This window comes from Triturus cristatus, chromosome 8, assembly GCF_964204655.1.
Source record: "Triturus cristatus chromosome 8, aTriCri1.1, whole genome shotgun sequence".
Lineage (NCBI taxonomy): Eukaryota > Metazoa > Chordata > Amphibia > Caudata > Salamandridae > Triturus > Triturus cristatus.
Window position 1 is genome coordinate 37,958,236 of NC_140591.1, and position 144,179 is coordinate 38,102,414.

At 47.5% G+C, this 144,179-nt stretch overlaps 1 protein-coding gene across 1 annotated transcript; it reads left to right on the forward strand.

Annotated features, from left to right (window-relative positions):
• Positions 1-6,600: 6,600 nt before the first annotated feature.
• On the forward strand, positions 6,601-104,727 carry LOC146799913 (uncharacterized). Its single transcript, XM_085620834.1, has 5 exons — positions 6,601-6,775; positions 9,439-9,672; positions 54,419-54,519; positions 55,302-55,344; positions 98,102-104,727. Exon 5 carries the CDS (start codon positions 99,256-99,258, stop codon positions 100,927-100,929), a length of 1,674 nt encoding a protein of 557 aa, XP_085476960.1. The 5' UTR covers positions 6,601-6,775; positions 9,439-9,672; positions 54,419-54,519; positions 55,302-55,344; positions 98,102-99,255; the 3' UTR covers positions 100,930-104,727.
• The last annotated feature ends 39,452 nt before the right edge of the window (positions 104,728-144,179 follow it).

Consider the following 144,179-nt stretch of genomic DNA (forward strand, 5'->3'; position numbering starts at 1 on the left):
GCAATTGGAGTCCTTTTGGCTTAGCTTAGCGCATATCATTTAACTTTTATGAGCATCTTTTTTGTCCACATGATGTGTGGCAAGCTTACCACATTTTTAAATCACCATCAGTCAGCAATACTGCAGCTGAGACTTGATAGTTCTTCCACACTTCCTGGTATATCTGTGTAAACTGTGGATATAAACACCAGATGTATAGGTGCTAGCATGTTGCTCAGCAAGCACTGTGTAATTGATTTTAACAGTTTTCTTTTGTAACGAAAGGAGTTTGATTACTGTTAGCATTTTTTGTTTTCTCCATATAGAGCGGGGCCTCTTAGTCCTGAGTAAGGTTCCAGGCGAGGTGAGGTCCCTTCCTCGATCAATTTGGGTAAGCATCCATACTAAACAAGGGTGTCCAATATGCGCCACTTGGGCATTTGCCCCAAAGTTTTGGAGTAGTATCACTTTTTGTTATGATTTGGTGACTAAGACAATGTCCATATGTTTTTCCAACAGATGCCCATTGCATCCTTTGAGGCGGAGGATCCCTTTAAGGTTGTATTTAATCCAACCTAATAGTAGAGAAACAAGCACATTGTCATTATTTCTTTTTGACACACCTAAGCAGTAGCATAAATTTAACAACGAGGGTCCTGAAGAAAGCCTTAGGGAGAAATAGCTCCCGGATGGCTAAAACATGTCGACCTTTCTAGATAGCAGTTATTTGTTTAACACTGCTTGTTGCACTGTTGTTTTTATTTAGAGTGTGAGATTTTCATTCACATTAAACTAGTAGCATTCTCTCACAACTCTATTTTAACACACCATTTGATTCTTTTCCATGCACTGCACTCATCTTTCAATTGATCTATAACTAAGTACACTTGATCTCCTTATTCCAATCCCTTGACGCTTTTGGACCTGATTGAGTGGGCTCACTCCTTTTAAGATAAAGTCTATGATCAAGAGATATATCTTTCATCGGATTGGATTACCAAATGATAGGATTGATCACTTAGACAATTGATGGATATCCAAGCTCGGCTCTAGGGTCCTCTTTTCTTTTCTACCCTTTATTTGTCTTTATCTCCTTGTGCTACTCCTTTTGCAATCTTGGCTTGGTCAATCTTTTTGACATACACAGCTGTACATATTACCATACACACCTTTGTTAGACCCCCAGTTCCATTAGTTTTTGTATTTGTAAGAGTAGGGGAATAGAACTGTGGCTGGTCTTTAAAACTTTTCCCTTCGACCCTATTATAAACCTTTTGTTTTGACCAAAACTGGCCCTTAACCAATACAAATGCCAGATTGCAAACATCAGAGAAATTTACAATGGAAAACCTGGAAGCCGAAGCAATCAGATGGTTTGAGATCTGGTTAATGAAGGATGAGCAGTTTGACAATGGATTTCTAGATTTGCTGAACCACACAGATTTATTACCATGAGTCCAGCAAGCAATCCTCATTGCTTTCACATTACCAGTGACCACTTGTACAGTGGAAAGGTCTTTCAGCAAAATGAGACGGGTGAAAACCTGGTTGAGGTCGACAATGGCAGATGATTGCTTATCGGGTTTGTACATAATGAGCATACATTGAGCAAAAAATGCTGAAAACAACCAACAGCTGATTGAGAAAGTAATTGATACATTTTCAGAAGACCACAGACGTTTACAGTTCCTTTTCCGAGATCACAAACTAGTGAACAATAACTGCATGAATATTCTCATTGAAAATGTGATTGTTAAATGTGAGTAAGAGTGTAGATGTTTGCAGGTCCTAATCTGCCACCGTTATCAAAGTTAAAGTTTATATGTTGTATTTTCCAATTTGGATGAGAACAGTTATTTATATACATATATTTAAGTTAATAGTTTAATGTTATTTATATATATTTAAGTTAATAGTTTTTCAAAATAAATACATTTGTCATATATTTTAATTGTCATTTGTTTGTGCAAGTTAACACAAAATGCAGATTCCAATCTATTTTTTATTTTTTATAATTCAGTTTTAGTGCCTTAGTCATGTGCGTATGAATAATGTGATGCATTCAGTGGTGTCAACATGAAAACCGATTAAAAATTGCCAATCAGACAATGGCAGCTTGATCCTATTGTTAAGCTTTTGCATCAGGTTTCTCAATACTTTGCATGCCTGCGCTTTATGTGATAATGACTATGCCCTTTGACATTGACCTCTTCCTTTGTCTCTAGCAGCTGTAGAGGTGGAAGGATGCTCTGTATGTGTGGTGACCTTTATTTTCTGACCCCAGACATCACCTCAGGCCTCGGATTGTTATCTTCACCATCCCAGGCCGAGGGAGAGAGGTCTCTGAGCAAGTGTCAGCGCAGGTAGGAGTCTTCCTGTCCACCTCTCCAATCCCAGCTTCTGGACAACCTTAACTCCCCACTCCCCCACTTCAAGCTAAGGCCTCTCCCTGCCATTTCACCTCTCCTCTTCCCACTTGACCTCTCCTGTGCAGCCTCTTCCCTTCCCGCCTCTCCAGTGCAGCCTCTCCCCTTTCCCACCCCTCCTGCTCAGCCTCTCCTCTTCCCCTGTGCAGCCTCTCCCCCTCCCCTCTTCCCACCTCTCCTGTGCAGCTCCTCCTTCTCTCCCCTTTCCACGTCACCTCTCCTGTGCAGCCTCTCCCCTTCCCACCTCTCCTGTGCAGCCTCTCCCCTTCGCACCTCTTCTGTGCAGCCTTGCCCTGTCCCACCTCTCCCGTGCAGCCTCTCCTCTCCCCACCTCTCCTGTGCAGACTCTCCCCTTCCCACCTCTACCATGCAGCCTCTCCTCCTCTCCTGTGCAGACTCTCCTCTTCTAACCTCTCCTGTGCAGCCTTTCCTCCTCTCCCCTTCCCATTTCTCCTGTGCAGCCTCTCCTCCTCTTCCCACCTATCCAGTGTAGCCTCTCCTCCTCTCCCTTTCCCACCTCTCCCGTGCAGCCCCTCCTCCTCTCCCCACCTCTCCTGTGCAGCCTCTCCTCTCCCCTTCTCACCTCTACAGTTCAAGCTCTCCACCTTTCCTGTGCAGCCTCTCCCCTTCCCCTCTCCTGTACAGTCTCTCCCTTTCCCGCCTCTCCTGTGCAGCCTCTCCCCTTCCCGTCTCTCCCGTGCAGCCTCTCCCCTTCCTGCCTCTCCTGTGCAGCCTCTCCCCTTCCCACCTCTCCTGTGCAGCCTCTCCCCCTCCCACCTCTCCTGTACATCCTCTCCCCCTCCCACCTCTCCAGTGCAGCCTCCCCCCACCTCTCCTGTGCAGCCTCTCCCCTTCCTACCTCTCCTGTGCAGACTCTCCCCCTCCCCTGTGCAGCATCTCCCCTTCCCACATATCCCCCTCCCAGCTATGCTGTGCAGCCTCTACCCCTCCCACATCTCCTGTGCAGCCTCTCCCACATCTCCTGTACAGCCTCTCCCCTCCCACATCTCCTGTACAGCCTCAACCTCCCACCTCTCCTGTGCAGCCTCTCCTCTCCTCTCCTCTGCTCCCCTTCCCACCTCTCCTGTGCAGCCTCTCCTCCTCCCACCTCTCCTGTGCAGCCTTTTCCCCTCCCACATCTCCTGTGCAGCCTCCCCCTCCCACATCTCCTGTACAGCCTCTACCCCTCCCACATCTCCTGTAGAACCTCTCAACCTCCCACCTCTCCTGTGCAGCCTCTTCTCCGCTCCCCTTCCCACCTCTCCTGTGCAGCCTCTCCTCCTCCCACCTCTCCTGTTCAGCCTCTCCCCTTATCACCACTCCTGGGCAGCCTCTCCTCTTCCTGCATCTCCTGTACAGCCTCTCCCCCTCCCACCTCTCCTGTGCAGCCTCTCCTCTTCTCTTCCCACTTCTCCTGTACAGCCTCTCCCCTTCCCACCTCTTCTCTGCAGCCTCTCCCCTTCCTACCTCTCCTCTGCAGCCTCTCCCCGTCCCACCACTCATGAGCAGCCATTCCTCCTCTCACCTCTCCTGTGCAGCCTGTCCCCCCTCCCACCTCTCCTGTGCAGACTCTACCCTTCCCACCTCTCCTGTGCAGCCTCTCCCCCTCCCACCTCTCCTGTACATCCTCTCCCCCTCCCACCTCTCCAGTGCAGCCTCTCCCCACCTCTCCTGTGCAGCCTCTCCCCTTCCTACCTCTCCTGTGCAGACTCTCCCCCTCCCCTGTGCAGCATCTCCCCTTCCCACATATCCCCCTCCCACCTATGCTGTGCAGCCTCTACCCTTACCACCTCTCCTGTACAGTCTCTCCCTTTCCCGCCTCTCCTGTGCAGCCTCTCCCCTTCCCGTCTCTCCCGTGCAGCCTCTCCCCTTCCTGCCTCTCCTGTGCAGCCTCTCCCCTTCCCACCTCTCCTGTGCAGCTTCTCCCCCTCCCACCTCTCCTGTACATCCTCTCCCCCTCCCACCTCTCCAGTGCAGCCTCTCCCCACCTCTCCTGTGCAGCCTCTCCCCTTCCTACCTCTCCTGTGCAGACTCTCCCCCTCCCCTGTGCAGCATCTCCCCTTCCCACATATCCCCCTCCCACCTATGCTGTGCAGCCTCTACCCCTCCCACATCTCCTGTGCAGCCTCTCCCACATCTCCTGTACAGCCTCTCCCCTCCCACATCTCCTGTACAGCCTCAACCTCCCACCTCTCCTGTGCAGCCTCTCCTCTCCTCTCCTCTGCTCCCCTTCCCACCTCTCCTGTGCAGCCTCTCCTCCTCCCACCTCTCCTGTGCAGCCTTTCCCCCTCCCACATCTGCTGTGCAGCCTCCCCCTCCCACATCTCCTGTACAGCCTCTACCCCTCCCACATCTCCTGTACAGCCTCTCAACCTCCCACCTCTCCTGTGCAGCCTCTTCTCCGCTCCCCTTCCCACCTCTCCTGTGCAGCCTCTCCTCCTCCCACCTCTCCTGTTCAGCCTCTCCCCTTATCACCACTCCTGGGCAGCCTCTCCTCTTCCTGCATCTCCTGTACAGCCTCTCCCCCTCCCACCTCTCCTGTGCAGCCTCTCCTCTTCCCTTCCCACTTCTTCTGTACAGCCTCTCCCCTTCCCACCTCTCCTCTGCAGCCTCTCCCCTTCCTACCTCTCCTCTGCAGCCTCTCCCCGTCCCACCACTCATGAGCAGCCATTCCTCCTCTCACCTCTCCTGTGCAGCCTGTCCCCCCTCCCACCTCTCCTGTGCAGACTCTACCCTTCCCACCTCTCCTGTGCAGCCTCTCCTGTAGTCTCTCCCCCTCCCACCTCTCCTGTGCAAACTCTCCTGTACAGTCTCTCCCCCTCCCACCTCTCCTGTGCAGCCTCTCCGCTTCCCACTTCTCCTGTGCAGCTTCTCCCCCTCCCACATCTCATGTACAGCCTCTCAACTTTACACCTCTCATGTGCAGCCTCTCCTCCCCTCCCATCCCACCTCTCTTGTGCAGCCTCTCCCCTTCCCAAATCTCTTGTGCAGTCTCTCCTCTTCCCACCTCTCCTGTGTAGTCTCTCCTACTCACCCCTTCCCACCTCTCCTGTGCAGCATCACCCCTTCCCCCACCTCTCCTGAGCAGCCTCTCTCCGTCCCACCTCTCCTGTGCAGCCTCTCCCCCTCCCATCTCTCCTGTGTAGTCTCTCCCCTTATCACCTCTCCAGTGCAGCCTCTCCCCTCCCACATCTCCTGTACAGCCTCTTCCCCTCCCACCTCTCCTGTGCAGCCTCTCCTTTCCTCTTCCCCCCTCTCCTGTATAGCCTCTCCTCCTCTCCTGTGAAGCCTCTCCTCCCACCGCTGCTGTGCAGCCTCTCCCCTTCCCACCTCTCCTGTGCAGCCTCTCCCCTCCACCTCTCCTGTGCAGCCACTCCCCCACCTCTCTTGTGCAGCAACTCCTCCTCTCCCCTCCCACCTCTCCTGTGCAGCCTCACCTCCTCCCACCTGTCCTGTGCAGCCTCTCCCCTTCCCACTTCTCCTGTGCAGCCTCTCCCCTTCCCACCTCTCCTGTGCTGCCTCTCCCACCTCTCCTGTGCAGCCTCTCCCCTCCCCACCTGTCCCGTGCAGCTTATCCCTTTCCCACCTGTCCTGTGCAGCCTCTCCCCTTCCCACCTCTCCTGTGCATCCTCTCCCCTTACCACCTCTCCTGTGCAGCCTCTCCCCTTCCCACCTGTCATGTGCAGCCTCTCCTCCTCCCACCTGTCCTGTGCAGCCTCTCCCCTTCCCACCTGTCCTGTGCAGCCTCTCCCCTTCCCACCTGTCCTGTGCAGTCTCTCCCCTTCCCACCTCTCCTGTGCAGCCTCTCCCCTTCACACCTCCATTCTCTTCCTCTCCCCTGCCCACCCTGTACAGCATCTCCCCTTCCTACATCTCCTCCTTTCATCTTCCCACCTCTCCTAGACAGGCTGTATAGCCTCTCCTCCTCTCCCCTCCCACCTGTACCTTGCAGCCTCGCCCCTCCTACCTCTACCGTGCAGCCTCTCCCCTCCCACCTCTCCTCCTCTCCTCTTTCAATTTGGTGTTTGTGTGTTGGGTTATTCTAGCTTTTGTTCATTAAAGTTAGTTTACTTATCACTTCTTAGCCCGCCGACTCTTTCAGTTTAGTCCGTTGTCTCTTTCAGAGTTTGTCTCAGACTGGCAGACCCGTGATTTCCTCTTCCGGGTTAGCGAGGGCAGAGACAACACCAGCAGTGAATGCAGTCACTTCCGGCTTCTTCCTCAGGCTTCAGCAGCTGTAGGGGTGGAAGGATCCACTGTCTGTGCGTTAACCTTCACCCTCTGACCCCAGACATCAACCCCTGCCTCGGATTGTCATCTTCACCGTTCCAGGCCGAGGGAGAGAGGGCTCTGAGCAGTTGTCTGCACAGGTAGGAGTCTTCCGGTCCACCTCTTCCCTCCCCGCTGCTGGACAACCTTAACTCTCCACTCCCCCACTTTAAGCTATGGCCTCTCCCCGCCTGCGTCCCCTTCACCTAACCCCTTCACCTCTCCTGTGCAGCCTCTCCCCTTCCCACTTCTCCTGTGCAGCCTCTCCCCTTCCCACCTCTCCTGTGCAGCCTCTCCCCCTCCCACCTCTCCTGTGCAGCCTCTCCCCCTCCCACCTCTCCTGTGCAGCCTCTCCCCTTCCCATCTCTCTTGTGCATCCTCTTCTCTTCCCACCTCTCCTCTTCCCACCTCTCCTAGGCAGCCTCTCCCCTTCCCACCTCACCCCTCCTGTGCAGCCTCTCCCCTCCCACCTCTCATGTGCAGCCTCTCCCCCTCCCACCTCTCCTGTGCAGCCTCTCCCCTTCCCACCTCTCCTGTGCAGCCTCTCCGCCTCCCACCTCTCCTGTACATCCTCTCCCCCTCTCCAGTGCAGCCTCTCCCCACCTCTCCTGTGCAGCCTCTCTCCTTCCCATCTCTCCTGTGCAGCCTCTCCCCTCCCTTGTGCAGCATCTCCCCTTCCCACCTCTCTTGTACAACCTCTTCCCCTCCCACCTCTGCTGTGCAGCCTCTCCCCCTCCCACATCTCCTGTGCAGCCTCTCCCACATCTCCTGTACAGCCTCTCCCACATCTCCTGTACAGCCTCTCAACCTCCCACCTCTCCTGTGCAGCCTCTCCTCTCCTCCGCTCCCCTTCCCACCTCTCCTGTGCAGCCTCTCCTCCTCCCACCTCTCCTGTGCAGCCTTTCCCCCTCCCACATCTCCTGTGCAGCCTCTCCCCCTCCCACATCTCCTGTACAGCCTCTTCCCCTCCCACATCTCCTGTACAGCCTCTCAACCTCCCACCTCTCCTGTGCAGCCTCTTCTCCGCTTCCCTTCCCACCTCTCCTTTGCAGCCTCTCCTCCTCCCACCTCTCCTGTACAGCCTCTCCCCTTATCACCTCTCCTGTGCAGCCTCTCCTCCTCCTGCATCTCCTGTACAGCCTCTCCCCCTCCCACCTCTCCTGTGCAGCCTCTCCTCTTCTCTTCCCACCTCTCCTGTACAGCCTCTCCCCTTCCCACCTCTTCTCTGCAGCCTCTCCCCTTCCTACCTCTCTTCTGCAGCCTCTCCCCGTCCCACCTCTCCTGAGCAGCCTTTCCTCCTCTCACCTCTCCTGTGCAGCCTGTCCCCCCTCCCACCTCTCCTGTGCAGACTCTACCCTTCCCACCTCTCCTGTGCAGCCTCTCCTGTACAGACTCTCCCCCTTCAACCTCTCCTGTGCAAACTCTCCTGTACAGTCTCTCCCCCTCCCACCTCTCCTGTGCAGCCTCTCCCCTTCCCACTTCTCCTGTGCAGCTTCTCCCCCTCCCACTTCTCCTGTGCAGCTTCTCCCCCTCCCACATCTCATGTACAGCCTCTCAACTTTCCACCTCTCATGTGCAGCCTCTCCTCCCCTCCCCATCCCACCTCTCTTGTGCAGCCTCTCCCCTTCCCACCTCTCTTGTGCAGCCTCTCCCCTTCCCACCTCTCTTGTGCAGCCTCTCCTCTTCCCACCTCTCCTGTGCAGCATCACCCCTTCCCCCACCTCTCCTGAGCAGCCTCTCTCCGTCCCACCTCACCTGTGCAGCCTCTCCCCCTCCCATCTCTCCTTTGCAGTCTCTCCCCTTATCACCTCTCCAGTGCAGCCTCTCCCCTCCCACATCTCCTGTACAGCCTCTTCCCCTCCCACCTCTCCTGTGCAGCCTCTCCTCCTTTCCTCTTCCCACCTCTCCTGTATAGCCTCTCCTCCTCTCCCCTCCCACCTCTCCTGTGCAGCCTCTCCTCCCACCTCTCCTGTGCAGCCTCTCCTCCCACCTCTGCTGTGCAGCCTCTCCCCTTCCCACCTCTCATGTGCAGCATCTCCCCTCCACCACTCCTGTGCAGGCTCTTTCCCCACCTCTCTTGTGCAGCATCTCCTCCTCTCCCACCTCTCCTGTGCAGCCTCACCTCCTCCCACCTGTCCTGTGAAGCCTCTCCCCTTTCCACCTCTCCTGTGCAGCCTCTCCCACCTCTCCTGTGCAGCCTCTCCCCTTCCCACCTGTCCTGTGCAGCTTATCCCTTTCCCACCTGTCCTGTGCAGCCTCTCCCCTTCCCACCTCTCCTGTGCAGCCTCTCCCACCTCTCCTGTGCAGCCTCTCCCCTTCCCACCTCTCCTGTGCAGCCTCTCCCCTTCCCATCTGTCCTGTGCAGCCTCTCCTCCTCCCACCTGTCCTCTGCAGCCTTTCCCCTTCCCACCTGTCCTGTGCAGCCTCTCCCCTTCCCACCTGTCCTGTGCAGCCTCTCCCCTTCACACCCCCTTCTCTTCCTCTCCCCTGCCCACTCTGTACAGCATCACTCCTTCCTACATCTCCTCCTTTCATCTTCCCACCTCTCCTATACAGGCTGTATAGCCTCTCCTCCTCTCCCCTCCAACCTGTACCTTCCAGCCTCGCCCCTCCTACCTCTACCATACAGCCTCTCCCCTCCCACCTCTCCTCTTTCAATTTGGTGTTTGTGTGTTGGATTATTCTAGCTTTTGTTCATTAAGTTAGTTTACTTATCACTTCTTAGCCCGCCGACTCTTTCAGTTTATTCCGTTGTCTCTTTCAGAGTTTATCTCAGACTGGCAGACCCGTGATTTCCTTTTCCGGATTAGCGGGGGCAGAGACAACACCAGCAGTGAATGCAGTCACTTCCGGCTTCTTTCTCAGGCTTCAGCAGCTGTAGGGGTGGAAGGATCCACTATCTGTGCGTTAACCTTCACCCTCTGACCCCAGACATCAATCCCTGCCTCGGATGGTCATCTTCACCGTTCCAGGCCGAGGGAGAGAGGGCTCTGAGCAGGTAGGAGTCTTCCGCTCCACCTCTCTCCTCCCCGCTTCTGGACAACCTTAACTCTCCACTCCCCCACTTCAAGCTATGGCCTCTCCCCGCCTGCGTCCCCTTCACCTAACCCCTTCACCTCTCATGTGCATCCTCTCCTCCCCCCACCTCTCCTGTGCAGCCTATCCCCTTCCCACCTCTCCTGTGCAGCCCCTCCCACCTCTCCTGTGCAGCCTCCCAACCCCTCCCCTGTGCAGCCTCTCCCCTTCCCATGTCTCTTGTGCATCCTCTTCTCACCTCTCCTCCTCTCCTCTTCCCACCTCTCCTAGGCAGACTCTCCCTTTCCCACCTCACCCCTCCTGTGCAGCCTCTTCTCCTCCCCTGTGTAGCCACACTCCTGCTTCTCCTGTGCAGCCTGCCCACTTCTCCTCTCCACTTCTCCTTCTCTCCACTTCTCTTGTGCAGCCTATTCTCTTTCCACCTCTCTCCTCCACCTCTCTCCTCCCCATCTCACCTCCCCTCTCCCTGTCCCCCACTCCTCTCCCCCGCCTTGTTCCTCACCTCGATCGTCAGCTTGGACTCACTGAGGAGGTGCCTGGGGAGCAGAGAGTGGGGCCATCAGTCCTCCTCGGGGTCAGGGGAAGGGGCTGCTGTATTCTGAAGGGCTGCTGGGCCTCAGACCTGCTTCACTTGCTGTGGTATCTAACACTCTGACCCTCTTGGCCCTGCCAAGTACCACGCACCAGGGGTTCATAGCTGCTAAGCTTTCTGTCTGCTTATGTCTGACATTTTAATGTTCTTAGTGTGCTTATGTGTAACATGTCAACATCCTAGGTATGATTGTATGATTGACCCTTTATTGTGAGAGGAACAAAGCAATTATTGTCATGTAATAAGACTATAGAAATGACTTCCGTTTGTGCTTAGTAGTGGTCTTGAGTGGACATTAAAACAGTTGAAACACTCTTGAGGTGATTAAGCAAGGTTTATCAGAGCTGAGGGCTTTGCTAGAATAAATGAAAGGCTGGAGTGGATCAGCACCAGCCTAGCTCAGCTGTGGGAAGGCAGCCTGCACTAACTGGCCGGACCACAGCTTCGGGTCTTAGGGCAGGTGGGGGCTCTCTGGATACCCTGCAGACACTGACAGTGCTACAACTCTTTCTCTACACAGGCCCAGCAGCAGCAGGATAGATCACACGGTGCACATCGGGCAGGCGATGCACATTCAGCAGTGTGCGCACTGTGAAAAGCCCTGTAGGGCTGGCGCACCAAACCAGGATGCGGGGACCACTGGTTACTATGAATGTTCTTTGTAATTAAGAGACCACACAGCTGATATGCGTGACTAATTGGGTACCCTTTGGTGATGCAGAGATTTATCCAATAGGGGTTAGTTTAACCCGCCTTGTGTGGTACTTGGCAGAGCTGGAGGTTAAAATGTAGTAAATATAGTCCACGCTGTATGATGTAACCCAAGTAGGTTTATTCAGGTAGATAACAAGTAGCTTAGATCCTGTACAGCAGTCTATAAGTCCTCATAAACAGCCCCCCCAGGAGCAGCCTGCTAGCTGCTCAGCCCCATCCACCGACTGTTATCACTCACACCAGTCACTCAAACATTCCACTCATGGCCCACACACCAACATTCCACACAGAATATTCACACTGGCTGAGCAGCTAGGAACAAGATAACATAGTATATAATAACACAACATGAGAATACTACAGTGTGGTACTTGGCAGAGCTGGAGGTTAGACTAGTGTCTGTTTCACTGCACTGAAATGCGTTGATTGTGCATTTTAAGACTAGCGCACTGGCCACCTGTGTGATGTGCTTGACAACAAGGAGCTGTGCTGCGAGCTTACGTGCTACATGTGTCTGCTGTATAATGTGGCTGCTGTTATCTCAATCAGGCACTGGCAGCAACAACATTCGATTTTACTTTTGTGCTTCGACTGTGCCGGGCACTTCAGCCATCCCGGCTCTCACTCCAGCCTCGCCTCAACTATACCGGGTGGCCTCAAAGCCAGGGCCTGGTAAATAAAAAGTAAAACAAGACCGAGCAGTGCACTTGCATGTAGGATGGGGGGTGGCACCTTGCATGTTGTTTTTTGACAAAGCGCCTTCTCCACTTAGCCCCCGGCAGCACCCAGTGCAAAGAGTGGGATGGCAGGTGGCAGTTTTGTTATTTCCTTGCTGCTCCAACCTTCAGAGGAGTGTTTGTTATTCACGGGGAAAGCTCAGCTGACTTTAAAGCCCCTCTGAAGTTGCGCTGTTCAGCTTGCGCCTGCTCTCTCTGTCCTTACATGCTTTGCTGTGTGGTGTTTTTAACTTCCAGTCCAGGCCACTGCACACAGGGATTGCAGATTGCTTCATCTCTTTGTGGTTAGAAGCAGAGAAGCACTGTGAAGGTGTCAGTGGCTCCCATATCTGAACTCTGTGTTGTCAGTCTCGCAGCGCTCAGAAGCAGCAAGGGATGTTTTAAAGCACTGGCAAAGTGGGCAGTTGGGGAGGGGCCCACTGAGAAGGTGAACTGTCTCTGTGGACACGTCTTCTGCTGCTCCTGCATCATCACAACGTGCTGGGTGGAAAGGCATCAAAACTTTCCTTGTCCTCATAATACAGAAATGTTGCAAATTAAAAAATATCCAGCTCATGATCTTCAGCTTTACCTGTCCCTGGATGACATTTTGTGCAAGTAATAAAGAGAGACTCGGGCCGTTCTGTGAACAGGACAAGAGCATAAAATGCTGGATCTGCTGATAGTCACCGAGTCCCAGATATGAAGATACCAAGTGTCGGGTCGTAGGGCAGTAAGCACGACACCGACACCGGAATCTTATCGAACTCCTTTATTTTCCTCCTTACTGTACCACGTCCCTACTCTAACTAACTTTCCCCGCTGAAGTAACTCGATGTGACACACTTTAGGTTCCAGTGTTTATTCAAAGCAGAGAAGACAGCTTACACATCCACATCAGTCCGTTCCCAGCAGCACATCTCCCAACCGCCCCACCATAGAACATAGAACCCAGCATGAGCAATAACATTCCCCACTGCCGCGTGAGCATTCACAGTATGAACACTACACACCTTCCCCCTCTTAAAAAAACACACAAAAAAAAAAAATACAATCTTAAACAAAAACAGGATTCTATATGCATACCTTTCAAAACCCAACAAAATCATTCATTTTTACAGGAGGTTTCCTAATACGAGAACTTTTCCTTAGAGCAGGTATTTCTGAACATTCAACAGATACATCTTCTATATTTTGATTCATTTCAGGAATGTCACTGGATGTCATAACAGCACCCGGAGTTAAAGTAGGTACCACAATGTTATCACCAGTACCAAAAACTGGAACATTAGAACCCGGAAGTAACTTCCCCGATTCACAGTCAATTTCAAAATCTAGAAAATTTTGACAATCTTCACTCTCATCTCTGACTGGTGGCTCATTTCGTGGGAAAACATATGATTCACCACCCACATTTTTGGATCTAAACATGGATATTCGTCTAAAATTCCACATTTTCCCCCCTTGTACTCTGACAGCTTTGCTGAAAACTTCTATTACTTTGACTGGATCAGACCATTTAGACCATCTTTTGTCTAAACCTCCATATTTAACCCGCACAAAATCACCCACATTGATTTTACAATTCAGAGGACGATTTTTGCAGTTGACCCTTCGCATCTTATCTTGGTAATTTTGAACAAGCTGTCTGACCACCTTAAGATCCAACATAGGATCACAAATATTGTTCTTTTTCAACCACCATGGCATAAGTTTAGAACACAGTCTTCTCCCTCTCAACATTTCAAATGGAGAACAACCTGTGACTGAATTAGGAGACATGCGATGTGTGTGTAAAGTGGCTCGTAAAGCTTTCCTCCAATTCAAATTGCTCTTCACAGCAAGTTGTATCGATTTTTTTACAACTTTGTTAAAACGTTCAACCTGACCATTGGCTATCGGGTTATAATTGGAAACTCTTTTATGAATAATGCCACATTTATGTAAAAACATTTCAAACTCACTACTGATAAATTGTGGCCCATTGTCTGAAACTAGCTCAGAAGGAATACCTTCACGACTAAAAACATTATCCAAAAATTCAATAACTTGATTAGACGTAACTTTGTCAACCACCATGAACTCCGGCCATTTCGAAAAATAATCCACTAGTACCAGGGCAAAAACATGTTTAGCTGCAGGCAAATTTAAAGGACCAATAATATCAATGCCAAGTTTCCTCCAAGGTCCCTGTGAATACTCAATGGGAGAAATTTCCCCAGACAACGGTTTGACAGACTTATCACTCTTTGCACATTGAACACAGTCTCTAACCCACCTGTCTACCATGCTGTCAATACTAGGCCACCAATAAAATTCCCTCAAACGTCGCTTAGTAGAAGACATGCCTAAGTGTCCTTCATGGGATAAATTCACCAATTGTTCTCTAATTTTACGAGGCGGAACAATTTTATCACCCCTAATTACAAATCTATGTGAAAACATGAGCTCATCTTTGACTTTGCATTACTCTTGTAATTTAGCCGCTAACCTGGCCAAACGAGCTGTAAGTGTTCTTCCACCGCCAGCTGCCAACATGTTTATGAGCGGTTTATGATCAGTTCTCAATTGAAATGTTGTCCCCCACAGAAATTGTCTAAAATGCTGTGCAGCCCAGGTGCACGCTAGCAATTCCCTCTCTATTGTGGAGTAGTTGAATTCAGCTCCACGCAAAGCTCTAGAAGCATAAGACACAACATACTCTTCTCCAAACTTCTTTTGCATGAGCACAGCACCTAATCCAGTACTACTGGCATCCACTGCAACAATACATTCCCCACCAATCACAAAAGGTCTCAAACACGGGGCTGTACAAATTTCTTTTTTAAGAACTTCAAAAGCTTGACCTTGCTCTACACCCCAAGCAAACTTAGCATTCTTTTTCAATAAAATGCGTAGGGGAAAAACTTTTTCAGAATGATTCTTAACAAATTTGCTATAAAATTCTGTAAGACCTAAGAATGACAACAATTGTTCTTTAGTTGTGGGAGCTGGAGCTTTTGAAATACTAGCAACATGGTCTAACTTAGGTTTAATACCCTCACGAGATATCTCATGACCTAAATACTCAACACTATCTTTTCTAAATTTGCACTTTCAAAATTTGAGCGTTAAACCTTTCTTTTGTATCTTGCTCAATACCATCTTTAAATTGTTATCATGTTCCTCAACATCTTTCCCAAAAATCAGAATGTCATCTTGGAAAGCTATTGCCCCAGGGCAATCCTCCAATACTTCTTTCATAAGTCTTTGAAAAACAGAGGCAGCACTGGCTAACCCAAATGGCATTCGCAAAAATTGGTACATACCCTCAGGTGTAATAAAGGCTGTTAAACACTTGGATTGTTCGTGTAGCATGATTTGGTGATATGCACTAGCCAGATCTACCGTGGAAAATACACATGCACCAGACAAGGTCGAAATTAATTCATGTATATTAGGTAGCGGATGCCTGTCAATCCAAATTTCTTTGTTCAAGCTGGGAAGATCAACACACAAACGGAGTTCCCCATTGCTCTTAAGGGAAAGAACCACTGGAGAAACCCACGGAGAGGATTCAATTGGTTCAATGATGTTCCGAGAGACCAAGTCATTTAGCATCTCTTTTAATTTGTTGCGATACGCCAAAGGAACATTACGCACCCTATGTCTCACAGGGATAGCCGAATCTTTAAGGATGATTTTATGTGTGAAATCCACATATTTCCCTAGCTCATTATTAAATACGCTAGGAAACATGTTTTTTTATATTTGTTACCAACTCTTCACCATCTGTAAAAACACTGTAAACGGGTGGAGAAGCGTTAGGATCCAATTTAATACCCAACTCTTGTTGGTGTGGCCAACCAAGTATGGATATACCCTTAGTGGCTACGTACAATTTCCCTTTGATTTTCTTCCCTTTGAAGGTCAAATCCGCCCATATAAATCCTTCCAAATCAATTTTATGCCCAGAATAACTACCAGGCCTAATATCAGGGGGTAACAATTTCCTATTCTCCCACAATTTAGTGAATACATCTTTGCCGATGATAGAATACCAAGCGCAAGAATCTATCATCATAGTGACTTCCTTGCCATCTATCACTATGGACCCGGATGGAAAACCTTTACAATTATTCTCACATACACAAGAAATACAATTAAATTAATTGAATTCTGTAGAAATGTCCTCCTCTTCACCAGTGACACAATTAACTTTTTGTGAGGATCTGCACATCTTTCCAAAGTGGCCCGTCTTTTTACATTTCACACAAATTTTGTTCCATGCTGGACAACCCTTATAATTTCCAACATGTTCAAAACTTCCACATCTATAGCAAATTATGGGATTTCTGCGGTTACCAAATTTATTCTCTTTGAGAGCTGAATCTTTCTTGCTAAAGAAAGGTGTTTTCCTGGGTATAAACTGAGGTGTGAACTGAGGTTTTACAAGCGACACCTCTGCTACGGGATCTTGAACTTTCACGTTAATAGCTTGGGATTGGCCCCTAATCTCGCTCACAAACTTTTCAGATTGTTCGATTCCCTTCGCGATGTTCACTACTGCGCTCAATGATGATTCAGTGCCTAACCATAACCTCTCTTGTATCTTTTTACTTTTAGTTTTCATCATTATTTGATCTCTGAGCACTTGTTCGTAATTAATAGTATCAAATGCGCATGACCCCGCTAGTGAGCGTAAAGCCGATACATAGTTCTCAATGGATTCATCCTCTCTTTGAGCACGAGAATAGAACTTGAATCTCTCCATTACTATATTTATTTTTTTTCCAAATCTGACACTCATTTTTTTGACAGCCACTTCAAACACATTCACTCCCTCTGTGCTTTCAAGAGGAGGCAGGTTGTCAAATTCTTTAATTCCTTGGCCACCTAAACAATGCCTTAGAAGATCTAATTTCCTTTTAGGAGAACATCCATCTTCTTCTAAGACTTCGACATATGCTAAAAACATGGGATACCATAAATCCCACTCCATCTTAGGTTCCCCTGCAGAAGGTAAAAAATGTGGGGGTGCTGAAATATTTGACATATTTTCCACTTATTTTCCTTTCCTTGATGTACCAATTGACAAAGAAAAGAGAAGAAAAAAAAATATAGGTAAACCGATTTAAAAATAAAATAAAAATTACATAAACAAAAATAAAACTAATAATATTTTAGTAAGCTTCCTCACTGTAACAAATTGTACATATTCCGTTTTGTTTTAGAAATATGGAATGCACAATCAGAGGTCTCTACACCTGTAGGATCAAAAAAACGATCTCCCAAACTGTCCCAATCTAAGATGTCCACACCACGCGTGACATCATCACACTCCCAGCATGCCTTGCGATTGTCACACTCCCAGCATGCCTTGCGATCAGCAGGAAATGGTGCGATGAGGCTTCGGCAGCGGAACGTTGAATCAGTGCGAAAATGGCACTCCGAGAACGTTGGTAAGTGTATTTTTGAAATTCGACTTCACCGCAACTTAAATCAATGCCTCAGGGGTCTCCCGCAGCCGCAATCAAAGCGCATTTCATCTCAGAGGTATTCCCCCAGACAGCTGCCGCTGGCGCAATCACAGCGCAAGACCATTCCTCATTAAGCCAATCAAAATGAACAAGCTCAAATTACTTTTATGCTCCTTCATATGCCCAATGAGCCAACGTGCTTTTGAGCAATTTCCCAGTCGCGTTCAAGTCGCGTTACAGCCGCAGGTGCAATCACAAGCACATTAGTTAAAAACAGCCGCAGGTGCATTCGCGCACAATAAGTACCTTGAAATCTCTTCCACACGTGAGCGCTGTCTTCTTTAAAATCCCGGTCGTCGCCAAAATGTGAAGTAACTCGATGTGACACACTTTAGGTTCCAGTGTTTATTCAAAGCAGAGAAGACAGCTTACACATCCACATCGGTCCGTTCCCAGCAGCACATCTCCCAACCGCCCCACCATAGAACATAGAACCCAGCATGAGCAATAACATTCCCCACTGCCGCGTGAGCATTCACAGTATGAACACTACACCCGCCTTCGCTCCTCCCCCTCAATCCTGGTTTCCCTCCCCACTCGTGGGCTGGTCTTAGCGCCCAGCATGTGTCACGATCCTACATCTTCCCCCTTCTTAACAATTTGAAACACTTCAAGTGTGTCCAATGCATGTTGGAGTATACAATAATAGAAAACACTATAGTTACAGTTCTTCCATCAGGCGAACGGGTCTTCGATGAGTTTGCTGAGGCCGGAGGGGTGCTTCTTGTGCCGCCAGTTCCCCTTCGACCGGAGACATGGCAGGTTGATGATCGCTTGCTAACTCAGGTGCATCTCCTTGAACCACACTGCGGGGTGCCGTTAGTATGTCTCTGACCTGAGGCGTGCACTTCTGAAAATGCGTCACATTCCTCGTGATTTTCTTGTCCTCTGATTCAGCTGTGATCATAGTCCCTTTTTGTTTAGTCACTACTAGAGGACAGGTATGATATCGACAGTCTGCTTTTCTCTGTTGTTCTTGTCGCACCAATACCCAGTCTCCTTCCTGGATAGATGGCTGTGCAGCTTTTCTTCGTCTGTCTGCATATTCCTTCATCTTCTCCTTTTTTAATCTGTCTCTTGCTGATACTTCTTCGTGGTCGGAGTCTTGAGACATGCCACTGGCTGTGTCTTCCCAGACCGGTATTCTTGTGCGCACGGTGCGACCCAGCATTAGCGTTGCTAAACACCTGCCTGTGGTAGGATGCGGTGTGGTGCAATATGCTCGTAATACCTCATTTAATGCCACTTGCACATCACGTTTGGACAGTTCTGCTTGTTGAATGGTCTTCTTTAGAGTGGCCATAAATCTTTCCACCATTCCATTGGCCTGTGGCCACAAGGGAGTAATTTTCCTGTGTCTGAAGTTTAGGTGATTGGCAAAGGCAACAAATTCTTGCCCATTGAATGGTGGGCCATTATCCGTTTTGACTACCTTTGGTATGCCCCATGCTGCGAAAGCTTCATCCAGTACAGGTATGGTGGAGGCGGCTTTAGTTGACGCTGTGAGATGCGCAATTGGGAACCGTGAGTATTCGTCCATTATGACCAGGATGTACTTGCCAGATTGTAACAGGCCAAAGAAGTCAACTGCGACATGATGCCACACACCATCCGGCAGTTCAGACATTTGGAGAGGCGCAGGGAGCTCCTCTCGACTCACCAACTGACACTGGCGGCAATCCTTCAGGGTAAGTTCTACCATCCGATCAAGCATCGGGAGCCAGACTCGCTCCCGCAGCGCCCTATTTGTGGCAACAATACCTCTGTGCCCTTCATGCGCTAGATTGATGACTCCTTGGCACAGCTGTTTCGGAATGATGATTCGTTTGTCCCTTAGTATAAGGCCATCGGAGGTGATGGATAGTTCATCTTTCACATGTCTGAAAGAGGACAGCTCAGGACCGTCAATGTGTTCACTCTGTCCAGATTCCTCCAGATGTCTCCAACTGCTGATAGTCACCGAGTCCCAGATATGAAGATACCAAGTGTCGGGTTGTAGGGCAGTAAGCACGACACCGACACCGGAATCTTATCGAACTCCTTTATTTTCCTCCTTACTGTACCACGTCCCTACTCTAACTAACTTTCCCCGCTGAAGTAACTCGATGTGACACACTTTAGGTTCCAGTGTTTATTCAAAGCAGAGAAGACAGCTTACACATCCACATCAGTCCGTTCCCAGCAGCACATCTCCCAACCGCCCCACCATAGAACATAGAACCCAGCATGAGCAATAACATTCCCCACTGCCGCGTGAGCATTCACAGTATGAACACTACACACCTTCCCCCTCTTAAAAAAACACACAAAAAAAAAAAATACAATCTTAAACAAAAACAGGATTCTATATGCATACCTTTCAAAACCCAACAAAATCATTCATTTTTACAGGAGGTTTCCTAATACGAGAACTTTTCCTTAGAGCAGGTATTTCTGAACATTCAACAGATACATCTTCTATATTTTGATTCATTTCAGGAATGTCACTGGATGTCATAACAGCACCCAGAGTTAAAGTAGGTACCACAATGTTATCACCAGTACCAAAAACTGGAACATTAGAACCCGGAAGTAACTTCCCCGATTCACAGTCAATTTCAAAATCTAGAAAATTTTGACAATCTTCACTCTCATCTCTGACTGGTGGCTCATTTCGTGGGAAAACATATGATTCACCACCCACATTTTTGGATCTAAACATGGATATTCGTCTAAAATTCCAAATTTTCCCCCCTTGTACTCTGACAGCTTTGCTGAAAACTTCAATTACTTTGACTGGATCAGACCATTTAGACCATCTTTTGTCTAAACCTCCATATTTAACCCGCACAAAATCACCCACATTGATTTTACAATTCAGAGGACGATTTTTGCAGTTGACCCTTCGCATCTTATCTTGGTAATTTTGAACAAGCTGTCTGACCACCTTAAGATCCAACATAGGATCACAAATATTGTTCTTTTTCAACCACCATGGCATAAGTTTAGAACACAGTCTTCTCCCTCTCAACATTTCAAATGGAGAACAACCTGTGACTGAATTAGGAGACATGCGATGTGTGTGTAAAGTGGCTCGTAAAGCTTTCCTCCAATTCAAATTGCTCTTCACAGCAAGTTGTATCGATTTTTTTACAACTTTGTTAAAACGTTCAACCTGACCATTGGCTATCGGGTTATAATTGGAAACTCTTTTATGAATAATGCCACATTTATGTAAAAACATTTCAAACTCACTACTGATAAATTGTGGCCCATTGTCTGAAACTAGCTCAGAAGGAATACCTTCACGACTAAAAACATTATCCAAAAATTCAATAACTTGATTAGACGTAACTTTGTCAACCACCATGACCTCCGGCCATTTCGAAAAATAATCCACTAGTACCAGGGCAAAAACATGTTTAGCTGCAGGCAAATTTAAAGGACCAATAATATCAATGCCAAGTTTCCTCCAAGGTCCCTGTGAATACTCAATGGGAGAAATTTCCCCAGACAACGGTTTGACAGACTTATCACTCTTTGCACATTGAACACAGTCTCTAACCCACCTGTCTACCATGCTGTCAATACTAGGCCACCAATAAAATTCCCTCAAACGTCGCTTAGTAGAAGACATGCCTAAGTGTCCTTCATGGGATAAATTCACCAATTGTTCTCTAATTTTACGAGGCGGAACAATTTTATCACCCCTAATTACAAATCCATGTGAAAACATGAGCTCATCTTTGACTTTGCAGAATGATCCCATTTCCCCACTCAACTTCCTCTCTTCAGGCCAGCTACCATTTAGATATTTTACCACATCTAACAAAACGTCATCCTCAGACATTGCCTTTGCCCAAACCTCTTCTGAAATGGCATCCGAACTTATACTATGCTGTACATCATTAATGGTGTACGCTATATCGCACTCGTCTGCAATATCAATGGGATCTAAACTCTCACAGTAAGATAAACGAGACATACAGTCAGCGTGGACATTCATACGGCCAGGAATGTACACTACTGAACACTGATACTCTTGTAATTTAGCCGCTAACCTGGCCAAACGAGCTGTAAGTGTTCTTCCACCACCAGCTGCCAACATGTTTATGAGCGGTTTATGATCAGTTCTCAATTGAAATTTTGTCCCCCACAGAAATTGTCTAAAATGCTGTGCAGCCCAGGTGCACGCTAGCAATTCCCTCTCTATTGTGGAGTAGTTGAATTCAGCTCCACGCAAAGCTCTAGAAGCATAAGACACAACATACTCTTCTCCAAACTTCTTTTGCATGAGCACAGCACCTAATCCAGTACTACTGGCATCCACTGCAACAATACATTCCCCACCAATCACAAAAGGTCTCAAACACGGGGCTGTACAAATTTCTTTTTTAAGAACTTCAAAAGCTTGACCTTGCTCTACACCCCAAGCAAACTTAGCATTCTTTTTCAATAAAATGCGTAGGGGAAAAACTTTTTCAGAATGATTCTTAACAAATTTGCTATAAAATTCTGTAAGACCTAAGAATGACAACAATTGTTCTTTAGTTGTGGGAGCTGGAGCTTTTGAAATACTAGCAACATGGTCTAACTTAGGTTTAATACCCTCACGAGATATCTCATGACCTAAATACTCAACACTATCTTTTCTAAATTTGCACTTTCAAAATTTGAGCGTTAAACCTTTCTTTTGTATCTTGCTCAATACCATCTTTAAATTGTTATCATGTTCCTCAACATCTTTCCCAAAAATCAGAATGTCATCTTGGAAAGCTATTGCCCCAGGGCAATCCTCCAATACTTCTTTCATAAGTCTTTGAAAAACAGAGGCAGCACTGGCTAACCCAAATGGCATTCGCAAAAATTGGTACATACCCTCAGGTGTAATAAAGGCTGTTAAACACTTGGATTGTTCGTGTAGCATGATTTGGTGATATGCACTAGCCAGATCTACCGTGGAAAATACACATGCACCAGACAAGGTCGAAATTAATTCATGTATATTAGGTAGCGGATGCCTGTCAATCCAAATTTCTTTGTTCAAGCTGGGAAGATCAACACACAAACGGAGTTCCCCATTGCTCTTAAGGGAAAGAACCACTGGAGAAACCCATGGAGAGGATTCAATTGGTTCAATGATGTTCCGAGAGACCAAGTCATTTAGCATCTCTTTTAATTTGTTGCGATACGCCAAAGGAACATTACGCACCCTATGTCTCACAGGGATAGCCGAATCTTTAAGGATGATTTTATATGTGAAATCCACATATTTCCCTAGCTCATCATTAAATACGCTAGGAAACATGTTTTTTATATTTGTTACCAACTCTTCACCATCTGTAAAAACACTGTAAACGGGTGGAGAAGCGTTAGGATCCAATTTAATACCAAACTCTTGTTGGTGTGGCCAACCAAGTATGGATATACCCTTAGTGGCTACGTACAATTTCCCTTTGATTTTCTTCCCTTTGAAGGTCAAATCAGCCCATATAAATCCTTCCAAATCAATTTTATGCCCAGAATAACTACCAGGCCTAATATCAGGGGGTAACAATTTCCTATTCTCCCACAATTTAGTGAATACATCTTTGCCGATGATAGAATACCAAGCGCAAGAATCTATCATCATAGTGACTTCCTTGCCATCTATCACTATGGACCCGGATGGAAAACCTTTACAATTATTCTCACATACACAAGAAATACAATTAAATTAATTGAATTCTGTAGAAATGTCCTCCTCTTCACCAGTGACACAATTAACTTTTTGTGAGGATCTGCACATCTTTCCAAAGTGGCCCGTCTTTTTACATTTCACACAAATTTTGTTCCATGCTGGACAACCCTTATAATTTCCAACATGTTCAAAACTTCCACATCTATAGCAAATTATGGGATTTCTGCGGTTACCAAATTTATTCTCTTTGAGAGCTGAATCTTTCTTGCTAAAGAAAGGTGTTTTCCTGGGTATAAACTGAGGTGTGAACTGAGGTTTTACAAGCGACACCTCTGCTACGGGATCTTGAACTTTCACGTTAATAGCTTGGGATTGGCCCCTAATCTCGCTCACAAACTTTTCAGATTGTTCGATTCCCTTCGCGATGTTCACTACTGCGCTCAATGATGATTCAGTGCCTAACCATAACCTCTCTTGTATCTTTTTACTTTTAGTTTTCATCATTATTTGATCTCTGAGCACTTGTTCGTAATTAATAGTATCAAATGCGCATGACCCCGCTAGTGAGCGTAAAGCCGATACATAGTTCTCAATGGATTCATCCTCTCTTTGAGCACGAGAATAGAACTTGAATCTCTCCATTACTATATTTATTTTTTTTCCAAATCTGACACTCATTTTTTTGACAGCCACTTCAAACACATTCACTCCCTCTGTGCTTTCAAGAGGAGGCAGATTGTCAAATTCTTTAATTCCTTGGCCACCTAAACAATGCCTTAGAAGATCTAATTTCCTTTTAGGAGAACATCCATCTTCTTCTAAGACTTCGACATATGCTAAAAACATGGGATACCATAAATCCCACTCCATCTTAGGTTCCCCTGCAGAAGGTAAAAAATGTGGGGGTGCTGAAATATTTGACATATTTTCCACTTATTTTCCTTTCCTTGATGTACCAATTGACAAAGAAAAGAGAAGAAAAAAAAATATAGGTAAACCGATTTAAAAATAAAATAAAAATTACATAAACAAAAATAAAACTAATAATATTTTAGTAAGCTTCCTCACTGTAACAAATTGTACATATTCCGTTTTGTTTTAGAAATATGGAATGCACAATCAGAGGTCTCTACACCTGTAGGATCAAAAAAACCGATCTCCCAAACTGTCCCAATCTAAGATGTCCACACCACGCGTGACATCATCACACTCCCAGCATGCCTTGCGATTGTCACACTCCCAGCATGCCTTGCGATCAGCAGGAAATGGTGCGATGAGGCTTCGGCAGCGGAACGTTGAATCAGTGCGAAAATGGCACTCCGAGAACGTTGGTAAGTGTATTTTTGAAATTCGACTTCACCGCAACTTAAATCAATGCCTCAGGGGTCTCCCGCAGCCGCAATCAAAGCGCATTCCATCTCAGAGGTATTCCCCCAGACAGCTGCCGCTGGCGCAATCACAGCGCAAGACCATTCCTCATTAAGCCAATCAAAATGAACAAGCTCAAATTACTTTTATGCTCCTTCATACGCCCAATGAGCCAACGTGCTTTTGAGCAATTTCCCAGTCACGTTCAAGTCGCGTTACAGCCGCAGGTGCAATCACAAGCACATTAGTTAAAAACAGCCGCAGGTGCATTCGCGCACAATAAGTACCTTGAAATCTCTTCCACACGTGAGCGCTGTCTTCTTTAAAATCCCGGTCGTCGCCAAAATGTGAAGTAACTCGATGTGACACACTTTAGGTTCCAGTGTTTATTCAAAGCAGAGAAGACAGCTTACACATCCACATCAGTCCGTTCCCAGCAGCACATCTCCCAACCGCCCCACCATAGAACATAGAACCCAGCATGAGCAATAACATTCCCCACTGCCGCGTGAGCATTCACAGTATGAACACTACACCCGCCTTCGCTCCTCCCCCTCAATCCTGGTTTCCCTCCCCACTCGTGGGCTGGTCTTAGCGCCCAGCATGTGTCACGATCCTACATCTTCCCCCTTCTTAACAATTTGAAACACTTCAAGTGTGTCCAATGCATGTTGGAGTATACAATAATAGAAAACACTATAGTTACAGTTCTTCCATCAGGCGAACGGGTCTTCGATGAGTTTGCTGAGGCCGGAGGGGTGCTTCTTGTGCCGCCAGTTCCCCTTCGACCGGAGACATGGCAGGTTGATGATCGCTTGCTAACTCAGGTGCATCTCCTTGAACCACACTGCGGGGTGCCGTTAGTATGTCTCTGACCTGAGGCGTGCACTTCTGAAAATGCGTCACATTCCTCGTGATTTTCTTGTCCTCTGATTCAGCTGTGATCATAGTCCCTTTTTGTTTAGTCACTACTAGAGGACAGGTATGATATCGACAGTCTGCTTTTCTCTGTTGTTCTTGTCGCACCAATACCCAGTCTCCTTCCTGGATAGATGGCTGTGCAGCTTTTCTTCGTCTGTCTGCATATTCCTTCATCTTCTCCTTTTTTTAATCTGTCTCTTGCTGATACTTCTTCGTGGTCAGAGTCTTGAGACATGCCACTGGCTGTGTCTTCCCAGACCGGTATTCTTGTGCGCACGGTGCGACCCAGCATTAGCGTTGCTAAACACCTGCCTGTGGTAGGATGCGGTGTGGTGCAATATGCTCGTAATACCTCATTTAATGCCACTTGCACATCACGTTTGGGCAGTTCTGCTTGTTGAATGGTCTTCTTTAGAGTGGCCATAAATCTTTCCACCATTCCATTGGCCTGTGGCCACAAGGGAGTAATTTTCCTGTGTCTGAAGTTTAGGTGATTGGCAAAGGCAACAAATTCTTGCCCATTGAATGGTGGGCCATTATCCGTTTTGACTACCTTTGGTATGCCCCATGCTGCGAAAGCTTCATCCAGTACAGGTATGGTGGAGGCGGCTTTAGTTGACGCTGTGAGATGCGCAATTGGGAACCGTGAGTATTCGTCCATTATGACCAGGATGTACTTGCCAGATTGTAACAGGCCAAAGAAGTCAACTGCGACATGATGCCACACACCATCCGGCAGTTCAGACATTTGGAGAGGCGCAGGGAGCTCCTCTCGACTCACCAACTGACACTGGCGGCAATCCTTCAGGGTAAGTTCTACCATCCGATCAAGCATCGGGAGCCAGACTCGCTCCCGCAGCGCCCTATTTGTGGCAACAATACCTCTGTGCCCTTCATGCGCTAGATTGATGACTCCTTGGCACAGCTGTTTCGGAATGATGATTCGTTTGTCCCTTAGTATAAGGCCATCGGAGGTGATGGATAGTTCATCTTTCACATGTCTGAAAGAGGACAGCTCAGGACCGTCAATGTGTTCACTCTGTCCAGATTCCTCCAGATGTCTCCAACTATTCGTCTGAATGCGATGTTTTACATTTCGGAGTGTGGCATCTTCATTGGTAGCATCAAGGATGGCCTCCAAAGGGACGGCGGGTGGTCTGGCTTGAGCCACCACAAAATGGATATATTCTTCAGCTACTGATGGATTGGATGTCCAAAGATGGTTACCAGGGCCTGGTGGTCCGTAATAAGTGTGAAATGCTTTCCGTATATAAAGATGTGAAAGTGTTCGCAGGCCCAGACCACCGCCAAGCTCTCTTTTTCCGGCTGAGAGTATGCTCTCTCTGTGTCCGTGAGACTCCTGCTGGCATAAGCTACAATATATCGCTGATCATTCTCTCTGTCATATTGAGCTAATATAGCTCCAAGTCCTACAGGACTCGCATCTACGGTGATTTCCGTTTTTCTTCTAGGATTGAAGTATGCAAGGTTATTGGCAGATTCAACCGCAGCTTTGATGGCATGAAATGCTTGATCACATCTCATGGTCCATTGAAATGGGTGTCCTTTTTTGGTCAACTTCCTCAGAGGGTAACTGATGGTGGCATAATCCTGGATGTATCGGGCACAGTAGCTTGCCATGCCCAAAAAGGAACACACATCTCCTGCGTCTCGCGGCCTGGGGGTCTCATTCAAAGCAGCAATCTTTTCCGGATCGGGTTTCATTCCCGCGCCGGAGAAGATGTGTCCGAAGAATTTTAGTGTGGATTTGTGAAATTCACATTTGTCTTTGTTTAATGTGAGATTGGCATCCAACAGAGCATGACAGACTCGGTCTAGTGCCGTGTCATATTCTTGCAGTGTCGCGCCATAGACAAGGATGTCATCACTGTAGTTCAGCGTGTTTGGAATGTGATGAATCACCTTCCTGATAGCCTCCTGAAAAATCTCAGCGGCAGATGAAACTCCAAAACTGAGTCTTTTGTATCTGAACAGGCCTTGATGAGTCGAGAATGTGGTTATATATCTCGATTTCTCGTGAAGCTCCAGCTGATGATAACCCTTGTTAAGGTCTAGTTTAGAGAATATCTGCACACCGTTGAGGGACACAATCATGTCACCGATGTGAGGCCCTGGGTGTCGTTCTCTTTCTATGGCGGTGTTGGGTGCTCTCATATCTACACAGAGACGCACTTTGCCAGGTGAGCCTTTTTTGGGCACTACAACCACTGGAGAATCCCAGGGAGTGGGTCCTGATGTCCTCTCGATGATGTCAGCCTGGAGAAGGTCCTGCAGTTCCTCCTCTACAGACAGTTGAAGGTGAAACTGTATTTTTCTGTGATGTTGTGCTATGGGAGTCACACGTTCATTTATGTGCAGTCGAACCTGACAGTGCGCCATCTTTCCAAGTCCAGTGAATAGCTTAGGAAACTTGTAAACTATGTCAGGTTCATCATCAACTTTGCACATAATTTCAACTAAGCGAAGTCGTTCCGCCGTTAGCAGGCCGAGAAGCCAATCTGCTTCAGGACCATCAATGACATGGATGCGGGCTGGAATAGTCCTGTCTTTGTGAGATTAGTCGGGAATTGTCCCAAACACGGGAGAGGTTCTTTTGACATCCAGGTGTACACGCGGACTGCAGCTTTATGCAAATGCGGTGGCGGATTCATTTTCTTGTATTGTGAAACTGAGATATAGTTGAGAGATGCTCCACTGTCCAGAACAAACTTGGCCAAGTGAGTGTCCATTTTAAGGTGTAATCGCGGGTACTTCTTCAATCGGTCCGGATCCGCGACCATGCAGACATACTCATCACTGTCTTGCTGTATTGGCGACAGCAACCTTGACTCGCGAGATTGCGATCGACGGGATTGGTATGTCCCATGAGAATGCAACTGGACTGTGAAGAACCAGTGGACGAATCTCTGCGGTCCCACACCGCTTTGGCATGATGACGAGTGTTGGACTGTCTGTAATTGTCTCCACGATTGTCTTTGCGTGGTACTCCACACACATTCTCAAAGTGGTTGTCCCGGATACACTTCCTGCATTTTTGGCCTAACGCAGGGCAGGTCTCCGTGTGAGGGAAGTCATATCCACAACGATAACATTTAAGCTGGCGCTCCTGTCTTTTGTCAGTACGACTGGTACTGCGACGACGGCGATTTGAATAGTGAGACTGCACTTTCGATCGGGATGATCGTTGCTTTGCAGGGGAGTACCTTTTAGTGTTGCTAGATTGAAGCCTAAATGCCTGTTCAGGTTTTTCGCCTCTACCAGCTTCCATTTTCTTGGCATGTTCTTCTGCCTGATTGTTGGAAGGCGGACCCCGAGGAGTCGGTGAGACCACCAAGGGGGGGGCCCTCTCACTGCACGAAGTAGCCGAGCGCTGCCGAGAAGCCTCCTGAGAGATCCTTCTCCTATCACGTACTAGCACAGTAACACCACAACACCGGACTCAAGGAGGTTGTCTCAAGACAAGCAATTCTTTATCATCAATAAAAGGTTACGAGTTCAATATTTACACGAAGGGGTCGAGGGATCCACCAAAAGTCTCAATGTCTCTTTGGAAGGGTAGGGGTAGCGGGACAGTCTTTGGCAGGAATGTGGTACGAGGGTACCTGGGGCCCAGTTCTTATCCTCCAGCTGGAGGACCTCCGATCTCGGAGGGGTCGAGCCGCGACGGCGTCAGCAGAGCTCTGGCGTACAGTTCGTGGGGAGCCGCGATTCAATAAGCAGGGCTCTCAAGATGGTTTCTGCTCAGCTCGAGCCGCAACGTCGTCAGCAGGGCTCCGAGGAAGGTTTCAGCGAGGTTGGGCCGCGACAGCATCGGCAGGGCTCCGATGTTCCAGGTGGTTCAGAAAGGTTTCACAAGAAGGAGCCGTGACGCAGTCAGCAGGGCTCGTGATGGTTCCGACAAGAGTTCTTCTCCGTAGGGTCAGCCGCGATTCAATCAGCAGGGCTCTCGACTCCGGGATACAACTGCCGAGCTGTGGTGGGGTCGCCCCAGATATAGGTCTGGAGCCCTTTGATGTCCGGACCTATGCGCCCGAGGGGGCGGAGTGGCCGGGTGGAGGTGGCCAGACGCCCAGCAGGAGAGGCGCCAGGCCCATGGGAGTTGCAGGGCGATCACACCTCGAGAGGGGAGGACAGTTGGGGGTCCCATCGATACTGTCCTCCGCCGGGGGCGATGAATGGTTCCTGCGGCACCCCCTGGCCAGTTCGTGGTGCCTCGATGTCGGGGCTTCGCTGGGGTCGAGGCCGGGTTGAGCGGGGTCGCGCCGGCTGGTGCACGGTGTGACGTGGATGCCAACAAGATGGCGGAGCCACGAGGAGTATGCGACCACGTGCAGCTCCGGGTGAAGGGCCTTGGTGCAGTCCAGACGGGTGGCCCGTGACGGCCGGGGCGGGGAACGGCCACAATCCAGGGGGTTAAGGACCACGCCACGAGGCCGGGTCCAACAGGCGTCCCCCCCCCAGCCGAAGGCATGGAGAGTCACCCATCTCCTTGGGGATTCTCCTCGTCAAGGCGGAAGAAGCGGGACAGGCCGTCGGCGTTGGCGTGGTCATTGCCGGGCCGGTGTTCGACGTCAAAGTCCATCCCTTGTAGCGAGATGGACCATCGCAGCAGCTTGGGGTTCTCGCCCCGCATTCGCATTAACCATTGCAAGGGCCGGTGGTCGGTCTGGACCCGGAAGTGGGCGCCAAAGAGGTAGGGCCGGAGCTTCTTGAGGGCCCACACCACAGCGAAGGCCTCGCGCTCAATAGTGCTCCAGCGTTGCTCCCGGGGCAGTAGTCGTCGGCTGATGAAGGCCACTGGTCGGTCGAGCCCCTTTTCGTCAGTTTGGGAGAGGACGGCCCCGATCCCATACTCGGAGGCGTCCGTCTGTACCACGAACTCCTTCTGGTAGTCCGGGGCCTGCAGCACCGGAGCAGTACACATGGCTGTCTTTAGGGTGTCGAAGGCTGTTTGGCAGCGGGGTGTCCAGTGTACCTTCTTGGGCTGCTTTTTGGACGTTAACTCTGTGAGGGGGCCAACAATCCTCCCATAGTCCCGGATAAACCGCCGGTAGTATCCGGTGAGGCCCAGGAAGGCCCGGACAGCGGTCTGGGTAGTGGGGGGTTCCCAGGTCTGGATGGCATCTATCTTCGCTTGGAGGGGGGGCCACCTGCCCGCTCCCCACTTGATGGCCCAGGTAGGTCACGGATCCGTGGCCGATTTGGCATTTGCTGGCCTTGATTGTGAGCCCGGCCCGCTGGAGGGCGGCCAGGACGGCCTTCAGGTGGAGGAGGTGCTCGGCCCAGTGGTTGCTGTACACGGCAATGTCATCTAAGTAGGCCGCGCTGAAGGCCTCAAGCCCGGCCAAAACCTTGTTCACCAGTCTTTGGAAGGTGGCCGGGGCGTTCTTCATTCCGAAGGGCATCACCCGAAAGTGGTAATGCCCATCCGGAGTCGAAAAGGCGGATCTTTCTTGGGTGCCAGGGGTGAGCTGGATTTGCCAGTACCCGGCGGTGAGGTCCAGCGTGCTCAAGTAGCGAGCGGCCCCTAGGCGGTCGATGAGTTCGTCGGCCCGGGGTATCGGGTGTGCGTCCGTCTTGGTTACTACATTCAGGGCTCGGTAGTCCACGCAGAATCGCAACTCCGGGGGGTGACCGGGAGCTGCGGCCTTGGGCACCAGGACGACAGGGCTGGCCCACGGGCTGTCGGAAGGCTCGATGACCCCCAGGGCCAGCATCTTCGCTACTTCGGCCTGGATGCAGGCCCGCACTCGGTCAGGCACCCGGTAGGCTCTGTGACGTATGGGGGGGTTCTCCCCGGTGTCGACGTCGTGGACGCACCAGTGGGTCACCCCCGGGGTGAGAGAGAAGAGGGCTGCGTAGTCCCGCAGTAATTGCTGGCAGTCGTTGCGCTGTTCCGGGGTCAGGGACGAGGCGAGTTGGACCCCTTCGATCGATCCATCGTGAATGTCGGATTGCAAGAGGTCGGGCAAGGGCTCGGAGTCGTCCTCGCCCCCCTCGTCGGTCGCCAGCAGCAGGCTCAGTTCGGTCCGGGCGAAGTGGGGTTTTAGCCTGTTAGCATGTAGGACCCGGAGGGGGTTCCGGGGGGACTCCAGATCGACCAGGTAGGTGACGGGACTTTTCTTCTCCACCACCTTGAAGGGCCCGGTCCACTTGTCCTGGAGGGCGCCGGGTTCGACCGGGGCCATGACCCATACTTTCTGACCTGGCTCGAATTCTACAGTAGAAGTGTTGCGATCGTACCACCGCTTCATGTCCTCCTGGCTGGCCTCGAGGTTGGCTTCGGCTATGGCTCGGAACTTGCGGGTCTGGTTTCGGAGGGTCAGGAGGTATCGGTAGACGTCAGGAGGGGCGCCTCGGGGCTTCATCTCCCAGCCCTCCTTGACCAGGCTGAGCGGTCCGCGGACCGGGTGTCCATACCATAGTTCAAACGGGCTGAACCCCAGGGACTTCTGCGGGACCTCCCGATAGGCAAACAGGAGGCAGGGCAGCAGGACATCCCATTTCCGCCTGAGGGGTTCTTCCAGGCCCTGGATCATCCCTTTCAATGTTCGGTTGAACCGCTCAACCAGTCCGTTCCCCTGAGGGTGATATGGGGTCGTGAACTTGTATGTGACCCCGCACTGTTGCCACAGGGACCGCATGTACCTGGAGATAAAGTTCGTGCCGCGGTCGCTCACCACTTCGCTGGGGAATCCCACTCGGGAGAAGATCCCCATCAAGGCCCGGCCTACCACAGGAGCCGTTATAGTTCTGAGCGGGACCGCCTCCGGGTACCTGGTGGCGTGGTCCACGAGGACCAGGATGAAGCGGTGGCCCAGGGCGGTTTGGGGGTCCAGGGGTCCCACAATGTCGATTCCGACCCGTTCGAACGGGGTGCTGACGGCGGGAAAGGGCTGGAGGGGGGCCTTGACCCGACCCCCCGTCTTTCCGCTGGCTTGGCAGGTCTGGCAGGACCGGCAGTGGTTGTCCACATCTCTCCGCATCCGGGGCCAGTAGAAGTGGGTCACCAGACGACTGTACGTTTTGTCTTGCCCCAAGTGTCCGGCGAGGGGCACATCATGGGCCAGGTTGAGAAGGAACTCCCGGAAGCGGAGGGGGACCACCAACACGCGGCTGGCCCCGAGTTCTGCTACTTTCTGTTCACTGTACAACAGGCCCTCGGCCCAGTAGATCCAGTGGGTGCCGGTCTGGTCACCGTTGGCTTGCGCGGTCGCCTGTTGTCGGACCCCTTCGAGAGAGGGACAGGACTGTTGCTCTTGCTGGAACTGCTCTCGGGTGGGGCCCCCTTCGTGTTGCCATTGCGTCAGCTCTGGTAGGGCGCTCGGAGAAGCCATCTCTTCGGGGGAGGATTCGCTGGGCCCAGGGTCGGTGTCCGCCTCCTCCTCGCTGCTGGCGGGAGGGGGTGTGAGCCCCTCGGGTCCGCGGTCCCGGAGGTCGAGGATGAGCGGGGGGCCTGGGCGGTCATGGACCGGGTGATGGCGCAGGCCCAATCAGCCAGTCCCAACATTCGGAGGTGCTCCCGTCGCTCTACTTGAGCCCAGGGGGAACTCTCCAAGTCGTTCCCCAGGAGGCAGTCGACCGGGGCGTCGTCGCGCACTGTCACCTTCAGCAGGCCCGTCACCCCTCCCCACTCGAAGGGGACCAGGGCCATCTGGCATAGGCTTTCACTGTTGTCGGCCGTCCGTACAGGGCACAGCACATTCGGTAGAATCTGTTCAGGGGTCACCAGGTGGCAGCGGACAGCGGTGATACTGGCGCCGGTGTCGCGAAGGGCTTCGGCCCGTTGTCCGTTGACCGTGACTTGCTGCCGGTACTTCTGGGTGTTGGTTGGGATGGGGGTGCAGGGTACCATCTCTCGGCTACCCAGGCAGACCAGGGACATGGCTGCCGGCTCCCACTCAGTGTTTTCTCGGTCGAGGGCCTCTTCTTCCTCTTCTCCTCCCCCCAAGGCGGCGGCTGTCAGCTGCCGGGGCGGGGGCCCGCCGGCCCCGTTTCTTCGGTTCAGAGGGCAGGCCGGGTCGCTGGCAAAGTGTCCGGTTTGTTGGCAGCCATAGCAGGTCACTGGTGCCCGTGGTCCGGGTCGGGCCGGGCCCACCCTTCGAGCTAGGCTCGGGGAGAGATGTGGCTGCGGTGGCCCTCGAGGGGGGCTCCTGGGGGCCCCAGCGGGAGGGTCTCGGTTCCTGTTCGGCCCTCCCCCCCACCGCGCTGGCGTGGGATCCGTTGGGGTTCCTCTGGTACTCCCCCATTGAGCTCCGGGGGACCCGGGAGTTGACCCATCGATCGGCCTCGACGGCAAGTTTTCGCGGGTCGGTCATTTTGCTGTCGAGGAGGTGCTGTCTCAGTTCCACGAAGCAATTGTTGGAAAGATGTTCCCACACGATGAGGTCGACCAGCTGCCCGTAGGTGGTTACTTTGCTGCCTTTGATCCACCCTTCTAGGGCCCGACTGAAAAAGTCCACATATTCCACCCATGTGGTACCCGGGATTTTCTTGCAGTCTCTGAACCGCTGGTGGTACATCTCCGCTGTTAGCCCGTAGCGGGTGAGCAGGGCCTCCTTCATGTGATCGTAGGAGGTCATCACCTCCTCCGGTAGCTGGAGCAGCGTGTCCCGCCCTTCACTCAGGAATCGCCCCCACAGGCCTGCGCCCCAGTCTTTTCGGGGCACCCGATGGGAGGTCATGGCCACCTCGTAGGCCTTGAACCATTGTTGGATATCGTCATTCTTGTAATACTCCTTGACGACCTCCTTCGGGATATGTACCTTGGCCTCGGGAGGCGGTAGAGTGTCTCTAGTACTGGGGGTGTTGGTCCCTCTGTTCTTGGCCTTGATCTCGAGCTCCTTGAGACTGCGCTCGTGCTCAAGAGTTAGTTTCTTTTCCTCCAACTCCCGGTGTCGTCTCTTCTCTTCTATCTCTTCTTGAAGGCGTAGCTGCTCGAGGGCCAGTTTTTTTTCTGCCAGCTGGAGTTCGCCGTCCAGCCGCAGTCGGGCGAGCTCTAGCTCGTGGCTCCGGACCTTTTCCCGCTCTCGTATTTCTTCTTCAGAGAGGCCGGTTTCTAGGCTCTTTCTTCCTCCGGTTGCCGGGGTCAGTGCGGTTGCTGTGGTCTCCGTCAGGGGCAAGGGCCCTTCTTCCTGGGAGGGGCCTGCCCCGGCCTCCAACCATGCCCTCAGAGCTTTCTGCATCTCTTCCTTGGTACCTAGGCTGGTGGTTGCAATGCCTTTGTCTCTGCAGAACTGTTTTAATTCTTTGTGCGTATATTCTTCCAGCCGTTCGGGCTGGAACTCCATTGTCGCGTTGTTTTCCTGGCTGCTCATGATGCTATTCGTTTGGATGGGTAGCTAGTGGGTACTGGCTGGTACGTACTGCGTTCGGCTCGGATCCCACCGCTGCCACCAAATGTTGGAAGGCGGACCCCGAGGAGTCGGTGAGACCACCAAGGGGGGGCCCTCTCACTGCACGAAGTAGCCGAGCGCTGCCGAGAAGCCTCCTGAGAGATCCTTCTCCTATCACGTACTAGCACAGTAACACCACCACACCGGACTCAAGGAGGTTGTCTCAAGACAAGCAATTCTTTATCATCAATAAAAGGTTACGAGTTCAATATTTACACGAAGGGGTCGAGGGATCCACCAAAAGTCTCAATGTCTCTTTGGAAGGGTAGGGGTAGCGGGACAGTCTTTGGCAGGAATGTGGTACGAGGGTACCTGGGGCCCAGTTCTTATCCTCCAGCTGGAGGACCTCCGATCTCGGAGGGGTCGAGCCGCGACGGCGTCAGCAGAGCTCTGGCGTACAGTTCGTGGGGAGCCGCGATTCAATCAGCAGGGCTCTCAAGATGGTTTCTGCTCAGCTCGAGCCGCGACGTCGTCAGCAGGGCTCCGAGGAAGGTTTCAGCGAGGTTGGGCCGCGACAGCGTCGGCAGGGCTCCGATGTTCCAGGTGGTTCAGAAAGGTTTCACAAGAAGGAGCCGCGACGCAGTCAGCAGGGCTCGTGATGGTTCCGACAAGAGTTCTTCTCCGTAGGGTCAGCCGCGATTCAATCAGCAGGGCTCTCAACTCCGGGATACAACTGCCGAGCTGTGGTGGGGTCGCCCCAGATATAGGTCTGGAGCCCTTTGATGTCCGGACCTATGCGCCCGAGGGGGCGGAGTGGCCGGGTGGAGGTGGCCAGACGCCCAGCAGGAGAGGCGCCAGGCCCATGGGAGTTGCAGGGCGATCACACCTCGAGAGGGGAGAACAGTTGGGGGTCCCATCGATACTGTCCTCCGCCGGGGGCGATGAATGGTTCCTGCGGCACCCCCTGGCCAGTTCGTGGTGCCTCGATGTCGGGGCTTCGCTGGGGTCGAGGCCGGGTTGAGCGGGGTCGCGCCGGCTGGTGCACGGTGTGACGTGGATGCCAACAAGATGGCGGAGCCACGAGGAGTATGCGACCACGTGCAGCTCCGGGTGAAGGGCCTTGGTGCAGTCCAGACGGGTGGCCCGTGACGGCCGGGGCGGGGAACGGCCACAATCCAGGGGGTTAAGGACCACGCCACGAGGCCGGGTCCAACACTGATCGTGCACTTGCGTCATTTCTTCGATTTCATCCAGAGAGTAGCTTTTCTTTAATAGGCGTCTGCGTAACAACTCAGACTGGAATCCTACTATGATTCGCAGGCGAAGGGCATCTTCCGTCGTGAAGGAATCAAATTCACAGTAACAAGCCAAACGTCGCAGTCGCATAATGAAAGTACTCATGGGCTCATCTTTTTCTTGAGATGCCATGTTAAATGTGTACCTTTCATAATCAATGTTTCGTTTGTGAAAAAATTTCCTGTTCAGAGTGTCACGCACATTGACGTATGACGAAGCAGCGTCGGCTGAAAGTTCTTTTATGATCTGACCAACGTCTTTCCCAATTAAATTGCGTAGTGCAATCAGTTGCTGCTCTTCCTCAGTCACATGTGACCCTTTCATGAAGTCTTCGAAGTCCTCTAGCCATTCTTGCCAGCGAAGACCCATGCCGCCCCCCGATATAAGGACTAGGGGTTCCGGCGGCCGTAAAAAGGGTCATTCCCAGTCTCCCGGTCCGCGAAACAGCACTGCTTCGAAGCAGCAAAGCACGCCAGAATGCAAGGTAAGGGAGGTAGGGTCTTATCGAACTCCTTTATTTTCCTACTTACTGTACCACGTCCCTACTCTAACTAACATTCCCCGCCTTCGCTCCTCCCCCTCAATCCTGGTTTCCCTCCCCACTCGTGGGCTGGTCGAAGCGCCCAGCATGTGTCACGATCCAACACCAAGGAGTTCAAGGTATGTGCGTAGATGTCTAGGTATCACAAGCCTCATTCTGGCTTTTGCAGGAAAAAGCTGCTGAGGAGCCCCCCCTCCCCCAACCCCAGAGAGAATCAAACACTTTCGATTTAGATGGGAAGCTTCCTTTTTTACCCAAACTAACATTTATCTAGCTTTATCTTTTTCTCAGACTTTAAATCATCAGTTCAAATGCAGGGTAATGAACCAGTCTTTTTGGCCCTGTTATAGTCTAAGCATAAATGAATTCTGGGGGAGGCATATTTTCCTTAATTTATATTTCAGAATGAGAAGCAAAAAGATCCCTCGGTTTAACTTATTTCCCACAGAGGATGAATGGTATTTATGTCTTGATTGCCTTGAATTATGTTGGCAATTTGCAGCTCCATGCCGGTGAAAGCCAAGCTGTAAGCCCCCATGAAATATGCTGCTCAGATACCCTGCACTAAAGCCAGCCTTAACTGTCTACTTACATTTGAAACTGCAGCAGCTATAAGTCATAAATGTACTTTACCTCTAACTGCTTGAGAAGTCAAAGCAGTCTAGGCGTCGCAACAAAACAGAAACGAGGAAAAATATTCTATAACTACTTTGTTGGTCTTTCGTCACTAAGAAACTACATACAAAATAAGCACAGACTCTAACTGAAAAATGATAAGTCATACATGTTAAAGAAATTGATGGGAAATGCTTTTTTTATGTTACCGTTATCAAACGTCACTTGGTTAATGCAATCACTGCAGAGATTATGTGTGTAACCAGCAGTGGCGGCTGGTGACATTTGAAATTGGTGAGCCGTAAAATATGCGCATGACTTTTATGTTTTGAGCGAAGCGAGCATGCTTAATGGAAAAACGTAGTGTCTGAGGGGATCCTATCCCAAGAAAAATGTAAAAATGTTTGGCAACTGGTGCATTTTAACATTCTTGACAAAACTGCAAGAAAATCAAATCTAAGGATTTTTAAAGTGGACCATTTTGAATGAGAAATCGTCTGCCGGGCTAAGTGTGCACAAAACATACATACATGGAATGTAACTAGAGTTAGAGCGAGATCACATAACATACCTTGTAAGCACACAGTGGATGCTATGTTGCCATGTGGAACAAGTGTCTCCTTCAGACGAGTTTAAAAACGAAAGACTCAATGCATCATGAGCTATGCAGTGCCATGGTGCGCAGACAATGAAAGTCAGTATAAATATATGCAGCAACAATACTGTAGTTTGTAAAATAATACTTTCACTAGTAATCAGTCCTTCCATGTGCCACCTTTCTCCTATGCCTGAAGTACAAACTCAGAGCAATATGGACACATCCGTCTCGCAGATCAGAGGTCACTAGAGAAAGGCATCCTGCCGACAGGCATACATTTTTCAGAGCACCCGGCCATTTATAACGCCACATACCAGGGGGCACTGCTCCCTGGGCACTCACAGCACTGTGTGGGCAAAAACATGGAAGAGTCTCTGCAGTGAAAGCTTCTGCAAACTTAGCACACTTAGTATTTTACTCTATCCCTCCCATACAGCCACACATAGCCACACTCAGTCTTTTACTCTCTCTCTCCCTCCCATACAGACACGCAGAGCCACACTCAGTCTTTTACTATCTCCCTCCTATACAGACACACAGAACAACACACAGTCTTTCTCACACCAGCAGCACACAGGAAAACCCACCTGTGCAAATGGATAACTTGTCTTTGTAACAAGCAAGTTATTGTCTAGAGCAATGTAATTAACACCCGACTATTCTCTTCTGAATAGCACTTTGGGGCAGTGAGCGATTAAAAGGAAATATGCTTTTTTCGGTGCGCGCCGCACCCCTGCAGCCGAAGGCGCCTCGTGCCGCTGAGGCTGAAATGGTTTTATGAATTATTAATTCTATTACAGGACCGGAGGCTTCTGATTATGCTTCTCTTTCTTTTATTTGCTACACTCAGCAGCCAATGAAAACTTTTTTGTATGCAAGTAAAACTACTTTTCCCATGGTGCCTGGTCACACATCACATCCTGTCCGACCCTATAAGAGCCACTGTGTCCTTCCGCTGAGCCTCTTTCGTTGCTGCTCACAGCAGAGTTAAGTGCTCCTTCATTTACATACACTCTTTTGGCAATGTTATTATGATTGATTGTATTCAATTTAGCGCGCGCTCCCACTGTGACTATGCGATGTCGCTAGAATGGTTTTATGCTAATTTGGCTTATGAACTGGTGTTCGATCGCGCGCTATACGCGTGAAAGCTCATGTACTTTTGCCAAACTTTTAAGGTGATAATTGCGCAATCGCTTGGCATGGTTACTCACCGACAGTAGCGGTAATTAGGTTTCATTGATTTTCATCGTGTTCATTGTTTTAGTTTCTGCGTGTCCTTCGCGCACTGCCAGAGGTCTTCCCTCATCGGCCCGGCAGATTTGTTACGAGCCTACCCCGTCAGACATGCGTAGCTGAATTGGGCTATATTTGGGCTTCTCACGTCACACTAGCTCCGAACTCCGGGAGAAGTTCTTTTTCGTGCAGAACTTCACAGAGCTTTATTACGCCTGATCGGTTGCAATAATCATCGCCCCCCCCCGCCCCCGGAGTGCGCACAGCTCCACAAACAATATCAGGCTCTTACGCCCTACTGGGGACTGCAATAATGGTGCTTACAGCCTCGCTGAGGAGCCGGTTAGATGGTACTTAAATAGTGTGCAAGTGGGTTGGCTCCCCCATTACCCCTCCAGGACCCGCATTCCTAATTGTTTTACATAATTATTGGCTCCAATAAACAAAGCGCCATGGATGGCGGGGTCAACTACAAGGAGGATACTTGGTGGGATGGCAGGAAACTGTCCTTGAGAATAACGTAGTTGACGCTCAGGACGCCTCCGCCCAGTAGCTGGTCAACAGGGCAGTAGAGGGCACAGTTCCAGGTACTGTGCAACAAGCTCTGGCGGCGGCTTCAAAAACCCATATTAAAACTACACAAGAGATTTGTCAAACGCCACGGATCCGGCCCGATGGATCCCTAGATTGCTACGCCTACAGATAAGAGTAAGGCAAGACAGGAGAATGGCCCCACGCAGATGCGTTGGCCTCTCTGCCTCAAGTCCATGCAGAGGTCCATGGTTATTCCACCTAGCGCCTCAACAGGCAGAAAGGCGAAAAGCAAACGGAGAATATACATCCCAGATACTAGTACTACCCATGAGGAAGAACCTTCTACGACAAAGTCTAAAAGGCATCCTCTAAGGCACTTGATGTGCGACCGACCATTCAATCCAACTGACATTGTGCAGCCTTGTTCTTCGGACTGGGCTCCTGCCCCCGAAGTCACTGATTTATTTACACAAAAACCTTAGGGAAGGATTTGTTCGGGAAGGCACAATCGACTTCTGTCTGAATGCCCCGACCGGATCTCCCAGACAAGGTAGCAGAGACTCTGGGAATTGTCGTGAGTCTACCTTCTCTGTCAGGTGCTGATCAAAAGCACCTACCGGGGATACAGCCGGACCCGGACTACATCACCCAGAAATCCCGGCTGCAAGAAGGCGTGGCCGCTGCCGGTAAATACGCGGAACAGGAACCAATCGGTGCGCGTAATACTGACTATTGTAGCTGGTGCTGCGGAAGACGCCACAAGAAGAACGACGAGACGCTAGTGCAAGCGTCACCGAGACTGCTGTGAGCGCTTACACCATCGTCGCATGAAGCCGCCGTGAAGTGCACGGCTTTTTGATACTTCGGTTCCGTGTCTAGGGAACTCCACCGCGGGACGCTGACGTAAGCGTCGCTGCGTCCTACGTTTGTAGAACTTTCAGGAGCAGAGGAGCGCCCATCGCCTCGCGGACTGAGAGGCAGTGTATTTGGGGCTCTCTGTAGGACCCACAGCCCTCTCAGCATTTCAGGTATCAAAGGAACAGGGGAGGGGCTGCCCTGTGCGGGACTAATTAACGTTGCAAGAGGAACAAAACGCCTGGTGTTCTGAAGCTTTGCGTGTCATCTGTTTACTAAAACTCTCTCGCTTTTCTAAACAAGCATTTACAATGCAATGGTCTCGGTATTTGTAAAGTTAGAGCTATTGGCATTGCTCATGACATTTTTGTTGTTTGTTTTTGTTTTTAAAACATTTAAAGAAACGGCATTGTTATTTACAATGTCAATAGCTTAATCACTCTCAAATGTGAGACCTATTTTAACATAGGTAATTTTTCTTCAGACAAGCTCGCGGCTGAACTTTTAGCCCTACAGGTTAGTACTGTCAAACGAAGACCTTTTTTCCCTGTCACTTCCTTCTGAGATGAAAGGAACGATTTCCCTCAGCCTGCAGCATTTAGTGTGCAAGCACTCCGCCACAACATTTTGAAAGTCGAGAAATCATGCAGCCAGTCTGTGACCTTCCCTTTCAGTGACAGTACAGGAGTCCCAAGACAAAAGGGAAATATTAAATGAAGGTACAATTATAGGGACCAGGGAATAAAAAAGGAGAAGCGAGAGGCAATATAATTAGCACTAGAAAGGTAGAACAGGAACTGTGATTCGGAGATATACGAAACACATTACAATACAGTCGGAGGCGAAGTAGGTAACGAGGCCGAAAGTGGGAAGAGCTAAAAGAAATATGAATGAAGGTTGTCAAAATGGAACAAACGAAGCAGCAAAGTCAGATGGGGTTAATGAACAGGGAATGACAGAATACGGTTAGAGCTCAAACATAATTCTGGCAGTGCACATGTAGCCATCTCTTCTGCTCTTTCCATCCGCTTTACACTATCCCCATTCCCGTTTACCTGCCCTGGGGAATCATCTTCTGCACGCGGACTTCTCTTCTTGCTGTCAGGAGTAAGGTAACTATGACCCGGTGGGAGGCTCCTTTTGCGCACTGAGGTCACCCGACGCTGCACTCTTGGGAGACCACCGACATCCATGGACTAAACACAGTTACAGCTACAAGGTGGGGGCTGTCCCAGCAGAGGTAAGTACTGTTCTTTCTAGTTATCAGCGTTTGCGATTTGTACAAAACGTGTTGTCTTCTTGGCAATTTGGGGGCGCAGGGCAAAGGTGATCTGCTCCTCTGAAACCACAACCTGGGGTATGTCAGTGAATAATTTCCAAGCGCAGGTGCCTGGGAAAGGTAAGCACCATTCCATAAGCCCTAGGACACCACGATCGCGGAATAGGGTACTTACAACAGAGGAACATGACCATCGCCAACTGCAGTCCTACCAAATGCTCAAGCGACATGGGTCAGCAGCACTAGAGTCAACAGCACATTACCCAGGCTCCGAGGTTCTTCTTTGGAGAGTGGTGATGCTTTCGAGGGGTGGGATGCGCGTCTAGACTTGCTGATTCAAGGCGCTATTTGCTAAAAAGTTGGACGCTGCCATGGGATGAGTGGGAATCTTCTCATTCGGCTGGGTCCGTTTCTTAAGCGAGATGGTTGCTCTGTATTTGCTGGAAAGTGAGAAATGCTTTCAAATTAGAGGCGACACCTCTAATGAGACTTCCTACGCTTTTAAAGGTTTGAACTGCTTGATCGAATGTTGACTTGTCGCTTAGGGTGAGTTCCCCTAGATTTGCCCTGAAGGCGTGATCACGCCTGTTCCAATGAGGTTTTAGGGTGCTTTTCAGGAGATTTACCCGCTTCTAAATTTGCTTAACATTTTCTAAAGGAGATATTCTGTTTAGTTGATTACCTAGGTGGCGGGAGCAGGTATGGGTGTTAAATAGTTCTTTGGGTGAGGCGTCTACTATCTAGTTGCCCCAGTCTAGCAGTTGGATAAGACGAGCATTAATGTCGGTGCTTGGCACACTATGCCAACATCCACCACTTCCTATACACCACACAACCCCAGAGAGCCAACTACGCCTTGGGGTCGGTTTTCAAAGAAAGGAAAAACATGTTCTGACTGAGGTTACTGAAGGTCTTCAGCTACCAAGGTATGCACCTGGCTAAGCGAAACTCCCGAACGAACACACAGCTGCACAGAGGCGCAACTAGAGCCAAATTTCGGGGGGGGCTGAGCAAAAATTTCGGGGGGGCTGAACTTTAAGCAATAGGCAGAGTGGAGCTGCAGGGGCTCTTAGAAGGGGTGAAACAACAGCGAGGCCTCATTAACATGCAAATGGTCTTTTAAAGACCTGTGAAGTGCTCGGGTGCGGCTGCTTTTTTGCCCGGGAAGGTGCCTCATCCCGGGCTGCCACACACGACGGGGGGGGGGGGCGGAAGCCCTTTGAGTCCAATGGGTGTTGCGCGCCTGCAGCTGCACATTCAAATAAAATGTTAACCAGCGCAGACAAGAGTAACGACACACAAGACGGGCTTCATGCGAGGCTCCTAGTGAACTGAGTGAAATAATAGCGCCCATTGTGGACTATGTGGATTTTTTTTCAATGCAGGCAATTCAGTAATGCAAATCAAATCTCGTGGGCAAAAATAAAGCAAATAGTGCAGATTCAGGCGTCACTGAAATACCCTAATTGAAATGCTTGGATAAGGCGACCAGGACCAGAATAATTCGTATTTACTTATTGCCATTCATAGGAGCATGCAACAAAGCAAATTGCGTGCCCAAAACTGAAGCCCAGAAGTCGCGAACGGAAACTACAATAGGTGCTGACTATGAGCGTTAAGAAGAAATTAATGCAACGTCTCGCCTGACTTTAACATGTCTGCCGTTGTGCTACCAACGTATGTGCATATAATTTGTAATTGACAGCGTGTACCAGCGGGTAAAACCAGCAAGCACAGGGAGAATCCAGGGTGGGGCCATGTGAGGCTGCAACTGTACAACAAAGCATCTACAGTTTAATTAATGTACAACCACGGACGACAGAATGCCGATTTTTGACCGTCCTTAATATGGCCGCTGCAGAGGACACGGCTCCTCCTATACTGTCAGGCGTCCTAAAGGACCCTTGGGCTGGTTTCGTTATTCTGTTCTGTCTTCCTCTTTGGAGGCCGTTCGTGTGTCTTAGATTAATTGTGAAGGGCATCGGGTCTGTGCTGGAACACTCAGAGTGCTTTTCACTATGAGCCTCACAATAATGTCTCCAATGTAACCAGGTCTCACACACACAGCAGCGCTTACGGGCTGCGAGGAGCAGAGGCACAAACGCCTGCAGGGTAAACAAGACACATCACACAACGCGCCAGTCGGCTCTCTGATTGGTTGACAAGGTCCACCAATCACAGTGCTTATTTGGTAGTTGCCAACCAATCAGAGAGCCGACTGGCGCGTGTAGGCAGCGTGAAGACATGCTGTCTTGTGGGCGTGTAAGGGGCGGGCTGTCAAAAAGCGAAAAGCAACCAAAAAGCAATTAAAAAAACGCCCCCGAATCCGAAAAGGACGGGGCCTGTTCGGAGTGACGGACCTCTTCTCCAATGGCTGGCCAGCATTTAAGAGGCCAGCCAATGGAGAACAGGGGAGAAGAGGGGCGGGTTCAAGCCCCTCTACTCCAAGTCATTATCTCTCGCGAGCGAGACTGCGCAAGCGCAGCCTTCGCTAGCCGAGACCTAAAAAGGATTGGAACGACAACCGCTAACATGGTGCTAATGTTAGGGTAGGGGTACTGGTGGTCCAAGGGGCACCCTTCTTGACTGCAGTGTTTGAACTCAATGAATCGCACATAGGTGCCTGTGTTCCTTGGGAGGAGAAGGGGGAGGTGTGAATGCGAATGGTCAAATCCGTTCTGTTGGTGTTGGAGGGTGTGTGTCCTCCTTTCAGGGTAACGCTACATTATAGGGCATGGCTGCTTGTTCAGCGGCGTGAATGACGAGACACATTTGCTAGGAATATTAGTGAGACCTAAACGAGAGTAGGTTTGGCATTGTTGTCTTTTCTCTATGTTCTTTTTTCTTTATGTTGCAGGAATCCCAATCCCCGCTGTCCCCACCCTAAATTCCTTTCCCTCGCCTTATTTCCCTAGTACACTGTGTTTATGTAATCCAGAGTCGGGGACGTCTGGAGGTGGAACCCTTGTGCTTCACTCAAGCCTACAGGAGCCGTAGTGGATCGTGACATTCTCCCGTCAAGAAGTTCGCGGCTGTCCAGATAAGCACTTAGAGTTTGCGGGACCTTTGGCAAAATTCTTAGGGATTGCTTTAGTTGCTAAGGAATCTGCCTCTTCAGTACATCCAGACATCTTGGCAGAATGAACTCAGACGGGGTTATGCCTTCTTGGCAATGCAAACTGCGCCTTATTACCGAACGGCAAAAATCCCTTCTTCTGCGCATGGATTCCATTCTCGCAGAGTTAGCCTCTGCGGAACCCGGTTCCCCTACTGAGGGCAACCTTTTTTTTTTAATATGTGGAACATTCACTACCCTAGGCACAGCACAGTCGGGTGTTAAGAGCGTTTTACAAACTGGTCTGGAGTTTCATCTAGAGTTTTTCCGTACACCTTTTCAGGGCACACACTCTCGGCAGTTAACATTTTCGCAACGTGATCTTAGTCAGAAGAAAGGAGGTGGTCAGTGGTTAGTGTTTGAACCTGAGGGAATTTGATCACTTCAAGATCTACACACTTCAAGATGGGAGGCATCCATCTGCTAGTGGTCTTGCTAAAAAGAGGGACTGGATGGTCAGTCTGGACCTCACTGGCGCGTACTTGTCCATTCCCATTTTTCCTCCACATCGACGCTTCCTTCAGCTCCGATGGCGGACTCAATGGTTCGAATGTTTGACCCTTCCTTTCGAGCTTTCTTCAGCTCCTTGGGGATCCACCGGGGTCCTGAAGCCAGTAGTAGTAGTACATCTACGAGAACAGGGTATTCGCAGGATAATCTCTGGACGGTATTCCCATCATGGCTCACTCGCCAGGTATGGCACAAAAGCATTTACAAATGACTCTGTCGCTATTGCAGACTTTGGATTTCGTGATCAACGAACCTAAGTCAACACTTGCCGTCACAGACAATGAATTTTTATAGGGTTCGTGCTAGACTCTCTGAGCACCCAGTTGAGACTACCCAAGACAAAATTGAGGGACCTCAAGAAAGAGTTGGTGGCGATCCTCGACACACACTTAGCCACTCAAGACAGTTGCCAGAGTAGTGGAGTTACTGACCGCATCCATCTACGCCATTTTTCCAGGCCAGCTTAATTACCGGACTCTTCAACGCCTGAAGATCCAATATCTCCAATGAGATCTATCCTATACAGACCTAGTTCCGTTGTCTCAGGAAGCGAGAGAGGAGTTGCATGGGTGATTGGGTCCCGTGGAAAAGTGGACCGGCAAGGCAATCTTCGGCTACAGCCCGAAGTTGTCATAGACTTAGGCACCAGTCCCTGGGGCTGGAGAGCACGTTGCAGAGATACCTCCACAGAAGGAAAGTGGTTCCCTCAAGAGCTTTTGCTCCACATCAACTGTCTGGCACTATTAGCGGGTTCCTTTTGCAATTCGAACCATGTTACCCAGACAGACCTTGCGTCGCATCCTTCTCAGGATGGACAACATTTCAACGGCGAGATATATCAACAAGTCGGGAGGTACGAGGTCATCTCTACTCGTAAAGATAGCCAAGGATTTTTTTTTTTTTTTTACATTACTACCTGAGTTGACATATATATCGGTAGTGGCAGACTACATACCGGGACAAACAATGGTGTAGTGAAATGGGATTCTTGGTATCTCAAAGACTGCAGTGAGTGGAAACTCCTTCCACTGTTTTTATTTCTTGGTTACAGGAAATACGGGGTCCATGTCAAATGGACCTGTTCACTTCCAGACTGACTCGTCAGATTCAAACGTTTCTCAGCTGGAGACCAGACCCATTGGCAAAGGCGACGGGCGCCTTCTTTCAGGATTAGTCAGGGGGGCTGAATTGACGCCTTCCTTCAGGAGTGGTCAGGGGGCTGAACTATGTTTTTTCCCCCTTCGTTCTAATTCCCAGGGTGACATCTCACATTCCCAAACAACAAGCAGAGGTCATAATAGTAACTCATCCGTGACGTCGCAACCCTTGTTCCCAATACTATTGGAGATGAGTTGCGACCTTCCCAGACGACTTACGTGGTCGCAGTGACTTCGTCCTGGTCCACACAACGAATAACATCTGATGGTGAACTCTGGACAGTTGTTCCTGAGGACATGGGGGCTTTCCGGCAACAATGGCAAATGCGGAGTTTTCGGTCACGGCTACGGCTTTCATTACCCAGGCTTTGCCACCTTCCACCAGTAAACACTATTCTTCAGCCTGGAAGGGCTGGGTGTGTTGGTGCGTGCAACGAATTTGGATCCCGTGGGGGGCCTAATTATCCCAAGTTGTGATATTCTTATCAGAAAAAACGTCGGAGGGTTTGGCATACTGTTCCATCAATAACTTTCGATCTGCCGTTTCTGCGGGGCATTCCCAGATAGATGGCAAGCCAGTGGGTATGCATCCGGTCGTTTGTAACTTGCTAAAAGGCATCCGGGTTGCTAACCCCCATACCCAAGTGCTCTTCATTGTGGGACATTTCGTTAGTTCTCTCCCTATTCAATAAATGGATGAAAGATGAATTATTGCTCAGAAGGCAGTTGTCAGTCAAACTAGCCAGGTTGCCCTGTCTTTCCACGTTGCTCTGTTTTTTCCGTGTGTCGGCGGTCCTCTGACGTCAAGGCTCTGGATTTACAGGTAGAGTATTTACTCCAGAGGGAGTTTCTTTCAATTTTACGACTTGAACAAAAATAATTTCTCTCGAAGTATTGATTATCATGTTTTCCAGTCTAATGCAAAGTTATGTGTGGTTCAATGTTTAAAGGCATATGAGGAATGTACTAGACCAATAAGGTAAAATGCTTCAGTTCAGATATTGATGGCGTTACAAAAACCTCAGAAACCTGTATCTGTAGTTAACATAGACAGATAGCTCCGCTCAGTCATGCAAGCGGGTATTGATACCCAGAGGTTTGGCAAACATTCTGTTCGGGGTGCCTTGGCATCGAAGTCTTTTATGATAGTTTCCACCATTCAAGATATTATGCATTCTGCCGATTAGTCTTCTGAGTCTACGTTTACGCAATTTTATGATAAACCTGTGGGGGATATATCTTCAGTTGTATTTGTTAAGCGATAAACTAGCATAATCAGAAGCCTCCGGTCCTGTAATAGAATAAAAAATTAGCTAGCATTCGCGCCAAGAATTTTCAATTCTATTAAGGACCCGGAGGAGAGGATTATCCCACCCGGTTCTACTACAATATAGAACTGTTTACCCACCCGTATTTTGGTTTATACTGTGGTGACAGAAATTCCGGGTTTTCTATGTTTCATTCCCTTCAGGTTCCGAGAAGAAGATGGAATAATGTTTCTTCTGGTTGAGAAGACGCTGTCGCACAGTTTGGTTTTGGGTCTTCCCCGTTGGAGGATGTTTTGCACTTGTTAAAATGTTATGGACTGAAAAAATATTTGAGTAAAGAAAGAGGCTCAACGGAAGGACACAGTGGCTCTTATAGGGTCGGACAGGATGTGATGTGTGACCAGGCATCATGGGAAAAGTAGTTTTATTTGCATACAAAAAAGTTTTCATTGGCTGTTGTGTGTAGCAAATAAAAGAAAGAGAAGCATAATCCTCGCCTCCATGTCCTTAATAGGATTGAAAATTCTTGGCGCGAATGCTAGCTAATTTTTTATTCTGAGCTGCAGATACTGCCAGCTCCCCGAGCAGGTTGACGAGGCACTGGATTCAGGACAGTAACAAAAATAAAACGTTGCGTTTGGCCATGAAATAAAGTTGCAGAGAGAAATGCTGATATGCTAAAAATTATAACATCAGTCATGGTATGGTACAAAGAGTTTAGCTCCCCAGTAGAATGTTTTAAGGGGCACGCAGAGTCCGAGGCCTTCCCTGACCCGGGTCGGCCCTGGAAGCTATTAATCCACAGTTGTCTGCTTTCAGTTAATACACGGGCCCAGCAAGCCAGCTTTTATGGGTAGGCAGATAACACACGAGGGTTTCATTTGTCAATGCCTGTTATAGCTACTCGTGTAATTAACTAGGAGCGCGCGGAAGGAGGAAGTACATGTGCTAAGGTGACAGGGGAGACATCCAGAGGTAGCCGCTGTTTTCCAAAAGCAACCACTGAGTTTTAAACTCATAATGGCAGCACCAGATTCCCAATGAGGTGTTTGGTCAAAATGCATACCCGGCATGTTCTTCTTTTTGATTAATAAGCATTTCTGTGAAAAAGATGTATATTTTTACTGCACTGCGCAGGCTCAGTCTCGAGGGTTAATGTTGAGGATGAGCGCTCATATAATATAGGGAACTAATTTTCGGCATCAGGTGGCTGTATTTGAATTTAATTCTTAACATGATCTGTTCCTGGATTAAAAGGTTGCAGTTATCAAAAAAGCAAACGGATGTATAAATTAAGTGCAAATATGTAGGTAAAGTATGTTTCTGTATCTTGGCTGGGAAAGTGCAACTTCGACTCTTGTGTGCTGAATTGTAGCTGCCTACCTACCACAGCTAACTCAATCCTGGATTTTTGCGCAATATCCATTGCACATCTGTTAGATCGTCTGAAATCATACGGATGAGTCACAGTCACCCCTAGTTTTTAGAAGAGAGACAGAAAGTCCTGGGCAATATTTTTAAAGGGAAAAGTTAAAATACATACTTAGTAGTGCTTTCTTTTAAAAAAACAAATGGCTGACTCGTTGGTGGGTGCGTCGCGCGGGTGTTCACGGGTGTGTGTGTATATATATATATATATATATAAAAAAAACATACCTTACTGGGTCCCGCGCCGCCTCCGCTCCTGGTCGGGTCCCCTGTTTTCCTGCTGCTTTCCTGCTCTCCTGCCTCCGGCAGGAACAGAAAGCAGGCAGCCTCCCTCCCCTCAGCCAATCACAATGCTGCAATGGCAGCGTTGTGATTGGTGGGGGCGGCGCCAAGCCGGGCGCCTTTGGGGAGGCCAATTTCTCTATGTTGGCTGCATGCAGCCTACATAGAGAAAAGGGAGAATGCGCATGACTGGTTTGGTCTGCCCCAGAGGGACGACCAAACAGTCAGTGCCCACAGCATTGGGCAAGCCACTCCTGCCCTACCCGCCCGCCCCCAACCAAGCATACCCTTTTCCTTTCTCGCAGTGCGAGAAGCAGAAACATAAAATGGTAGTTTTACCATTTTATGTTTCTGCTTCTTGCACTGCGAGAAAGCAGTGGGGCGACGCCTCTCCGCCCTAATGGAGGAGCCGCCCCTGGTAACCAGAGAGAAACAGAATGGAGCCCTGGTGGACAACGTGGGGTATGGTGGCTTCTGTATTATAGTGCTGCGCACTATAATACACACAATGCGCACAATTTATCTGCACATTCATGTAAAATCGTATTACACACACAGTAAAAGATACGCTAACGCAAAGCATGCAGAGATTTAGTATTATAAAGCATGCATTTTAACTTTCTTTTTCCAGGGTTTTACAGCAGTTTCCATATGGTCATAGAGCTTTTTCATTCCTCCAAAGTAAGTAATTGCTGATATTTATCTCTTTCCATGCACTTCATTATTTGGTTTTATGCACAAGAAAGTGCCACGCTAAATGTCACACATTTGGCAGTTGTAGTTCACCGAAATCATGGATATCTCACATAGAGGCAATCTGAAAACTTGGCAGCTATGCTATAGTGACCCGGAGTGGCCCAGTCTGAGACTCACTTCTTTGGTTCTTTGTTTCCGCTCCAATGCAGCATAGCAAAAACAAGCCCAGCCTCTACGTGACATGTGGCGCCGGATCAGTTCGGCTGCGGGCGGCTCAGAGGAGCTTTTAAATATACAAACAGCAAGCGCTGGGTCCAGCCTCCCGTGGATCCTGTTACATTTTGTTGTTTTTCTGCTCCCTGAAATTACTGATGTAGGTGCCTAAACACTGAGCTGCCATTAGACATACTGGCCCCCCCACTCACTCCTGTGCCCTTGTACCTAGATCCAGACGGTGCATTAGACTAGTGCTGCGCAGCTAAGGCCATGCTCAGTGCTGAATTTGTGCCCTGGTTGCCAGTGCACTGATAACATATAGCACTGCATTGTAATTTCATTTATCTCTTCTTGCGTCCTGGCCCCGCCACCCCTACTTCACTGTCTACAGCCCACAGTTATTTCAATCCCTAATGTGCGGTCCATCCGGGAAGTTGCCGACCCCCTGCAAGAGTGAGGGATCAGGAGGCAATTGGTGACATCGGGTACATTTCCATAAATCAGATGGCTCCATGGAACCAGGTACAAATACAGACCCGTGCATTGGTCAGCAGCTGACCCCTGAAGATCTGCAACTCCTATATAAAAGGAGGCAGTGTGCAGGGATTAGAAGGACACTGGGCGAGCAACAGCTTGTTAATGAGGTGCCTTAAATGGTATTTCATGACCTTAAAGTTACCTTTGGCACAAGACTGTCTCTATTTACAATCAGGAAAGTGTATTTGTTGTGCTTGATCTCATTAAAATGGAAAAGGTTGAAAGAGTGGTGCTGCCTGGCTTTGAGAAAGGAAAGAGTCTGTTGTGTTTGAATGTAGGTTTCTGTTCATATTAGTTCGTTTTGCTCAATTTCGTTTCTTCCTAAATCTAAACATTTTGGTGGAATAAAAGGCTTCTTGGATGAAAGACAACTGCCTGAAGCTTAACACTTAGAACACTGAGGTCCTGATCTTCGGCAAACACACCGCCTTCCAGAACAACTCCTGGTGGCCTTCGAAACTCGGATCCACCTCCACGCCAAAACACCACACCTGCACCCTCGGTATCATCCTTGACAGTGAACTCTATTAATCACCAGTTCAATGCCGTTTCTTCATCCTGCTTCCGCAAGTTCCACGTGTCCTGCAAAATCTGCAAGTGGCTCCCGATCTGTACCAAGAAGACTGGAACGCTAGCCCTCATCACCAGTCGACTGGACTATGGCAGGCCTCGAAAAATTATAAAAAGTTTACTAGACCAGCAGGTCTAGTGACTTAAATAATTTATTCGACAGATAAACTGGTTTCAAATGAGGTGAACGTGGGCAACTATTTTAATTATTGAGCCACATTTTTCTTCATTCTCACATATGAGAGCACCTTCGAACGTGCGAGTTCAGCGTGTCTGCTGTACAAAGAACTCTTTAGTTTGATTTAATAGACTAAACCTTTTTTCCATATATAATACAAATCTAGCCACCGGATACACATGACCGCTGACTTGCCTCTTAGTTTATTAACAGCATTGTCATCAGGGTGGGGACAGGAATGTTTCTGAAATCATGTTTAAAAACGATCACTTTAAATAAATACATAATTAAAGGATGAAGTGGTAGCACACTGTCATTTGGAATCAGCAGATTTTACATTTAAATGGCCACAACATTTCCCACTGACATGCAGCTTTACTGGTAAAAGTGTATAGTGTGTAAACAATAATGTTGTCAATATCACCAAGGAACGTTTTCTGGTTTGTTTTGCTCCTATTTAACTCTTTGTTTGCATCACACTTCTTAATTACAAAACAAGGTGCTTTCATAATGCCTGATATATTTTGATACATTTTGTAATATCAATTAACAGGCTATTTATTTAAATGTTATGTGATGGAGAAATATAACTGACATCTTCAGACAGCTGAACTTTAGTAAGAGAGAGAAAATAAACTCAATTTTCCAAGCAGTAGTTAGTAAAAAGAGAAACTGGCATTTGACCTCCTTCCTTGAACAGACAGCAAATGTGTCAAGATAAAAACAAGATTTAATGGCATCTTTATTGCTCATTCACTTTCTAAATGAACAGAACACCTGTTCCGTTCCATCCTAAATTCACTCGCCAGATGGGACTAGTAGGTGATAGCTTGCTCTGATAAAACTTTACTCGCAATTGCGAGTGGACGCGTACATTTTTCAAGGCCTTTATGGCAATGCACTCTATGCAAAGACTCCAGACGGTCCAGAACACAGCCGTTAGACTGATCCTCAACCTGCCCAAGAGAACCCACATCACCCAGGACCTGAAAGACCTCCACTTGCTACTGGTCCAGAAGAGATGCCATTTCAAGATCCTGACCCACGCCTACAAAGCCCTCCACGACCAAGGACCCGGCTAAATGAACCACTGCCTGCACCTCCACCGACACTCCTCCCACCCCTGGAGCCTTCACTATGGACAACTTGCCCTCGCACACATCCCTTGCATACTCTGATGCTGCACCGTAGAACGCTCCTTCTCCCACATCAAGGCCAAAGTCTGGAACACCCTCCACCTACGCACAGCACCCTTGCTGACTGATTTCAAGAATGGGCGCAAGACCCGGCTCTTCGACTGAAACTTGCAACAAGCGCCTGGATGCCCTCTCGGGTGACAATCTGCGCACTACATGACTTGACTGATTGATTTAATTGCTGCATAGCCCCAGGTATCGCACATCTTCAAGCATTAGTAGTTGAACTGTGGTTATTGAAGACGTCTTTTCCATATAAAATCCTGCCACACTTTTTCATGGCAAAGGACTACGTCATCATTCTGTGGTCTTGGAGTGTCATGTAGAATTTTCTTTTACATTTCGGAACCATTCTGTTTTATATGGAAAGAGCAGACACATAATATTAAATGCGGTACAAGCTTGGTAAAATAGAGTAGGAAAAAGGCAACACGCAGTGAAATCAGGTGTAAAAGCGCTAGTTCCGCAGTACAAGGTGCAACACTAACATGGATAAAAGAAGATGTTAATGTGTTCAGTGTTGTATTGGTAATGGATCATTGTGTAGTTGGAACGAGACTCGTCACACAAAAGTATTGAAATGCACACATACACACCCAGAAAATATAGGAATGTCCCACATAAGGAAAATGCAAATCTGGCAGCCACGCTGACCCGGACTGTTCACAGAAACTCCCTTCACAGAGGGACCCTAGTGCTGTGTGGAGCATGGGGTGCAGACAGGGCAGGGTCTGATCTGTCCCAGGCTTGTAGTGTAGTAACACGTATAGCATTTTGATCACCCTGACAATGTGCAAAAGCAGGTTTTCAAAGAATGTAGCACAGTTTCCCTGTGTTGTGCTATGGATTGAACTTCATTAAGTATATATGGGTAGTGTTTTAGTGGACATGAGCACCAGAGTCCTATTTTTATCTTGTTTGTCATTGCAACAGTGCATGGATCTGATGCGAAAATGGGTGAGAAATAAGACACTTTTGCCTTGGGTGCCAGTGTTGGATGGGTACAAACTGTGTGAGTTTGTGTGGCAACTGTTATGGAGTTTTACCTGCATACAGAGTCTGCTCAAACCCCAGAGCAAGTATGCTGCTTTATCTGTGCACCAGTGTAGCGGCTAAGTGAGAGAGAAAAGATGCGCTCATCCCTGCAAGTGGATACCTACCAGTTTTGGCTTGGTCTCTCTTGGATGTGAGCATAGGAAGTGCCCACACATGATATGATACCACTTCTGGGCGGGTACAATCTTTCATTATCTACAGCGTGGGTGCACTGCTCATAACATTTTTGCAGGACATAATTGTCTGCGGCAGTGGCAGCGTCTGCATTAGGGCATTGGGCCTCCACCCTTCTGATTTTGAGCTCTGGATTTTTTTCCCATATGTTCTTACATGTAATATGTACCTTCCCTCAGAGCATCAATTGCAGTCACCAATTATGGAATGACCATTGCGCGTGTATGGGATTCTTTCTGATAGTGCTGATCTTTTCACTTCCTTGATTGGAAAGTGAGAGAAGCTGCAGGAGTGACCTCATCATGCCGATGAAATCTAGTCTCAAAGGGCTTTGGCATGATGCTGTCAGACCCTATGATACTTCCTTGGTCTCTGTTTCTTTTGTTTGTTTTAGTTCAGTAAAACGGGCCAACTGCAAGGCTCTCCGATTCATGAAATGTTTTTTTGTTCTTCATTTATCATATAGACTTTAATTCTTTAGAAAGTCTATCAAGATCTCACAGAATATTTCTTCTACTTTCCTTAGGCGTAGGCCCAGCAGACTCCTTCTTTGCTCGAGAGAGCGGCTCAGGCTCCACCTCCAGTGTCCTCAGATTAAAGGAAAAGTTAAGTGTCATTTTAACACAGGTAAAATTAAATAATCTCAAAATATTTTGATAGCCGATTCTGCTCATCTATTCCTGTTCTTCCCAACTATATCTTTTCCAGCCATGTTCTTCTTTCTCTTTCTCCTGTCTGTTTTATCATTTCTTCTGCTTTGTTTCTCATTCCTTCACACTCTCTTCTGTTCACCTCCCATCACAAGAATAAGTCCATTAGTTAGGCCATCAAGACTTACTTCTAAAAGAAAATAAACCCAGGTGATTTTAGGGCATGCCCTGTAAGCAGGATTCTATGCAAGATTTTCATGGTTTTGCCCCCAGTTGTCCTCCTTGGGCTCCGCGTCAGCCTCTACCTGTACTCTTCCCTACCAGTTCCTACCCCTGTCACACACCTGGTCAGCCATGGTCCTCATCAGAACCATGGCAGGGCCACAGCGTTTCCAGGTGTTGTGCAGGCTCCCATCTCTGTTGTTGGTCTGCATTTTGAGGTCTGCCTCTTGGCTCTGTGGTCCTCCTTCCCCCAACAGCAGCTCCTCGTTTTCCATTCCTCCTGGCTGTCATATGTGCTGTAGTTCCTCATCGTGTTCCCTGTTCAGCCGTGAGTCGACTCCTCACTGGTGGTCCTCCGCTTCCCAGGTCTTTGGGTCAAAGATCGCCTGCAGGAGAGAACCTTTTATAGTCTTTTGTTGGTTTTCCCACTCAATGTCTTTCCTCTGTATTGCTCTTTCTGTCTTCTAATTTTTCCTTCTTTCCCTGTTTGTCAGTCTTTCTGCTAATTCTACATTTCCCTCTCTTCTTCCTTTGCAGTTCTTTGTCTGCTGAGGGTGTCGTTAGGTCTCCTCCTCCTTAGGTAAGTACTCCCATCCAGTTTATTTTTTCATAATGACCAAAGCTGCTAAATCATACATTGTTCAGTTAGCTCTCTGTAACCAGAAATACAACACTGTACTTTACTCTTCACACTACTAGAAAGACATAATTAAAACCACATGTTGAATAACTAGCACATATTCAACCCACAAGCTGGAGGCTACTTTTGTATTTGGTTTACTCTTGACACACAAAAACATGAAACCAATATATAGGCATTTTCAATAACACTGAGACTAATGACTGCATATTTCAGATCCTGAGCGCACTACAAATGGTGTACATTGCCTGAACACGTGAACTTTTCCTTCTGCAAGGCTAGGCCAAGAGTTAATTGACAACAAGTGACTGCCCACAGCTCAGAGGCCCTCTGGGGGATACAAGCTATTTTTTTCTAAATTACCATACTGTCCTCTACCAGCTCCTCATACTCAAACATATGATGCTCTGCTTCACTATCCACTCTACCAGCAAGGCATAATGAAACCCAAAATTCATATTGAAGCCACACTTTAAATCAACAAGAGGCTTAATGTCAAAAGCAAAACCTGTTGTGCACGTATGCATCTTTTATAAGTGACAGTCATGTCGAACCACAAGTCTCTTAAACAACACGTACACTCCCACAGAATGTGTGATGCCGGACTTTGCTTTCACTCTGGCAATGCCCAGTCTGCAAGAAATAATGGCAGATACTTAGGCTGTGGATTGTGAACTGAGGGTCATTTATCTCTATGTGGATGCTTTCCTTAGAATGTTCATCAGGCCGATACTTGGGTGGTGGATTGTAAGATGGGGTCATTTGTCTCTGCGGATGCTGTGCTCACAATGTTCATCAGGCAGATACTCAGGCTGTGGATTGTCAGATGGGGGTCATTTGTCTCTATGTGGATGCTGTGCTCGGAATGTTCAGCAGCCTGCTTGGTTCTGGAAGCCAAATTAATTTCCTAGTAAGTTCAGAATCTTACTTTTAACTAATTGCTCTCAGGGGCATCTCATACACTTCCCAACCCACTACAGGCTTCTCAAAAGCATCCAGTGAGGAGCTCGAATGCTCAAAGTATTTGAACCCCATTATTCAGCCTTTTTATTGGAATTTGGGCCTGAAAGCATCTATTCATGCAGGCTGCAAGGGAGTATTGCATCAGACTACATACTAGAGAAATAAGCATTGGGAAAGCCAGTGGGTCTCGATTTTGGGAGCCATTGGCTTTGCCAGTGCTTTTTGAAGATGCTGTACAGCAGTTGTTGTGCAGCATGGCCACAACAAATGTGTGTCATTTTTAGACGCACACATGTATGATGTACAGGTGCACATGCAAGCGTCATTACTTGCCTGCTTGTAATCACATGCGTACTCCCTGATATGGGGGCCATTTTCTTTTACCTATCCAAGATACCGCAAAGGGAAATAATAAACTGGAATAACACAAAAGTGATTTTCCTAAGCAGGGGCTTCAGCACACTTTGCTGCCCAGTCCTAGCCCAAAAACAAACAAACATTTTTTTCAAGACTTCTACAGAGGAGCAGGTGAGAAATAAACAGCAGAGAGTGAATCGGGAGAGGAAAACCAGTGCATGAGCGAAAACAAAGCGGCCAGGGAGAAGCACACACTTCAGAAAACAGCATTGAGTTTGGGGTAGTTTAGTTGGGAGGAGAAGCACACAAGAAAGCTTGCAACATGAGGGAGACAAAAGCACAGAAAGACGCGAAGTGGTCTGAAAACAGACGTACTACGAACCTTTTGACAAGAATAGCTTGTAGAAATTAATTCGCTTCCATCCACGACCACTATGCAAAAATCTCCCATACAGCTAATTTTAGAGAATCCGGAGAAACTGACATTTGAGACTACAAACAGCAAGCAGGAGAGCTTGTTGAGAAATTGAGGCAGAATGAATATCCTGATACGATTATTACAAAAAGCTGTAAGCGAGCCAAGAACCAAAACGGAGAAAGACTTAGATCCAATAGAAATTACACCTAAAATCAATCCTGTAACTTGTGTCACCACATATAAAAATGCTCCAAATTACATCAGGGAAATCTTTAACAAATACTGGCATATTATCAACTCCAGGTCTTTGAACTTTATGAGACCTAAGTTTGCGCACAAAAGAGGCTGGAACGTACGGAGTCATTTGGTCCACCCTCTACCATACGCACCACCCACTAGGATAAACACAGTATTGCAACTTTGAGGATTACAATCTGTCATGGGGAATTTTCTTGCGACTCCTGTAATTTGTGTAATCTGACTAGTCCCACTAAGCCCATTGATTTACGCCTAGATAAACAATGGGTGCGGAGAAGACACACCAATTGTAATACAACATATGTGATGTTCATGATGTTAGTTCATGCAATTTGAGATGTATTTGGATAACCAGTAGGAAAACCGAGGTCTGGATAGGAGAGCATAGGAGCAAAGTCCAGTGTAAAAAGGTTACCACTAAGATGAGCAGTCACTATTTGACAGCTAATCACACCATTGATGGTTTACAGCGGGTTGTTCTGGAGACGATGGATAAGGGCAACAAGAAAATAGACAAAATCCTCTTAGAAAGAACTTCAGATTTACTGCCCCCAGATGTTCCAGATTGAACTCCATGACAATGGTTGGCTCTTTGATAACAAGCACATATTCTTTTAGTGTTACGTTTTTACACATTTTTATGCGAGAGAACCTTCCACCCCCCTGTTCTGTGTGTAGGGGTTACATCCCTGTTATTTCTATGACATGGACTATGGCTCTCCTCTTTGGATGAAGCAATAGCTGGGACTGCTAAATGCAGGGTTCGTTTTCTGTGCAACGACTGTGGCTACAGTGGCTATAGCTCTCCTCTTTGGATGAAGCAATAGCTGGGACTGCTAAATGCAGGGTTCGTTTTCTGTGCAACGACTGTGGCTACAGTGGCTATAGCTCTCCTCTTTGGATGAAGTAATAGCTGGGACTGCTAAATGCAGGGTTCGTTTTCTGTGCAACGACTGTGGCTACAGTGGCTATAGCTCTCCTCTTTGAATGAAGCAATAGCTGGGACTGCTAAATGCAGGGTTCGTTTTCTGTGCAACAACTGTGGCTACAGTGGCTATAGCTCTCCTCTTTGGATGAAGCAATAGCTGGGACTGCTAAATGCAGGGTTCGTTTTCTGTGCAACGACTGTGGCTACAGTGGCTATAGCTCTCCTCTTTGGATGAAGCAATAGCTGGGACTGCTAAATGCAGGGTTCGTTTTCTGTGTAACGACTGTGGCCACAGTCACTATAGCACTCCTCTTGAAATGCTCCTTTTGTTTTTGATTGGCACAGTCTTTAATTTCAGGATTGTAATGATTTTATGTCTTTGGTTGTTTGGTCTCCCTTTAACTTAAATGAGATTGCAGACATTCATCTAACGAGGTACTCATTGACCCTCGAATTCGCCACATTCAAGCTTTCCTGCTTCTTTGACCATTACGTAGATCTCATTACCAACTCCACTGAGTGAAAGCCCTACATACATTCAAGGGTTGGAACTTAACCTCGTACCACATTTATAGCAAAATGGACGGCTTCCACTGAGTCACCCTTGCAGTGCCCAGTCTGTAAGACCTCAAGGGAGTCTGTTGCTCACTTCTTGTTTGCCAGCCCCGCACAGCGAGACATACTGAAGCTCTCAGGATCCTGAGGACTGATCCAAACCCACTTTTATTTGTGCAACGGCAACATTCTTGGTCAAGGCCTGGCCATTGAGGCGTAAATTAATAGTCCCTTTCCTCCTAAAACCAGCTCACGCGCTAATACTCTGTGACCTATGGTACGATCTGTTCTCGCCATTGCACTGTACGGGGGCTTTTATTTCCGATGCTCCTGGTGGAGCCTTATAGGTTTTAGTAGGGTTGGTAATTTGTCTACACCCGGTGTGCTTTTCCTCTTGCACCCTGGTAGATTGTTGAATGGCACACGTATCATGTACCACTGTGGATCCTACACTATGTTGGTGCTATACCAGCTGTGCTGTGATTTTTGTTAAATTATTGACTACTAGTGGGTCTAGCACTTTACATATTGTATTTCATGATTATCTTGCACTTTATACTTTTGAATTGTTACTCCATTTCACTGCACACATCATTTTGTACTAGAAACGCTGTGTCTCCCTAGCCGCTGAGGCTGTTACCGGTCTGCTGCCTACTGAAAACTTTGTACACACAATCATGCATTGTTTATTTCTATATGAACCACCCTGCTTCAGAAATGCCCTTTCTATTAGTTGTTAAAGTGGTCTTCCATCTGCTGCTCATTGAGGCCACTGCATGCACAATGCATTTTGCACTCTTGCACTGTGCATTTTTCCCATCTGTATGAACCCTCTTGCAATCTAGACAGTTTACTATCAAATCTGAACACTTGGATACCAGACACAAGAATTTTGTTTGTTTCTCCATCTGACTTAAAATTTGTATTCTTTAACCATTTTACTGTTTTATCTTAACTGTAATTGTATTTCAATCCTTTCACTTTTGTGCAAAACTTTGATGCCTCAAGTTGCGGAAATAATGTTTGATATGTTAATAAATTAGAGGACATCTCCATCATAATGACCACTTAGATCCTGTTCCCTCTAATTGGTCTTATTTTGACCTGAATATGAAGACAACTTTACTCATTCACACTGACCCCTTTATGTCATCTATTAGTCTGTTAAAAAAACAGTCACATGGATCGCTTTCCCCTTTCTTTTTGTTTACAAAACAAATTCCATTGAGTCCTTCATCAATGCCTTGGACTGCCGCTAGCCGTACCCATTACACGAACCATGCGACGCACACATTGACACTACATAGGTGGCTGGTCCTTATTTGTACACGATGACTGGGTATTCTTAAAGCTACTGCAGCTGCGTTAAAAACTTTAATATGCACAGGTTTTAAGGTAACCATAGCTTGGACCATTGGACTGGCGCCTTTGATGGCTATGCTGAAACCTAAAGCGCTGCGCCCGGAGGCAAAGCGGGCACCCTCGCAGGAAAACATGTTGTGGCTGCAAAAGGAGAAAATCATTAAAGAAAATAGTGCTCACAGACTGTAAATAGAACAACACAAGTTAAAGGGCAGTCCTCATGGGAGGTTACATATGTAAAAAGAGCAGTACTAATGAGGGACTACTAAGCCTTTTCATGAATCGAGAACAACCATTTAGAAAAGACAGTAACAGGAACCAATTGAAAAGATGGGCAGAGCTTGAAGTCCATTCCTGAATACAGCATGCCTCGCAGAGCAGCGCGTTCGCCTCCCAGGCTAGACCTAAAAATGAAAGTCCATCACATCAGACCTTTGTGTCCTACAAATTGTAAAATGGGGAATACTCTACCCATTCAACAACAGACCCATCCAATATCTCCCCGATTAGACTCTCAACGGCTTGAACGCTTGCAAATACACTAACAAAGTCCATTACCTTCTTAAGGGTGCAGTGGCATTGATTCCAGAGCAGAAAAAGGGACAGAGATGCTATGCCTGATATTTCCTGATCCCCAAAAGTACAGCAGGTTATGACCAATCCTAGACCTCCGGATTTTGAACTGGTTACTTATAAAGGAGAAGTTCAAAATGCTGTCCCTAGCTCTGGTTCTGCTGGTGCTGAATGCGTAAGACTGGATGGTGTTGTCGACCTGTAGGATGCCTATTTCCACAAGTCTTCATAAAGGTGATGCAAGTGGTAGCAGCTCTCTCAGAAGGAAGGTAATTTCTATAGTTCCTTAACCGGACAAATGGCTAATCAAAGATGAGACTCCCCATTTGCTGCTTCACCACTTAAGAGAAAAAATCAACTTTTGTATGAGCTTTTTGATCAACAAAGCCAAGTCTCACCTTGCGCCCTCACAGCGCGTGCTATCCATAGGGACAGTATTGGATACCACGTTGAGTCGAGCCTTCCCTCCTCCTCTGAGGATTCAGGACGTTAAGGCTATGATTCCAATGTTTCTGGATGGAGCAATCATTCCAGTGCTGACAGTTTTGTGCCTGTTAGGTCTTCTAGCCTCCTGCATTCTCTTGATCACACAAGCACGCTGACACGTGAGAGCTCTCCAGTGGTACCCCCACAGGCAGTGGTTTCAACAGTGGAGATCTTTAGGCATGCATAAAGATCGCAAGGGACACAGCAGTGGGAATGCTATGGTGAAGCATTAACGACAACCTGCATCAAGGAAAAAAGTGTTCGAGGCATATGAGCTGTTGATTGTATACTTTAATATAGATCGCCATCTGGTGTTGGGCTCGGATGTTTGCACTTTGTTTTTGTGGAAGAAGTCTTTGTAGTCACGAGATAGGTGACTCCTCCTTGTGATGATAGTGCACATGGGCATCGACTCCATCTTCAGATTGTTTTTTTCCGCCATCGGGTTCGGATGAAAACGGCTGCGCTCCGGGTCAGTATCGTATTCGATCCCCTTTGATGCGCGATCCTTCACCGCTTGGCGGTATTGTTATTCGATCGCGCTCCTCGATGCGGATCCAACACAAATCTCAACACCTTCGATTCCGGTCGTCGATGCGTGCCATTGGGCCTATCCGCGCCATCAGGCCATACGTCTAATTGAAAGAACTCCATTCAAAAAATGCCCCCTTTGTGGTGCCAAATTCCCACACACGAGATCTGTAACCTTTGCATCTCTCCAGAACACGGGGACAAAGATTGCCCGGCCTGCGCTTCATTTTGATCGAAGAAAACCATATGTGATTGCCAGGCTCGACGTCACGTAATGTCTCGATCCACTACCTCGGTGCCGGATGAAGTCTTCGATGCAGGCACTGATGCTCCAGAGGAACAAGAACCGGACAATGAAGACATCAGCGCCTCCGAAGCAGACGAATCAGAGGCAGAAGATCAGACGGTTACTCCAGGTCAATGAACTGTGAGTACCGACATCGACACCCCTACATCTTCTCAAAAACATCAGGCTCCAGTAACACCTTCGCCTTCCGGCTCAAGTCGACAGTGTGTCAAAACCTCTGACGCCCTGTCCTCGGCTCCAGAGTCCAAAGACAAGCCTTCAGGCGACTCTGGACCGAGTCAGCCACGCATCGGTACCAAACTACCATCTCCGGTACGGAAACCCAAACATTCGGCACCGAAGCACCATCAGGATAATCGAAACCAGTCCACAAATCTTCGGAGCCGAAAAAGAGTAAATCTTTGGAACTGGGAAAAGACAATAAATCCTTGGAGCTCAAAAAGGACGATAAATCCTCGAAGCCGAAAAAGTCCTCTGACTCCACAGCTCCTCCAAAGCAAAAGGACACTAAGACCCCTCCTAAAGCTTCGAAATCCAAACCAAGATCACTGGTGCCGAACAAGGATACTGGATTAAGAGACCTATTTCAACCAGATCTAGTGGATCCTAAACAAAAAACTGTTCACATTGACCCTAAAACTGGTCATATCAACACAATTCTAACTAAAAAGAGACCTTTGGACTCCGCAGAAGAACCCAAAGAACCCTTAAAGAAGAGAGACATGGGAACTTCTCCAGTCAGACCCTTCTCTCCTCCAAATATCCCCACAACACCACTTTTTCCAGCACACTCTCCAATGCTTCCATATTCACCTACACCACAAGATGATGATGATTACCTTGGTGGTGGGGGTGTTGATGAAAATCCACAAGAGGATAATGATGATGACACTACTCTCCCACCACCTGATCCTTGGGAGGATTATGATAATCCACCAGATGTCCCAGATCTCCCCGATCCAAACTCCTACCCATCTAGGCCATCCCCCCAGACGACAACATATGTTTTGCACAGCTCATAAACAGAGTTGCACAATAGCATGGGCTAGAATTACATTCAGATCCACAGGAGGAAGATTTTTTGTTGGAGACTTTCACACAGTCACAAAAATCAACAAGCATTCTACCTATGTTAAAAGGTATCATCAAACATGCACCTGATGTATTTAAAGATCCCTTCAGGGCTAGAGTTCTCAATCCCAGGATCGAGAAGAAATATAAACCAGCTCCCAACGATCCAGCTTATATTAAACCACAGCTCCCTCTAGATTAATTGGTTGTGTCAAATGCTCGTAAACTAGCAAATTCCCAAACATCAGGGGATGCTCCACCTCCAGATAAGGAGTCTAAATAACTAGTCGCATCTGGAAAACACATTGCCTCACAAGCAGCAAAAAATTTGGCACATTGCTTGAAAAGCTCATACATCTTCTCGATCAGTATAAGACTAAGGCTCATGACCTCATACAAGAGGGAAAATTAATTACTAACACTTCTATAAAGTGTGCCCTTAACGCAGTCGACACAGCATCTCGTGCAGTTAACACAAGCGTTTTACTACGCAGACATACATGGCTACGCATATCTGGGTTTAAACAGGATGTGCAGTCCACAATTCTTAATCAACCCTTTAATCAAGAACACTTATTTGGACCCACTGTAGACACATCTTTGGAAAAAGTGAAGAACTCGGAAACTGCTAAGTCCATGGGAGCTCTGCAGGCAACAACCAGTAGAGGTTCTTTTCGTCGCTCCTTTTATTGGGGCACCTCTAGAACTATTGGCACGGACAACACCTCATCCTCCTACAAAAATACTACTCAAACCTTCCCTAACAGAGGTTATTTTAGAGGGGGTTATAGAGGCAACAACAACAAGGGTAGAGGCCGCGGTGATAACACCCGCACCTCTCCTACTACAAAACAGTTACTTCCCTCCACTTCCCTCGACCATTCCACTCCAGTCGGTGGCTGACTATCGCAGTTCCTACCTGTCTGGAATTCCATCACCACAGACAAGAGAGTAAGACAAATTATCCAGTATGGTTACTGCCTGGAACTCACTTCAACTCCCCCATTCATATCCCGCAAACAACGTCCAATGTCCACAGAACATCTCATACTTTTAAAACAAGAGGTTCTCTCCTTATTACAAAAACACGTAATAGAACTGGTTCCCTTACCTCATCAAGGAACTGGGGTTTACTCCCTTTACTTCCTAGTCCCAAAGAAGGACGGTACTCTCAGACCAATACTAGACCTCCGACCGTTAAATCTCTACATACAGTCGGACCACTTCCACATGATCACTCTCCAACAGGTTCTCCCACTGCTCCAACAGGGCGATTCCCTTGCCACTCTAGACCTCAAGGACGCCTACCTTCATATTCCCATTCACCCTGCTCACAGAAAATATCTTTGGTTTGTAGTGGACGGACAGCACTAACAATTCAAAGTCCTCCCATTCGGAGTGACTACAGCACCCCGAGTCTTCACAAAATGTCTTGCAGTAATCACAGCTCATTTGTGCAGACAACACATTCACGTGTTTCCTTATCTCAACGACTGGCTCATAAAGGCCAAGTCACGCACACACATACACACTGTGTACACAATACACACAGAACAATCCAGCTGCTCATATCAAGATTTCAAACTCAACACTCCCACCCAGCTCGAGTGTTCATGCAGCTAATAGGGATGATGGCTTCTTGTATCCTCAACGTTCCTTATGCAAGACTTCAAATGCGTCCATTACAAGAACCAAGCTCAAGGTCACTTAACGGATCTGGTGTTGGTGGACAGGTGCACCCATCGCTCTCTACAGTGGTAGAACAGAAAAAACCTATCCAAAGGGCAGCCGTTCATCGACCCGATTCCACAGATAGGGCTAACCACAGACGCATTGCTCACCGGCTGGGGAGCTCATCTCCAAAACCAAACCGTACAAGGCATATGGACCCATCAACAGAAACAACTCCACATAAATCACCTGGAGTTATTGGCAATCTTTCTAGCACTAAAGTCTTTTCAACTCTTGCTAGTAGGCAAAGCTGTCTTGATCCGTCCAGACAACATGACAGCAATGTATTACATACAAAAACAAGGGGGGACACACTCTCTTCAGCTTTCACAACTAGCGCAAAGCATATGGAGATGGGCCATTCCTCAACATATTTACCTCCTCGCAGAACATCTACCAGGAGTACACAATCAGATCGCGGATCTGCTCAGTCGTCAAACACTGCAGATCTACGAATGGGAACTTCATCTTCAAGTTCTTCTTCCATTCTTTCACATGTGGGGTCATCCAGACATAGATGTTTGCCACACACCAAAACGCAAAATGTCCAAGCTTTGCCTCCAGATATCCACACCCATTGTCAAAAGGCAATGCGCTATGGATGAACTGATAAGGGAAATTTGCATACGCTTTTCCGCCTCTCCCGCTCATTCCGTTACTGGTTCGGAAGCTCAAACAGCACTCCCTCACAGTGATCCTAGTTGCTCCAACATGGGCACGCCAACCATGGTTCACAACCCTGCTGGAACTTTCAGTAGTGCCTCATCAAAAGCTCCACCTCTCGCCCAAAAATCTCACTCCGAACCATGGAGAGATAAGGCACCCAGATCCCAATGAACTCAATCTTGCGATCTGGCTCCTGAAGTTTGGCTCCCTTAATCTCCCGCCAGACTGCATGAACATCATTAAAAAGGCTAGACGTCCTACTACTAGAGCATGCTATGCAGCAAAGTGGAAGCGATTTGCCATTTATTGTGCAAATAACAAAATCGATCCGCTAGATGCTTCCATCCAAAATATTATCTGTTATCTTTTGCATCTACAAGAATGTAACCTAGCATTTACATCTATACGGCTACATCTTGCTGCAATCGCTGCTTACCTCCAAAACAGACAACATTTGTTGTTGTTTCGGGTACCCGCTATCAAAGCGTTTATGGAAGGACTTAAAAGAATAATTCCACCTAGAGTTCCACCTTCTCCTGTATGGAATCTCAATATCGTTCTCACCAGACTCATGGCCCCCCCCCATTTGAACCTCTGCACAAATGTGAGTTACAGTTCCTTACTTGGAACGTAGCCTTCCTTGTAGCTATCACATCACTTAGGAGAGTTAGTGAACTCCAGGCATTAACCATACAAGAACCATTTTTACAAATACACCTTAATAAAGTGGTTGTTAGGCCTAATCCAAAATTTCTGCCTAAAGTGGTATCTGCTTTTCACCTTAATCAGTCGGTTGAACTTCCAGTATTTTTCACCTCAGCCAGACTCAGTTGCAGAACGCGCTCTCCACACGCTAGACGTTAAAATAGCGATACTATACTACATTGAAAGTACTAAAAGTTTTAGAAACATAAAACAACTTTTTGTAGCTTTCTCCCCACCTCACAAACGCAATCCCATTTCAAAAACAGGAATTGCAAGATGGATTGTTAAATGCATCCAAATATGCTATCTCAAAGCTAAACGCACATTAACTTTTCCCCCTAGAGCTCATTCCACACACAAACTAGGGGCTTCCATGGCATTCCTAGGGAACATTCCCCTAGATGATATCTACAAAGCAGCGACTTGGTCTACAACGCATACTTTCACTAAACACTATTGTGTAGATGTGCAAGCAAAACAACAAGCTACTGTGGGCCAGGCTGTATTAAGAACACTTTTTCAAACTACTGTAACAGATACAGGCTGCCACCGCTAAGGAGAAAAAAGTGCTGTACAGTCTATGCTAAAGTATAGAATCTACAGCTCATATGCCTCGAACGGAAAATGCTACTTACCAGTATGCCTCTGTTCTCGGCATGTAGAGCTGTATGGTTGTATTCGCCCACCCACCTCCCCGGGTACCTTTATCTGTTGCAGTATGATCTTATTTAGATACATCACATGGACATCTTTTTCTACTCTTTTACTAACTCCTGACAAGTAGACCTCCTGTCCCAGTCACAGGGGAACATTCTACACCTCAACCTCCATCTGCATGCCTGGAGATTGAGGGGGGGGGGGACTTAAAAGGATAATTCCACCTAGAGTTCCACCTTCTCCTGTATGGAATCTCAATATCGTTCTCGCCAGACTCATGGGGCCCCCCATTTGAACCTCTGCCCAAATGTGAGTTACAGTTCCTTACTTGGAAAGTAGCCTTCCTGGTAGCTATCACATCACATCACTTAGGAGTTATCTCCCATCTCATACGACATATCCAGAGACCTAATGGCTTCTTTCCAAACCTTAAACTCCACTGTCGTGATCAGAGGGAGATAAGAAGGGGTCTCTCCACCATAAAGCTAGTGGAATACCTCTGTCCTCTACAGCACCCATTTGTCCGAGGCAGAAGGATGGGTCCCCCTGGATATCAAACCACCATTCATTTATAATAATTAAATGGGTGCCCTATGATAGGAAGTAAATATAGCCACTAAACCTCCCTCGTACATGGATTTGAAGAATTTTGACAGAGCAAATCTGGGTGGGGCAGGCATTAGTTCGACAGAAAATCTTGCACGTTGGCGTCCATTTGAGTGAGGAGGTAACAGGGAATACTATATGGCTAATTTTGCAGTTGGTATAATAAGCAGGGCAAGATTACCATCTTAAAGATTGAGGAGCACCCTAAGAAGGAGGGAGGGAGTGCTGACCAGAAACCCAGGTCCCTGGTCAGGTGATTCATCTGCGGTTCAATGTCTTCGTTTCAGGCCTTCTGCACATCCTCTGTAATGTATACCCTGAGGTATTTAAATTTCTCAGGACCTGCACACACCATGCCCTTTCCAACAGTGAGGCGTGGCACCCAATGAGATACACAGAGGAATTATCATTGTTGATGAGGACGCTGAGAATTGTCCAAAGATCTGTGTGATCTGGAGGACCCGGGGAGCTGACTGCTGAGGTCAACATTCAGCTATTTAGCCATTCACCACGATGAGATTGTTCTTTTTTTCCACCCAATTGGTCACATGGGGCAGCACACAGACCCAGGCCCACCGACTTATCCACAGTGGGGTGATCTGCCCTCTGTCTAGTTTGCGCTCTGCAAACCCAGCTCAAAGCCTCTGTGTAATGCGCTTTTACAGCGCAGGCTATCTGGTTATAAATGGAAGGTCGGAAGGTGACATCCCTCCTAATTGGACTTTGACAAATGGAAAGAAACAATCTTACCTGGACTACTCCATTTGGAACTCAGCTTTGCTCCAATGCCTGATAAGCTTTCGCATTCATCCGAGAACAGAAAGTGATCATCGACCTCAGGTCATAGCTTTCAAAACAAATTCAGGGAAGGATAAATCCGCCCCCTTAACAAGCGGGGGAATATACTCCGAAAACCTGAAGCGCCTCAGATGGGGTGAAGACATCAGCCCAAAGATCCTTCTAGCAAGCATGGAGCTCATAAGAGGTGGAATTGATCATGAAACTTCTCCGATAGCGACATGGTCGATGCTCTGCCTCCATCTGATTAACCTTTTTCCCAAAAAACAGACCTCCCTAAGGAGATTCTCTTCGCGCCAGTTTGCACTTTCACAACAATCGAAGCTACTTAAGAAGGCCAGAAACAAAGCCTTACGTCTACTGGTAAAAGCTCCAGGGAACAGCGAATGCTTAAATCAGTATCAAGTAGCCCAAAAGGCATGTAGGCAGGAGATTACTAAAGACAAACGAACACACGATAATCAATTCTGGTGTAAATTAGTGTATGAGAGCAAGAGCCGAAATTCACGAACATTCTGGGCCCTAATCAATCAGTCTAACTTGAGTACATTGAGCCTTGGATCTGCTAACATCCAAGAATCAGACTGGGTTACCTTCCTTACCGACCATTTTAGATCTCCAGAATTTCTAGGCGATACAGGAACCAGCCTCGCAAGAAACAACGTAACAGATTTTAATATTAAGCAGAGCATGCTTACAGAGTGTTCACATATCGATAATGAGGACTTTCAGATGTCCCAAGAAAGGGTTGCTACTGCTGTGTCAAAAGCCAGATCAGATGGAGCTCCAGGCCCAACCTGTTCAAATCTGACGTGGCTTTCTGGTCAGGTCCTCTGACAAACCTCTTCAACTTTGCTCTGAGAACTGCAACAATTCCAGACTCATGGCGGGGTGCAATAATTCAACCTATTTACAAATCAGGCTCTCGGGCATCCCCCAATAATTATAGACTTATTGCTCTGCTGGACATTGAGGCAAAGCACTATGCGGGTCTCCTGTTGGAGGAGTTGAGGCTATGGGTAAATGACCACAATCTGATCCCAATTAATCAAACAGGCTTTACTGCCAAGTCTGGGACGATGACCAATTTATTAGCACTGTCAACTATTGTCAACAAAGCTCTCTCCACATCTAGATCAGTGTTCTGTTGCTTTGTAGACTTTAAAGCAGCATTTGACAGGGTACCGAGGGCTGCTTTATGGGAAAAGTTGAGAAAATGGGGGATCCCGGACAAACTTTTGGAGGCAATAATACAACTGCACTCCAACACTTGGGTCAGGGTGAAGCTGGGGTCCGGCACGCACCTCTCGCGGAAAATCTCGACATCAAGAGGCGTGAAGCAGGGATGCGTGCTGACCCCCATGCTTTTTAATCTGTTTATAGCAGACCTGTCAACTTTACTGGACGATACTAACAGCCACCCACCAAAGGTAGGAGGCATGACATTAAGTAATCTTTTATACGCTGACGACCTGGTCCTTTTTAGTCTTACTAGGGTTGGGCTGCAAAGACTTCTGGATAAATTGCATACTTACACGACAATGAACCTACTAGAGGTTAACCTAAAGAAAACACAGGTTGTCCCATTTGGTCGGAAACTGCACATTGCTGGTGGATGGGCATATGATAACAGAAGCCTTGTTGTAGGACACTCGTACAAGTACCTAGGTGTCCATTTGGACTCTAGGGGTAATCTTATTAAACATAGGAACGAGATTACAGTTAAAGCCATGACCCTTGCGGTGTCATTAGCAAAGATCTCGAAAAATATCTCTGGCCCAACTCTCTCACCACTTCTAGAAGTCTTGAGAGCGAAAATTGGCCCAACCTTAGCATACGGCATTGAGATCTTTAGAGGCAAGCTGAATACTGCCTTAAACCATCACACGACAAAAATTTACAAAAAGGCACTCCATCTGCCAAACTCCGCATCGCCAGCTCAGGTAAGATTAGAGCTGGGGTTACTGAATTATGATATCTCCAATATGGGTACATACTTAAACCTTTGTCACAAACTGAGGCAAGCGGAACCAGGAACATTAGAATCCCTAGTCTGGATGGAAATTACACAGAAAAACCCTGGAGGAACGTTTGGTTGCCTATTCAAGGACTATATCCTCCAAATGTCGGTGAGTGAGCTATGGGCCCTTAACCCCAGCCGGGCAGTATTCAAAAACGCCATTAAAAAATGTGTGAGAATGAGTTCTCTTTCAATGGATAAGGCACGATTTACCAAACGCAGTCATGCTTGGGCCCTCGTAAATTCATACAGACGGCTAGCCCCGGCTACTTACTTCTCTTGCACATATTCACTGTATCTAATACGTAGTTTTATGACAATTAGAATGGGCGATTGGCGCTTCCTGCAAGATTTGCCCCCTTGGCGACGCACGGCGGAAAACATAATCTGTAGAGGGTGCGGCAAGACTGCCGAAACTCTGCTACATGTAGTCTGTCTTTGTCCAGCTTTTAATTCTCAACGCAGGTTCAAACTTAAAGCAGACTGGAATAGGTTGGGTGTCCGGACATGCAGGCAAGCCATTATTGAAGCCCTGAACCCCGACAACACTGACTTAAACCTGGGTTTAACAACTTTTATCCAGCAAGCATATCGTAATTTTATGTAAAATAGGCCTTGCTAACGACAATTTATGGGAAATGAAACGAAAAGACTACTATGCTTTGCAATCTAATAGGTCAATACTTGTTTTAATCTGTATGCTGTACTTTCATAGTATCGTAATAAGCAATGTCTGAATAGTTTTTTACATTAATTTTTAAACGCTTGCTACTATGTAACTGTCATGGCCTCAGACGGTTTAGGATCTAGAAAATTTCTATTCTAGTCTGGCTGTTGATCTGCTGCCCGTCTTTATTATTTTAAATCAGTTGGTTTTTAATGTGAAATTTTGTAATTTTGTAATTTCTTTTAAAGATATCTGTGTTATATCTAAATAAAGATTATGTATGAAACCCAGCTCAAGGCATTTTGGTGGTATTTACTTTCTCGAGCAAATCCAGATTTTTATTGAAGAGTTGACCAAAGTAATGAAACATAGCACTGTGCCGCTCCTTTGCTTCGAGAGTTTGTTCCACGGATGGAAAGTTGGTATTTTCATGCTACCACCCATGGGTTGTGATGCAAATACTTCTGTTAGCAGTTTTAGCCAAAGATGTACACCAAATATTATGCTTCTTTGAGGCAGGCATAACGGAGGAGAAACGTTTTAATTTCTCCATGCTTTTCAAACTTTGCATGTGTGCTGCATAAAGCAGCACACATACAAAGTGGGTAAAATATTAAAGTATAGTTTTTTAACAGGCAAGCTCTCCTAGCAGTATAAAACCTATGCTTGGAAAAATGCATACTCTTGCAACATGGTGCACAGGTGTGTGTGTTGGGGAATGGCAGCCTGAAGTGCACCAGCGCTGCACGAGAACGAAATAGTGCCATATCTTGGTAGCTGGAACACTGTTCGAGGCATGTGAGCTGTAGATCACATGCTTTGCATACTCCTGCCATCTAGTGTTGGGTCTGGATGTTTGCAGGTTTTTTCCTTCGAAGAAGTCTTTCCAGTCACGAGGTAGGTGACTCCTCCTTTCTGTGATAGTGTGCATGGGCATCGACTCCATTGTTAGATTGTTTTTTCCGCCATCTAGTTCAGACGTGAATTGCGGCGCTCCGGTTCGACACCTTTTCTGGAGTCTCCCTCGGTGCACAATCCAATACCCTCGACGGTATTGTTTTTCAATCACGTTTCCCATTCTCCGTGTATCGTATCGACTCGGAAATCCTCGATCCGAAGCTGCGTGGGAGGCCGTTGGGCCCTAGCCTCATCGGGCAAGCTCACAGTAGATGGAACGGGCTCCATTTAAATTCTGTACCGGATGCTGCACCAAATACCTGTGCACTGACTTGCACGAAGTGTGCAATTTGTGTCTGTCCCCGGAACACGACGAAGAGGTCTGCGACGCGTGCCGATCTTTTCGATCCAAGAAGATCCAAGAAGTAGCTCCGTGAACGTCGGTCTTGATGTAACGAAATGTACCAGCATCATAGCAGCCCTGCTCCGGATCTACTTGGTGAAGATTCAGACCACGAGATCTTCGATCGACGCACAAGGAGCTGAGGAAAAGGAAGAATACATCTCCGTGTCCGAAGCCGATGCCGACATGGAAGAAGAGGTTTCGCAGGCTTAGCGTTCCGTGAGTACAGATACTCCCCTGCCCCAAACTATGCCCAAGAAAAAGGCTCCGGTCCCGCCTCTGCCTTCGGGCCAAGGTCCGCACCGGGATCACGATTTGAACGCCCCGCCTTCGGGCTTGGCACCGAAACGTACACCAAAGCCTTTTGGCTCTGGACCGAGTTGGCACCATTCGGGTACGGAACTGAAACCTTCGGTGCCGAAATCCAAACAGGTCCTCGGGACTATCCCCTCTGCGCTGAAACCTAAATCTTCGGACTGAAAATCACGGCACCGAAAATTCTGGCACCAAAGGACAAAACAGCTCATCCTGCATCCAAGATGCCTCGTTTCGACGCCACGCCTTCTAACACGGACCCGAAACAGAACTTGTTATTAATACAAAAACTGGACATATTCATGCAAAACTGCCAGTTAAACGCAAGCCAGAAACGGAGGAAGCTTACCACATTCACCTTAAAAAAAAATGTGGGTACTAATCATTCTCCTCATAAACCTCCTTCCCCACTTGACCGGAATTTGCTAATTACACCTACAAATTTACCACCACCACAGTCACCTGACAACCAGGATGATGGAGATGCCCCAGATTACATTATTCCTGATCCATGGACTGATTACAATACAGATCCTAACACTGATAATGACCCAGATCTATACCCTTCAAAAACCTCTCCGCCTGACGACAATGTAGGGTACATAGAATTAATAAATAGGGCAGCTCAGTATCACAAGTTCTTCTCAAAGAGCAACTCATACACTGCCTATCATTAAGGGTATGCTTAAACATGCAGGCGACATTTTTAAGGACCCGGTGCATGCGAGAATTTTAACACCAAGGGTAGATTAGAAATATAAACCTGCACCTACAGACCCCTACATCTGGGGTCGACTTCCCTTAGACTCCCTAGTGGTTTCTAACGCTCGCAAAAGTGCAAATTCACAAACAACAGGAGATGCCCCTCTTCCTGACAAAGAATCCAAACTCATAGACGCCTCAGGCAAAAGAGTAGCTGCGAAGGCAGCCAATCATTGACGTATTGCCAACACCCAGGCTCTTTTAGCGGGATATGACTGGGTTCAATATGACAAATTGGAACAATTGCTCCAGTTCTTGCCAGATGAACACAAAACGAAGGCGCAATTCAGGAAGGGAAACTTCGTTCTAACACTTCCATTAGGTGCGCTTTAGACGCAGCTGACACTGCTGCTTGCTCTGTTAACACCAGTGTTTTTTTAAGAAGGCACACCTAGCTCAGAATTTCAGGGTTTAAACCCGAAGTCCAGGCCTTTTTTTAAACCTACCCTTTGATAAGGAACACCAATTTGGGCCTGTAGTATACACTTCTCTGTAAAAAATGAAGGACACAGATGTCGCAAAATCCATGGGTGTTTTGAAGACCCCATCCAATCGGGGTTCCTTTCGCCGCTCCTTCTATAGAGGGGGGTCAAAGAATACTTCCCCAGACAACACCTCTACTTTGTATAGAGGCAACAATCAATTACCCTCTTCAAGAGGTTACTTTAGAGGAGGATTTGGAAGCAATGATGTCAAGGGACGAGGTAAAGGTAACACCCCGTACTTCCCTGCAGCAAACAAACAGGGACTTGCCTCCTCCTCCCCCGATCAGTCCACACCTGTCGGGGGATGTCTCTCTCAATTTCTCCCCGCCTGGAATACAATAACTTCAGACAGATGGGTCCTAGAAATGATCCAATCTGGTTATTGCCTGGAGCTTACCAACAATCCCCCAAACATCCCTCCACTATCACACAAAATGTCACCAGAGCATCTGCACCTTCTCAAACTAGAGGTTCACTCTCTACTGCAGAAAGGAGCTATAGAGCCCGTACCATTACAGTTATAATAATCCTAGTATTTGTAAAGCGCACAGCTACCCGTAGGTTTCCCTACAGTATCAAGGGTCCAGCGTATACTCCCTATACTTTCTCATACCCAAAAAGGACGTCTCTCTCAGGCCTATACTAGACCTCAGAGACCAAAATCTCTATAGTCGATCGGATCATTTTCACATTGTGACGCTCCAACTAGTGCTCCCGCTCCTACAGCAAAGGCAACTTTAGACTTAAAGGACGCATACTTCCATATTCCAATACACCCCGCTCACGGCAGGTATCTCAGGCTTGTGGTAGCGGGACAACATTACTAGTTCAAAGTGCTCCCATTCGGAGTCACCACTGCTCCCAGAGTATTCACCTAATGCCTGGCAGTAGTCGCTGCTCACCTGCGAAGACAACACATTCATGTCTTCCCATACTTGGATAACTGGCTCATCAAAGCCAGTTCTCTCAGAAAGTGTCTACAGCACACTCAGAGAACAGTACAACCGCACGATCTGAGATTCACAGTAAATCTGTTGAAGTCCCATCTCCAACACGCAAACTTAATTGGGAGCCACCCTCGATAAACAAAAAGCTGTAGCCTGTCCCAATCCTGTCAGGATCCGCGAGATTCAGGCTCTAATTTCCCAGTTTTAACCCGACGATTCATTACCAGCTCGGGTGTTTATGCAACTACTAGGAATGGTGGCATCTTGCTTCATGATAGTTCCCCATGCAAGACTTCACATGTGTCCTCTTCAGGAATGTTTAGAACGTCAGTGGAATAAGTCTTAGGTCAATGGCAGATCTAGTGTTGGTAGACGGCTGCACCCATCGCTCTCTGCAGTGGTGTGATCCACAAAACCTATCCAAAGGGCGGCCCTTCATCGACCCTGTTCCACAGACAGTGCTAATAGCAGACACATTGCTCACTGGTTGGGGAGCTCATCTCCAAACTCACACAATTCAAAGCCTGTGGAGTCAAAAGCAAAAGCAGCTTCACATAAATCATCTAGAGTTGCTAGCAGTATTTCTAGCACTCAAAGCCTTCCAAACTCACTTTGTAGGTAAAGTTGTCCTGATACGCACTAACAACATGACAGCCATGTATTGCAGACAGAAGCAGGGGTGACACACCCTCTCCAACTGTCACACCTTGCACAAGCCATTTGGTAGTGGGCCATACATCACAAGATTTATCTCCTAGTGGAACACCTCCCAGGAGTAAACAATCCGATCGCAGATCTGCTTAGCAGACAAAGACAACAGATTCACAAGTGGGAACTTCACCCTCAAGTTCTCCTCCTGTTCTTTCAGATGTGGGGCTTCCAAGAGCTAGATCTGTTCGCCACACACCTGAATGCAAAATGCACAAGCTTCGCCTCCAGGTATCCACTCCCATTATCCAATGGCAATGCACTATGGATGAACTGGTCAGGGATATTTGCCTACGCTTTTCCGCCTCTCCCACTCATTCCACTAGTGGTTTGGAAGCTCAGACAAACATCCCTCAGGCTAATCCTGGTAGCTCCCACATGGGCCCGTCAACCCTGGTTCACTACCCTGTTGGAACTATCAGTAGTTCCTCATCAAAAACTACATCTCCTGTCCAGTCTCCTCACGCAGAGCCATGGAGAGATAAGACATCCAGATCCCAAACCTCTCATCCGTGCGATCTGGCACCTGAAATCATAGTTTGGTTATCTGAATCTTCCACCAGACTGTGTGAATATCATTAAAGAGGCCAGAAGACCTACTACAAGAGCTTGCTATGCACCAAAATGGAAGCGGTTTGTTATAAATTGTAACAACAACCATATCAACTCTTTAGATGCTTTCGTTAAGAACATTATTTATTTACTTCATTTACAGCAAACGGGGTTAGCGTACACATCCGTACGCTTACATATTGCTGCAATAGCTGCATACCTCCAAAATAGACAGCATCTGGCCTGACAATGAGCAGCAGAAGAGGTAGCAGTCTGGAGGCAATCAGTTTGGCAAGGATCTTGTTGTCAAATTTGATCATTGACACGGGCGAAGGTATTTACATTTTTGAGGGTTTGTTTATTTATTTTCAAAGTTTTGTATAGCACAAATATGACCCAAGTGGGTATCAGAGCGCTTTACATACGAGTTGCGGAAGACATTGGTAGATAGTTGTTATAGGAAAGTTATGATATATAGAAACAAAATCAAGTACAAAATGACATATTAAAGGCCGGTATTGGGGCCGTACCATTAGCCAGGTAGCATATTAATCTGCTGTACACGATAGGAGACAAAAAGCGAAAAGCTTCTAGCTCAGCACAGTGCTCATCAGTAGAGCTTTCACTTTCCTTTTGAAGGCAAGTGTTGAAGGAATCAGTCGCGTTTCCACAGGAAGGGAGTTCCAGATTCTCAGGGCAATACCTGAGAATGTACGATTGTAGGTTTTCATTTTTTTAGGGTTCTTGTCCGGATTAAGTGTTGTGACTATCATAGCTTCTTGCAGGGAGGGGGGCAGGGCACTGACCTGAAGAGATTCCTCATACATCGCAAGGATCTGAGAATATTCTTTAGTTCACTGATATAGTCACTGGTTCAAAGTCTGCGTAGGAGATTGGCCAGGGGTTTTGCCTGCCCTATCAACTTCCCCGTATCTCTGAGTGCGTGCAACTCCTTTCCTAGATAGTACGCTTCCGTTGTGCCACCTCCTCATATTCCGCTAACTTGACCCGGATAGCTGGCAGTATGGTCGGCGAACAGCGCTTAAAGTAGTGAAGCTCGAGTGCACTAATCTCCGTCTCAATACAACTTAACTCGGCACACAACTCTCGCAGCTCTCCCACTTGCACAGCAATGTCAGCCAAGCTCCAAACAGGGTCATCAATATTGGTGCCATGGATTGACAGCAGTCGCAGTGGAGTGTCCTACAGTGTACCCGCCAACAGCACATAGCGGGCCAAGGGTCACAAATGACCTGGTGTGCCCCCCCAGGGGAGGCCCTTTCAGAGCAGTATCACCACACCCCTCACATAGTTTGAGTGATAAGCCACATGTTGTTCTTCCACCCAACCCGCTCGCAGTCACGTCCTTTTATGTTCAGTGAGGTGTAGTTCTTGCAGGAATCTTATGTCTATCTAATGCCGCAATAGATAGGCCAGTACATGTTGCGCCTTGCGCGGCCTAAATTACAAGCGCATGTTCAATGTAATGCACTTAATCGAGCACATAGGAGACAGGGAAAGGATAGCTTGTTGCCTGATGTGAGTGAAAGCACCACTGAGGTTGAAAGTGCACAGTAGGGTGCTGAGTGGCCAAGGGAGGGGAAGAAAATGACATTTCCTGCAATAATACAGCTGCGAACAACTACGTTACCCCAACAATCCACCCACCACCCACTTTGACCTTCCAAATAGGCTAAAATTTCCCATCCCTCCTTCTAAACATTCCAAACTTATTGAACGTAGGAGTAAACCAAGAACTTATTCTGCGGGGGCAAACTAGAGGTCTGACACTCTCCCAGCCACATGGTAGCCAGGTGGCTGGCGTTATCACAGGAACATGGCTGAGGTCCACCAGGGCAGGCTGCCTACCTTGGTCGCTTCAGGGGTCATCACTCATGGACTTTCCCAACAGGGTTAACACTGCCCTGTCACATGACCTGGAATTGGACAAAGTTCTCATTTCACAGTTAGTCATTTTCACTGAAATGCCCAGATTTTGAATTTTCAGCCACCAGGGACATTCGCGGCGCTTGGTATAGTTTTAACAAATTTCGCTCCTGTCTTAGGATCTGTGAAATAATGGTCTCGCCCGAAAGGAAAATGCTTAGCGTGGCGGGGTATATTATCGAGTACTTTGTGTCCATTTGCATCAGGGAACGCTTGATAGGCAGAAAATCTCTCCGGGCAGCCTGCTCAGCAACAGTGACGTTCGAGAAAATCGATAGTGTATGACACAGGGTCTGCTGCTCTCTGGACAGATGCAGAACAATGTCCTGGTCTTGACAATTTTGTAGGCGAGCGAGATCAGCATAGCGTGAGTATTCAGATAAAAGTAAAAACATCATGTCCAAAATATCATGATATGGAAATATATAATCAGCAAGGATATTGTTGTCAAGAATATTGATTTTAAGGTAAGTAATATTGATTTTTAAAATATTGAAGTCATTAATAAATATCGAAGTCATTAATCTTGTTTGCAAAATTATAGTTGCTTAAAATTTTGTTTTTTAATAATGTATTTTAGTATATAATTTAAATGTATATGATGTAATTTTTTGTGTGCAATTATTGTTTGTTTTTAAAAAATATGTTACATGTTAGTAGTTATTAAATGCAATATATTTTTGTGATTTTTAGTGCCGTAGCGGGTTGTGGGCTTATAGGGGTATAGGGTGGGAAGTAATTTAATTATAATACATTAATGACTATTTTTTATTTAATATTATTTAACTGATATTTATTTATTCATGCTTATTGTGCTATAAAAAATCATGTAAATTTTATGTATGGGTTGTAAGGTTTATAGGAGTAAAAGGTGGTGAGTAATTTATTTTTAATTGATTAATAATTAGTTTTCAATTACTATTTAATTAATTGATACTCATGTTAATTGTTCAATTTTGTTTTAGGTGTGGGTTGGGTTTATAAGAGGTGAAGGGTGGGAAGTATTTTTTTTAATAATTATATTAATTGTTTACTTATTTATTTAGGTGCAGGTTGTGGGAAAAATAGGGGTAAATGGTGGGAAGAAAATGTATTTAAAATATTAATTAGTTAAATACTATTAATTATTAATTGACAGTTATGTTAATTGTGTAATTCTTTTTTTCTTTTTAAGTTTACTTTTAGGTGTGGGTTGGGAGGTTTTTAGGGGTAAAGGGTGGGAAGTTAATTTGAATTAACTAATATTTAGTTCTCAATATTTGTTTAATTTTTAATTGTGCAAAACATTTTTTCCAGTATTTTTTATGTGGATTGTGGGTTTTGTAGGGGTATGGAGCGGGAAGTAAATTGATTGTAAGTAATTAATTAATTTTTAATTATTATTAATTACTAAATTGATAGTTGTGTAAATAATTTCCTTCAACATTTTATGAGCGTGTTTTGTGGGGGTATATTAAGTGAATTAATTATAACTAATTACTATTTAATGATCAGTTTGATAAATATTTATAGTGTAAATATGTTGCTTTTTAAAGTTAAGTTTTAGGTGCAGGTTATGAGATTTGTGGGGTTATAGAGTGGGAAGTAACTAAATTTCTTGTTTGTAATAAAGATTTTTTTGTTAATAAATAATTACTAAATAAAAAAAGTATTTGTATGAAAATTTATTTTGTATTTTATTTATAGTATTTGTAGTTATTTGTGATATGTACTTAAGATTGTAATAGGTTTTTATTTTTTTATTTCCAATATTAAATATATTTTACTTTTTTGGTACATATTTATATTTTTCTTTTTTTACTTTGTTTTGAAATGATTTAATGGTACTCAAGATACTTTGTTTGTTTTTACTGTTGTACTTACTGCAGTGGGAATAGTAAATCTTACCTCCCGCAATCCAACACTTTCCCTACAGTAATACTGACTAGAGTGGGTATAGTAAAGTTTACCCTTCCTGCAATCCAACACTTTCCATACTGTTGCACTTATTGTAGCGGGAATAGTAAATTTTACCCCTCCCCAATCCAACATTTTCCCTAGTGTTGTATTGATTGGATTGGGAATAGTAAAATTATCCCCTCCGCAATTCAACACTTTCCCTAATGTTGTACAGACTGGAGTGGGAATAGTAAATGTCCCCCCTCCACAAACCAACACCTTCCCTACTGTAGCACTCATTGGAGTATGGATAGTAAATTTTACCTTTCCGCTATCCAACACTTTCCCTACTGTTATACTGACTGGAGTGAGAATAGTCAATTTTACCTCTCCGGTATCTAACACTTTCCCTACTGTTGAATTGACTGGAATGCGAATAGTAAATTCAGGCACTGAGTGAGACTTGAGACCTGCTGTCCCAAAATCTCCATTATTTGCTGAGCTGATGATCTCACAGCCTTGAGGCCTGTGAGGTCATCAGCTCAGCAAAGATAAAGCCTGGAGGACCAGTCTCTACCCCTTATAACGTGGGGGTAAAGTAAGCCCTGGGCGCATCAGACTGAAACCCTGGCGCGCTAGGGCTTCACGTCAATCAAGGAGTGGAGAGCATTGTCACCCCACCTTTTCTTGACTCGTCACAGGGTAGAGTGGGGTGGGTCCCCAACCTTTGACGAGGTGGGAAAGGGAAGGCTAGAGTCTGCAGGTGGGAAGCTGAGAAATCGAGTCTGCACAGTTTGTCATCGGGTCTTTTGAACACACACTGCGCAGACTCGAGGTGTATGCTACCTTTGCTGCACTTTGTCAGGGATGCCATTAGCTCAGGAGCTGACTTGTCGACCTAGTGAAGGTGTGGAGCTCCGCAAACCCTAAACCTGTGGACCACCAGGTGAAATATTTTTACGTAACGCATGCATAACACTGTTCACTTGGTTTAAAAGTTCTGTCCCCTCGCTGTCTGACACCCCTTCAGTCAGCGCAGCAATGTGGCTCAATCTCCCTTTCACGAGATAGGCACATACATGCATCAGCTGGCTAGCTCTGTTGTCGGTCTGAAACGTGTTATCTACAGCAGACACAGAATCACTGTAATACACTGAAATGGGTGGCTGCGTTAGTGTAAGTCAAAGCAAAGAGGCCAAGGTCCAGGGTACGTGGACAAATAGCTTATCCAGAGCAGGTCTGATGCACACTTGTTGGGAGAGAAGCACACTGTTATGTTAATAACTTAAGCTCATGCTGCATAGCTCTCGACAGGTTTATTAAAGAGCGCTCCGCTCAAGCCACTTCACACGAGTGCACACATAGGCACTACACTATTCATAAGCAGTAAAATAATATTGTCATCCACAGATCTAGGAGAGTCAGTTAGACACTGTTACCAGGTACACAAACCCTGACTTCTACCTGACTTAAAATGTCTGACATATGGAGCATCCCACTCTTGGCAGACCATGAGTTAAGCTACTCAAATTTTCAGATTTCATCATTGACACTTAGTACTGTATGATTGAAAATGTTCGTGTGGGCAGGACAAATAATGTGAGGCTGATATGTGACCTATACAGTATCACGCGTTTTGATCAAAGGGGAACTTTAATTTGAACCAGTATCTTCTGGTTCCATGGGCTTTAAATTACCATTAGTGAAGATTTCCCTGGCAGCTCTTTCAAGAAGAGAGCCATTCCAGAAAACTGAACATCAATTAGAAGCCTCCTCACGGTATGGGCATCACCAGAAGAACAGAAGACCCTTCTATACTGTGGATTATGCCAGGCCCTCAAGGCATATGATTGACACCTGTGAGCGCCATACTGGAGAACTCAGGAATGTGACACAAAACTTCTTAATTGAATCTGATGGAGTGGAGGGAGAGCATGACTAAATTATTCAGGGGAGCAAGACGGGGAGGGGATGATGGATCAGTAAGAGAGGGCCCCTAGGGGAAGAAAACACGTGAGGAGGCTTCTTTAAATCATGGCTAATTGTATCAAAAGCCTCAAGAGGGAATTTAAGTAGATGGGCGGAGGGCAGTTTCTCGACCAGGGTAAGTGCATTACTGGGGGAGAGGAGAGCGTGACAGAGTGAATACCTGAGGAGGGAGCAGTGTTCTTTGAAGGAATCCTATATGTGACAGAAGTCTAGTGTAATTGGCACACACAGCCCCCATCTTCTCATCTGTACCGGATCTTCCGTGTACTAATCCACATTATTGTCATGGCAAGTAAACATGGGGGCAACTAGTGGGACTCGCAAGGCAAAATGACGATGCATTGAAATAAGTGAATCTCTTTGTCATTCAACCACTGACCATTGTTATTTCTTAGCTTGTGTGGTGTTACAGAAGGAGAAGGAGTCTGGGCACATGCAAGTCAGTCTTAGCACTGCCAAATAGAAACAGTCAAGCCCAATCTGCTTGGCATGTTTACGCTTGCATCAGTCCCTAAAAAAGAAAGTTTTTAGATCACCAATTGTGTGGGACTGGGGAAAAAAGAAATATGTGTGGAGTTTAGCCTTGCAGAAAGCAGTGTGACAAATGAGTAATGTGAAAATGAGCAAAGAAAGGTTGTATGCACCAGCGTCATCACCAGGAACGTCTACCTACCCTGATCAGCCTCGCATCCGGGATCGTAGCACCAGCTCAGATCGATTTGAATGGGATAATTTCACAAACCCTAACTGCAGGTCTGCCACCATGACCAACAACCAACCTCTGCATCTAATCCATCGTGATGTTATTCGGGCTCAAATAAAAAAATTTGGGTTGGTAGCCTGACGGTTAGCTCATGTAAATACAAAGGGATTTCTGTGTCAATTGATCAAGGACTTTCAAACCTATGGAAATCTATTTATAGGAAGGGAATGTTGGCTAAACTCCTACTGGAAATCTCAAGACCCTAAAGGAACAGACACCAATGCAGCAGGCTGGGCTCTGAAATGTACACTGTTAGAGTCGGGGATCTCTGGTTGGCGCAAGGTTGCCCTTGTGTCAAGCAGGAACCCTCTCCTCCACGTCAGGGCGCAGGATAACCCCTCGCGAATGACCCTTGCTCACCCTCTAGGTGCGTGGCGTGAGCAGCCAAGGCGATTCCTCAGGCGTTGTTGGTTAAGCACTTACAATCGTACACACAGTAAATACATCAATCCCCCCAGAAACGGACACCAGACTTGGATATATATAAAAATACGATTCTTTATGTAAAAATAAGGTATATATATCTCAACAGACTTATCACAAGACCAATAACGTTTTCGCTAGGCCACCAGGTTATACAGCAGGTAAATGTTCTTGGGTCGTAGTTTCAAATGGATACTTTGTAGTCTCTTTACTTGTAGTTCCAGTACTCACAGCGATCGATTCCTGCGAACGGGGAAATAAGGCGTTGCGGGCCCCGAGCCCGATACTGGAACTTCTTTCCTGATGTGGAGAGTCGGCACAGGTCGGTGCGACTCTCAGCTTGGGAAGTGTTCTTGGGTCCTCAATCAGCAGGTGTGGGCACGTAGGCAGGCGCGGCCAGCGACCCTTTAGCACGGCGGTGCAGGAGGGTCTCCACAGCGGGGGCGGCGCGGCCTGAGATGTCCGGGGATAGCGAAGCGGGGTCACAGGGCACAGTCAGTGCAGCTGGATGACCCGGCGTAGATCACAGTCGTCGGACGGCTTCCGGCAGGAGGGGTGATAGCGCGTTCAGCGCACTCCAGTAGCAGGCGGTGACAGGGATGCAGGCGGCCTGGCCCGGGGACAGAGAGCGGCTCGGGACGGAGCGGGGCTCTCACGGGTTGGAGGCAGGCGAGCTTCTGAGTGTCACGGCCCTAGGAGGGGCGATGAGGGGCGCAGTCTCTTTTCCAGCGGGATGCACACACGGCTCGAATGGGAGGACGAGCAAGAAGCACAGAGAACCCACTGTTCCTGGGGTTCAGTTCAGGGGGCAAGCTCAGATCAAGCCCTTGGAGAATGTTCAAGCACAAAGTAGCAAAGTCTTTTCAGTAAGTCTCTTCCTCTCCTTTCTCAGCAAGGCAGGCAGCAGGCCAGCTCCTCCAGCGTCTCCTTCTCCTTCTAGTCGGGCAGAGGTTCTTTGTGGTAAACAGGATTCTGATTCTTAGGAGCCAGGCTCCTACTTTTATACCATGATTCTTTTGTTCTTTAGCGCCAGGGGGCCTAGGCCTGGCTTAGTCCAGTTCTGGAGCACTTTGTTATGGTGACTCTGCTCTTTCCTTTCAGCAGCAGGGCAGAGACATCAGCCGCCCCACAGGGGGTGGCGCCGGCTTTGTGGTGGCAGAGCACAGGTCTATTCAAGAGTCAAGGTGTACTCCTCCCACCCATCCAGGTGTAATCTCTCTACCCACCACCTGGCAGCCAACCTGTCTCTGGGGATTCCCCAACCCTGCTCCTTACTGTTGCCAGGCAGAACACATACACACAGCAGAGGCGGACTGAGATGGTCAGGTCAGTAAATACTAACTTTCTAAAAGTAGTATTTACAAACCCAGGATATTAAAATAAACTTGACTACAAGAAGTATTTTATCATCCTGAGTTCAGGCATACCAAACTTGACACTTCTACCATGCTCTCTGAGTCCACTGGGGTCACAGCGTTGGCGTGATCCCGGCAGCCCATTCTGGCCTATGGAGAGCAGGTAGCCTTCAATAGTGAAGAACGAAAATGGCTGTAATTCACTACTAAGACATGCCACACACATCAGGGCATGTCCTACCTTATGCCTACAATGCACCCTGCCCTTGGGCCTACCAGAGGGGTGGCTAATATGGAGGTAAGGGAAGGTTTAGGGACTGGCAGGTGGGGGCACTTGCGCAGTCAGCGCGACGGTCCCGGACCGCGCACAGGGTCTGCGGTGGCAGACCCTAGACACACTTTACAAGGCCGCTTCCGTGGGTGGCGCAACCAGCGCTGCAAGCCCACCAGCAGCATTGGCATTCACAAGCCCTGGCACCCCTGGTGCACTTTACTGGGGACTGACAGTGAATCCAATCAACCAATCGTGGACATCAACTACAGGTACACTTTACTTAGGGAGCACTTGCACTGCGGCACGGATTAGCCGTGGCGCAGTGCCCTGAGCGGACAACACCAGCAAAACAATCGAGGCACACCATCAAAAAGTGGAAGGGAAACTCACGCCAAGGTGCCAGGTCTAACACGTGTCCCCTCCAGCTGAAATGTGGGGAGAACTACCCTTGCCCAGGGGGTTCCTCGTCACTAAGGCGGAAATACCTGGACAGACCGTCAGCGTTGGCGTGATCTGTACCAGGACGGTGTTCCACCGTAAAGTCCATACCCTGTAGGGAGATGGACCACCTCAACAGCTTCGGGTTTTCACCCCTCATTTGCATCAACCATCTGAGGGGCCTGTGGTCCGTCTGAACCCGGAAGTGAGACCCAAACAAGTAGGGTCTTAGCTTCTTCAGCGCCCAGACCACAGCAAATGCTTCTCGCTCAATTGCACTCCACCTACTTTCCCGTGGAAGTAACCTCCTACTGATGAAGGCTACGGGTTGGTCCCAGCCCTCCTCAGTCATCTGTGAGAGAACAGCCCCTACACCATGCTCTGAAGCGTCTGTCTGGACTAGGAATTCCTTGGAGAAGTCAGGGGCCAAGAGCACGGGCGCCGTGCACATGGCAGTCTTCAGGGTGTCGAAAGCTTTCTGACAGGTGTCAGTCCAAATCACGTTCCTGGGCTGCTTCTTAGAAGTCAGCTCTGTCAAGGGGGCAACGATCGTTCCATAGCCCTTGACAAACCTCCTGTAGTACCCAGTGAGCCCCAGGAAGGCCCTCACTGCGGTCTGCGTCTTGGGGGGTTCCCAAGCCAGGATGGTTTCAATCTTGGGTTGCAAGGGTGCCACCTTGCCACCCCCCACTTGGTGTCCCAAGTACACCACGGAACCCTGCCCGATCTGGCACTTGCTTGCCTTGATCGTGAGGCCTGCTCGGCGCAGCGCCATCAACACTTCCCAGAGGTGGCGCAGGTGTTCAGGCCAGGTGGCACTGAACACTGCGATGTCATCCAGGTAGGCGGCACTGAACGCATCCAGCCCAACCAGTACCTGGTTGACCAACCTCTGAAAGGTGGCAGGGGCATTCTTCATCCCAAATGGCATGACTCGGAACTGGAAGTGCCCATCTGGTGTAGAGAATGCTGACCTCTCTTTGGCCCCATCTGTCAAGGCGATCTGCCAGTACCCAGACGTTAAATCAAACGTACTGAGGAACCGGGCAGCCCCCAGCCGATCAATGAGCTCATCAGCTCTGGGGATGGGGTGCGCGTCAGTCTTCGTGACTGAATTGAGTCCTCTGTAGTCCACACAGAACCGGAGTTCAGGTGTGGCTCCCGGCGCAGCAGCCTTTGGGACCAAGACCACGGGGCTGGACCAAGGACTGCTGGAGGATTCAACCACCCCTAGCGCAAGCATCTTGGAGACCTCCTCCTTAATGCAAGCTCTGACCCTGTCAGTTACCCTGTAAGCCTTGTGCTTCACAGGTAAGCTGTCTCCTGTGTCCACATCATGGACGCACCAATCTGTGACACCAGGAACCAGGGAGAATCGGTCGGAAAATTGTCCCAGCAAGTGGCGGCAGTCTTCCTGTTGTTCGGGCGTCAGGGTGGGTGAGAGGTTAACTCCATCCACTGACCCATCTTTCTCAGAGGCCACTAAGAGGTCAGGAAGAGGCTCGGTCTCCTCTTCCATTCCATCATCAGTGGCCAGCAGCATGCCCACTTCGGTCCTCTCTAAGTGGGGCTTAAGGCGGTTAACATGTAGGACCCTCAAAGGGTTCCTGGGAGTCTGCATGTCCACCAAGTAGGTGATAGGACTTTTGCGCTCCACAACCTCAAATGGACCGGTCCACTTATCCTGAAGTGCACACGGCTCCACTGGGGCCAAGACCCACACCTTTTGTCCAGGTTGAAGCTCTACCAGAGTGGCATTCCGGTCGTACCACCGCTTCATCTCCTCCTGGCTGGCTTCCAGATTTGCCTCAGCAAGTTGCCTGAAACGCCGAGTCTGGTTTCGGAAGGCCAGCATGTAACTATATACATTCTGGGGAGGTTTCCTGGGAGATTGCTCCCAGCCTTCCTTTACCAAACTCAGAGGTCCTCTTACCGGGTGACCATACAGAAGCTCAAAGGGGCTGAACCCTAGAGACTTCTGTGGCACCTCTCGGTAAGCGAAGAGCAGGCATGGCAAGAGGACGTCCCACTTACGCCTCATTGGACCGTCCAGGCCCATGATCATGCCTTTGAGGGTTCGGTTGAATCTCTCAACCAACCCATTTCCTTGGGGATGGTAAGGAGTGGTGAACTTGTACGTTACCCCACACTCCTTCCACAGGGATTTCATATATGTGGATATGAAATTGGTCCCCCTGTCGCTCACCACCTCTAGAGGGAATCCCACTCGGGAGAAAATTCCCATCAGTGCCCGACCCACCACGGGGGCCGTCACTGTCCTCAGAGGGATGGCTTCAGGGTACCGGGTGGCATGGTCCACCAAGACCAGGATGAACCTGTTGCCCAGGGCTGTCTTGGGATCCAGAGGCCCCACAATATCAATACCCACTCGTTGGAATGGCGTACCGACCACAGGGAAAGGTTGCAGAGGAGCCTTGTGCTTCCCTCCGCTCTTACCACTTGCCTGGCAAGTCTGACAGGTTCTGCAGTAGGAATCGGAATTCTTATGCATTTGGGGCCAGTAAAAGTGGGTGACAAGCCTGTCATAGGTCTTGTCCATCCCCAAATGTCCTGCTAACGGCACATCATGAGCCAGCCCCAGTAGGAAGGTTCTGAACTTCTGGGGTACCACCAGCACACGGGCTGACCCAGGTTCAGCAGCCTTAGGCTCGGAATACAGGAGGTCACTCTCCCAGTACACGTAGTGTGTTTTGGCCTGAACACCATTGGCCTGGTCTGCAGCCTGCTGCCGCATACCCACGAGAGAAGGGCATTCTTTCTGCTCCCTGCAGAATTCCTCCCTGGAGGGACCTCCTTCTTGCTGCCAATGGGTCAGCTCAGGCAAGTCTCCCAGTTCGGCAATCTGTTCCCCGGTAGGCTCCAGAGCATCCCCCTCAGGGTCTGCTTCCTCCTGGGCCGTGGGAACTTCGGGGGCCGGTTTCCCGCGCCTCCTGCGCCTTCTCCCTAAGGCCGGTTCCTGGACCTCTCCCTCAGGCTCCAGGACCCTCTCAACACCCCTACTGGCTGCCATGGACCGGGTGGTCACGCACGCCCAGTCGGGTAGACCCACCATCCTCAGATGCGTGGTCTTCTCCACCTTTTCCCAAGGGGAACTCTCCAGGTCGTTCCCTAGCAGACAGTCTACAGGCATGTCAGTTCTCACAGCGACTTGCAGAGTACCAGAGACCTCCCCCCACTCAAAGGGAACTTGAGCCATTGGACAACGACTCTCTACGTTGTCAGCATTGACAACCCTACAGTAGGCATTGGGTACAATCTGCTCTTGAGACACCAGGTGTTGCCTCACCGAGGTCACGCTGGCTCCTGTATCTCTAAGAGCCTCCACCTTCCTTCCATTGATGGTCACCACTTGCCCATATTTCTTAGTGTTAGAGGGCAGGTAGGTTACAGGGACCATCTCACTGTCTCCTAGCGAGACTAGGGTCATCTGCCCGGGACCCCCACCCTCCTGGATTGCTACTTCCTCCCCAAAGTTAACACTAGCTACTTGCCGGGGTGGAGCACCAGTGGGTGCGGTCTTACCAAACAGGCGACACTTAGGATCAGAGGCAATGTGACCCGGATCACCACACTTATAACAATTGAAGGGCCCCTTTGGAACAGGTCTACCTGTCGGGGCCCCGTTCTGCTGCGGGGGTGGGGGAGGCTGAGAACCCTTCTGCTGGTTCCCTTGGGAATTACTTTGGGGGCCTTTTTGGAACCCCTTCTGTTTACCCTTGTCCCCCCCACTCTTCTGCTGGGGACCCTGCCCACCTTTGGCGGAGTCTCCCACTTGACCCTTGTGGACCCTGGTGCCGAGCCAGCGGTCCGCCTCCTCAGCAAGCTTCCTCGGGTTGGACAGCTTGCTATCTATCAGGTGCTGGCGTAGCTCAGGAAAACATTGACTGGACAAGTGCTCCCATGCAATTAAATCAAGCAGCCCTTGATAATCATTCACTTTGCTACCCTTCACCCAACCATCCAGCGCTCTGCAGAAAAAGGTCACATATTCCACATACGTACTCTCAGGGATCTTCTTGGTCTCCCTGAACCTCTGTCGATATAGCTCCGGAGTTAACCCATACCTGGTCATTAAAGCTTCCTTCATATGGGGGTATGAGGTTTGGAGATCTAAGGGTAAATCTAACAGTGTGTCACGCCCTTCAGCAAGGAACCTTCCCCACAACCCCGCTCCCCAGTCTTTCTCAGGGACCCGGTGTGAGGACATGGCCACCTCGTAGGCTCTAAACCACTGCCCTATGTCATCCTTTCTAAAATACTCCTTTACTACATCTTTGGGGATGTACACCTTGGACTCTACCTGCGCTGGTGGAGTGCTGCCACCAGAAGGAGCGGTGTCCAAACTTTTCGCCTTCAGCTCCAACTCCTTCAATCTGATATCATGATCCATTTGGCGTTGTTGTGCCTCCAGGGCCAACTTCTGCTTTTCCATTTCCATTTGTCCTGCCAACTTTGCCATTTCCATTGCATGCGCCCTGTCTGCTGCCCTGTCTGCCAGCTCCTCTGGCGACCGGACTCTGCTGGGCTCCTCAAGGTTGTCGGGTGGAACGATGTCCCCCGCATTCCGTAGGTCTCGTGACTCCTTCCAGGCTCTCAACGCCTTGGTGTACTGGGGCTTCCTCTTGCATCCAGCATGGGGGACTCTGAATTGTACACTGTAGCCTTTCAATTGCTCCATCGTGTAGCCTTCCAGTCTCTCCCAATCCACCTCATCTATTCCAGAAATCACAGAGAGTGCTCTTCCAGCGGAGTGCGAGCCAGGCATGGTTGCAGTAATGGCAGATGTCTCAACAAAGTTCAACAATTACAAACCTGTGGCTGCGTTATTTGGTCTGCTCTCACTATCTGGTGATTAATAATTCACTGTATGCAAATTACAAGTGCAAATCCGAAATCCCAACCGCTGCCAACAATGTTAGAGTCGGGGATCTCTGGTTGGCGCAAGGTTGCCCTTGTGTCAAGCAGGAACCCTCTCCTCCACGTCAGGGCGCAGGATAACCCCTCGCGAATGACCCTTGCTCACCCTCTAGGTGCGTGGCGTGAGCAGCCAAGGCGATTCCTCAGGCGTTGTTGGTTAAGCACTTACAATCGTACACACAGTAAATACATCAATCCCCCCAGAAACGGACACCAGACTTGGATATATATAAAAATACGATTCTTTATGTAAAAATAAGGTATATATATCTCAACAGACTTATCACAAGACCAATAACGTTTTCGCTAGGCCACCAGGTTATACAGCAGGTAAATGTTCTTGGGTCGTAGTTTCAAATGGATACTTTGTAGTCTCTTTACTTGTAGTTCCAGTACTCACAGCGATCGATTCCTGCGAACGGGGAAATAAGGCGTTGCGGGCCCCGAGCCCGATACTGGAACTTCTTTCCTGATGTGGAGAGTCGGCACAGGTCGGTGCGACTCTCAGCTTGGGAAGTGTTCTTGGGTCCTCAATCAGCAGGTGTGGGCACGTAGGCAGGCGCGGCCAGCGACCCTTTAGCACGGCGGTGCAGGAGGGTCTCCACAGCGGGGGCGGCGCGGCCTGAGATGTCCGGGGATAGCGAAGCGGGGTCACAGGGCACAGTCAGTGCAGCTGGATGACCCGGCGTAGATCACAGTCGTCGGACGGCTTCCGGCAGGAGGGGTGATAGCGCGTTCAGCGCACTCCAGTAGCAGGCGGTGACAGGGATGCAGGCGGCCTGGCCCGGGGACAGAGAGCGGCTCGGGACGGAGCGGGGCTCTCACGGGTTGGAGGCAGGCGAGCTTCTGAGTGTCACGGCCCTAGGAGGGGCGATGAGGGGCGCAGTCTCTTTTCCAGCGGGATGCACACACGGCTCGAATGGGAGGACGAGCAAGAAGCACAGAGAACCCACTGTTCCTGGGGTTCAGTTCAGGGGGCAAGCTCAGATCAAGCCCTTGGAGAATGTTCAAGCACAAAGTAGCAAAGTCTTTTCAGTAAGTCTCTTCCTCTCCTTTCTCAGCAAGGCAGGCAGCAGGCCAGCTCCTCCAGCGTCTCCTTCTCCTTCTAGTCGGGCAGAGGTTCTTTGTGGTAAACAGGATTCTGATTCTTAGGAGCCAGGCTCCTACTTTTATACCATGATTCTTTTGTTCTTTAGCGCCAGGGGGCCTAGGCCTGGCTTAGTCCAGTTCTGGAGCACTTTGTTATGGTGACTCTGCTCTTTCCTTTCAGCAGCAGGGCAGAGACATCAGCCGCCCCACAGGGGGTGGCGCCGGCTTTGTGGTGGCAGAGCACAGGTCTATTCAAGAGTCAAGGTGTACTCCTCCCACCCATCCAGGTGTAATCTCTCTACCCACCACCTGGCAGCCAACCTGTCTCTGGGGATTCCCCAACCCTGCTCCTTACTGTTGCCAGGCAGAACACATACACACAGCAGAGGCGGACTGAGATGGTCAGGTCAGTAAATACTAACTTTCTAAAAGTAGTATTTACAAACCCAGGACATTAAAATAAACTTGACTACAAGAAGTATTTTATCATCCTGAGTTCAGGCATACCAAACTTGACACTTCTACCATGCTCTCTGAGTCCACTGGGGTCACAGCGTTGGCGTGATCCCGGCAGCCCATTCTGGCCTATGGAGAGCAGGTAGCCTTCAATAGTGAAGAACGAAAATGGCTGTAATTCACTACTAAGACATGCCACACACATCAGGGCATGTCCTACCTTATGCCTACAATGCACCCTGCCCTTGGGCCTACCAGAGGGGTGGCTAATATGGAGGTAAGGGAAGGTTTAGGGACTGGCAGGTGGGGGCACTTGCGCAGTCAGCGCGACGGTCCCGGACCGCGCACAGGGTCTGCGGTGGCAGACCCTAGACACACTTTACAAGGCCGCTTCCGTGGGTGGCGCAACCAGCGCTGCAAGCCCACCAGCAGCATTGGCATTCACAAGCCCTGGCACCCCTGGTGCACTTTACTGGGGACTGACAGTGAATCCAATCAACCAATCGTGGACATCAACTACAGGTACACTTTACTTAGGGAGCACTTGCACTGCGGCACGGATTAGCCGTGGCGCAGTGCCCTGAGCGGACAACACCAGCAAAACAATCGAGGCACACCATCAAAAAGTGGAAGGGAAACTCACGCCAAGGTGCCAGGTCTAACATACACGCTGCCCTATAAACACACATCTCTCTCCATCACTCCGTTTCACATCAACTGAGAAGACTGTTCAGTCTGGAACAAGTGCATTTACTTCCAAGTAAACCGTTAGACCAAAGAAAAAATTTAAACAGACACTTCTTTTTCAGGCCAGAGGGTTTTGCCCGGCTTATGCTTTCTTCTTTTTGTTTTCAAATCCAAAGAGAGGCATCTAGTTGCTTCTTTTATATTCCTTAAATTCTGTATTTGCTTCTGTCTCACTGCTATTAATCCGTCACTCTGCCCCTCCTAAGGCCAAGCCCAGCTCCCCCCACTCTCAAACATTACCAACCACCCCATGCGGATTCATTAAGACATACCACATGTCTGTCCTACAAATTAATACAGATTCTCTGGTATATGGACAATCATTGCGTGGGATCAGGATCATTTATGTAGTTCATTGGATACTAAACAATACAAAATCATAGCAATAATAAAAATAACAGTAATAAAAGTACTCCTAACATGAATTATACATGTTAAAAATCCGAAATGCATTGTCGCAGTAGATTTTACCGGTTAGACTGGTGTATAGATATCTGGAGCGCTTAATGTAGTGTGTATGCTTGTTACCACTGGCGATACTATTATGAGCTGCCTGAGCTATGGTATACAGAAGAGGGAGTTCTTCATAGGGGTTTTGTTTTAGCCATAAAATTGACTAGTGTGGACCAAATTGATCTTGATTTCGCTTTCCAGGGGGTTGACTGAACTACGATGTTGTCAGCACCCCTGATAAAAGAGATCTAGTTGCTCAGGCCTATTAATGTAAGCGTAGCTGTATTACTCCAGTTATTAAGGATGAGTTTAAATGCTAGTGTGAGTAAAAGATCTAATTAATGTCCATCCTCCTTGTTTTTTGAGTGTGGGCTCAAGGGACCCATTTCTAGAAACAGGAATTCTCGTCAGGAATGAATTGGAAGGCGCGTTCTGATGAACTCGGGATTGTCCGGCCAGAATTTTTATATGAATGGGCAATAAAAACCAAATGTTGGAGGTCACCAACCTCTTTGTTGCAATTCCAACAAGTGGATGTTTCTCAAAGTTTCAGTTTATGTAGCTGGGATGGGGTCCAAAATGGTCTGTGAATTAACATGAATTTAGTTTGTGCCAGTACTGGAGGGACCTTGTGCAAAAGGGTAGACTGTAAGATTTTAGTCCCAGGTGGCAGACCCTCTCTTACCCATTTTTCATGAGTGCCTTTTGGGAGTTTAGAAGAAGTTGGCCTTAAGTATTTGTATATTTGGAGACCTCGTGTCCCTCTTTGGTTTGGGTCTGAGCAAAGAGAGACAGTAACAAGATATTGTCCGAATGGGTTAGTTTCCAAACGTAGCCTTAAGCTTCAGGAAGTTAACAAAATCTAAATTAGATAAGGAATATGTTTGTTGTAAGTCAGCAATGGTTAAGATGAATTTGTTGAAACTAATTGATTAATAATAAAACTCTTTGTGATGCCTACTCCTGCCACTAGATCGGGTGATCGCCCAATTTGATCCTAGGGTTGTTACACTAGAGGTCTGTATTTTATTATTTAGGAGATTTAATTTGTAGTATGGCCTCTTTCATGTTGTTTATGATATTTTTTGAGTGTGGCAGGTTCACTTTTCTCATAGAAATAAATGAGAAAAGGTTCCTGCAAGGAAAATTAGCTTTGATTTCCAGCTATACTGTGTATAGTCTTCTCTCTGGGTTAGCCAGTGAATACCTTGCTTGGACATGAAGGCTATTTGGTATGCTTTAAAATTAGGTTAGGTTAACTCCTCTGAGGGTTTTGGGCAGTTTTAATTTTTTTTAAGAGAGTCTTGGTTTTCTCCATTGCCAGCGGAATTTGTTGATGAGACCTTTCTATTTTTTACTGTCACTCTCCTTCCCCTCCATGTTAAAAAGTCAGGTGACCAGACATCCAGCAAATCAGTTACTTTCTTGAGAATTAATGCTTTGTTATGGCTAAGCGAGTCAATAATATTGTTGGAGAATTGTAGTCCGAGGTATTTAATGTAGTGTCGTTGCCTGGCTAGACCGGGGTCCCTCAATAATTCTTTGGAACCGGTGTTGTTAAATAGGACCTCAGACTTATCTCTGTTGAGAGTGCATCCTGAGATTTTGGCAAATTCAGTGATGCAAGACATTATTTGTGGGATGGACTAGTCCACTTCTTCTGTGACTATCAAAAAAATGTCTCCTTACACCACTGTTATAAAGTCAAATTTTCAGCTCTGATTCCTGTTATGGTTTCATTGTTTCTGTTGTTAAATAGTCGGGGTTCAAGTGCCGGGAGAAAAAGTGAAAGGGACAGTGGGCAGCCTTGTCGAGTGCCTTGTTGGCGTTAAAAGCTTCATAGAGGAAGCTACTGGGTCGGACTCTGGCACCGGGGTTAGAGTATAGAGCCATTGCCATTCTTATGACAGAGGTGCCAAAGTTGAATTTGTGTAACACTGCTTTAAGGTATCTCCAGTCCACTTGTGATAGAAACAATTGACATTGATAAAGTCTGGGCTGATGTCCTTGGAAAGAATATTTTTTAGCAAGTCTGCTTGGAAAGGGTGGGTTAATTTAGGCATATATAGTTGGGTTCTGATGGCTAGTATTTTAGCGTAAATTTTTTATGTTGATCAGAGCGATTGGTTTGTAATTTTTAGTCAGTAGTGAGTCCTTACCTTCTTTCGGTACGACAGTGATTATGGCTTCAGAAGGGTTGCCAGAGATTGGGCCCGATTGAGCTAATTTGGTGTATAGTTGGAGCAAGAGGCCGCAGAGTGATTCTCTAAATGTTATGTAAAATAGGGCTGGGAAGCCATCTGGGCCCAGGGCTTCACTGTTTTTGAGTGATTTAATAAGTTTTACATTTTCTTTGGGAGTTGACTGTGTGCTCCTCTCCTTCATTGAGAGAGGGGAGGAACATGTGATTCAAGTATTTTTCCACACTCACTCTCCTTAATTTCCTCGTTTGGGTCATAGAGGATACCATAATAATAATTATTGGTCTCTGTAATCTGTGGTGGGTTGGTTTGTATTTGGCTATTCTTGTCTTTGATAGCTGACACCAAGAACAGCCTCTTTCTAAATCAAAGATCTTCAAACTGTTGGGGGCGCCCCCTGGGGGGCTGTGGGTGTGTTCCCAGGGGTGGGGGGGGGGGGGGCACAAATGGGTCTGCAATGACATGTAAAAGAAAATAGCCTGGAAGTGAGAAAGGCGTGTTTCTAGGCAGTCCTCATTTACATGTAGCAGTATGTAAAAAAGTGTGAGGATGGGACTACTGAGTGGTATGGGGCAGGGTCAGTGAGTGTGAAGACGGGGTCAAAGATGCTTAAAGAGAAGAAAATATTCAGCATTTGTTTGGGAGGGGTTTCACCTTGGGGTAACTGCATATAATAAGGCACATATCTGAAATGAAAAAGCATTTGCAATGCAGTAGGTCTCTTATTTGCAAACGTTTAAGCTATTGGCATTGTAAATGACAATGCCTTTTATTGATCTGTTTTGATAATTAACACATAATTAAAAGGCATTGTCATTTACAATGCTAATAGCTCGAACTTTTGTAAATGCGAGACGTATTTAATTTCAAAGAAGTGGCGGCCATTGTCCTGGGCTGCTTGGAAAGTGAAAGCACGCATGGCGTGCTGAATGTTGCAGGAAAGCATGTTGTACCTGAAGTAGGAGAAACTCATTAAGGAAAATAGTGCTTACAGACTAAACAAGACATACTGTGTAACAACAGAAATAATAGGGCCAGTCCTCATGGAAGGTTACAAATGAAGACACAATGGTACTAAAGAGGGACTAACAAGCCTATTAGCGAGTTAGAAGCCAGCATTTACAATGACACAAGCCAATGAAAATATGGGCAGAACTTCAAGTCCATACTCTAAAACAGCATGCCTCGCCAAGCAGCGAGTGCGCTGCCATGGCGCGACCTAAAAATAAATGCAATTAAACTAATCAAAGGGAAATATACTCTTTTATCTTATGAAACCTCAGTTGGCTAACATGATCACTGCAGAGGTCTTCGTTTGTGACCAGAGAGTCACAAAATTAAATCCTGATTGGTGCAGTGGGGAATAGTGACTTGTTTTACAGTTCTACGAGGTGCCAGTCTATGACCCAAAGCACTGTGAATGCCATTATTTTGAAATTGTATTACATGGTATAAAACAAACTGCTGCTAATAAGAATTCAGATTGTATAGTGTAAATATTTTTATATATGTCTATTAAAAGGGTGCACTCCATTTAGTGAACACATATTACCCCTTAAAAAAATATTTGTCACCATGGAGCTGAGTGACTCCATTAATTAAAACCAGCACTGGTTCCAACCATTGTACACATTTACATTTCTTCCAGGTATCAGGCACCTTGGTGAGAAGGCATGTTTCTTCTTTAGTGCTCGACTATCTATTTCACAGCACTGGGGTCCCACCCTCTGTGAGTTGGCACTCGACCCCAGTTATGGCAGTCTTACTATCAAAAAAACCATGGGGTGCGTTTTCCTTGCACCATTGTTGCACATTGAATGGGGCCCAAGCGAGGGGGTTGGGGGTAAAAGTGCATTTTTGTAGTTTTTTTTCACACAAAGTGGCAGAAAACCTGCTCTGGGCTTCTGGCCTGGACGTAATGGCCCTGCTGAATAGACAGAGTAAACAGCCTGCTTTGCGGACTTGTAGGTATCATTGGTGCTGAAGCTGCATTAGAGGTTCAAGGCATACTTCCTCTGCCAGTGTTTTTTTGAGCCTTGGAGCAATGGCCCAAGGGAGGGGACAAAATGAAGTAGAGTAGCCCCTTTCATTTGAGCATCTGAGAGACAAGAGGGATGGTGTGACATGGGAGCCCATGTTGTTAACAAAGGTCAGAGGCGACAATAAGGCATTAGCTATCATTAGTGAAAAAGTTGCAGTGACACTTTTGCCTAGTGGCCCGCTTCATCACAATTATGAATGATTTGCACTAAAAAGTAGGCATGGGGCTCATTTTCCTTGCTGTGATCATCCTTCTCCCCAAATCCTTCCCATATAATTTAAGTGTGGGGGGCGTAACTTCAAAACATTTTGCTTAGGAGGGCTCAGAGCAAAACAGTTTGAAGGCCTCTGCTCTAAACTATTTGTGTTGAAGTTAATAAACGCACCATTATCAAACACATGGCTAATCTCTGTGCATCTAGCAGGTAAAATTAACACACTGAAATGTGGCAGCGCCTCCAATAGCGAGTTAGGACGATATAGGCATTGCCTGGCCACTCTTTGCCAGTGAATGTACAGATATCATATACTTTGACATGCCACCCAATCATCATTTCCCTCTAAGATGTGTTTGTATCCTGAAAATGACTCTATTTTTCAAACAGCTGTGTTGTCTTATTTTCATTGTAACAATCTTTCCTAAGCTGTGAACTTTACAAAGTAAAATTTATTAATTGTCTCGCTGTGCCGTAGAATTGAGTCAAAACTCACTGATCAAGGCCAGCAAGGTCAATACCATTATGTGTGGTTACATATGCTACTCTTCTGATGAACGTGGGCTATATATTGGGCTGTTCTTTTTGGAGCAGGATCAAAGCTGATTTCCTTAAGAATGATTAATGTCTATAGTGGTACAGTGAGCTAAAAACATGGACTGAAGTGCTACCTAGTGTTAATTCTTTTAAATTTAATCAAGACATAATGTGTACTCTTTGCTGGTTATAGATTACGACATTATAGGTATTTTTGTATCTACAGACAGGAGATTCCTGTGCACATATGATGAAGAGTAATGAAGAAAATATGACCATACTGGAAAGCTATCTGATACTCGAGAACAACCAGAAATGATGTCAAACAGTAATTGGAAATAGAACAACTCAGTAGGAGACTAAGAATCTCGTACAAGAACAGACAAATCCTGCAAGAACATCAAGTGAAATGCGGCGGCTTCAAGAGGCTGAGGGGATCCATGCTGCTGCACCTAAAACATCCAAATGAATTAAAATTACAAAACATAAACTGGTACAACACATGCAGTATTAAAAATGCTAGATACCACCCTTTATTTTAGATAATTATCAAGTAAATACAACAGTGCTCCCTCTCTAACAGAATAATATCAATGCTGCGGTGTTAGTCCATCATAAACGCTGTTTTGGCTGGACCTTACAATCCGTGGAAAGAGACAATAGGTAATAGCAAACATGAATTAGGAAGCAGGCCCTGGAAGGTTCAAAGAAAGAAGTGTTTTGCTACTTGAAATGCAGAAAATTATTCTAGAATATAAAGACTTGGTAATGAGTTTTGTTGTTTGTGTGTATGTACTACATAAATTATTGGCCAAAAAACAGACTATTTAGCTAAGCTGTGAGTTGTTTTACTCTTTGCTCTTATACTAGGAAGTTTTTAACGCACGTTGAAGACACAGCTCAATATAGAAAGACCATACATATGTTACCAAGTTTGTAAGAATCCCAGTAATTATTCAACATTATTATTAAGAACGATACTCTGCAAGCACTACACATATGTAATAAATATTAAAAATAGGTAGTGGTTCAGGAACCACAAAAGTCAGTTAGCAAAGACATTAACATGATTTATGCCAAATATGCCCAATACTTAGACTCTAAACCTGAAAGAAAAAAAACATACACCGCAAGACAAACTTTGGCGTCTCCTCAATACTAAAGCAGCATCACCAAACATGCACAGGGTAAAACCCATGAGTACAGAGTGAATGTGGGAAAAGTGTTCATCAGCCATCATAACTAAGAGTTCATTAACAAGCAGAAAGAGAAGGAATAATATAAAGGTTCTGTGGGAAACGAGTTTTATTAACTCCTCATCCCTACACTGCCGCCAGTAACAACTCCATAGAAAACCTATGTAAGTGTAATGAATGTAAGATGACTTTTAATGAGTCATCAGCTCTGTGGGACAAATATCGAACAGATACAGCAGAAAATACAGACGCATGCAGTGAAAATGGTAAGAGCTCAACTTTCTCAGGAAAACTAAAGAGCCTTCAGCAAACACACACTGGGGGAAAAACATATCCTTGCCATAAATGCAGCAAAAACTTTACTGATTTATCAAAACTAAAGGTCCATCAGCAAACACACACACGGAGAACTCCATACACATGCAGCCAATGTGGTAAAGGTTTTACTCGAGCATCAGACTTAACCATCCATCTTCGACGGCATTCAGGAGAAAACCTGTACACTTGCCAAGAATGTGGAAAGAGCTTTAGTAAATCCTCACACCTAAAGAGACACCACCTAACACATGGGGTGGGAAAACAAAGCACAGGCAGTGAATGTGGAAAGAGCTTTACTGATGCATCAACTTTAACTAACCATCTGCAACGGCATATAGGAGAAAAGCCACTTCACACTTGTACTGAATGTGGAAAGAGCTTTACTCGTTTATCAGATGTAAAGATCCACCAGCGAATGCACACAGGTGAAAAACCTTACACTTGCAGTGAATGTGGAAAGAGCTTTAGTACATCCTCGGTTCTAACGAGACACCAGCTATCACATACAGGGGAAAAACCATATACATGTAGTGAATGTGGAAAAAGCTTTACTCATGCATTTAACCTAACCAGCCATTTGCAACAGCATACAGGAGAAAAGCCATACACTTGCAGTAAATGTGGAAAGAGCTTTTCTCGTTTATCCACTGTAAAGACCCACCAGCAAACGCACACAGGGGAAAAGCCATACACTTGCAGTGAATGTGGAAAGAGCTTTAGTACATCCTCGGTTCTAACGAGACACCAGCTATCTCATAAAGGGGAAAAACCATATACATGTAGTGAATGTGGAAAAAGCTTTACTCATGCATTTAACCTTACCAGCCATTTGCAACAGCATACAGGAGAAAAGCCATACACTTGCAGTGAATGTGGAAAGAGCTTTTCTCGTTTATCCACTGTAAAGACCCACCAGCAAACGCACACAGGGGAAAAGCCATACACTTGCAGTGAATGTGGAAAGAGCTTTGCTAGTTTATCAAATGTAAAGAGCCACCAGCGAATACACACAGGGGAAAAACCATACATTTGTAGTGAATGTGGAAAGCGCTTTAGCAGATCTACACATCTAAAGAGCCACCAGCTAATACACACAGGGGAAAAACCATACACATGCAGTGAATGTGGAAAGAGCTTTACTTATGCATCAGCCCTAACCATCCATCTGCGAAGGCATACAGGAGAAAAACCATACACTTGTAGTGAATGTGGAAGGAGTTTTAGTGGTTCCTCAAATCTAAAGAGCCACTGTCTGACACACACAGGGGAAAAACCATACACATGCAGTGAATGTGGAAACAGCTTTACTGACATATCAACCCTAGCAATCCACCTGCGCCGGCATACAGGAGAAAAGCCATACACGTGCAGTGAATGTGGAAAGAGCTTTACAGATGCATCATATGTGAAGATACACCAGCGAATGCACACAGGGGAAAAACCTTACACTTGCAGTGAATGTGGAAAGCGATTTAGTAGATCTGCCCATCTAAAGAGCCACAAACTAACACACACTGGAAAAACCATACACATGCAGTAAATGAGGAACAAACTTTGCTTGTTTATCAATTATAAAGATCCAGCAGTGCATGCACTTGGGAAAAACCATACACATAGAGTACATGTGGAAATGTCTTCATTTGAGCATCAGTCCTAATCATCTGCAAAGGCATGTAGGTGAAATACTTGCTCTTAAATTGAATGTGGAGAAAGCTTTAGTAAATTCACACCCACCCAAAGAAACACCATCTAACACAACAAAGCCATCCTAATCTATAAAAATATGTTTTTTTAAGCTAAATCCATGAGCAGAATAAATCTTCTTTGAACTCTTCTAAAGAACTTTTCACAACAGTGAGGAAGTTACGTAAGCTGTCAGACCCTAAAAAGAATACAGCCAGTCAAGATCTTTGTAACTCATTAGCGATCTTTTTTCAGAACCAAGTTAAAGCAATGTACAACACATTTTCTCTTAACCTTTCTGTCAAAGATAGGGCTGAAGAGGAGAATGTTAGTCCTTCTCTAGCAAAAGCCTCTTTGTTCTATGGCTCTCCAGGCTACAGTACTCTTGTATAGGCTTTTACTCCACTATCAGAATGTATGGTAAACACTCTTTTTAGTCCAATAAAACCGGTTCCCCCTTAGATCCCTGCCCCCCCTAAGATCCTCCAGCTAGCGCCATACATCATTGTCAATTACTTGGAAGGCATCTTTAATAAAATGCTTTTGGATGGCTACTTGCCGAAAGATTGGAAAATTGTGTCTATTGTTCAACTGTTAAAAAAAATACAATGTGGATTGCAATGACCCGAATAACTACAGGCCAATATCACACCTTTTCTTTCCCACCAAAATGGTAGAAAAGGCTATCAATACTGAACTCTTATTGTTCATTAATAACAATGCTCTTTTGGACACTTCACAGTTTGGCTTTAGAAGCCAACACAGTCCCGAACTAGCTTAAAAAACTGCCTCAGAAGTTATTAGACAAACACTGGCGGAAATGCAGCATTGATTTTATTAGACCTCTCTGCAGCGGTTATTCTCGTTAGGTATCGGGGACAAAGCGTTAAAACTTCTAAAATACTATCTTTCTGACAGAGAGCAGCTGGTGGAATTTAATGGTTTTAAATCCACTTCCTTCTCACTACCTTGCGGGGTGCCACAGGGCTCTTTTCTTAGCCTTTCCGTTTTAATCTCTATGTCACTCCTCTGGCCAATTTAACAAAGTCCTACGGCCTTACAGTGGTGTCTTATGCCAATGGCACTCAAATTGTGGTTTCTCTTGTCAGCAATCCAGATGACACAGCACCCAGGTTCCATGACTGTATGCGAGAAATTGGGAACTGGATGTCAGGCAACTGACTGAAACCTAACTCGGGTAAGACAGGGGTTCTGTTGTTTGGAAGAAATACATCTTTCTGGTCAACAATACAGTGGCCACAGGAGTTAGGAGAGCTCCTTTCCCAAGTCACCACAGTAAACAATCTTGGAGTTTACTTTGAGGATAACCTGTCCTTTGAAGGCCATTTGAATTCAATCACTTCCTCTTGTTTATTTTACGTTAAAAATATTGAGGAAACTTTTACCTTTAATTCCACATAATCTACTGAAATTTATTGACTCTGCACTTATTTTGTCAAAAAATGATTGCTGCAACACACTTTTTCTTAATATTCAAAACAAATTCTTCAATAAACTTCAGACTCTTCAAAATGCAGCTGCCCGGCTACTATTGGCCATTCCTAAGTATCAATCTATATTGTTTGTTCTTCCTTTGTTGCACTGGCCTCCTATAAAAACCTGATTGAACTCTAGGTTCTTGGTTTTGCTTTTAGAGCTTTACAGGGTTTGAGCCCATACTTTGAATGTGTTAAGCAAAGTTTCCAGTGGTATGTACCCAAAAGAACCCCGTGATCATCATCCGCTCATAACCATGGGATTCCAAAAGCCAGCAGAGGTACCTGGGGCCGTAGAAGTTTCGTAGCTGGTACTATGAGGCTATGGAACTCCATGCCACCAGATCTTAAGGAAAAAACACTGTTTCTTCTTTTCCGTAAAACCTTAACAATATGGCTATTTAACAAATACTGTTTTTATTCTTTTGTCCTCTTCTTTTCCAACCCAACGGAGCACCAGCACCTAAACACCTTTATGTAGTCGATATATATAAATTAAATTTTCATTTCACATGGGAAAAACCATATACATGCAGAGGAAGTGGAATGGGCTTTACTCAAGCATCAGACCTAACTATCCGCCTGCAATGGCATACAGAAGAAAAACCATACAAATGTAGTGAATGCTGTAAGAGCTTTAGTTAATCCATACGTCTAAAGAGTGAGAAGCTAAAACACAAACACAAAAAACACACACATGAAGTGGTTGTGGAAAGATCTTTACTCAAGCAGGAGTCCTAACCAGCCATCCGTGTAGACATACAGAAGAAAAAACATGTAAATGCAGTGAAGGCAAATGGACTTTGCTAGCTCAACATCTCTAAATTTCCACCAGCAATCAAACACAGGAAAAACAACATAAAATATGTAGGATGCTTCAGTCATTCATGATCTGTAAGACACCTCCTGCAAACCCACTGATATAGTAAATGAGGGAAGAGCTTTTATGATTTATTATGCGTAGTGGTCAGTTAGTGAACACATAAAAGCAGAAATAACATTCTGTTGTGATGGATGTGGGAAGAGTTTCCATACTTTTTTGCAACTGCATGTGCATTGGCAAATGTGCACACAGGAAAACTCATAGATTAACATCGAATAAGGTGTGTTTCAGTCTGTCATAAAATCATAAGTCGCTGCCAGCAACACATTCTAGAAAATAATTTTGGTTACAGTAAATGTGGAACGGTTACATTTACTTTGCAGAATGCAGAGTTATAAGGTTTATGAAGAAACATTGTCTAGACCTTGCCAATGTCAGGTGAGATTCAATTACTGCACTTTCTAGCTTAGGAAAAACACAATATTATGTTGAAGCTACCCTCCCACTCAGGATGTTGCCTTGTGCATGCTGTAAGGAGAGATATCTCTTTGATCATATCACTTGGTATATTGGTAACCTTTGACGTTGTTGACCTTGGGACACATTTTTTCATTCCATTCATGCACATGGGGATGGTGGATGCCTTCATGAATTATGTAAACATTAAGGTCCAGGTATATTTCATTGAATAACCTTAGTTATTTTTGTAAGATAATATTCGGTAACCATTTATTATGGTCCTACATTTCCATTACGGGGTTCTGATGATATCATGAATATGAGCAGATCCTTTAGATGGGAATGTAGAGTCATGTCATAAATGTTAGCCAGTTTGCATTTTTTAATGTTGCATGATTATTTTGTAGCTAAGAATTAGCATTCATTAAAATAAGCATCGCTAGGTTTTATTTTTCACAATTGGAATGCTGAATTCACAAAACGCAATAGTAAAGTTCTGTAGACTGGTTTGAGGCTATGTACTGGCTGATGGAACCCATGAAATATCTCCTGAACCCCATGAGGTCTGTATATTACAGGATTACCTGCTATGTTTTTTTTCTTCTGTTAAAGCATGATATCATTTCATTGCTCGGATCTGGGAATTATGTATACTTGTAAATAAAAGAGTACAATGTACAATGTTATAATGTAAATAGAAGAGCACATTGTGTCTTTTTAGTGTATTTTTTCTTTTAGTAATTATGATGTGTAGGGTGATCAGATGACAACATCTCGCAAAAACGTTTCACGTCTTAATAATGTATGTTAGATTCCATTTGAAAAGAACCGTGATTACACTACTTGCAATGCACTAAAGTATTAAAAGAAATCCAGACCTGGCAAGCAGCATCCACTTGACATTGATTCATCTGGCCATCCTCGTGGTGTCTCAGTATTTATATTAAATAGAAAAAAATAATTTGAAATGCATTTTTTTTACTTTTTAAAAATGTTTGATTTCACTTACTGTTGGTAAATGGTCATATCTGTAAACAGCAATCCAGTTCAGAAAATCTTTCTCTACTTAGTGCAAAGAATACCTTTTTGCATAGATATGGTATTCTTTCAGCTTTATTGGGCAATACTGCTAAATGTCGAGCTGGCAGTATTCTGCCCGCTGTGCTTAGATGTGTGCTGGCTGAACTGCCGTCTGTCGTGTAAGCATCACATCTCCTACAACGCTACGGTCTCGTCTGCTGACTGACAGTACTCCTTTGCCATCAGGCCAGGTGTATTTTGCTGAGCTGAATTAGATGTCCCCGCTGTGTTGGCTTTTTCCTGGCAGGGGTTTGTTGACTAAGTGAGTCCCTGGTGAAGTGGGGACTGGTAAGTTCTACTTATCTATATGTCTATGCATATATGTGTTGTGTTTGCTTATAAAACATACATAGGTTATGCTTTATGCTCCTTTTTATTACATATTACATGCCACACAAACAACATACACACAGTATTGAATGCACATCCACAGCACAACACCATCAAAGCACCACAAGACAACAGTATTAGTATTTTTTAGTGTCAATACAAGTGTGTCCATTTTACCTTGATATGTTGTAAAATGAACACTACTGTATTAGACCTAGGAAAAAAAATCGCAAGTTAGAGCAATACAAAAATAAACGAGGCTACAGCAATTGTAATCACAGTAACACAATTATACAAGTAGTTTACCTTCGAACCCGGCGACAACAGAGTCGTATGTCGTCATGGTGAAGTCAAAGCAGCAAAGGAACGACCTGGATAATGGGATTACAGACTGAAACGGAAGTGGAGAGCATTAACAAAATGTATATTTATACCCAATATCCTTTGATTCTGCCGACTTGAAGTAGAAAGTATTCCCACCACAATTGTCTCGGATTAAAAGCAAGTCGTGATTAGTTCGGCTGTAACTGTGGCTGGAGCTCCGCCATCAACTGCTTTTGCCTATGACGCCGTTGATGCGATTGAAAAATCGTTGCGGTGTCGGCGGGACTGTGGTGATCTTATGTACATTGACCCCATAACATCTCAGTACGGTGGGCCGATTGCCATGTAGGCAGGCGATGAAACCGGTAAAAAGCAGCAGCAGGAACAAATCCGCCAAGATCTAAATCAGGCCTTAATGCTAATGCAGTTCCAATTAAGCAGCAATTTTTACTTTCAGAGCACTGTGTCTGTAGTACACACTCTGGCACAAGAATCCTCTGTGCCCGGATCGCACCTTGCATCAGAACCCCTGGCCATTTTATCCCATAACAATTGTCAGTTGTCAAATACTCAGGGGAAGAACTGATGGCACTAAATACAGCTGGTAAGGAGACCAAATGTGAATGAATGAATGAATGAATAGGCATTTATAAAGCGCATGGCTACCAAAGTCCTCCCAGCGCTAATGACAATACCAATCACCCACCATGATGAGCCTCAGGGAAACAGTAGGGTCTTCAGTGTTTTACCGAAGGAAAGATGATTCGTCTCGAGGCGAACATGGTCTGGAAGCTGATTCCAGCTTTTCGAAGATATAATATAAAACATTCTACCACCACTCCGCACTCGATTAACTCTACGAACTGTAGCCAGGCATTTCTTTCCTGAGCGTAGAGATCTATTCGGAACATAGGGGGTAATGATAGCCTTCAGAATTGGAGGTGCAGAGGAGGACAGAACCCTGTGAGCAATGCACAGGGCCTTGAACTGGATTCTCTCTGACACTGGTAACCAGTGCAGCGAGATGAGCAAAGGCTTTGCTGAAGATTGGTAGGGGGCTTGCATGAGGGGGTGAGCGGCATAATTTTGTACCACTTGAAGCTTTTTAATAGTGGCTCCCGTCGAGCCAAGGTAGAGCACATTGGCGTAGTTGAGCCGGGATAGAATCAGGGCCTGCACCAACAGTTTCCCTGCACTAAAAGGAAGCAGGGGTAGGATTTTCCTGATCATTTTGAGGATTCCGAAGCAGGCAGCAGCTACCTTACATGCTTGCTCCTTGAACTCTAGTTTGCGGTCAAACCAGACCCCAAGGCTCTTTATGTGATCCTTGGGTGTGGGCATAATACCTAGGCATTTGGGCCAAAAAACATCAGAATTTATGTTTGTGGGCTTACCCAGAAACATCAATTCAGTTTTAGCAGCATTTAATTTTATAAAGGAGTTATCCATCCAGGCAGACACTTTCTCCAAACAGCTGGCCAGGCAAAACTGATTATCATACTGCTGATTATGGGACACAATTAGCTGTGTATCACTGCGTATGAGACGATCTTGACCCCGAAAGGCTTAACCACTTCAGCCAAAGGTCGCATATACACATTGAAAAGCGTAGGGCTTAGGGAGGAGCCCTGAGGAACCCCACAATATGCCGGTATTCTGTCCGATATAAAATTTTCCTCAAAGACTTGTAAAGATCTGTCTTTAAGGAATGACTCAAGCCATTTGAGTAGGGCCCCCGAAACCCCGACCTCCCTGAGTCTATCGATCAGAAGCTGGTGATTAACTGTGTAGAAGGCCGCGCTAAGATCGAGTAATATTATAGCTGCGGACCTTCCGACATCAAGAATTTTCCTTGATTCCTCAACCACTACTGAGAGGGCAGTTTCAGTGCCCTGCTTCGGTCGGAAGCCAGTTTGAGAGGAATGCAAACTATCGTTTTCTTCCAAGAAGGTAGAGCGGATCAGATTGACATATTTTTCACAAATCTTTGCAAATCCTGGCAGCAGTGAGATTGGCCGATAGTTGGCAAAGACATCCGGATCCAGAGTAGGTTTCTTCAAAAGGGCTCGGACCATAGCCCGTTTTCATGAAGAAGGGACAATCCCAGTAGACAGTGAAAGGTTGATGAGCTCAAGAACAACTGGGCTGATAGAGTAAAAAACCTGGTTAATAAAAACCGGGGCTGTCACGTCACTGGGAGAGCCAGATTTCAGTTGATGGGTATAGGCTTTTAAAGATTCCAGGTCCATGGGGGGGATGGTCTCAATACCTGGGCCAGGGGATTTAGCTAGACCATCTGGGTGAGAAGGCTCTATCAGCCCTGATGGGGGAGGAAAAGCAGAATAGATGTCATTGATTTTTTTGAAAAAGAAATGAGCCAGCTTATTACATCTCCCTAAGGGGTCATCAGAAGGGAGGGGGGGGCTCAGGTGGCTTAAGAAGGTGTTTGGCAATTCTAAAAATTTCCCGAGGGGAGTTATGGGCCGAACAGATCTTTTTAGCATAAAATTCTACTTGGGCCAGCCTGATCTCAGCCTTGTAGATACTAATGGCCTTCCTATACTTAGATTTCTCGATTACTGAGAAATTCTTTCTCCACCTTCTTTCCAGGTGCTTACACGTTTGTTTCTGCTCTCTGAGTTTGGCATTATACCATTCTGAGCGATGATTATCTTTTTTGTTGGTCATTAATTTTTTCGGGATTAGCGAGTCTAAAGACATTTCCAGCCATCGAGTCACTGAACTATTGGCTATCTCAGGGTCATTACCTATAACAGGTCTAGATTTTTCCAAGATCGATGCCCAGCCCTTAGTGTCCAGTTTGGACCAGTTCCTATTCCACCTTTTCAACTCCCCCCGTGGTTGCACACCATTCTGGTGAGTCCAGGCAAAAGGAATAAGAAGATGATCAGTCCAAGGTAGGAGAATATGCTTTCCTACTCTCAGATTATTGATATTAGAGAACAGTGGGTCCAGAAGGTGACCTTTCTGATGTGTGGGACTGGAAACTTTAGGCTTAAGAGCCAATGCACCTAAACTATCAACGACAGCTTCCGCATCTGTAGCGGATGCCTTATCAAAATGGATATTAAAGACTCCTAAAACAGAGAAATTGGAAAAGGAACTGACCAATCTCGCGATGTTATCTGGGAGATCCTTAATAAAATGGCCGCTGTATCCAGGAGGGCGGTAGATAAGGACGCCAGTGAAGGTACATGTGGGGGAAAAACCAAGAGAAAATAGGCAGCTTTCACAGTCAGTGATATTATTAGCAGACATGCGGCAATTGAATTTTTCTTTATAAATAATGGCTAGACCCCCACCCCTGTTATGTTCACGATCAAGTCTTTGGATAAGGTAGCCAGCGGGAAGAGCTTGTACTACCTCAGGGTCAGAAGAATCAGTGAGCCAAGTTTCGGTAAGCAACAAATGTGAGACTTTTAAACCCCACCTTGATCCTGTCCAGTTCGTAGTCTGTAAATTGCCTCTGTTATGATACCATATTAATGTGCCGTTCAGCAAATTCACAACAAATCACTCATGACCCCCCTTCTGACTTATTTAGATCCAGCCTAGTCAATGCACGCTCCTTAGTGAAGCACAATTTAGACTTTAGGAAGTTTATAAAAGTGCACAGGTTAGATGTAATATTTATCATAGAAACCTGGGCAGACTTGGATCTAGCCCAAGCAATCCCAGTAGGCTACTCTATCCTCAGGGCTGACTTAATAGATGTGATGGAGGCCTGGTCATTATTTTTAGGGAAAAACTGACAGCATCAAGCTCCCAAGTAGGCAGTGGACTAGACTGTGAACTTCTACCTTTTCAACTCAGACTCAGCAAGACCTACTCCTTTAACGGCGTGTTTGTTTATCGAACACAGGGCGCAAAGACCTCCTTCCTCAATAATTTAAGCCCCTTTTTGGAGTCCGATTTCTCTATATTAGGTGTTTTTAATGTTTACCTAGAAAACTGAGATGACCATGAAACTCTCTCCCTGACTGATACATTTACCAACTTTGACCTATACCAGCAGGTAGCATTACCCACCCACAGAGCAGGACATACTCTTGATGCCATTTTTATGAGCAACCCTCATCTTAAGGGGACAGAGGTATTGCCCTTGTTATAATCTAACCACAAAGCAGTAATATTTAATATTAAGGCACCCAGTTCACAATGCAGCTACAATAATTCTTCTTCCTTAGTTGAGGACGAGCCTGGCATCAGATTGACCCCCTTAAATTCCAGACACTATTAATTAACTCTGTTAGTTGTTGACTCTGATCTCAAACTTAGCTGCTTCTACCAGTGCCTCGCTCTGCTGTTGAGGAAGCAGCTCCTAAAAAATCCTTTTCCAACAAAAGAAATACTCCTTCTGAACCATGGTTCTCCAACACATTAAGACTACAAAAACAGCTCTGCAGGAAATTAGAAAGGAAGTAGAGAGCTAAGAATGATTTGCAACATAAAAACATTTATACCCTGGCTATTACAGACAATAGAATTTTAATCAAAGGTGAGAAGACTAAATACTTTAAGAATCAAACAAAGAACTCCACTAAAGAACTATTTGCCACGGTCAAAAGCCTGGCAAAAGTACCAGAACAAATGTAAAAAATTTGCAGCGTTGTCTTCAATTCTTAGGCTACATTTTCCAAATCCACAGTAGAAGCGATTTACAATTTGGCAGCATGCAGAAGGCCACAAAATTCCACCATAATTTCAGATACCCCCTCTACCATCAGTATGCTGGAGACCTTTTCTCCCCTTTCCTTGGAGAATTTACATAAACTAGTCCTTGCAACCGAATGCGGCTCACCTCTTGATTAATGTCTCCCTAGGATAATACACCTTGTGTCCGATATTGTCGGCGAATGACTGAGGGAAATCTTTTAGTGAAATACTAAGAACAGAATTATTTCCAGGTAAGTGGAAAATAACATCAATTGTGCCATTAATAAAGAATCTCAACCTGGACCCACTGGAGCCCAGTAGTTACAGGCCCATCTTCCGACTGCCATTTCCATCAAAAGTCCTGGATGGGGCTCTAAACCTGGACCTTAGTTCCCTCATCAATTCTAATATAGACTGCCTCCATTGCAGCAACCGAAGATCTTAAATCAACTCTTGAGGAATGAAGGAAGACCGTCTTGATCCTATTGGACCTCTTGACGGCCTTTGATATGGTTGACCATCATATACTAACTAACCGACTCTCGGAGGCTGGAACTAAAGGTACCGCCCTCAAAGTTCTAAAGTCTTTCCTATCTGTTAGGGATCAACATGAGGCATTAGGCAAATTCAGTTTGGTTAGCCTTAAGCTACCTTGTGGGGTTCCGCAGGGCTCATCATTGAGCCCTATCTTATTCAATCTATACGTAGCCCCACTAGCATTGCTCATCCAATCCTATGGTTTTTCGGCCATATCCTACTCTGATGCCACCCAGATCATTGTCTCGGTGTCTAGTAATTTTTAGGAAACACCCGAACGTTTTAACATCTGTATGACTCAGATCAACAACTGGATGCAGCTTAACTGCCTAAAGTTAAATTCTGGTAAGACATAGGTTCTACTCCTAGGAACCAACACCTCTTTCTGGTCACCCATTTGGTGGCCTAAGGACATGGGAACGCTTCATTCACCTGCAAACATGGTACGCAGTCTGGGAATTATTATTGATAACAAGCTGACCTTTGAAGATCAGGTCAATGCCTTGTTATCGGTTTTCTTCATCTTGAAGTTAATTAAATGGATTTGTCCATTCATTTCACCAGATCTTCAGAAGACAGTTGTGACTGCCTTGGCCCTAACCAAACTTGATTATGGAAATGCCCTATTCAGAAAACATAAAAAAAAACTTCTTCAGAAAGTTCTAATGCTGCAAAATGCCTCTGCACGCCTACTTCTGGGAATTCCTAAATATCAATCTGTCTCCCACGGTCTGGTAAAACTACACTGGCTCTCACTTGACTAAAGGATCATGTTTAAATAGCTGTGCATAGCTTTGAAAGCATTCCATAATGTTGGTCCAAATTACTTTAACCCCTTCGACGCTCATGACGGAACGGTTCCGTCATGAGCGTCGGTTGCGCTGTGCTCATGACGGAACCGTTCCGTCATGACCACGCCCGCGCAAGCAACGGTCAGCACCGCGGGGGAATCCGCCCCGCATGGAAGGGGTTAAACATCACTTTACTTGGAATACTCAATCTAGGAATCTGTGATCAACTAATGCCAAGCTCCTAGTGTTCCCCAGAACAACAAAAATGCTTTCTGGAGTGGAAAAAGTTTAATCGCAGGAACAGTCAAACTGTGGAACTCTCTTCCCATCACACTAAAAGCTAGTCCTAATCTATTGTCCTTTAGGAAAGCACTAAAAACCTGGATTTTCAGCATCTAACAGGGTTTTAAATTCTCCATATTCTGTCTTCTAAGAAGCAGCACCAAGATGTCTATGGTATTCTATTCGAGCCCTGTATACAATTAAAATCAAATAATAAACTCCAGTAGAAGCAGTGTGTGCTTCTCCGGTTCAACAGATGGGACTGTAAAAAACCCACATGGGATGGGGAAGTAAATGAAGCTTAGTTTTTTAGAAAAGCAGAACATGCTATGGAAACCATGAACTTCCATTCTAAACTGATACAGTCTACTCTCCGTTGACATTAATTTGTATGCTCCAAATGAGGGTCCAGCATGGACATCTTTCTGTCGGCCACACTGGACAGCATTTCTCTTTATGAAAGGTGGCTCAGTGGAAGGTCCAGTATAATGTACAAATGCTTCCTTTTTGCTCACTGTATTTTTTTTTTACATAACTATTGGCATTTTCACTCATGACAAACCGTTTTAAAAACAAGAAAAATACCAGGAAGACCTTTATTCCCCTACGCCTCTCCTGCCCCCCAAAACTGCAAATAGGATCCATTTATAATCACATTGACCATTTGGGGGGGGGGGGGTCCTTTCTTCACAGTGCTACGCTGTGACTCCTATGCAAGTAAACTCTATTAACTTCCTTCCATCCGTCCCCCCCGTCCGTGTCAGGTTTTCCCACGCCCATAGTAATGTATTGTGTATGGAGATTCCAGGTGTCCTGGGGTAACACCATGAATCCTTCGTCCGTGACAGTCTGTCTGCCAGTTTCCTGGAGACAGTCTTGTCACCGGTCATCTCAGTCCTCCAGTCCAGTGGGTGCCCACAAATTCCGCAGGTCAGCCAGCATAGGTGCCCATGCCTGAAGATCATCCTTGAGTTTTTTGTCCTTCCGAATGTGCTTTATGCGAATCATCTCCGTAATCGCCCATTCGCACATGTCCCTCCGCCACGCCTCAATTCTTGGAGGTACAGGGCTCAACCATGCTATTGCAAGATATCTTTTTGATAACACCAACCGCAAAAGGGCAAATCGTCTACTCAGTTTCCTATTTTTGGGTGTAAGTAGTAGTCCCAACATTACTGATCAAACCTCTCTGGGGATTGTCCATCCTGTAGCTTCTTGCAGGCTTGCCAGTGTAGCATCCCATTTATGAGTTAGAACTGGGCATGTCCACACCATATGCAAAAATGTATCCTCCATCCCACTGCATCGGGGGCACGCACCAGAACGGTTCAGGTAGATTCTGCACAAGGTCTGCAGAGTGAGGTAGACCTGATGTACAATATTATATTGAATTAGTTTGAATAGCACATTAGTACTCACCCCCCAGACACCTTCATGGATTCTCGCCTCTTCTCTTTCCGTGAGAGGCTCCCCCACTGTGCCATCCCACCGCACATGCACTGGAAGAGTCCCTCACGGGTGGTCATCTCGTAGCACTCGATAAAGATGAGTTACCAAGTGCCGCCCCCTGGCCAGATAAAGCATTGCTTTTGGTACATTATAAATGGGGGTTCCTCAGGGATGGACGGCCATATCTCTTGGGCCACATTCGAAATCTTTCCATACTGTAAGGATTTCCCTGTTCCCAGAGCGAAGGAGGTCTCCGTAGCCTCTCACGTTAGAAATCGTCCAACTCCACACTGACATGTATTCTGCTATGCGCTTGAAGGGCTTCACCGCCCAAAGCAACATGTCCCCTCTTGACCACGGTCTCCCAGACCACGGCCATGTGATGTATAATATAAGGATAGTATTTGGGGACTCCCGCTCCAAGGATCAGGAGTTCCGGTAGAGAGCGGTCACCATACGTACTCGTCAGTAGTCATTTTTCCCAGTTATCATGCTCACCCAGCCAATGGATCGCACATAGGAGCTGGAGACCATATAGTAGAGTTCTAGACAGGGTACTTCAAGTCCTCTATTTCCCCATGTTCTATGGAGCATTGTTAATCGTACGCATTTGCGCTTGAAGCCCCATAGGAGTTCCACCACTAGCTCATCCAGGGTTTGGAAGTAGTGTCTGGGGGCCTTATACAGTGAGTGCTGTAGCATGTAAAGGCACCTGGGCAAAATAATAATTTTTGCGATTGCTATCCGACCCATCAGAGACAGAGATAGGTCTCTCCAAAATCATATGGATCCCCGTATACCCTCCAGCACTCTTCTCACATTACGCTCCAAATAAGAGGGAGCTGTATGTGCTAATCGAATCCCCAAGTATTTCTTCAGGCACCCAGGGGAGCCCCACCTCCGGCAGTTCATCTTTTGACCCTATTGCCAACCTCCCCAGCGAAATCAGTTTGGATTCCACCAGATTTATGTGAAGACCGGACACTGCCCCAAACCTCTGCAACGCTGCCTACTTTCTTTGTTCCGCATCATCCTTCCAAAGAGGAGGAGTGACTCCCCCCAACTCGACCCAAAAAGAGTATTTTCATTTTACATTCATTGTACCCAAATTCCAGGTGGATTATCTACTCTTCTCTAGGTTCGTTGTGGCAAAGAAAGGAAAGGCCATGCAGAAACAGACCATTTGACAATAGATTGTGCTCTGCATTCAAATCTACTATGTACTGGCCAGGAAGCAACCCCCTGAGGGATTGCGTGCTTATTCTACCAGAGCCAAGGATGTGACCACTGCATTAGCTCTGCTTTTTGAGTCCCTGTCCTAGACATCTGCCAGGCTGCAATGTGGACATCTCTGCACACTTTTACCAAACACTACTGACTGGGCATTCAGGTCTGTTGTGATGGGGACTTTGTCCGTTCTGTCCTACAAGACTTCCTGGGCTATATCTGGTTGCAGACATATCTCGGGGGAGGTACTGCTTGGGAATCTATTCTAAGGTAACTAATCTATGTCTAGAATTCTCTATCATACGACCAGGTTACTCACCTTCAGTAATGCCTTATTTGGCAGAGACTCTATATAGCCACAGATTTCTTCCTTATCCCCCCTGCTTGACGGACGGATTCCTCCATTTAGGGTAACTCTTATTGGGGCCTTAAAGTCTGAATACGTGCACTTCAACAACCTTTGTAGGTTTGCACTCCTGGCATGGACACATTGCGAAATGTAACTGATGTCAGTGCGCTGGGGTGGTGCCTATATAGGCACAGCACGTCACATTCAGCACAGATGTTACAGAGCTACTCAATGCCACTTACCAGCACACAGAGGTACTGCTCGAAAAGTTTTCAGATCCTGTCTGATGTCTGGGGAATATTTAGGTTCCTGTTTTCAGTTTCTGTTTATGGTAAAATCTGGTAGGGTTTTTAAAGTGTTTTCCAGTGATTTCAATACCTTAGAATACGGTCTTTATCAGTGGTTACACATTTGTTATGTTATAGTATTAAAATGTATAAAGCGGGTGAATACCAAACAGTGTCTTAGCGCTAGCAGTTTTGAGCGAGCTGGGATCTCTATTTGTTGAATAGCCAGGTTTAGAGCTTTCCTGAAGACTGTCACAGAAGGGAGAGTTCTGACGGAAATGGGGAGGCTGTTACAGAGCTTCGTAGCCCCCACTGTGAAGCTCCTGCAACCCCAAGAGGATTTACGAAATCTGGGAGGAAGCATCAGTTTCGCCACTTCCGAACGAAGGCATCTGTTTGGAAAATACCAGTTCAGGGACCGCCTCAAGAACTGAGGGCTGTTACCATGAATTGCCTTACATGTAATGCATAGGGCCTTAAAAATAATGTGACTCCTAACTGGAAGCCAGTTCAGCTTCTGAAGATGCTTTCCTACTGATTAAAACTTGGATAGCTTAAGCAGAAGCCTTGCAATGGCATTTTGAATCATCAGAAGCTTATGTAACTGCTTCTCTGGCATGCAGAGATAGAGCCCATTGTAATAGTCCAGTTTGGCAAGAACTAGAGATGTAACCACAGTTTTCCTCCTACCTGCTGTAATAAAAGGTAGGAGTTTCTTAATCACCTTAAGTAGGAAGAAGCTAGATGAGGAGACAGCATTGACCTGTGCCTCGAAGTTCAATTTCTCATCAATAATCACTTCCAGATTTTTTGCTTTGGGAGCTGGAATAGGTAATGCCCCCAATTTGTCCGGCCACCATATCTGCGACCAAGTTGGGGAGTAGTTGCTGAAAAAGACTATCTCCGTTTTAACGGAGTTCAGCTTGAGGCAGTGTGAGCTCATAAATGAGCTATCTGCCAGCATACAATCCCTGAATCTTTTAACTGGCGGCATGCTGTTTTTAAAGGGGAACAAGTCTATTTGAGTGTCGTCTGCAAAAGATGTTCGTGCCAAACCAAAGGATCTGATTAGCGCTGCTAATTCTGACATGTAAATATTTTAAAAAGTAGGGCTCATTGAGGAGCCCTATGGGACCCCACAAGGGAGAACAAAGGACGGGGATTCGTAGCTGCCCAAGGCGACTGATTGTGTTCTTCCAGATAGAAAGGAAGAAACCAATGCTAGTTTGTTATCCGTGACGCCAAGAGTATTCAAATGGTTGAGTAACATACTGTGGTCGACCGTGGCGAACAATGCCGACAGGTCGAACAAGATAAGGGCTGCAGCACCTCCTTCATCTAGAACTGCTCTGATTTCATCTGTAGCTTTTATTAGGGCCGTTTCGGTGCTGTGCTCTGCCCTAAAACCAAACTGGGACTCATCTAGAAAATTATGTTCTTGAAGATAGAGTGTAAGCTGGTCATTCCTGACTTTTTCCACTTGTTCAGCCGGAAGTGGAGGACACGAGATGGGCCTATAGTTGTTCGATACGGCTGAATCAAGCCTGTTTTTTTTCAGAAGGGGTAGAATTGATGCCCTCTTCCAGAGAAAGGAAAAACCCCTTCTGTAAACATAGAATTAAACATGGTGTTTAGACTAGAGCCGAGACTCTCAGGGACCTGTTTCAATATCCTCTAGGGGAAGAGAGTCATAGGGAAAGCCCAATTTGGCCTGTAGGTTAAGAGTTGTTATCTCATCGTTGGTTACTGGTCTAAATTCCGTGAATACTGGAGCAATAGGGGATCGCAGATTTACCGAAGCATGTGTATCAGATCTGATCCTGTTATCAAAAAGTGACATAGATTTGCTCCACTTTGTTTTGAAAATGCTGGGTTAGTGAATTACATAATGCTTGGGGCTGTTCATTCACATTTATTTCTGGGAGTACAGACAATTTGGTTACCACCTGGAAAAGTTCCTTAGTGGAGGTTTTTGCCTCCTTGATTTGTTTAGCATCAAAGGAACGCTTTTCCATCAAGATCAGATTTTTATATTCAGATAGTAGTCTTATAACGAAAGAGCTCATTTCCATTATAGTTTGATCTCCAACGTCTCTCCTGCCTTCTACAATCTTGGTTTTTTTAGATCTAAGGGCTTCTAAAAACCAAGAAGCTGACGGGATTTCCTGTTGTCTTTTTTTTGGGGAGCTATATTATCAGCTACCAACATGAGCCAATGACTGAAATGAAAGGAGGCATGTTCCGCACCATGAAAAACGGAAACGGTGTTTTTTCAATGTTTATGGAACGTTTTGCTTTTATTATTGCTTGCTTTCTGCACTGATAGTGTATGATACATAGGCAGTGTACGTACAGTAAATATGAGTTTTACAAATCAAACTTATTGTAGTTCACCATACAATACTTCTTCAATGATTCTTTGGTTAGGCAGGCTCACATTTTCCTTCCCATTTAAACTTTTATCTGTGAAAAGGCCCTCTCAACATTGGCACTTGAGACGGGCAACGCCAAAACAGTCAGTACCCAATTTGCTAACTCTGGCCACAGACATAGCTTTCCATGCCAATACTCGTGCGCCTGAAGAGTGTGATTCTCTGGGTCAGGTTCTGCAACAGATGTGTTGAACTGGGTGCATCTGCCCTCAGAGTTATTGAAGAAGTCCCGAGGAAATACCCATTCAAGGAACAGATCTAGAACTTGTGCAGAGTATCACAGTGAGGCTTCATTGACTTCAAATGCCATGGTTGGTGAAGGGACATTTCTATGCATGATTGCAAGCCATTTCCTGATTTGCTCCTGAACATTTCTTTGCTTACCAAGTGGCAAGCATTCTAACATGTTACAGTGCCAATTTGATTTAAGTGTTGCCCAGCCTACTATCAAGGAGATGCTTCACATCAACACCAAGTACACAAAACACTTGGTAGACGAGGGTATTTTCAGACTCTAGTTTATGGATTATGTGCACTGAAGCATTCTTGTTTTGCCGTATAAAGCTTTTTTTCACATCACTATCAATATGCGACCGAAGATCCTCACATTTCTTGCCTTTGGCATCACACTAAGCATAAAGTCTGTAAACGGTCGCCACATGGATAATATAGCATTTACAAACTCTATGACTGAGAACCACAGGCTAAATGACGCAGTTGGAATGACTCTTTCTTTGATGCCACACAAAGCACAAAATTAGAAATATTAGCATGTTAGTTCCAGAGCATGACGAAACAGTGAAGCAGAATAGACTATAAAACCAATAGCATTCTTCATTAACTCCAAAGCTTGTAAAATTGTAAAGATGCTTTCAGCATACCATCTAGCAAGTGACAAGGATGTCTTACTTCGAACCACTTCAACTCAGGTTTTGATTTTGACAGGTCATCACACAACATTTTCATATACATACCTGAATCACTGCAAATACAAACAATATCATTTCAATCTTTGTTGAACTTGGTAAGAACTTGTTGCAGCAGTATTCCAAGTGACACTGTGTTCCATGCTTTCCAAAAGTTTGGTGTCATGTTTTCACTACTATCCTAGATGTTTTGTGATAGCACTCTTTTTCCAAATACCTGTCACTACACCTTGCATTGAATCTTTAAAGCCTGGGGTGTTTGGCAGTTCACCTACTATGAGCACTGACTCACTAGAAAAGGGGGTGGATGTATCAAAGGGTTTCAACCATTCTTTGTCTGTGGGTAAATGTGATCGTACATATTCGGAAAGATTCTTATGAAACCTGCAATCATCATTCTTTAGCTCACTTAGCCACCCCAGTTCAGACCCAGCCATATGAAAAGTGGGCTAAGGAACGATGCTGGATTCAACCCAGATCTGTGACTGGGGGTGAGTGTCTGATAAGTTTCAGAGCTCCTTCCATCATCACATTGTATTTGCTTTGTTCGCCCTAAGTTGGCAGGGCGGGGGTGACCCACTTGTGGGACACCCCCGCGCCGCACGGCCACCAGCTGCTGCGTGTGCCCCTTGCCTGCCCTCTGCCTCGCTGCTGCCTCGTCCGCCGGCTGCCGCCGCTGCAGTTGTTTTTGCCCTTGTCTTGACGTGATTCTGTGCCTGCTTGGTCTAACTCTCTTTTTTTCCCTTGTTTATCGTATTTTTGCCTGTTCTGTTGTTATTTCATTTTCCCCGTGTTTGCTTTCCGCCCCTTTCTGCCTTCTGTAACCCTCCCCGCTCCCGCCACCGCCGCCTGTCCCCGCCCCTTTTGCCTTCTGTAACCCTCCCCGCTCCCGCCTCCCAGCTGCTCCGCCCACCCGCGCACTTGGCCTTAAATGGCGACCGTGCGACGCAGGTGAGTGTGACCCACTTGTGGGACACCCCCGCGCCGCACGGCCACCAGCTGCTGCGTGTGCCCCTTGCCTGCCCTCTGCCTCGCTGCTGCCTCGTCAGCCGGCTGCCGCCGCTGCAGTTGTTTTTGCCCTTGTCTTGACGTGATTCTGTGCCTGCTTGGTCTAACTCTCTTTTTTTCCCTTGTTTATCGTATTTTTGCCTGTTCTGTTGTTATTTCATTTTCCCCGTGTTTGCTTTCCGCCCCTTTCTGCCTTCTGTAACCCTCCCCGCTCCCGCCACCGCCGCCTGTCCCCGCCCCTTTTGCCTTCTGTAACCCTCCCCGCTCCCGCCTCCCAGCTGCTCCGCCCACCCGCGCACTTGGCCTTAAATGGCGACCGTGCGGACGCGCAGCGGCCACGCGCAGCGGGTGCGCCGATTGAGCGCCGAAGGTGCGCCAAAGGTAAGCCCGTCTGCGCCCGTCCGCGACCAGATCGCGTCCAGCGCCAGGACCCCTGGCCCACGTAGACCCCGACCTACCCGCCTGACGTACTCCGCCGCCACCCTCATCGCTCTCAACACCGGCCGACTCCCAGATTGCCACCAAGCCACACCACGATGCACCCACGGACCTTTCAGCTGCCACGCCTGCAAGTTCTCCTGCACCCAGACCAGCCTCACACCAGCACCCGCCAAGTCGAACACCAGCAGCACCCACCTCAAGTGCATCCTGCTCAACACCCGCTCCGTCCACAGACACGCCATCGAACTCTGGAACCTCCTCGACACCACAGCCCCTGACGTTGCCTTCCTCACGGAGACCTGGATGAACGCCTCTTCAGCTCCCGCCATCGCCATCGCTATCCCAGAGGGCTACAAGATCGTCCGGAGGGACCGAAACGCCAACCAGATGGGAGGAGGCATCGCCATCATCCACAGGAACGCCATCCGTCTCACGACCAGCACCGACAACACCCTGACCAGCGCCGAACACCTGCACTTCCAGATCCACACCAACCCGAACACCACCCTCAGAGGCACCCTGATCTACCGACCCCCTGGACCACGCACGCAATTCAGCGAGGACATCGCCGACTTCGTCAGCCCGCATGCCCTCCCCTCCGCTGACTACATCCTCCTGGGAGACCTCAACTTCCATCTGGAGAACAACAACGACCACAACACCAGCACCCTGCTCGACAACCTCGCCAACCTGGGACTCAAGCAACTGGTGTCCACCCCCACCCACCTCGCCGGACACACACTCGACGCCGTCTTCTCATCCAGCACAGACATCGTCTTCAGCCACGCCACAGAGCTTCAATGGACGGACCACAGCTGAGTCCACTTCACCTTCAAGAGAACGACGACCCACCATCACCGGCAACAGGCCGCCCGCAGAAGCTGGAACAAGATCACAGCAGACCAGCTCGCCACCTCCCTGAGCCAGCACCCTCCTGCCAGCTCAGCGAACCCCAGCCAGGCCGCCGACAACCTCACGAAGTGGATCAGCAACTGCGCGGACGAACTCGCCCCGCTGAGGACCCCGCCTAGCAGACCCGGCAGCAAGAAGGCCCCATGGTTCACCGACGAACTCAAGAGCTCCAAGAAGAACTGCCGAGCCCTCGAGAAAGTCTGGAAAAGCGAACCGACACCGGACAACAGGACCTCCTACAAACTTGCCACCCGGAAACACCACCAGCTGATCCGCGCCGCCAAGAAAACAGCATTCAAGGACCGGTTGGACAACAACTCACACAACGGCAAGGAACTCTTCAACATCGTGAAAGAGCTCTCCAACCCCAGCGCAGGAAACAACGACATCACCCCATCGCAAGACCTCTGCAACTCCCTCGCCTCATACTTCCACAACAAGATCGCGGACATACATAACAGCTTCAACAACCAACCAACGCACACCATGACCGACCAACCACCCCCACCCACCACCACCCTCCACGCCTGGACCCCGATCAGCACCGAAGACACCATCCGCACGATGAACTCCATCCACTCCGGATCACCGACCGACCCCTGCCCTCACCACGTCTTCAACAAGGCCAACGCTGTCATCGCACCCCACCTGCGAGACATCATCAACACATCCTTCGACACCACCATCTTCCCCGAGAGCTGGAAACACGCCGAACTCAGCGCTCTACTCAAGAAACCAACAGCGGACCCCACCGACCTCAAGAATTACCGCCCCATCTCGCTTCTCCCGTTTCCAGCCAAAGTCATCGAGAAGACCGTCAACAAGCAGATGGCCGCCTTCCTCGAGACGAACGGATCCCTCGACCCCTCACAGTCCGGCTTCCGAGCCAAACACAGCACCGAGACCGCCCTCATCGCCGCCACCGATGACATCCGAGCCCTGATGGACAATGGAGAAACAGCGGCCCTCATCCTCCTAGACCTCTCCGCGGCATTCGACACGGTTTGCCACCGCACCCTAGTACGGCGCCTCGGCAACATCGGAATCAAGGACAAGGCGCTGGAATGGATCATCTCCTTCCTCGACGGAAGAACACAGAGAGTCCGCCTACCACCGTACAAATCAGAGGCCTCCGAAGTCATCTGCGGCGTCCCCCAAGGATCATCTCTGAGCCCCACCCTCTTCAACGTCTACATGAGCCCCCTCGCGGCCATCGTACGCAAACACAACCTCAGCATAATCTCCTACGCCGACGACACCCAGCTGATCCTCTCCCTGACCAACGACCCCGCCGCCGCCAGAGCCAACCTGCACGAAGGGATGAAAGAGGTAGCCGAGTGGATGACGACCAGCCGCCTGAAACTGAACTCGGACAAGACGGAGGTTCTCATCCTGGGCTCTTCACCCTCCGCCTGGGACGACTCCTGGTGGCCTCCCGCCCTGGGCACCGCACCCAAACCGACAGACCATGCACGCAACCTGGGATTCATCCTGGACTCCTCCCTCTCCATGACCAGGCAGGTCAACAACGTCTCCTCGGCGTGCTTCAACATCCTACGTATACTTCGGAAGATCTTCTGGTGGATCCCCACAGAGACCAGGAAGACCGTCACCCAGGCCCTCGTCACCAGCCGACTGGACTACGGTAACGCCCTCTACGCCGGTACCACCGCCAAGCTCCAGAAGAGACTCCAGCGGATCCAGAACGCCTCAGCCAGACTCATCCTCGACATCCCACGATCCAGCCACATCTCCGGACATCTGAGAGACCTGCACTGGCTCCCCGTCAACAAGAGAATCACCTTCCGCCTCCTCACCCACGCACACAAAGCCCTACACGACCAAGGCCCGAGCTACCTCAACAGCCGAGTCAACTTCTACACTCCCACGCGCCACCTCCGATCAGCCAACCACGCCCTCGCCGCCGTCCCCCGCATCCGAAGAGCGACTACAGGAGGAAGGTCCTTCTCCTACCTGGCCGCCAAGACCTGGAACTCCCTCCCGACCGACCTGCGCCTGACCCAAGACCACCTCTCCTTCAGGAAGAAGCTGAAGACCTGGCTATTCGAGCAGTAGCGGCACCCCCCCCCCCAGCGCCTTGAGACCCTACGGGTATGTAGCGCGCTTTATAAGTGTCACTGATTGATTGATTGATTGGTATGCCCAGACGTGGGTCCCTTGCTCACTTTGCCGCTGGATTCAAGCTAGCCTGGCTGATGAGGGGTGTTAACCCGAAACCGCTCCCAGGATGCTTGTTTCCAGTCCAGGGAAGACCTGGCTTGGCAGTTCGGTCTGGACTGTAACCATGAGCCACAGGGTCAAGACTGATTTGCATATGGCTTGGTCTGAACTGGGGTGGCGAAGTGAGCTAAAGAACGATGATGGATTCAACCCAGATCTGTGACTGGTGGTGAGTGTCTGAAAAATGTCAGCGTTCCTTCCATCACCTTGTGTTTGCATTATTAAATTATTATCACTGAGTCTGAGGTCGCAACAGAATCACAGGCAATTCTACATGCCTTTCAGGGCTTTTATGTTACTCTGGACAACTATTAAAATTAGATAATGCTGCTTATCTCCCACAGATAATATTTAGTATGCACCATTACTGAAGAAGAAATAATCATCACAATCTGTAGCATGGCGAGCGGTAATGCCTCTGGCAGCGATGGTTTGCAGGTCAACATTTACAAAGAACATGCCACACTTATAGCCATCATCTTCCTAAATTATACCTAGAAGCATTCAATAAAGGTTATCTTCCTGGTACCCAGTGTGAGGCGCTCTTAATTACACTGGTTAAGCCCGATAATTATCCCTCCCATTATGACTCCTACAGACTGATATCAGTAATCATCACCAGCAATAAAATCCTGACAAAATGATTGGCCAGCCTCTTGCTCCCACTCATGCCCAATATTGCTCTGTAGAAACAGGCTGGTTTTGTATCTGGGTGTTCCGCCTCTTTTAACTTGTGTACAATGTTCACTCTTCCACACCAACTAAATCCTGGGGCATGCACTGCTGCTAGTGTCAAAGGATTCGACTTTCTAGAATGCCATACTTATTTCGGACCCTTGCCCAACTGGGCATAGGTCGACCATTGTCTGTCACCAATATCTAGTTCAGGGCAATTTTGCTTATTAATAAAACGTCATCCATACCAATTTTACATTCAAGGAGGCACATGTGAAGGGTGCCCCTTGTCCCCACCACTTTTCACGGTGGGTTTGGAACCCATTGCCTGCATTCTAAGTCTACACCAGACACAAGGAGGTCTCAGCTTCTGGGTGTGCCGCGTTGTCATATTTAGATGATATTGCTTCATGCTAGACTGAGAATTGAACTTAATACCTATTATCAGAACAATTACACAATTTGGTAGTATATCTGGGATAAACATTAACTTAAGCAAACTGCTGTTTTCTTAACCGATATAAAACCACCTAAAACACCTGCTTTATTGGACTATGAATAAAGTGAAATGACCGGGCATGTATGTCCACTCAGCAATTGAAGTGGTAATGAAATGGAACTATGGTAAATCCCGTATTTGTCGAACTGAACAAATAGATTGGTGGAATACATTTCCACTATGATCGAGAGGATCGCCTTATTAAATACGATCGCCATGCCTAAATGTCTCTACCTTTTCCAACCAGACACTTTTTCTACACATTCCAGTCACTACCATCAGAACTAACGTGGGCAGGCAAACAGCACCGAATAAAATGGGACACGTTAATCCTCACATCCCAAGATAGGGGACTTGAGGTTCCCGACCCTATGTTGTACCATGCCTCTGCACAGGGGCAGTTATGAACCTAAGGCTCAACAGCAATTACTTGCAAAGGGTTACACAACCATTGGGAAACTCTTTAAACAGAGCTTTCTTATCACTCCAAGATTTTCTGGGGCTGGATGGAGGCTTTTTGTTTAAGATAGTTTCTATATTACAGATTAAAAGCTTAACTAAAAGAGATACTGCCCAATTTCTGTCAGGACCCTCTTGAACTAACTCAGCGTTCATAACTTATAGTGGCCCCAGGGTCGAAACAAATTGTTTCAAAACTATATCAAATGCCCATGGTTGGCAAGCCAAAAAAACAGTTAAAGTTAAGTAGGGGTGACAGAGGTGTCTTGGTTTAGAGCTGATGGATGATGAACAATGGAAGTACTGTTGTCATCAACCGCAAAAAGTTTCAATAAATGTTTACCACAGAGCTATCCAGAATAAATTATTGCTACGAGCCAAAAAACTAGTGACATAAAGATTTATTTACTTTAACAAAAATACAGAATTATACACACAACTACAGCTTCCCAGCACTGTCCTAGAGACCTTTGGCACCCACAACGCCATTTTATGGCTCATATGATATGATCATAGAACATATATGCTGCATGAACTATATGATGTGCCTACCCGTGTCCTAAGCTTCAGCAGCAGCATATGTGTTCACTGAATATCGGTATGTAGACCTGCCCATGATTCATATAGATGGAAACAACATAAGCCCATGTACCACAACCAGCAGCATTTGTGTATTGGGAATAAGTCTACAAACACTATTATTTATTTGAAAGCAACTCTCCTACGGCATCCGATTGTTGTCATCGGACATTTTGACGCAATTACTCAATGGCAAGACAGCTATTGTTGTTTGTTTTCATTGCTTTGGGTTTCTTGTCCTTTTTGTTGTTACCAAAAGGGCAAAAATGAAAGTTTAAAAAAACAAATCCGTGCAATGAGAAAGAATTATTGTAAATAGGCCTTGTGTGTAGAGCCCAGTTGATGACTTTTGTTAAGTGATTTTAGAATGGACTTTCTGAGGCATAAAGCATTCCTTTACTCAATGTAGTAAAACTGTAATATGGATACATAATTCACAATTTTTTGACTGACACACTTACTTTAGATAACCATGCCACATAATTTAGTTATCCATTCTTTCCATAACCCTAGTGGCCCTGATAATGGTGAAGCTCTGCAGAGTAGCATATGGCTTGCCATTATGTTGATGGAAGCTATACTTCACAGGGAAAATTTTTATATTTTCTGTATTTCACAGTTCCTTGTGAAATTTTGATTTTAATAGCATTGTATTTTGTGCAGTAAAAGCACTCAACCATGTGAGAGATCTGTACTGATAAATCTATTTTATTGAGATACTAGTTCCAATAATTAAGACCTGTCACATATATTGAAATCGAGTTTGTACTTTAGATAATACTTTGGAATCTGTTTTATATTTGTAGATGTTATACATTGTAGGTGCCCTTAATATGAACAAAATCAGTTTGAATTGGTGATTTTATTTGATTTCACTCACAATGAGGAAAGCTATAGCAATAGATTATTTTCTGTTGTTATAGGTTTTATTAAGTGTGTTGCTACCCATGCAGGTGTGCTGGCGCTAAGAAACGCATCTGAATGTAACGTGGAGTTAGAACTACGGCCCATAAAGCCAGGTCTCCACACTTTCCTAAAATGCAACAGATCTCACTTCCTGCGCAGAGTTACTGGAAGAGTGTTCCAGAGTTTGGGCGCAACCACTGAAAAAGCCCTAGCACTGGAACTCGTTTGATTGGCTCTAGGTAAAAGAAGAGATATCAGTACAACAATGGGTCCCACCTACAACATAACGAGTAAAGTTATTCCTAAGATACATTGGATCGTTATAAGCAAGGCGCTGTGAATGTTGCAAAGAGATTTCAAAGCAATCCTCTGCACCACTATTGTTTGATTTTGGTGATTGCAAAGCACCTCGGTCTTGTCAAAACTTAACTTTAAATCATTCCAGCACAACCAGGACAGAAACTGCAGACCTACATAGATGGAAGGTCTAAATAAAACACAATGGTCCAGCACTCCATACAAAGTAAGCAATAGTCAAGTTCAACAAGATTGAAATCCATTCAGCAGGTCTTTGTATAAAGGTTCTTTATTCATAATCTTCTTAAAAAGCACATGAGCGTAGCCAACGCGTTTCGTCCCTAAGGACTTCTTCAGGGCGCATATAATGTCAGGGAATTTTTCTAAGTATCCCTCCGGGCAGTGTTGGTGATAAATCACTCTCTCCCAGAACAGCCACCTAAGACCTCAGTACATTCCAATATCGTTCTCCCTATAAGTGGGATCCAATTATAGTAACTGCTCACTGTGAGCATTAACGGTGTTAGCCAGTCTCAATTAGTAATGTGCGAATCAGTGTGCGCCCATCGTGCAATTCTTCAAAAAGTGTAAGAACTGCACGACGGGCGCAGACAGATTCTCACATTACTAATTGAGACTGGCTAATGCCGTTAACGCTCGCGGTGAGCATTTACTATAATTGGATCCCCCACTTATAGGGAGAACGATATTGGAAAGTACTGAGGTCTTAGGTGGCTGTTCTGGGAGAGAGTAATTTGTTGGCTTTAGGACTATGGGCCCGTTACCACTGCTAATCAGTGCTCAAGTGCATATGACCTCAGTGTAAATTGTGATTATGATTGGTTATCCATGATTGGCATATATGATTTACTGTCCTGTTTAGATCCTGGCAGATCTGGTCCCACCATCGCTTTTCCGACCGTTTTTCCGCCTGCTGACTTGGCGGTCCACCAGCTGTATTTAGATGTTGGCTGGTCTATGGAGGAAAGACTGTCGGAATCTTGCCATCAGATGCAGAATTGTCCTCCTGCATTGATGGCATCATAGGCAAAAGCGGATGTCAGAGGGAGTCCTGCCAAGAATACAGCTGATTTGATTATGATATGCCTTTCCGTCGAGGCAACTATGGCGGGGTAACCTCCAAACTCAAGTTGGCAGAATCGAAGAAAAAGAGGTGGACACTTACCTTTTTTCGGTTTCCCACTTCCATTTCCATCTTGAACCCCATTGCCCAGGTCCTTCCTGTGCTGCTGCTACTTGACCATGACGCTAAGCAACTCCAATGTCACAGGAATCTAAAAGTAGGCTTCTATTTCACTTGTCACACTATGAATTGTGTGTCAACATTTGCTGTAGCCTCATGTATTTTTACTTTGCTATCACATGCATTTTTTTGTATGTCATGCATAAGTGTTCATCTTACAACTTATTGCGGTGAAATGTACACAATTGTATTGACACTTTAAAAAATATTTATTTGGTGGTTGTGGGCGTTGTGCTTGTTGTGCTGTTCCGAGGAGGCGGAGTGAGGTGTAAGTTCCCGGCTGATCTGACTTTAACTTTCTGTAACGTACATTCCTCTGCCAGCCATGGCCAGCGATGGAGCCTGACCATAACCCAAGTTGGGTTGGTCTGTTCAACACACAAAAGGTACCTCATTGCTAGGTTGTAGAGTGCTTGGTTCACCTTTGAGTAACCAACCACTGTGTAGATAGTGTAGTAAGTGTAGTATTTCTGGTCCTGACAAATCGCCACGTGATTTCTTACACTGTAGGTGAGAAACCTGTTGACCACGTATATTTAGCCACCTCTGACTATTATATCAGCAGTGACTCCTTCCATGTTTAATTGAGACCAGTGGGCTCACAGATTAAATTCATTTTGGAGCACCACTGCGCCTCATTTTATCCCTCCATACACCTTCTCACCACACATTTGTTCACATCTACACCATGGGGCCTCACACACGCACTTCACCAAAACAGCTTGGGAAAAAGATCTCTGCTTAAGACCCCTTCATAGGGTGCCTGTCAAGCATTGCAGTGTTGGCCTGACGAGGAGCAAGCCCTATGAAGAAACATGACATCCAACCGGGTGTGTAAGGGCCCCACCTCCCAATTGGGAGACACCCCGTCTTAACCTTAGGGTAGAGGTGTTGACCAACCCAGCCTCCTTCTCTTCTCTCTCCCCACAAGAACTGCATACTTCTTTTCTTTTTGTTGTGCTTGTAGTGCCTGTGGGTGTGCATCCAAGAGTGTGTGTGTATATGTTGTTGGTGTACAATGCTATATGTATAAAAAGGGCATTACACATTATGTACATATACTTTTTAACCCATTCACAACATGTATATGAATTGTGGCAATATTAAGTAGTATTTACCTGTCTCCACCCCAGCAGGGACTCACTCGATCAGAAATCCACCACCAAGACAATGCCAGCAAAATGGGTCCACCAAAACGGCTCAGCGTAAACCCTTCAGCCTGACGGCAATGGAGTACTGTTAGCCAGCAGAGAAGACCGCCGCGGTGGTGGAAAACAGTCTGTTGATGCCACATCTGAATACTGTGGTTGGAAGCATCAGCTCAACGGAGTACTTTGAATCATTGCTGCTGCGGAACGACGGTAGTCCTGTCAAAGTCTGAATCAGGCCCTTGATGTCGGATTTCTTTCCAGTCGTGTCAATTACTCATCGTTCCTATTGGTACTCTGAAATGCTTTACACATGTGTCTCTAGTAAAGCATGACTGCTCTTTGCCACACTACCAGGACTGAGCTTTGGGGTATTGCGATAGTATTACATGCTTCGGCCTAACTAGCCACACCACATAATACTCCACCTTCCTACAGATATAGACAGCAATAGTCAACCTAGCGGCTACAGCAATCACCCAAGTCCTTTCAAGGCCATAGACATGGATCTGGCAGAAAATGTGCAGGCCAGAATGGGCACCAGTCCTTCCATGGGGAGCGGGATTCAATGCTTTCTCCCATGGTGGCTATGAGTCACAGTTAAGAAATGGATCATACAAATCGTTTTGCATTGCTATGTTCCACCAAATCTCGCCCCACATTCGACTGATTTTCAGATAACCACTTCTACAATCTGCAAAGGAGGTTGGAGTGTTGCTCTCTAAAAGTACTTATGAGAGGGTTCCAGACTTGGAAAGAGAAGAGGGTTGTTACTCTTGCTACTTCCTTGTGCTAAAACAGGACGGATACCCTGCCCCATCATTGCACTTTGGCCCCTAAATGCCTTCCTGTGGAGGCACAAATTCAAACTTCTCACGCTAGCCCAGATCTTGGCTGCTCTGGATTTGGGGGACTACATGGTGACCTTGGACTTACAGAACGCATATTTGCATATAACTGTCCTTAGTGCCACAGACGTTACCTGTGGTTAAAAGTTGAGCAGGAATATCTTTCGTTTGCAGTGCTCCCCGTTGGTCTCATCAGTGCCCCTTGTGTGTTCAAGAAAATGGTGTCGGTGATAACGGCACATTTTCAAAGGTAGGGGATAATGGCCATTCCCTACTGAAATGACTTGTAGAAGGCATGCTTGCCACATGCATTCATGGACTACCTTCATATGACCACTTGACAACGTTGGGGTTCACAGTAACAAAGTCAATGTCGCATCTCACACATTGGCAGAGTATAGTTCATTGGAGCTATCCTGGATAAGATGCAGTTCCAGGCTTTCCCTCCACTACTGTAAGTTCAGGACATTTGTGCTACGATCCTGATGTTTCAGCCTAAGGTCTCGATCTTGGTGAGAACGACTGAAAGTTCTTGGCTGCCTATGTGCCCAGCCTCCTCCGTCTTCTTGTCAGATTATGCCAGGAGCAAAAGCGGGCTCTGAAGTTCCAGTGGGTCCAGCACAAGGTTTTCTGAAGAGACAGCGCAGGATCTGCAGAGGTGACTTCTAAAATACAATTTGTCCATCAGCAGGGCTCTCTTCCTTCTCAACCCAAAGCTGCTAGTTGTGATGGACACATCAATACTAAGTTTGAGAGGTGATCTGGGGAAGGTGCAGATCAGAGTACTGGTTGTCATACTGAAACCTAGCTCCATATCAGTCTGCTGAAGTTGAGGGCCATTCCTCCTGCTCTGCAAACCTTTCCTTAAAGGGAGGTTCGTACAGTGTCTCACAGACAAACTCCCTGCAATTTGGGATCCTGCAAAGTGTCAGTAGTCTCTGTGCCTCTGCAGTTAGTTGATGCATTTTCCTGGTTACAAACTACCTGGAGGCATCCTTGAATGTAAGAGTGGATTAGATAAGATGGTGGCATTTGGCAGATCAAGAATGGCGTTTACATCCTGAGGTGGCGCAGGGCATCTTCCAGCAGTGAAGAGGACATTGGTTAGATTTTTACGTCACTATTAAGAGTGCTGAGTATCAGTAGTTTTGTGCTTTAGAGTCTCTGCAAAGCACTTGGTAGGTGATGTGTTTTATCTGATCTGAATGCGGGATTCATTTGGTCTGAACACGGGATTCTCACCCCTGCCTCTCCTTCCCAGATTCTGAAAAAGATCAGGAACGACAAAGACCATGTCATCATAGTGGCTCAAGGTTGGGCCAGGAAAATATGATACTCGTAACATCTATGCATGTAAATGTAGTGCATTTATATAGCGCTCCGCACCCCCCGAAAGGGTCTCTCAGGCGCTGTGCACATACCGCTGTGGAACCCTTCCTGGCCTTTCCCTGTAAAGTGCCCACTCCTGGGCACCCCCAAGGTGAAAGCCAGGCATCCTAGTGCTTTTGGGGCCGTTGTGGAGATTAAGCAAGCTATTGCCCAGAGTTGCAGAGTGGGACCCATGATTAGAATAGGCACCGAGGCGAGAATTATCGGGTCTGGGGAAATTGAGCCCAAGACGCGCCGAGGCGGGAATTGAACCCTGGTCCGGGCCAGACCTCTGCATCAGGGTCTGCCGTTCTAACCATTGAGCCACACTTCTCCACTTGCATGAGCATCTATCCTCTGATCAACGACCCCTTCATGATAGTCTCTTGTCCGCAGCTGCAAGGCAGGGTCCTTCACCAGAACCTGTGCAAATTACACCTCCATGAATGGAGATTGAGCGTTGGCCTTCATCTGCATTTGATCTGCCACCCACAGTGGTGGATGTCATCTTCGCCTCCTGGCAACCTTTCATGTAGTCCATTTAAACCGGCATTTGGACAAATTGTGGCCTGTTGTGGTAACCTCAAGACAATTCACTCACAAGCCATACTTTCAGATGCTTCCTGTTTGTTTTATCCATGACCCAGCAAGTTCTTCCAGTGGCTACTATGAAAGGTTATTTGTCAGCCCTTTTTACGTTTGCCAATAAGGGCAAACCAAGAATTTCTTATCAATGCCAGATTGTTGGTAAAACATAACCTAGAATTTGCCAACTTTCTTGCATATTATAGCCCAGATTAGGTCTTTATTACTGAGTCACGGACCAACTAAGCTTCCAGCCGTGACCTAACTGTTGCAGTTTCTCCAAGCTATGCCATTTCAAGACTAGACAGAACAGGCAGGCTGGGGAGGGGTGTTGGCAGTTGTGTTTAAGGCCCACTATCAATACCTTTTGGAAGCTAAATTAGCTACGAGGTCCTGTGAAGCTCTGCATTTCAAGCTTACATTATCTGTCACTAGCTCATTTGCTGGTCTATAGATGGCCGGGGCCAAGATCTTCCTTTCCAACTGAGCTAAATAATCTCATTGAACCATTTATGATGAAAAATGGTTTGACCATTCTGGGTGATTTTTATCTAGAAGAGAATACCAACAAATATTCTACAGTGCTCTCTGAGACCCTATCGAGCATGGAACTGTCCCAACTGGTTTCTGCTCCCACACACGCTGCAGGTCACACCCTGGATGGCATCTTTACTAACAACCCTAGGTTGTCTTTCCTGGCTGTTCATCTCAGCTGATAAGACCATGGTGCAGTCACGTTTCCATTTACGTCTTCCCCATCGGACAGGAGCCATATCCATCTAGTAATATGGTGCACATGAGAATTTTGAAAGTGGGTATTTCCTGAAGCCTTCTCTAATACTTTGTATTGTATGCCCATTGTAGGAGGCTGGCTTAGTATATGGTGCACACTTATTTAAGTGAAGCACCTTGCACTAATCTAGGCAACCCTTGTGGTGATTTTAGTGGTCTTAGAAAACCATTGAAGCTCTCTCAGGCTTATCAAGAAGAAATGTTAAGCAGCTTGTTTCACCAGATCTAATCATGTAGTGTGGAGTAAATGAAAACCACACAGTGTATATATAAAATAGTCTATTTATTTCACAACGCTCACTAACACAGTGGTATATCTCCTATCTGGAGACATTAAAACACATACACAATACTTCAATTGAAAATAGGCAAGTAAGCACAATAAACAATGGTCTCCCGGGGGAGACCAAACCATATATTAAAAAAGTGGATGCAAACTGCGACTAATGTCGGGACTTGGACCAGGAGACTCAGAAGAGCTGGGGACACCAAGAACATCCCATGGTAAGTACCCAGGAACCCCACGGAGGCTATGTGTTCAGAGTGGAAACACGGGCACGCACTCCATAGAAGTCAAAGGGAAAGTTGCAGTTGCAGTTTTGAAGAAGGACCCTTCCCAGGGGACTTTGAAGAAAATCAGTGGAATACAGAAGGTTGGAGAGTCACCCCACCCATGGATACCCTAGGAACCAGGATACCTACACCAAGGAAGCTTATTGCATAGGTGCGAACTGACGTCGGAAACCGACATAGATCACAATGGAGGACTTCAGTGAACATGCCGCTGGCGAAGAAGGTGCAAGAGTCCAGTGGAATCCGAGGGTGGATTCTTGAAGTGAGGAAACTGCAAGCAGTGGGGACAGTGTTTATGCAACTCGGAAGTGACCAGTAGGCATGGAAGAGCAATGCCCATGATGTCGTAAGATGCAGGAGTGATGATGGTGAGCTTGTTGCTGCAGCTGTGATGACCAGTAAATGCTGAGGAAGACCAGGAGCGGTGCACAAGTTGTACCATGTTGAAAGTCAAGAACCAGGAGATCGGTGTCCAGAGGGAGCACCAACAAGTCTTGGTAGCAGTAACAGGCGTGGAAATCGAAGAAGGAGCAACGTTGAGACCAGCAAGGTCCAACGGACTCATCACAAGCAGGAGAGTCAGAGCAGGCCCCAAACAAGCCGGGTACCCCACTAAAACAGGAGAAGACCCTCAGGGGGTCCCAATGGCACAGGAGTCACAAGAGGACCTCAAGCAGCTCACTGAAGATGAAGGCCCACGGTGCAGAAGGATGTGGTGAAGATGCTTATCTTGGCAGTAAGAGATGCTGGAGGCTGGAGCTTCTTATAGCCCAAAGATCTCTGGAGTGCAGAGCCACCAAGCCTTGGTAACGGTAAGTCAACTCGGTGCACAGGGGTTGGGTCCCAGCGATTCCGATGAGGGATACTGGCCTCAAACTTGCTGAGAGGACAGATCAGGACTCGAGGGAGTTGCAGAACCACCACCTGTGTTACTGAGCCTTTCGCAGTCCATGGGACATCAGGAGCAGCAGACCGATCAGTTTCATTGCAGTGCCTGCAGATGCAGGGGAGTGACTCCTTCACTCCAAGGGACATTACTTCGGGTGAACTTAATGCCCACAGGTCTGTTGAAGATCCTGGAAGAAGCACAGACACAGACAGCAGAGAAGACTTGCGGAACAGCAAGACCAGGAGCAGCAGGAGTTTTCCTTGATGCAGTCTTGGTTCCAGGCGAAGGTCAAGTGTCCAGACAGTCGAAGAGTGACATGGTTTCAAGCTTGAGTCTTGTCCCACTATTAATCTGAAGAACCACCCACTCGTAAGCCCTTAAGTACCCTAAGGAAAGGGTTGGAATGACTCAGGGGTCCCTCACAGAGGAGGGGCTGGACAGAGAGGAGGATACCCCCATGTCCTTTGTCCAGTTTCATGCCAGAGCGGGAGCCAAGGGCTCCCTGAACCAGTTCCAAATGGAGTATGCAAGGAGGGTACCTAATGTGCCCTTTAAAGCAGTCTGGTGGTGCTGGCAAGTGCCCCCACCCCATCCCTAAACACTAAGTCCTGTCTGGGGAGGTGGTCACACCTCCCTGCAACAGGAAACCTTTTGTTCTACCTTCCCCTGCTAGAGCTTGACTTAGCAGCAGGAGGGCAGAATCGTGTCTGTGGTCGGCAGCAGCAGCACTAGCTTGCTGTCAGACACTGAAAGGCTGTAACTGGAAGCACAGGGGGCTAACCCAAGGGAGCCCCCCAGTACATGAGATCATACTTCCAACACTGGAATCGGTGTTGGGGTATAATTCCAACACATTTGATACCAAACATGACTGGGTTCGGTGCAGCCAGTATATTGTTAGACATCTCGTAATGACTGATGTCCACTATATGTATCAAAATGGCTGACTGCACTTACAAAGCCTGGAGAATCGACTCCGGGGTTTGTAGGGGTGTCCTGCTCATGCAGGGGCACCCTCACACTTATACCCAAGACCCTGCCTTCAAGACTGAGAGGCCTGATAGAGGGGTGACATAGGTTTTAAGTGTAGTGACCTCAGGCATAAGAAAACGTATATCTGTCATGAGAGGTGCAAGCACCAACTCACACAGGCTGCAGTGGCAGGCCTGTAGTCACAGTTTGAGTGGTCTCTCATGGGTGGCACAATACATGCTGCAGCCCACGGGAGACCCCTGGTGTACCTATGCCATGGGTACCTTAGTACCATATACTAGGGACTTGCAGGGATACACCAGGAGCCAATTGTGGAGGTACAGAGGTACTTACCAAGTAAGATTTAGGGAGGAAGCACAGTGACTGGGGTCATGATTAATAAGATCCCAGTCAGGCTAGTCAAAAAAAGACTGACACCAGCAAAAAGTGAGGATAACCATGACAGCACATCCAGCTTTCATATACCCACTGAGTTCCAGGTTGATATGGATAAGAGCTCAGAAGATTTTGCAGCCTGGTTGGATATGGCCGCTATTAGGGTGGCCACTTTTCAGGAAGGTGATCAGAAAAGTTCATCGACACTCTCAAGAGCGAATCTGGAAAAAAACTTTGAGGAGCAAGAAAACTCTATTTATAGGACCAGGATAAGGGAATATAAACTAGCCCTTATCAAGGAGAATATCTAATTCTGCATCTGCCATATTCAACAAAGAACTGTTTAAGGTGGCGCAGCAGCTCTCTACCCCTCCATCAGCTGGAGAATCAGACGGTTCACAAGTTTTTTTCGTGACCAGCTAGACGATTTCTTCCCAAGTAAAATCCTTGATATTTGTGACAGACTTGAAGTACCAAAACTCAAAAACAATTATGTGTTACAAACCCGAAGCAGAGAGCCTCAGGTCGAACCCATGGAGCCTCTGGGGTCCAAAGACCGAGAATCTAATTTGCTCACGGGTTTTCCTCCTCTCACCTCTGAAATGGTAGGACAAAATTTCCTCAACACTAAATCAGGTGCACCCCTGGATTCAGGCGGACCTGCAGTTCTGCAAATGTCAGCAAGCTCTGTGGCACGTCCTCTTATGGTCTTGATGAACCAAGCCATCCTCTTAGGTTATCTGGATGGAAGGAGGCAGTAATCCAGCCTCTTCTACAAAAAACAATCCTGATAGCAGGGATCTTAAAAACTACCATCTGATTTTGCTAATTCTGTTACCAGCCAAGTTTCTTGAGAAACATCTGAATGTCTGATGACATTTGTGGAAGAGCAGGGATGGTTGGACAAATCTTAGTTTGGGCCACCAAACATCATGGAACCGAAACTTCTTTGGTCTCAGCTACGGACCAGATTAGCTGGCTAGTCCTTTTGGACTTGTCCGCTGCATTTGATACAATCTCCCCCTCGTTGCTGATTGAACACCTCCAAAATGTGGGTATTACAGATCAGGCTTTGGCCCTACTGTCTTCTTACCTCAATGATCACTCACATAGTGTTGCTCAATAAAATCCATTTGGATGTCTTCGTCTTGCCCTGTGGGGTGCTGTAGGGCCCATCTTTCAGCCCCACGCTTTTTAGCTTGTATGCGCCCCAACTTGCTGCCACCTTTCGTGCCTATGGGATGTATGGATTATTGTATGCTGATGACATCCAGATCATTTTGTCAATCCCTAGGAACTCCACTGCTACTGCAGATAATTTTTCCCAATGCATGTGGGCGGTCGCAGATTGGATGCAAAGGAATAAACTGAATGGGGAGAAAACTGAGGTGTTGCTTTTTGGGAGGCAAACTTCAATCTAGAATGGGAATGGTAAATGGTGACCGGACCCCCAGGAACCCTACCAATTAAAGCTGAGAAGGCTAAAGATCTTGGGGTAATCTTAGACACTGATATTTCTCTGAATGGACAGGCCAAACTCAGTTACCACCTGCTTCTGGCTCATGAGGAAGTTAAATAGATATTTCCTCTCATCCCCCTTTCTGCAGGTTGCACTAGCCTTGGTCATGTCCAGATTAGATTCCCTTTAGCTGGATTTGAGCATCAGTACCCAGGCAAAACTGCAGGTGGCACACAATGCGCTCGCCAGAGCCATTCTTGGCCATCTTAAGCGCCAAGCAGCGGCTGCGGGCTGGGTGATAAGCATTTGCTCCCCATCAGGAGGCACATTTTGTTTAAATCCATCTGTATTGTTCATAAGTCCTTCACCTTCCGAGCCCTGCCGGGATTAAATATATGTTCCATCAGCACATTGCTCTGGTCATCTCACCCAGGGTCCAGGGGAAGAGATGGCGGGATAGAGCCTTCTCAGCCGCCGCCAGACTTGGAACTCGCTTCCTCAGTCTCTGATTATCATTATCGAACAACTGCCTTTTAGAAAGGCCCTTAAGATCTGACTCTACACTATCTAGGCAGCTTTTACCAGAATTAATGAGGTTTTGTTGACTCTGATCAGTATTGGATGGTTGTGAGTACAGTGCCTCAATGCTTCAATGCTCAGGGGTAAATGTGCGCTTTATAGAATGAAAACAATCAAATCAAAATCAGGGGTGGAGAGTAAATAGAGGCAGGGGCGTAACACAGGCCCCCGCGGCCCCCGCAGGGGCCCTCAGCACCCCACTTCAGCCGGAGAGCTCCATATTGAGTCCGGAGGGGGCCCCTCCACATACCCTGCAGGGGTCCACCCTCAAGTTTCGGTTCACCACTGAATAGAGGCAATAAGGAGTTTTAGTCCTCAGGGATGGGTAGTGTGTAGAAGTAGCAATTAATTTTTAGTCCTCAGGGATGGGTAGTGTGTAGGAGTAGCAATGAATTTGTGTCATCAGGGATGGGTATTGTGTACCAGTAGTAAAAAGGTTTTAGTCCTCTGGGATGTGTAGTGTGTAGGAATAGTTATAGGGTTTTAGTCCTCGGGGATGGGTGGTGTGTAGGAGTAGTAATAATGTTTTAGTCCTCAAGAATCAGTTGTGTGTAGGAGAAGTAATGGGTTTTAGTCCTCAAGAATCAGTAGTGTGTAGGAGTAGTAATGGGTTTTAGACCTCAAGAATCAGTAGTAGTGTGTAGGAGTAGTAATGGATTTTAGTCCTCAGGTATCGGTAGTGTGTAGGAGAGTAATTAAGTTTTAGTCCTCAGGGATGAATTGTGGGTAGGAATAATAAGGAGGTTTTAGTCCTCAGGGATGGGTAGTGTGTAGGAGTGGTAATAGGTTTTTAGTCCTCAGGGATGGGTAGTGTGTGAGAGTAGGAATGAGCTTTTAGCCCTCAGGATAGGGAGTGAATAGGGGTAGTAAGGCATTTTAGGCTTTAGTGATGGGTAGTGGGGGAATTACATTATACATGAATATTAATATGGATAAATTAAATAAAAACGTTTTTTAAGCAATACTTACCTGTGAAGTAAAGAACTGAGATGGGTATTGTGTACCAGTAGTAAAAAGGTTTTAGTCCTCTGGGATGTGTAGTGTGTAGGAATAGTTATAGGGTTTTAGTCCTCGGGGATGGGTGGTGTGTAGGAGTAGTAATAATGTTTTAGTCCTCAAGAATCAGTTGTGTGTAGGAGAAGTAATGGGTTTTAGTCCTCAAGAATCAGTAGTGTGTAGGAGTAGTAATGGGTTTTAGTCCTCAAGAATCAGTAGTAGTGTGTAGGAGTAGTAATGGATTTTAGTCCTCAGGTATCGGTAGTGTGTAGGAGAGTAATTAAGTTTTAGTCCTCGGGGATGAATAGTGGCTAGGAATAATAAGGAGGTTTTAGTCCTCAGGGATGGGTAGGGTATAGGAGTGGAAATTAATTTTTGTCCTCAGAGATGGGAAGTGTGCAGAAGTAGAAAGAGGTTTTTAGTCCTCAGTGATGGGTAGTGTGTAGGAGTGGTAATAGGTTTTTAGTCCTCAGGGATGGGTAGTGTGTGAGAGTAGGAATGAGCTTTTAGCCCTCAGGATAGGGAGTGAATAGGGGTAGTAAGGCATTTTAGGCTTTAGTGATGGGTAGTGGGGGAATTACATTACACATGAATATTAATATGGATAAATTAAATTAAAAAGTTTTTTAAGCAATACTTACCTGTGAAGTAAAGAACTGAGATGTGTAGGCATGTGATATAAAGGTACTCCTGATGTAATGGTCTGCGAAGTAACAACTGGCATTCGATTAAAGTTCACTAATGCTTTAGTGTCTTTAGGGTCTTAGTATGCTAAGGAGTCATATATAGTAAAACAATACAGCCACCTGAAAACTTTCGCATTTTAGCACTAGCATGTGTACATCCGTACTATTTAGAATGTATTACAAACCATGTTTTTAACAGCTCAAGGTGTCACTGTCACTAGCAGTGATGAGTGGCAGCATGGCTATATTCTCACAACATCTAATTTTTATCTGTTTGTGTCACGTTTCTATATTTTTATGTTTTAAAAAATAATGTGGGGTGGTGTCCTGGCCAGCTAATATGGCGGCCGCATTCTGAGCCAGCTCCCTGCGGTCTCCGAACAATCCCACAAGATCCTGTACCACACTGCACCTCTCCCTGCGGTCCACAGTCCCCCAAGTAACATTTTCACCTGGGGACCCTTGAGGACGTTTTTCTTGGTGGTTGCACCTGTGGAGTATTGGAGTCTGCAGGAACCGGGAGTGGGCCAGGAGAAGGAGTGCTAGACTGGCTGCGGGACCGGGAGTAGGCCAGGAGGAGGAGTGCTAGGCAGGATGCGGAGCCAGGAGAGGGCCAGGAGGAGGGGTGCTGGGCTGGCTGCGGGGCCGTGAGTGGGTCAGGAGGAGGCGTGCTAGGCTGGCTGCGGGGCCGGGAGTGGGTCAGGAGGAGGAGTGCTAGGCTGGCTGCGGGGCCGGGAGTTGTCCAGGCGGAGGAGTGCTAGGATGGATGTGGGGCCAGGAGAGGGTCAGGAGGAGGGGTGCTGGGCCGGCTGGGGGGCCGGGAGTGGGCCAGGAGGAGGTGTGCTGGGCTGGCTGCGGGGCCGGGAGTGGGCCAGGAGAAGGAGTGCTGGGCTGGCTGCAGGGCCGGCAGTGGGCCAGGAGGAGGAGTGCTGGGCTGGCTGCGGGGCCAGGAGTTGGCTAGGAGAAGGAGTGCTAGGCTGGCTGCAGGCCGGGAGTTGGCCAGGAGGAGGAGTGCTAAGCTGGCTGCGGGGCCGGGAGTGCGCCAGGAGGAGGAGTGCTAGGCTGGCTGCGGGGCCGGGAGTTGGCCATGAGGAGGAGTGCTAGGCTGGCTGCGGGGCCGGGAGTGGGTCAGGAGGAGGAGGAGTGCTAGACTGGCTGCGGGCTGGTAGTGGGCCAGAAGGAGAAGTGCTAGGCTGGCTGCGTGGCCGGGAGTTGGCCAGGAGGAGCAGTGCCAGGCTGGCTGTGGGGCCGGGAGAGGGCCAGGGGGAGGAGTGCTAGGCTGCCTGCGGGGCCGGGAGTGGGCCAGTAGGAGGAGTGCTAGGCTGGCTGCGGGGCCGGGAGTTGGCCAGGAGGAGGAGTGCTATGCTGGCTGCAGGGTAGTGAGTGGGCCAGGAGGAGGAGTGCTAGGCTTGCTGCGGGGCCGGGAGTTGGCCAGGAGGAGGAGTGCTAGGCTGGCTGCGAAGCCGGGAGTGGGTCAGGAGGAGGAGGAGTGCTAGACTGGCTGCGGGGCCAGTAGTGGGCCAGGAGGAGGAGTGCTAGGCTGGTTGCGGGGCCAGGAGTTGGCCAGGAGGAGGAGTACTAGGCTAGGCTGGCTGCGGGGCCGGGAGTGGGTCAGCAGGAGGAGTGCTATGCTGGCTGCGGGGCCGGGAGTGGGCCAGGAGGAGTAGTGCTAGGCTGGCTGCAGGCCGGGAGTTGGCCAGGAGGAGGAGTGCTAGGCTGGCTGCGGGGCCGGGACTGGGCCAGGAGGAGGAGTGCTTGGCTGGCTGCGGGCCGGGAGTGGGCCAGGAGGAGGAGAGCTAGGCTGGCTGCGGGTCCGGGAGTTGGCCAGGAGGAGGAGTGCTAGGCTGGCTGCGGGGCCGGGAGAGGGTCAGGATGAGGAGGAGTGCTAGACTGGCTGCGGGGCCGGTAGTGGGCCAGGAGGAGAAGTGCAAGGCTGGCTGCGGGACCAGGAGTGGGCCAGGAGGAGGAGTGCTAGGCTGGCTGCGGGGCCGGGAGTTGGCCAGGAGGAGGGGTGCTAGGATGGCTGCGGGGTCGTGAGTGGGCCAGGAGGAGGAGTGCTAGGCTGGCTGCGGGGCCGGGAGTGGGTCAGGAGGAGGAGGAGTGCTAGACTGGCTGTGGAGCCAGTAGTGGGCCAGGAGGAGAAGTGCTAGGCTGGATGTGGAGCCAGGAGTGGGCCAGGAGGAGGAGTGCTAGGCTGGCTGCGGGGCCGGGAGTTTGCCTGGAGGAGGAGTGCTAGGCTGGCTGCAGGCCGTGAGTTGGCCAGGAGGAGAAGTGCTAAGCTGGCTGAGGGGCCGGGAGTGGGCCAGGAGGAGGAGTGCTAGGCTGGTTGCGGGGCCGGGAGTTGGCCAGGAGGAGGAGTGCTAAGCTGGCTGCGGGGCTGGGAGTGGGTCAGGAGGAGGAGTGCTAGGCTGGCTGCGGGGCCGGGAGTGGGCCAGGAGGAGTAGTGCTAGGCTGGCTGCAGGCCGGGAGTTGGCCAGGAGGAGGAGTGCTAGGCTGGCTGCGGGGCCGGGACTGGGCCAGGAGGAGGAGTGCTTGGCTGGCTGCGGGCCGGGAGTGGGCCAGGAGGAGGAGAGCTAGGCTGGCTGCGGGTCCGGGAGTTGGCCAGGAGGAGGAGTGCTAGGCTGGCTGCGGGGCCGGGAGTGGGTCAGGATGAGGAGGAGTGCTAGACTGGCTGCGGGGCCGGTAGTGGGCCAGGAGGAGAAGTGCAAGGCTGGCTGCGGGACCAGGAGTGGGCCAGGAGGAGGAGTGCTAGGCTGGCTGCGGGGCCGGGAGTTGGCCAGGAGGAGGAGTGATAGGATGGCTGCGGGGTCGTGAGTGGGCCAGGAGGAGGAGTGCTAGGCTGGCTGCGGGGCCGGGAGTGGGTCAGGAGGAGGAGGAGTGCTAGACTGGCTGTGGAGCCAGTAGTGGGCCAGGAGGAGAAGTGCTAGGCTGGATGTGGAGCCAGGAGTGGGCCAGGAGGAGGAGTGCTAGGCTGGCTGCGGGGCCGGGAGTTTGCCTGGAGGAGGAGTGCTAGGCTGGCTGCAGGCCGTGAGTTGGCCAGGAGGAGAAGTGCTAAGCTGGCTGAGGGGCCGGGAGTGGGCCAGGAGGAGGAGTGCTAGGCTGGTTGCGGGGCCGGGAGTTGGCCAGGAGGAGGAGTGCTAAGCTGGCTGCGGGGCTGGGAGAGGGTCAGGAGGAGGAGTGCTAGGCTGGCTGCGGGGCCGGGAGTGCGCCAGGAGGAGGAGTGCTAGGCTGGCTGCAGGCCGGGAGTTGGCCAGGAGGAGGAGTGCTAGGCTGGCTGCGGGGCTGGGAGTGGGCCAGGAGGAGGAGTGCTAGGCTGGCTGTGGGGCCGGGATTGGGCCAGAAGGAGGAGTGCTAAGCTGGCTGCAGGCCGGGAGTTGGCCAAGAGGAGGAGTGCTAGGCTGGCTGTGGGGCCGGGAGTGGGCCAGGAGGAGAAGTACCAGGCTGGCTGCGGGGCCAGGAGTTGGCCAGGAGGAGGAGTGCTAGGCTGCCTGCGGAGCCAGGAGTGGGCCAGGAGGAGGAGTGCTAGGCTGGCTGCGGGGCCGGGGGTGGGTCAGGAGGAGGAGTGCTAGGCTGGCTGCGGGGCCGGGAGTGGGCCAGTAGGAGGAGTGGTAGGCTGGCTGCAGGTCGGGAGTTGGCCAGGAGGACAAGTGCTAGGCTGGCTGCTGGGCCGGGAGTTGGCCAGAAGGAGGAGTGCTATGCTGGCTGCAGGGTAGTGAGTGGGCCAGGAGGAGGAGTGCTAGGCTGGCTGCGGGGCCGGGAGTTGGCCAGGAGGAGGAGTGCTGGGCTGGCTGCGAAGCCGGGAGTGGGTCAGGAGGAGGAGTGCTAGACTGGCTGCGGGGCAAGTAGTGGGCCAGAAGGAGGAGTGCTAGGCTGGCTGCGGGGCCAGGAGTTGGCCAGGAGGAGGAGTACAAGGCTAGGCTGGCTGCGGGGCCGGGAGTGGGTCAGCAGGAGGAGTGCTATGCTGGCTGCGGGGCCGGGAGTGGGCCAGGAGGAGGAGTGCTAGGCTGGCTGCAGGCCGGGAGTTGGCCAGGAGGAGGAGTGCTAGGCTGGCTGCGGGGCCGGGACTGGGCCAGGAGGAGGAGTGCTTGGCTGGCTGCGGGGCCGTGAGTGGGCCAGGAGGAGGAGAGCTAGGCTGCCTGCGGGTCCGGGAAATGGCCAGGAGGAGGAGTGCTAGGCTGGCTGCGGGGCCGGGAGTGGGTCAGGATGAGGAGGAGTGCTAGACTGGCTGCGGGGCCGGTAGTGGGCCAGGAGGAGAAGTGCAAGGCTGGCTGCGGGACCAGGAGTGGGCCAGGAGGAGGAGTGCTAGGCTGGCTGCGGGGCCGGGAGTTGGCCAGGAGGAGGAGTGCTAGGCTGGCTGCGGGGTCGTGAGTGGGCCAGGAGGAGGAGTGCTAGGCTGGCTGCAGGGCCGGGAGTGGGTCAGGAGGAGGAGGAGTGCTAGACTGGCTGTGGAGCCAGTAGTGGGCCAGGAGGAGAAGTGCTAGGCTGGATGTGGAGCCAGGAGTGGGCCAGGAGGAGGAGTGCTAGGCTGGCTGCGGGGCCGGGAGTGGGCCAGGAGGAGGAGTGCTAGGCTGGCTGCAGGCCGTGAGTTGGCCAGGAGGAGAAGTGCTAGGCTGGCTGAGGGGCCGGGAGTGGACCAGGAGGAGGAGTGCTAGGCTGGCTGCGGGGCCGGGAGTTGGCCAGGAGGAGGAGTGCTAGGCTGGCTGCGGGGTTGGGAGTGGGTCAGGAGGAGGAGTGCTAGGCTGGCTGCGGGGCCGGGAGTGGGCCAGGAGGAGGAGTGCTTGGCTGGCTGCAGGCCGGGAGTTGGCCAGGAGGAGGAGTGCTAGGCTGGCTGCGGGGCTGGGAGTGGGCCAGGAGGAGGAGTGCTAGGCTGGCTGCGGGTCCGGGAGTGGACCAGAAGGAGGAGTGCTAAGCTGGCTGCAGGCCGGGAGTTGGCCAAGAGGAGGAGTGCTAGGCTGGCTGCGGGGCCGGGAGTGGGCCAGGAGGAGGAGTGCTAGGCTGGCTGCGGGGCCAGGAGTTGGCCAGGAGGAGGAGTGCTAGGCTGGATGCGGAGCCAGGAGTGGGCCAGG

Excerpts from the sequence above, each read along its gene's own strand:
- LOC146799913 (XM_085620834.1), top strand. The coding sequence starts at position 99,256 with ATGACTTTTAATGAGTCATCAGCTCTGTGGGACAAATATCGAACAGAT.